The following is a 144,179-nucleotide window of genomic DNA, read 5'->3' on the forward strand; positions in this document are numbered from 1 at the left end:
TAGCTTCAAGTACTATTTCCTTGTTGTGGGTCCACCACCTCCGTGGTCCAGTGACTTATGGAACTTATGGCTCGAGGTCGTGGGTTCGATTGCCGCATTGGAAAAATGTTATTTCCAAGTTTTTTTCGGCTGATCCTTCGAGGCTGATCATCAGATTGTCTAACAAAAATATGCATCAGAATATGGGCATGTAAAATTGACCCAACGCTTCATTTCTCGCCAGTCATGTCGTCATCAGCTGTCCTACTGTATTATGAGAGTAAAGAGTGGGAGATGAGAATAAGCTCTTTTGTACTGCGCACCCACTTGGGCACTGCTTGTATATCTGTTTGTTTCATGATCCACTGTTGCGTAAGAAAATGGCTGCAGGCATAAGTCTGCAGTAATTTCTCTGGTAGACCTTAGCATGTATGGCTTACATAAAATGATTCACGAAAAGTAAAATGGAAGTAAGTTTAATTTAGAATCTAAAATTGTATAAATTAAGGCAAATAACTGAGATGGATCAAGCCTAATTCATATCAAAGCTAATATTAACAATTAATTAGTGTTTGCTGTCTATGGCCATTGGCCACTTCGACATAATAAAAGGAGGGGAAGTAATTTATCTTCGGCACCGCGCGCGGCTTGTATGTGTGCGCCATAGTATCAATGCGTCGCCACGTACGGCACACAACAAAATCTCGGCAGTACCAGCCTAGTAAAACTGGCCGAGATTTTGTTGTGTGCCGTACGTGGCGACGCATTGATACTATGGCGCACACATACAAGCCGCGCGCGGTGCCGAAGATAACTTACTTCCCTCCTTTTACTATGACTTCGACTAAAATAATCATTTTAACTCGCACCTTCCAGGAACGTTACGCCGAGTGTTTACTTTTAGAAAACGTTGGAATTACATCTATATATTAAATAAGCTTTTATTATTTTGAAGTTTTATTTATCATCACGCTTATCGTTTTATTGTTCCTATCCTACGTCAATTCTATCGTGAAGTGGCTATTCCTGATACGTGGTTTTTCCAATGCATCATACACAGCAGTATGCAACTAATATTAATTGCATTGTCAATATAAAACTTTTTATTTTAATTCAGATATTTGAAGTGGATGCCATACATGCTACGGTATATCGGAGAGGTCCACCTGGGCAGGTATACCTGCGCAGATCAAAACGTTTACATTTTTGAATTATGGCCTTCTCTGAAAAAACGAGTGAAGTTTTCTTCAAAATATGTAGATAGAGACATGCTTAATTAATAATATTACGATTTTAGATTAAGTTTTTAGATTTTTAGATTTTACGAGCAAAAATCCGCTTTTGTGGTGCATTAACTTTCACCCAAATATCTAGCAAAATTTTAATGCCTCATCCCTGATGGGGATCGAACCCATGACCTTTGGATTAAAAGTCCAACGCGCTATCCTCTGCGCCACAGGGACGTATTGAGTCTTGATAAAATACATTATTATGACTGTGATAAACGATAATATTACAATTATTCTAATTTAAAAGGGGGTCATTCATTCATGCTTTGTTCAAACCTACGCGACCAGGCGATTGATAAAATACATTATTATGTGATAAACGATAATATTACAATTATTCTACTTTAAAAGGGGTTCATTCATTCATGCTTTGTTCAAACCTACGCGACCAGGCGACTGCGAAGCAGGAGCGTCAACAAGTTGTCAAAAATGTGTTTATCCATATCTATATAATCAGAGTAGACAGAATGATATGTCTATTGTGATATAATGTGTGTGTATCCATAAAGTTTATATACCTAGCGCCTAGCGGAATAGAGCAACAATCTCGAGCTGTCAAACGAAACCAAAATTGGTTTTCATCTGTGTGAAAAATATGTGTACGTATACACTTACACAAGCATGATTGAACATGAATTCTATGAGATTAAATTGTCAACGTGCGGCACGTGCCGACTGGACGTCAAAAAAAGAGTGCTGCTGTATCACACGTCTCTTTTTACCACGCAGTCGCCTGGTCGCGTAGGTTTGAACAAAGCATTATTCATTTATAATTTTAACTTTACTTCAAAACACAATTAAAAAATTCTCATGTCACAGTGTTTGTGCGCGAAGTGCGAAGTCGTCCAAAACGGCTCAACCGATTTAAATAAAATTTTGTATATACATTCGTTAGACTGCCTTCACATTAGGTCGCGAGCAAAGACTTCTAGAATTCTTTGGTCGCGAGCCGCGCGACAGCCGCGCGGCTGCCGCACTATCTACTATAATTTATAAGGCAAAAGAACGTTTGCTGGGTCCGCTAGTAATAATACCTAAGTACTAAAAAAATAATTTCTTTACATTGATATTATAAAATTTATAAATAGGTTAATATTTCAATTAATACAAAATATACAAGGTGTAACAAAAATAAGTGATAATAATTTAGGGTGTGTACGTGTTCCTTGTAGAGAGTTCACTGTGAAAGTAGCAGCTCTGAAAGACCAACATTTTTTTCACTTTTGTCTGGAGAAACTCGTGACGCTGGGGTGCTTGCCCATATAAAAGTGAAAAAAAATTTGGTCTTTCAGCGCTGCTACTTTCACAGTAAACTCTCTACAAGGAACACGTAAACACCCTAAAATATTATCACTTATTTTTGTTACATTCTGTATAGACTACTTATAGAATAATCTGATGATGCCCGTAGCTTACGTAACTGCTTAGTAAGTAACTAAGTAATTATACTTATTAGTAATCTATGCCACAACTCCGTTGCGACCAACATTTATTTTTTCGGGATAAAAGTATCCTATGTCCTAATTTCATCAAAATCGTTTCAGTGGTTTACAGATGGACAGATAGACAGATAGACACTTTTTTTTAGAAATCAGTCAAAGAGGGCTGCCGGCTGGGTATACAAAATAAAATCAGCTTGACGAATTCGGATTTTATAATCAGTTTATTATCAAAATATTCATATTACATAAATGATAAATTAATACTTATGACTTATAAGTTATAACTTCGAGTACCTATTTACACAAACAACGGTTTTTTACATTCATTTATATTTACAACAAATTGAAATAAAATTTCAAGTATTGGGAATAAGATAATATTAGCCAAACTAAATATTGAAAATATATTCTGTTTTCATTGAAAAAATATTCAGTCATGCGCGAAACTATAAAGTAACAAAATGTAAACTTAGATATTAAATCCATTCGTTCAATTCATAAAAGGATAGTTTATTTTAGCTGCAAAGCCAATAAGCCTTTGAGAGACCCAAGTCCTGTAAAGTTTTTCTGTTGGTCAGCCAGACGTAATAATAAGATTTATATACAGTGCAAGAAACTGATGTATCATAAAATATCATCCAAATATAAAATCTGGCCAGTGCTCGTGACGTCTTTAAACTGACGCCATATTGTACTGGTATGCAGTGGCGGATTTACAAATTTTCCGCCTGTAGGCTATTCAATTTTTGCCGCCCCTATAACTGACCTTTGAAATTCAATAGGTTAGTTTAGTTCACAATCATATCCCACCAAAAACATTTTTTGAATTTTTTTGCTGAGACGACCACACAAGGTTTTACACTGTGCGGTAGCAAAACGGTGAAGTTAGGGTCAGTGGAGGAGTGGAGAGAGAGGCCGCCGTATAGATTCAGAAGCTTGGCTCTACTTACGCATTGAGATCTCATATCTTTTTTACAGGGTAAACCGTAAACCTTATGTGGTCGTCTCGGCAATATTTTACAAGAAATGTTTTTGGTGGGATTTTTTATATATATATTTTTTAAATGAAATAAGGGGGCAAACGAGCAAACGGGTCACCTGATGGAAAGCAACTTCCGTCGCCCATGGACACTCGCAGCATCAGAAGGTTTGCAAGTGCGTTGCCGGCCTTTTAAGAGGGAATAGGGTAGGGGAAGGTAGGGAAGGGAAGGGAATAGGGGAGGGTAGGGAAGGGAATGGGGTAGGGGATTGGGCCTCCGGTAAACTCACTCACTCGGCGAAACACAGCGCAAGCGCTGTTTCACGCCGGTTTTCTGTGAGAACGTGGTATTTCTCTGGTCGAGCCGGCCCATTTGTGCCGAAGCATGGCTCTCCCACGTATAAATATTTAAATGTAAAATATTTTCTGTAAGATAAAAAAATGGGGCTAGACTTGCCGCCCCTCTAAATCTACCGCCCTAGGTTCCAACATACTTAGCCTATTGGTAAATCCGCCACTGCTGGTATGCCATTGTGCATTGGTGAGACAAGTGTGACGTATTAGTAGTGTACAGGATGCAACAAAAATAAGTGATAATACTTTAGGGTGTGTACGTTTTCCTTGTAGAGAATTCACTGTGAAAATAGCAGCTCTGAAAGACGATTTTTTTTTTCACTTTTGTATGGGCAAGGGCCCGAGCGAGTTTCCCGATACATAAGTGAAAAAAAAATTTGGTCTTTCAGTGCTGCTACTTTCACACTGAACTCTTTAAAAGGAACACGTACATACCCTAAAGTATTATCACTTATTTTTGTTACACCCTGTATAATAATAAATTATCACAATATTATGCCATACAGACCAGAGACCTCACATACGTCATATTCTCTATGGTCATACTAGATGACGGCTGACGCCCGCAACTCCGTTGCGCCAAAATTCGTTTATCGCGTGGGAAGTTAGGAACCGTACGGTCCGGAATAAAAAGTATTCTATGTCCTTTCCCGGGACTCAAAGTTTATCTGTCGCAGTCAACTGGTTAAAATAGCCGTTCAATCAAACAGCTTGCCCTTTGATTGAACAACGGTATACAATCACATGGCTATACGTCGTTTATTTTATTTTATTTTATTTTTACTCGAATTGTTGACTGCAACGTTCAACACTACAACAAGTCGACGCTTAGCCAACTGGTTAAAATATTATGTCAAATTAACTAACGCGACCTTTAGTGTAGTATGTAATTTGAGAGAATATTAAAGCTTTTTGTGATATTTTGGAAGTTTATTCGTGTATTACGTTTAAAGGGTGACCAATTAAAGTTGTATAAAATAATAAGAATGCCAAACACAATATTATCAATCATAATGATCTTTGTTGCACCAAACAAGAAATTACAAAATCAAAAAATTACGAACTAAGAAAATATATATTATTTGTTCGTAATATTTAATCTCGTATGAGCCTCATAATTTTCAGTCTCTCTACTAATTTATTTCCGAAAAATATCTTGAAACAACCACAAACACCGGCTAGTTGACGACATATTGTAAACAAAACGCACCTATAAAGTGCCGCAGATGTAAGCGCTGAACTAATTCAGTATAGACGGTAGCTTTTGATTCAGCTGTAGTTTTGACCGTTTTGAGCGAATATATTATTAAATTATAAAGCTAGATGTGTGATTGAATGGCCTTGTTCAGTCAAAGGGCTAGCTGTTTCATTGAACGGCTATTTTAATTTGTTGTTGGCTGCGATATATCCATATCAAATTTCAGCAGATTCCATTTCGTAGTTGGGCGTGAAGATATCAGACAGACAGACAGACAGACAGACAAGCAGACAGATAGACACACTTCCACATTTATAATATTAATATTAATTGTTATAACGACATCTCAACTAAATCATAGAAATCGAGCGAATCAACAGTGCTTGTGGCGTTAATTCTCAAATCTTGACGTCATAAGCACTGGCCGTTATACTGGGTCGTACTTCGGAACTTACCCATAGCACAGTATAGCGATATTAGTCCCTACAGTAACGAAACGCCTTTAAGAGGATTCCACACCGCCCTTTTTTCCATACAAACGTTGTCCCCTGTTTCCTCCCTGGATAATGCGAGTAGAGTTATAATTTTATTCCTGAATATCTACGGCCACTAATACAATGTCCCTATGTTTTCTTTTTTTTATAATTTAATTATTAAATAAGATATGAACGTTCAAAAACCCAAAAAATGGCCAGATTTTCCGCTGTGTTCAAACGTCCAGAAAACAGATTTGGCTAGATTATACAAAAAAAGCAAAACATAGGAACTCAGCTCAAGCCTTTTTTTAATCTTTAATGAAAAAAGTACTTAAATTGGTTAAGTTTTGGAGGAGGAATCAGGGGACAACGAATCGTTGATTTTCTGGATTTTCTGCAGTTGTCTCTATCGCGTTCTGTGGTATAGGCTTGAGGTAAAGGAGACAGCTATAGATATTACACGTACTTTTTTTTTCATTTCTCTAGCCCCTGTTGTATCCTCTTAACGTCGCACGATGCCGCCACCGATGACAGGTACCGAGCAGATATGCCAGGGTTGCCACGAAACGGGAAATAAAATAAAAATAAAATATTGTGCTTGTAATGCAAATGTTATCATTTAATCTGTTTAATCAGCGTGTTATATTTACATATTTATTTATTTTATTCATTTTAAAAACTTTATGCACATATAAGTAGGTACAAAGGTGGACTTAATGCCGTATGGCATTATCTACCAGTCAACTTTTGGGCGATACAAGGACAAAGTTGTATAGGTGCCAGTCGAGTTGAAAGAGGAAAAGACAGAAAAAAATAATAAATATATATTATACTTATAAAATATATATAGTATAATATTATACTATACTTATAATACTTATACATATTATCACACATAAAATTATATGTATAAATAAAACCAATAACCATACGTAATATATTATTATATAATAACTAAACACACCGGCAAAATTAGAGGAACATAACAAAATTTTCAATTTTTTTAATTGTTTACTGATTTTTATATATTTATTTATTTATTTACTAATTGATTATTAAAAAATAAAGTTTATATAAATTTAGGGCATAAAAACGTGAAAAATAGAAAAAAATCAGCAAAAATCAAAAAATTAAGAAAATCTTTGAAATTTCAGTAGTAAGTTTTTAAGATAAATTCTCCATTTTTATTAAAGAAATGCCATGTTAAAAGCGTGTAATGCCTTCTATGGATCTCAAGAGGGCCTGGATACGCCATTCCATGCTTGCATTTTAATTGTCAATCATTTCCTGTGGGATATTCTCCTACTCCTCCAGTAGCGCCAACTCGAGCTCCTGGACACATTTTGGAGCTGGAGTTTTAACTCGTACGGTTCACCCATTGATATGCCACACGTCTTCAATCGGATCCACATCCGTAGACCACGCTGGCCTCTCCACCTGGGCTACGCCAGCATCGTTTAGGTAATAATGCCCGATTTTCTTACTCTATGGACGCACATAAAATTGAAATTACTACCTAAAACTGTGTAAAAGGCACACCATGCAGTTCCAGAATGTCGGTGCTAAAGCCCTGTACTGTCAAAGTACCATCATCTATAATCATCAGCTCCATGCGGGCTCCAAATCATATGCATATCCAAACCATTACGAAGCCTGCATCATAGGCCACTGTTTCCGGTAAGTTTGATGGCCTGTAGCTTTCCTTATGATTTATCCACATTCTTTATCGCCTGTCAATACAATGTACACAGAATTTGCTCCCATCACTGTACAGCACAAGATTTCACTCACTTGTCTAATTTTGATGTTCACGCGCAAATCTTAGCCTGGCTCTTCGGTGTCCTGTCTCAAGTTTTGGTGCCCTTGCTGGCACTTTTGAGTTTAATTTAACTTCTTTGAGTCTTCTTCTTACTGTACAATCACTTACACGTTCATCTTGGACCTGTTCCGACAGGTTTCGTGTCTGCATAGCAGTTTGAGGTCGATTTCTTAAGTTTTGTTTCCTCACAAAATAGTCATCCTGAACCATTGTCACCCGATATCTGCCTTGTTCTCGTCTCCGAACGTAAGATCCAGTCTCTCTGAAGCGTTGAAAGTTACGATGAATCACGGAAGCCGACACACCTAAGGCCTGACTGACCGAACGGTAGGTGTGACCTTTCTCTATCGTGGTTACAGCTCTAGCTGTCGCAGATGCTGGGAAATCACTAATTTTGTATCTAAGCAATGTGTTCTTCCAAAAACCAAACAATCAAATGAGCTGAGCATACCTTTCACCCCGCTAAAACGCCATTCTTATCAGGAACACTTACAACGTCAATAATCGAAAAACACTTATTAGGGCATAATTGCTATAAAAACCTGTCAACTTGCCAGTTTTGTTCAATATTTTATTTCTTGAATGAGCTTAAAAGCTATAAAAAAGGCTTTCAGACAGCCCGACCCACTTGAGTTCAAGTTTTGGCCCTTTTTACCTATGTTCCGCTAATTTTGCCAGTGTGTGTATATTATAATAATATATAGTTGATCGATGATGATGCTAAAAATATTATAAATATTAATTTATGTCATAAATTATGAAAACTAAGAGTCTGCCAACGGTTTCATTGAAACTCACGTACCCTGCGCTTAAAAGTATCTCTGGTTTTTGACATCCTGATTTCCGGAGGAAGAGCGTTCCAGAGGAGAATAGCCTGGATATTAAAAAAAGAGTGGACGGAACTTGACTTGTAAGAAGGGCAACTTAAAAGCTGATTTGAAGTGGATCGAAGGTTTTTATCGTGCCTGCTGCAACGGTACCTATTGAAAGTGAGGGGCGAGATATTCGGGAGTATGGGGATGATGCAGCAGTGAATATAGCACACACAGTGCCTGCACAGAGCGGCGCTGACGTACTGGTAACCAGTGTAGCTTGGAGCGATACGAAGAAACATGGTCGTATTTTCGAAGGTTGAATATGAATCGGAGGCAATTATTAAACAATCGGTCGAGTTTATCGGCATTAAGATCTAAACAGCACACGTCACCATAGTTAATTATAGAAAAGATAAGGGACTGGACCAGCAAGGTCTTGACCGGGGTCGAAAGGAAATTTTTGAGCCGGTAGATGAATCGTACATATTATGTCGTACTGCCAGATATTTACGTGAAACTTTATTTTTAGATGATTTTAGTTCTATATTTAAAAAATTAATTAACCCATCAAGCCCCATAAGCTCACCGGTGAGCGAGACACAATAGAATAACAATTGATTTGCAAGGATCCACGAATCACGATCGAAGGATTAAAATAATGAAGACGCATTCGAAATTTCGAATATATAAAGTATCCAATAATTAATCACACGTCAGGTGTAACAGAAGCACTTCAAAACTCTTATTACGGGCGCGGTAAGGGCGCGGTAAGTTACACTTGATATGTGTACCTGGGTAGGTAGGTACTAATTAGTATGTAACAGGGTATTTGACAGATTTTAATTTATTCTATATTGTTTCTCTTCTTGTTACACTTCTTACAACGTAAACAATAAAACAGAGATGCAAATACATGCCGCCAAGGCCAAAACAATATTAGTGTAAACTGTGAGCCGATATTTATGAAAATTTAAATCCTTTTTGTTTTTTGAATCAGATTTACATCCTTACACTGAACCTTATCGTTTTACAATACAAAATTCGTAGACAACGCGCCAACGTCACCCCTGTGGGCGCAGGTACACAGACTCCGCCAGTTAGTGTACGCGGGCCCGCGCCGCCCGCTTCCCCGCGGGTACCCCTCCGTTGCTCTGCGCAAGTACATTCGTTTCACTACTGTAGGATATGTCATATTGCTATACTGTGCCCATAGTATTATACAGATTGATAGATACGAAACAGTTGTTAGTCAAAATGATACCAGCGGTAGCCGATAACAATTCCCAATTATTGAGCTATGTGTAAAATGAGTAATGACCATGGATGCCTCAGGATTGGAAGTGGAACGCTGCCAGGTTGTAAAGTGTCGCTTAAGAGTCATCTCAAGGTCGCTAAAGATTTTCCAAAACATCCTTGTAGTAAAAAAAATATTGGAAAAATATTTTAACTTTGTAGGCGTACCGTAGATTCCACCTTAGTTACATTCGTATTTTTAATTTTTATGTCCCATATTATCCCTGTAATCCTTTCGCCTATCCATGTATTATACAATAATAAATACTTCAATCTTATATTAACATTTAGTTCGCATAAACACCAATTTAGAACACTTTTATCGAGTACCTTAGCATAGACAAAATAGCATAAATATTTTGAGCTTTTAAGTTCTAAAACTTGTAAAACAACTTCAAACTTATTTCACATATTTTTAACTTGTTCATCATAACAACAAAGTACATACTTTGTTGTGGCTAAACATTTAACTTAAGACGACGTGTACCTACTTACCGATTTTCTTACATCTAGAGAAATAATAATGTTATCTTTAGAACTTAGGCCGAAATTCTTGGTATAAAAGTAAATAAAAGTAAACAAATGTAAATAATTGACAATTTAATCTCATCTGCTGTACCTTAGTTAAAAAAAAATTGTACAGTATTCCAAAATTAATAATGCGTATGAGTGACCGTGAATAATGACCGTCTTACAAAAGCTACAGTAATATCACTACGAACTTTGACTAATACATACATATCAGAGCTCACCTGACCCTAACTTGACTACATACTTATACCTAGATCTCAAAATCTGTAAGGTCTAGAAAACTGATTTTTTTGACACAAGTAACTTCAGTTCATGAAGATTAAATGCTCAAGACGAAAAGACGATTAGGTACTGAAAAAATGCTCGATAGTTTCTTTTCTACAAAAAACCTTGTTTTGGATACATTTTTGCTTGGATCTTCGAAGTTTGCTGTCTTTTCTTTAATATTTTTTAATTCCTTAAAAGGCATTGATAAAACCTAAATTTGCTCAAAATACTTTTTCATAATCATTATAGTTCGTCTTTTATTCAAGTAAAACTAACTCGGCGATGATTCCGCGCTGTCCTTTTTCACCTGCCATATGAAAGACGGGCGTGAGTGTGAAGGACGATGTTTGATTTTTAACCGACTTCCAAAAACGAGGAGGTTATACGTTCGGCTGTGAATGTTTTTTTTTATGTATGTTCAACGATTACTCCAATTTGGTACCATGTTCAGAAAAGTGGTGACCTGATGATGGGATCCATGAGTAATCGAGGGAACTCCTCAAAATTTAAATGGAAACATATGATTTTTTTGGTTTCATATGAAGTATTCCAGGCATATGTTACCAAAAAGTAAGATTTTGCACCAGGATATACCATGGTTCGAAGGTGGTGAACAGAACTCCTTACTCCTTATAGATACATGTTTGGGGGTTTCGGCGTTGTCTTAAAAACTGAAAGCATATACTACTATGTAAATTTCATTAATCATCATCATCATCACCACCATTCCACCATACATCCATAAGTAATCGAGGGAACTCCTCAAAATTTATATGGAAACATATAGTGATTTCAATTTTTTAAGAAGTATCCGCAGCATATGCTACCAAAAAGCAAGATTTTGCAATAAGATATACCATGGTTCCGAAGGTGCTAAGAGATCTCCAGATTCCTTATAAATACAAGTTTGGGGGTTTCGGAGTTGGTTTAAGAACTGAAAGCATATGCAACTATGCAAGTTACAATCATCATCATCATTATCACTGCCACTAATCACCACACCATGAATTATCTAATTATAACCCTTATTATTGGTACTTTTAATCGTCTTTAAGAATGAAACCCGAATTTGTCGAACGATTTACAAAACTATAATGTTATTTCAATGTAAATGATTCGATCTTGGTGTTTAGGTTACCAAGTTAGCAATTTGATCATAAGATCTATGAGGTATCTTATTCTCCTTAAAATTTATAAGGACGATTATAGTTATATTTGAGCATAATTTTATATTATGTTGAGCTAATGAGTTTCCATGAGTGTAATGATAGAAATAAATTCACTGAACAGTACTTTAGAGCCTTTAAAGACAGGCGTATGACCATTAATTTTATCATTGCTTGATTAAGAGCGAGCTGTCGGATCCAGTCACTAAGCATAACACATTAGTCTGTACAAAAAAACAGCTTATTAAATATGACTAAAAAGAGTGAAATTATTATTTTTAACAAAAAATTAAAACCGACTTCCAGGGTAAAAACAATAATAATTTATAATGAACAAAAAAGTGTTAAATAATTCTTACTCTTTAATGTGCCTTATGTACAACTCTCCTAAACCTCAAATATTTCTATGTAAGTACACAATCTTCATTATTTTGAAGTCGGTACCAGTCTTAAATATTAAAAATATTTTGTCATAGAACTCAGAATTCTTAGCTGGTACCGTCTTCAAAATAATGAAGATTGTGTACTTACATAGAAATATTTGAGGTTTAGGAGAGTTGTACATAAGGCACATTAATGAACAAATGAGTCTATGTAACTTGATTTAATAAACTATTTCATTTCATTTCATTTCATTATTGTTTTTACCCTGGAAGTCGGTTTTAATTTTTTGTTAATTGGAGTCAGGAACACTCTTAAACGCAATGCAATTAGAAAATGCAATATCGTCTACCGTCGCTCGGGAAATACCACCGTTGCCGAAGAATTACGAAAATGTCTATGCATTATCACTTTTGGAGCACTGTACTGGAAATTATTCGTTTGCTATGTTTACATCATGCCACAAAAGTGTGTAAAATTACTTATTAATACATACATTTTATAATAATATTTACAAGGTAACGTTTTTCTAACAATAAACTGATGTTTTCAACATAATTAGGTTTCATTTTATTCTTATACAACAATTTTCTCACACAACATTTCCAAATCCAATGCATCATTAGATTTTCATTCACATTTCAAAGAATTTCTTTTGACTTCAAAGGACTTTCAAAATTGGTCTATGAATATTCGAATTATACCAAAAATATTCTGCGAAATATCATCGTTATATTATGTTATAAAGATTATTTTCTGTAATTTCTGTTTAAATAATCTTACGGTCGTAGGTTATTTACAAGATTTCATTAACTATTTACTACTTTCGAACGAATTTTGGCCCTTTTTGTACTTGTGTCCGTTTACACGAAACGCACGTTTCACCAATTAAACCGTTGCACGGGCCTCGAGGATTAGCGGAGGGTCCATAAGTTATCAGTTATCACTAATGTTTAATGGCTTTGGCTTAAGTAAGTTACTAAGGGCCTAAGAACTTTGTTGACATACAAGCTTTAATGTTTATTAAGAAAACCGCAAGACACGTCTTTTATATGTATTAGCGATAGAATGCGGTTAGTGCAAATGGACACTTTCCCCACTTGGTTAAAGTTAATCCTTCCTTTCGTAACTATGTCAAATATGTCTTTAAATATCAGCTCTCGTTCATCGATATAAAATGCATTAGAAGAATTAACTATAACCCAGACTGCAAAAGTTGGCCTAAAGGTCATCGCACATTACAGTGACTCGACGCCAACCCAACTCACAGTTTGACATTGAATTTTTAACTTTAACCAGTGTGAGTTGTGACTTAGGTTAGGAGTTAATTTACTAACTTGCGAACAGCTAGTTGACGACTACTCGCCAACTGGCTGTCCACTCGGTGTGAGTTGGCTTTTGCTCTTAGTTGGCAAATTTTGCTCTTTTGTCCTAATGGCTAACATTTTCATGCCATGCTGTGAGTTGGGTCGGCATTGAGTCGGTGTAGTGTCTGATGACCTTTAACCACACAATTATATTTTCAACATTTGACTAGAGTTGAGTTTTAACTTTTAAATCATTGATATTGACACGGTAGAGACTAGAATATTACTGGTACCTATAATTATTATAATGAGATCAAAAGTCCAATAGAAAACGAACGCTTACACTTTGAGTCCGTGGATGAACGCTGAAACAAAGATACATAGATTAAAATTACGCAAACAGGCAAGTACACTTGTATGGGGCTAATATTGCGAAGTTCTGTCAACATCATCAGCCTATTGCCGTCCACTGCTGAACGTAGGCCTTCCCTTAATGAGCGCCAACCATCCCGATCTTGGGCAGCCCTCATCCATCCGCTGCCAGCCACTTTCTTCAAATCGTCAGTCCACCGTGCTGCGGGACGTCCTACACTACGTTTGCCTAAGCGTGGTCTCCACTCTAACACTTGTCTGCTCCATCTATTGTGTTCCCGTCTGCAGACATGACCAGCCCACTTCCACTTCAGCGTGCTAATTCTATAAGCGATGTCGGTGAATTTAGTTAGACTATATTAGGAATTTTGTTTACCCGGGATACTCCATAGCACGCTGAGCAACCTTAAACTGTGAACTAGTCCTACGGTGAGTATCCACGTTTCAGCCCCGTACGTCAGTCGGTAGATTTTTTGCCCAGTGCTCTCTCCAGATTTGCTGAGCGATGTAAGGGCTTTATCAGAGTGATTGTGTATGTACACAACTATGTACACAATCACTCTGTTATCTTGGACTGATTTAGAAAATAAATTCACATTCTTAGAACATATTATACAAACGGGTGAGAAAGCAAAAATAAATTTCTATAGTTTTACTAAAATATCGACGTCTACATGGGGTCTCTCGTTCAAAACGTTAAAAATTATATATACAGCCACGTACTTGGGCAGAATATGCTACGGCTCACCGGTCTGGGCAGATAGGGCTACGATAGGCGCAGCCCGGCGTAAACTTTTACAAAGCCAACGTCTCGCATTGATATTCTTATGTAAGGCATATAGAACAGTCAGTACTGAAGCACTCCCTGTCTTTTCGGGTATTTTGCCTGTAGATTTAGAAATACAACGCCGAGCTGCATTATATTACAAAAATAAAAAAAAATTACGACCCCAGATTTCTTAAGCATAAGAGACAGAAATAAAGTGAATAGATTATTTGAACCACTAGACGTTACACTACAAAATCTTATATCCGAGTGGCAGGATCGGTGGGTCACCGCGATCAAAGGTCGTCACCTGTACAATTTCTTCCCTTCGGTTCGTGAACGACTCGCTATGCATTGGATAGAAATAGATCACTGCGTTGCGCAATTCCTAACTGGTCACGGCAATTTGAAAGCTAAACTTCATGGATTCAAGCTAGTTCCATCTCCTCTTTGCGAGTGCTAGACCGAAGGCAGCCCACAAGAACAAACTGCTCATCACATACTCTGGGAATGCGATCTCTGGCATGAGGAAAGAACCGATTTGCTAAACAGTATCCAATGTGTTTCTGGAGCCGTATATTACGATGATCTTCTAGGCAGCGCAAAAAATTTCCGTGATTTCAAATGTTTTTGTCATAAATATTATTGGAAACAATCGAACACAAGTTTGCCATTATAAATATATTATATCATTTTTATGAAGTAGGCATATTGTATTATGTATATTTTTTTCCCGTGGTGCCCCCTCTTATTCGGACATTAATTGTTATTACAATTTGGCTGTCTCCCGCTTTGCTTGGGGAGGAAAATTGGATATCTCCTACTCCTCCTACCTTTCTTCTGATTAATTTCGTTGCGGGTCCCAAGACAGATTTAGCTTGTCCCTCGGGCATCCCTGAGATCATATCAAAGGGTTTTCGTGGTTGGTTGCCACTGTTGATCCTGGCGACACAGGAGTTGCAGTGGTGGGAATGTGTGGTGCCCACCACACATTCCCACCACGTTTTTCACCACGTTCATTTTGCCCGTTAAAAAAAAGGGCTTTATCACACTAGCATGGGAAAGCGGCTCAGAGGCGGGACGGGCGCCAATATATCACAGTTTTGCAACGAACCCGCCGCGAATACGTCACGGACGCACAACGACACTATGTGCTTTGTAAAGTCGCTGCAAGCACGCGATGAAGACGTTGAGTATCCGTCATGTGCGTGGGCACATGATGAGTACTCAACGTCTTGGACCGTAGGGTCCATTGTAAGAGCGCCTTCACATTACGTCGCAAGCACTACGGCAGCAGCGCTGTGTGAAGGCAGCCTAAGTGATAATAACGGCCTCAATATTATGGTTCTGGTCATATGTTACGCCTTACGCCTGGCTTAAACTTACCATCGTAGTAAGTCCTATGCGGGCACCTCGGGCAGCTAGCAAGCGAAGGCGGTCTCAGCGACCTCTGGCCGCCGACGCGCGCACAGCTCCCCCACTCGACTCGCGCACTTCTTCCGAAGCCTTTGTGTTCCTCGATATCTGTAGATGCATAATATGCTTCAAGTGGATTATTTTTGTTATTTCACCCTCAATATGGCGGATATCCCTGATGACAATCCCAATAAATCAAAACAGGGAAATAAAACAGCTTTGCTGCGGGTACTACGGCATAGGCATATTTTAACTGAAATGTGAGTAAAAAGTCTACATGGCGTGTAGAAAAAAGTAAGCGTTAAGTATAAAAAATAAGAATGTTTTATTTTTAAAAAGCGAATATAAGGGCTAGGCCAGGTCATATTGCTCCGTTGCATCGTCGTCAGAAGCGGTGTTTCGACGGAACAGGTGATGAAGTGGAAAAGTACCTAATGAAAGGGCTGCGTTGACAGCTTAAGGCTGCTTGGTAATAATGGAAAGCGAAGCCTGTTAAGATTTTTGCTCCGTAATTACAGTAATGGTTGGCGAATGGATTTAGGGCGGAGTGGGCGCGCAGTGAATACGTCGCGGCGCCGCGGCTGCGCTCCGAAACGCTGCCTCATATCCGCAGCGGGATCGTTGCGCGTCCGCGGCGTTTCACTTTGTGCTCATCTCCCGCCCCGAAGACGCTCGCCAACGCCAAAAATGAGGGGAAGTAAGTTATCTTCATACAAAGGCACCGCGCGCAGCTTGTATGTGTGCGGCATACATCAATGCGTCGCCACGTACGGCACACAACAAAATCTCGGCCAGTTTTATAAGGCTGGTACCGCCGAGATTTTGTTAACCAATGTACAAATGAAAGCTTAAATCACTGTCCTTTATTGGCAAAATTAGAACCCCTTTTTACAGAGGTCTTTTTGATTGCTTATTCTGTGTTATAAAAGTTTACCAATCATGTTATGCTATGGGTAATTAAAAGACAAAGACATGATGAATACTGACAATGAACTTTAATTCTTTAGTCATTGCTGAGAATAAAGATATCGCTACAACCAAATTATCAAAGCATCGCCTTAAGGCTGGATTTATTTGCGGCGGTGCAAACACGTGGTTTGGCCGCTACAACGCGAGATGAGAGATCGAGATGTAACGATTTATTTAAATAGCGGCGCGGTCGCGCTGTCTACATTCAGACTCTAAAATGCCTTGAGAGATCTCTTTGATGGAAGTGAGCGGGGCGCGAGTTGCAACGACGCGACGCCGACGCAACGGGCAGTATGCCCTGGCTTTAATCGCTAGACATCAAGCGACAGCTGCAACTAAAAGGTTATTGCAGCGAAAATAAAGGAGCTGGAGCGTGAACTACTTTGAGTGCTCTTGAAACTATAAACTGTACAAACTATAAACTAAATTTATACGTGGGAGAGCCATGCTTTGGCACGAATGGGCCGGCTCGACCGGAGAAATACCACGTTCTCATAGAAAACCGGCGTGAAAAGCGCTTGCGATGTGTTTCGCCGAGTGAGTGAACTCACTCACTCGGCGAAACACATCGCAAGCGAGGGATCAGGGAAGGGACTAGGGTAGGGTAGGGAGGGGCAAGGGACTAGGGTAGGGATTGGGCCTCCGGTAAACTTACCGGAGGCCCAATCCCTACCCTAGTCCCTTCCCTACCCTCCCCTATTCCCTTCCCTTCCCATCCCTACCCTCCCCTATTACCCTATTATTTACCCTATTTCCATCAGGTGACACGTTTGCTCGTTTGCCCCCTTATTTCCTTAAAAAAAAACTAAATAAATTATATTATAGTCACTCAGCGCTAGTGACCCTTCAGGGCTCATGTCTGACATCTATTTTGGACCATAATACTTATAATATTTAATTAACTTCAAAATTATTGTCCATCGTTAAACGGTATAAAGTCAAACAACGACAATAAATATATATTATATCTCTAACGAAGGGAACAATAATTCATAAACAGTAGGATAATAAATACTATGGAAAGGTAACCGAGTGAAAAATTGTTCCAGGAAAACCCTTTTAATTTGTTGTTACTCGTATTTTCTGGTCGGTCATCTAATTTTCGTTGTAACGTTTTTATGACGTATTTTGAAGTCGGTACCAGTCTTAAATATTAAAAATATTTTGTCATAGAACCACAGAATAGATAATAGTACAAGATAGAACTCAGCATTCTTAGCTGGTACCGTCTTCAAAATAATGAAGATTGTGTACATAGAACTTCATAGAAGTAGTTAAGGTTTAGGAGAGTTATGCATAAGGCACATTAAAGAGTAAGAATTATTTAACACTTTTTTGTTCATTATAAATTATTATTGTTTTTAGCCTGGAAGTCGGTTTTATCCAGTAAATGTTTACAATTTCTTTCACTTTTTTCGTCATAAAAAGACACATACACGTACCCATACATGACGTGTATTTAGTTTAGTACCTATTGACATGTTTTCCTACAATTTAAGAATACCAAATCTCTGCTTCAAATTTTTTTCAAAAAATAATTTATTTGTTTTATTATGATAGCTCCCTTAATTTTTTAGTTATCAGGTTCATTTCAAAAACATTTTAAAGGTAATTTCAAGAGATCATGCTAAGAAACGTGTGTCCGTGGGAGAGCCATGCTTCGGCACGAATGGGCCGGCTCGACCGGAGAAATACCACGGCCTCACAGAAAACCGGCGTGAAACAGCGCTTGCGCTATGTTTCGCCGAGTGAGTGAGTTTACCGGAAGCCCACCCCCCTAGAAATGCCGCAGTTGAAAAACAATTTGTTACCCCAGGAGGGTACCAACTGCGTTGGAGAATACCTCTCTGGACGTCCAGGCTCAGGAACTCCTGGAACTGAACGTGGACGTCCAGGCTGCCCCTCGTATTCTAGGGAGGGCAAAACTGCGCTCCAATCTGCTCGGGGCACGAGCAAACACACAAAGGCACCCCCCTCGATATTAAACATGGACTTTTGTAATATCAGGGGATTACACTCCAACCTTAATGCTGTCCATTACCACCTTGAGACGGCAAAGCCGGCTTTGCTCTTTTTAACCGAGACGCAGATATCATCTCCGAGTGACACATCATACCTTTCCCACCCAGGGTACTACCTCGAGCACTCCTTTCTACCCAAAGCTGGAGTGTGTGTGTATATCAGAGATGATATCAGCTCTCGCCGCCTCAGCAATCTTGAGGTCATGGACCTATCAAATTTATGGCTCCGCATAGATTGCGACGACCACCCTCGCGTCTATACGTGCCTATATAGGTCCCATAGTGGTGACCCCGAGACGGACCGACTCTTGGAGCACCTGCAAGCTACTTCAGATTTTGTGCAGCAGCAGATCCCATCCGCAGAGATCATAATACTTGGCGACTTTAATGCCCACCACGCCGACTGGCTCAATTCCAGTAAAACTGATCATGCGGGGAGATCTGTCTGCAACTTTGCCCTTGCGAACGACTTGACACAACTGGTTACTACGCCTACGCGAATCCCAGATGTATCCACATCTGGGATTCGCGTAGGCGTAGTATTCTTCAACAAGGAAGGATTCTGACCATCCGGTCAGAATCCTTCCTTGTTGGATCTCCTACTGACTTCAAATCCTGACGACTACCAAATATTCGTAACCGCACCATTTGGTTCATCGGATCATTGCCTTGTTAGGAGTTATGTGCCACTTACGACGGTGTTAAGACAGCGCGCTGTTAAATACCGTCGTGTGTGGCACTACAAGTCAGCAGACTGGGATGGGATGCGGTCGTTTTTTGCATCCTATCCTTGGGGGCACGTGTGCTTCTCGCCGGATGATCCCGACAACACTGCCAACTCTGTTGCCGATGTGGTGATGCAGGGGATGGAACTTTTCATTCCGACCTCTGTAGTGCCAACTGGCGGCAGATTTCGTCCCTGGTTTGGTTCACCTTCCAAAAAAGCTTCTCGCCGGAAGCAGGAGGCTTACCAATCCTGGGCCAACGCAGTGTCTGCTCGGGATTTAAATACCAGCACATATGAAAAGGAGTACAACCTTGCCTCTAGGTCCCTCAAGAAAGAGATTACTCGGGCAAAGCAACAGCACGTCAATAGAATTGGCAAGAGACTTGAGTGCTTCCCCTCGGGAACCCGTGCATTCTGGTCTCTGGCCAAAGCTATTGAAGGAAATTTCTGCAAGCCAACCCTACCATCCCTACACGTAGGAAATGGATCGTTGGCCCAGGACGCAAAGGACAAAGCCGATCTTCTGGGCAAGCTCTTTGCGTCAAACTCGACCCTGGATGACGGGGGGCATAAACCGCTGACCATACCGCGATGCACGAGCATCATGTCGGATATTTGGTTTCATCAGCGCTCAGTGCGAAAAGCCCTCTGTTCCCTTGATATCCAAAAGTTGAGTGGGCCTGATGGAATCCCGCCTATTGTGTTGAAAAAGTGTGCTCCAGAGTTGGCTCCGGTCTTGACGCGTCTTTTTCGGCTCTTCTATTCCAATGGCATCGTCCCGGCTTCCTGGAAGATAGCCTTGGTGCACCCGATCCCCAAAAAAGGTGACCGCTCAAATCCTTCCAACTACAGACCCATCGCTATAACCTCTCTCTTCTCGAAGATAATGGAATCCATTATCAATAGCCAGCTTCTTCGATACTTGGACGGCCAGGGATTGCTAAGCGACAAACAATACGGGTTCCGTAAGGCTGGTGATCTCTTGGCATACCTGACTCATCGTTGGGCTCAGGCAATTGAGTCGAAGGGAGATGCATTGGCTGTTAGTTTGGATATTGCGAAGGCCTTTGATCGGGTTTGGCATAAAGCGCTGCTATCAAAGCTTCCATCATACGGGCTGCCCGAGAAATTATGTAAGTGGGTCACTAGTTTCTTAGCAGACAGAAGCATAAAGGTCGTAGTTGACGGCGAATGCTCGGAAACTCAGTCTGTTAATGCTGGTGTCCCTCAGGGCTGTGTGCTATCGCCTACTCTATTCATACTGCATATCAATGACATGTTACAAACCAACGGCGTTCATTGCTATGCGGATGATAGTACAGGTGATGCTGTATATACCGGCTCCCCTAATATTTCTCGGCAAAATGTCACTGAGAGTCGAAACGAACTTGTGTCTAAGGTGGAGAATTCATTGGAGAAGGTCTCTGAATGGGGTAGACGTAACTTAGTTCAATTCAACCCCACCAAGACACAAGTCTGCGCGTTCACCACTAAAAAGTCACCAATGGTCGTTTATCCTCGTTTCGAGGGCACATCTTTAACCATCTCCCCTAGCATTGAGATACTTGGCGTCAACATATCGAGCGAAGTCCAGTTCCGATATCATCTTGAGGGTAAGGCCAAATTAGCCTCGAAGAAGCTTGGTGTACTTAACAGAGCGAGACAGTACTTCAGTCCGGACCAACGCCTACAACTCTACAAGGTGCAGGTTCGGCCTCATATGGAATATTGTTCTCATCTCTGGGCAGGGGCGCCAAAATACCAACTCTGGATCGTATCCAACAAAGGGCTGCTCGAATTGTTGACTGCCATAGTGTTTCAAACAGCTTGGACCCCCTGGAATTACGCCGAGATGTAGCTTCACTCTGCATCCTCTATCGGTTGTATCACGGGGAGTGCTCTGAGGAATTGTTCGGAATCATACCACCTGCAACTTTTCGCTATCGTCCCACGCGAAAAACATACCATCCTCATCACCTTGATGAGTGGCAGTCTTCCACAGTGCGTTTTTTGCGTAACTTTCTGCCGCGCACTGTAAAACTGTGGAATGAACTGTCACCAGCAGTATTTCCAGACCGATACGACCTGCAAACCTTCAAGAAAAGAGCGTATTCTCTCTTAAAAGGCCGGCAACGCACCTGCAGCTCTTCTGATGTTGCGAGTGTCCATGGGCGACGGTAGTTGCTTACCATCAGGTGACCCGTTTGCTCGTTTGCCCCCTTATTTAATAAAAAAAAAACTCTTTTTAAAGCCCTTAATTTTTAAAATAAAAAGGGTTAATAAGTGCTGGTTACGTGGTTATCGCAGTAAAATATTGGCTTTATACGTCCCTATCTTGGCTATTTTTCATCCTACAAAAATAAAAAGGAAACCAAAAGCTTTTTTAGGAAACGAACTCAAATTTTGTTATTAATGTTTTTTTACGAATATCCAATATTTTAAAAGTTATATCCAAAAGAAAATGAAATTTACGAAAATTTGAAAAATTTAAATTTTATGAATTCATCTTTTTTTTTCAAAAGTAAGCATTCTAAAGCAGGTTAATTTTTTGAGGTCATAACTTATGCTAAAATAAAGAAAATCCTTTAGGGAAAACCATAAATTTGAGATATTATAGAAATGGTGAACGTTTTATTTTTCGTTTTTTCCAAAAAAATTCGAAAGTGTCATCTTATTTTTATCATAACTTGCTCAATTTTAATGCTATTAACTTTTTACAATACTCAATAAAAAGGTAATTTTAAGTATTTTAAGTTTTCAGGAAATATTTTCCGTTATTTGTGTGTTTAATTATGTTTAATAATTATGTATAATTATTTTTTTATATTGAGTACTATTTGCTTCATTAGCTAAAAATTTTTAATCTCTCAACCATTTCGTGTTATATAAAATTTAACAAATTTGGTAGTTTGCTTAAATAATAATTTACATTTTAATTGATTTTAGATTACCTCAATTCATGTAAGTACTTATTAAGTAAGTAAGTGATTTGTATCTCGTCAGTACTTTATGTTTGAAATGTTAATTTTAGCTTAAATTTATTTCTTACCAGCGAAAACTTGTTATTGGCATATCGTTATAATATAATTTGTATCATTACTATTATAATTATATGCTGTAAGTTTTCCCAATAAAATAAAATAAATAACCTAGGGGTTTTGAGATCACAAATTGTACATCCAGCTAAAAATATTTCTAACAATATTATTTGGGGTGAGAGGGATTATTCTCAAATATCTTTATACACTGAATATTGTAATAAAAAGTTATAGGATATTGATTTTCCTGAGATTTTTAGAAACTGTGCCAATACTTTGTGTGATATTCCTAGTCATAAAAATGTGTTACTAGATATGTACAATAGCCTTATAAATCGTCTGAGCGAAGCTTCTATACTTAGTGCTAAACAAAAACATCTTGATAAACACAAAAACAAGTACATCTGTGGTTGGAATAAATATGTGAAGGCTGCACATAGTGAGGCTCGTTTCTGGTTTAAATATTGGGTATTGTATAATAAACCAAAAAATGGTTATATTTATAATAAGATGTGTGAGACTATAAATAATTTCAAAAGTAAGCTGAAATGGTGTCAAAATAATAAAATACAGATAAAAATGAATATTTTGGCCAAACATCACTCAACTAAAAATTTTTCTAGCTTTTGGACACAAACTAAGCTATTAAACCCTAAACCATCTGCTCCATCGATTGTGGAAGGTCTAAGTGAACCCTCGTTGATAGCAGAAATGTTCAAAGATTATTTTAAAGTAGAATCACCTATGAGTGCAGCCTGTAATAGTTCTAACAGCTTTAAAAAATGTAATGTACATTGTGTGAGCAGAAAATCCGTTGTGATTAAAGCAGAGGAGATAAGACAGATTTTAAAGAAGATGACCAAAGGAAAATCGCCGGGGCACGACCATTTAAGTATTGAACACCTTCAATGTGCTGGTCCTCACCTGCCTCGAGTTCTAGCTATGTTCTTCTCTCCCTGCTTGAATCATGGATACTTACCTGAGAGCATGCTTAAAACTGTAGTTGTACCGGTAGTCAAAAATAAAACAGGAGATACTGGTAGTAAAGCTAATTATAGGTCAATATCCCTGGCAACTACAGTGGCAAAGGTACTGGACAGGCTGCTTGATCAGCACTTGAGGGCCCATATAAATCTTAATGATGCCCAATTTGGTTTTAGGCCGGGTCAGTCTACTGAGGCAGCCACCCTGTGCCTCAAGCATACTGTTCAGGACTATACGACCAGGAACACTCCAGTTTATGCTCTATTTCTCGATCTGTCCAAGGCCTTTGATTTGGTCCAATACGACAAGCTCTGGAGAAAACTCCGTGAAGAGACGAATCTGCCATATACATTTATCTCAATCTTGAAGTATTGGTATGCAAATCAGAGGAATTACGTGAAGTGGGCAGGAGCGCATTCTGACATGTTCAGATTGGGATGCGGGGTAAGATAGGGGGGGGGGGGGGGGGGGGGGTGAGCTCTCCAACGCTTTTCAATCTGTACATAAATGGGTTAATTGATGAGCTCAGCAGTGCTGGTGTCGGATGCTCTATTGACGGTACCTTTGTCAACAATATTAGCTACGCAGATGACATGGTCCTGCTATGCCCATCAATAAGAAGCTCATTGACATCTGTGAGCGTTTCGCTACGGCCCATGGCCTTAGGTATAATACTGCCAAAAGTGAGTTGCTGGTTTTTAAAGCTGGTAACAAGAGCTATCAGGTCCCGCCTGTGACACTTAATAGTGTTGCGATTGCTCAGGTTAAAAACTTTAAATATCTGGGGCTCTGGATCGGTGAAACGCTCAAAGATGATGAGGATATGGAACGGGAGCGCAGGGCTCTATGTATAAGAGCTAATATGTTCTCCCGTAGTTTCGCCCGATGTTCCAGACGAGTGAAAATAACGATTTTTAAAGCGTATTGTCATTCTCTGTACACGGGCAGCCTATGGATCAACTATAGTCAAACAACGTATAGAGCCCTGCGCACCCAGTATAATAACGCCTTCAGGGCGCTGCTGGGGCTGCCCCGACACTGTAGTGCTTCAGGGATGCTAGCTTCAGCTGACGTTGATAGTTTCTCAGCTATCATTAGGAAATGTGTGGCATCCCTTATACAGCGGGTTCGGGGCAGCACCAACAGCCTCCTGAGGACAGTAGCGGAGAGACTGGATGTGGACAGTGCTATGATTCAGCACTGGACTCGCGTCCACCTATTTAAGGACACTAATATCACGTATAATATTTGTAATGTTGTATTCTTACTAACATTGTATTTAAGTAAAATGTTCACTAACACTATATGGTCACAGACCGAAATAAAAACGTTTTATTTTATTTTATTTTTTTTATTAGTATCTGCCTATGAATCAACTTCTCTGATAGTAGAAGAAACTGATATATTATTTTATTATACTTTAAAGCATAAAGGATACATTACAAAAGGAATACAGGGAAGTTCTATCTAGTATCAACTACTCTACTGCGCATGGGCGTACCCAGGTTCTGGGCCAGGGGGGGGGGGGTGTTTATAAAGAATAAAAAATGTATAATTTTTAGTTGTAAAAATATTGTAAGTATTGCAAACAAATGGCAAAAATTCGTTCTTAATTTTTAATTTTTATAGATAAAAGTACTAGATAATATACTTAGTATAATCAGAGCCTTCAACAAGGTGACGTTAAATTGAGGCGTAACGTAGTTATGAAGTTACTACGTGTTTGTGAACCTCAAAGTAAATTTCCTGGTAAATATTTCCCAATTATGACAAGTTATAATTGTAAACAATGGGGTGCTAACTAATAAACACCATGTTGTGAATATAGTTTCATTTTGTGGTTTGCAAGATTTTTTGCGTAAATTGCGGCTTGCGCTAAAATTAAAGGCCCTCTGATCCGTTTTTCGTCCGTAGTCAACAAGGAACGCTTATAGTTTCGGTCTATCTGTCTGTATGTCCGTCTGTCCATCCGCAGTTTTGCTCAGAGACTATAGGACTTACAAAACTGAAATTCGGCATGAATGCAAAATGCACATATTAATCAAGTATAACAAAATGGTATATAAAATCTTAAATTTTTTATGGTACCTCCCCTACACGTCAAGCGGGGATCATTTTTTTTGGCATCCACCCCACCGTGTGGGTTGTTATTGGATAGGTTTTTTTTTTTTTAATTTTACGAGTGTTCAATAGACCTTTTTCCGATTTAGGGATCCATTTGTGAAAATGAAATTTTAAGCTTAGGCCAAACCTACGCGACCAAGCGACTGCGAAGCGGGAGCGTCAAGTGGTTAAATGGTTTAAAAAAAGAAGTCTAGTTACAAAACACACATTTGACAACTTGACGCAACTTGACGCTCACGCGTCGCAGTCGCCTAGTCGCGTAGGTTTGGCCTAAGCTTAAAAGTGGAAAAAATCGTTAGAGTCCAGTGTCCCCCCATCTACCAGCTAAACGGTAGCTTCTGGAAATGTGAAAAAATTCACGTGAGTAGTAAAACATGCTGAATTTAAAAGGAAAACTAACACGGCTAAGATTAAATAAACTAAAACTTTATATATAGGGTGTAACAAAAAAAAGTGATAATACTTTAGGGTGTGTACGTGTTCCTTGTAGAGAGTTCACTGTGAAAGTAGCAGCGCTGAAAGACCAATTTTTTTTTTACTTTTGTATGGAGAAACTCGTGACGCTCGGGCCCTTGCCCATACAAAAGTGAAAAAAAAAATCGTCTTTCAGAGCTGCTATTTTCACAGTGAACTCTCTACAAGGAACACGTACACATCCTTAAGTATTATTACCTATTTTTGTTACATACTGTATAATATAATATAAGTTATAACTAAACCGCTAGAACTAAACTTCATAAGTTATTGAGTAATAGACGATCAACTAACAATAATGTATTCGGCGAAGTATAAAGGAATATTTCATACTTCGCCGATATTAGTATACGCTCTAGTGTCAACAGATATACACAATCTGTGAACATTTCAGAAGTCTAACTAGAGCGGCTATAGTGTAGTTTAGTAATAGAGTCCCGTTTTTATCCCCTTTGGGTACGAAACCATAAAATACTATGTTAAAGCACAAATTAATAGGCGTGATAGTTTTTCTGTGAAGTGTACGGGTTGTGGGATATACTATTATCTATATATATAAAACTCAAAGGTGACTGACTGACATGGTGATCTATCAACGCACAGCCAAAACCACTGGACGGATCGGGCTGAAATTTGGCATGTAGGTAGATATTATGACGTAGGCATCCGCTAAGAAAGGATTTTGATCAATTATACCAACAAGGGGTCAAAATAGGGGATGAAAGTTTGTATACATATAATAATACATGCTACGCGAGCGAAGCCGCGGGCAAAAGCTCGTTATGATATATGATTAATTAAACTAGGTGGGTATAATATTTATTTGCGGAAAACTCAAATGTAACAAGAAATTCTTAAGCGGTTGAGCTCTCAAGAGCGTTAAGCTGGTTAAGGATAAATGGCTAACTCTTACGCGGGCAAACCTTTTGTTCTTCAAGTAGAGTTCTTTGCCGTATTTTCTCTTTACAGAAATAAAACTCGGATAAGCCAAGAAAGCTCGCACTCTTTGATTTATTTAAAGGCATTAAACTGAAAATTAGAAGTGCAAAGATCCTCAAAGCTCTCAAAGCTATATAATAAAATAATCAAATCGGCCAAGTGCGAGTCGGACTCGCGCACGAAGGGTTCCGTATCGTTATAGGGCGAAAGTAGGGAAAAATGTGTTTTTGTATGGGAGCCGCCTGAAATATTTATTTTATTTTAATTTTATTATTATTTATTGAAGCACAAAATATATAATTAAGGATTCTGCACTGAATTTTGTGAAACATTCAAGTGCCTAACTTTTGCTATTATTGATTACAAGTATAAAAGGCCAAAAAATCACGTTTCGTGTATGCGAGTCCCCCTTAAATATTAATTTTATTTTGTTTTTAGTATTTGTTGTTATAGCGGCAAAAAATATGCACATTCTGTGAAAATTTCAGAAGTCTAGTTATAGCGGCTCTTGAGATACAGCTTGGAGACAGACGGACGGACAGACATTGAAGTCTTAGTAATAGGGTCCCGTTTTTACCCTTTGGGAACGGAACCCTAAAATTATGAACAGATTTAAATCTTTAGACGTTAATAATAATAACAAAATTATTAAACCATATACTGAGAGGAACAGAAAAGTGGAGTAAAACCATCCTGGATTGGTACCCAAGAACTGGAAAAAGGAAGAAAGGAAGACAATTTAAAAGATGGACAGATGATATAAAACATGTAGCAGGTAGCACCTGGACTAGACTGGGGAGGAACTGCAGGGAAAAATGGAAAGCCCTGGAGGAGGCCTATTGCCAAAAGGGCAAACAAGCTTTAGATAGAAAAGCAACAAAGAAACTAAAGAAAACTGCAGCTTGATAAAGAGGCTAAAATAAAATAAAATAATAATAATAACAAAATATTTTAAAGTGCAAACTAAGCAAGGCTTTAACTATAGCTCGTGAAGGCGCGAGTCAATAAAATATATTATAATTGAAGCCCACCTACACTTTAATCCAAGATAGACAATTACGGAATGCGCAATTAAGAGGAGTCCACACCGCCCTTTTTTCCATACAAACGTTGTCCCCTGTTTCCTCCCTGGATAATGCTAGTAGAGTTATAATTTTTTTTCCTGAATATCTACGGCCACTAATACAATGTCCCTATGTTTTCTTTTTTTTCATAATTTAATTATTAAATAAGATATGAACGTTCAAAAACCCAAAAAAATGGCCAGATTTTCCGCTGTGTTCAAACGTCCAGAAAACAGATTTGGCTAGATTATACAAAAAAAGCAAAACATAGGAACACAGCTCAAGCCTTTTTTAAATCTTTAATGAAAAAAGTACTTAAATCGGTTAAGTTTTGGAGAAGGAATCAGAGGACAACGAATCGTTGATTTTCTGGATTTTCTGCAGTTGTCTCTATCGCGTTCTGCGGTATAGGCTTGAGGTAAGGGAGAAGCTATAGATATTACACGTACTTTTTTTTCATTTCTCTAGCCTCTGTTGTATCCTCTTAACGCTTTCGAAATCTTGCAGCTGTGTCAATGTTCCGTTCAGATTATTATGATCTAAACGTGAACAAATAATTGTAACTCGAACAAACTAATGAGCCATCGTATATCTTTGTTCAATACAGTTATTATTGTTGCCATTTGTTTCCATTTTGATCAAAATTGAAACGGAGACAGAATGAACAATGAACTAAGATAATTAACATGGACGATATTCCTCTCTATACCGTGGTATTCATCAGTTGTCCATCATGTTTAACGAGTAGACTGTAGAGGCTTTTCCCCGAGGATTTAAATCACAGAAAAAGGAAACTAAAACATGAAAAAATATTATCATTAAGGGTAATAATTACGTTAACGAGTAAAAACCTGATCTGGATCTGCTGGCAGAGTGGGAGTTGTCCGGGGGGGAGTCCGGCAGGGGGCGCTTCCGGCGCAGGCAGGTGTCCCGCCACCGGCACAAGATGGCCGTGCGGAAGTACGAGCGGAACCTGTGGAAATTGCTGATGTACAATCAAGAAAGGTCAGACAGTTGACGGGCCTACGTAATTTTGTCGCGTAACTCAATTTACATTGAATTGACATGATCCGACCAAATGACGTTGGTCTGTCAACTGCCTAGGAATTAATTTCCTCGATGGTACGATCAAAGAAATTGGTTCATAGGCAGTTGACGGACCCACGTCATTTGCATGGTCGGCTTATGTCAATTCAATGTTAGCTGTGATCGGTCTGATTGGTTTGACTTTAATGCTACGTCATTTGGGCGGATTAAGTCAATTGAATGTACGGCTATCTGGGGGAATGTTTGAGATATAAGTATCTTGCGACAGGTAAGCAACCGACGTTTGACAGAAGGTATTTTTGCACAATAACTGGTCAAAAGTGTTGTCTACACTGACAGAATATAGCAGGTATTGCACAATAATAATAATAATAATATCTATGACTCCATAGATATTATTATTATTATTATTGGACGCTTCACACCACGTCAGTCTGGCCCCGTGCTTGGTACCTGAAGGACTTGTGTTACAGGTAGCAGACAACGGTAATATATTAAATGATCAAACGAACTTACCAAGTGAAGTTCGATCATTATTATATGAGTCGCTTCATTCGAAGATATATAATTAAATACTTTTATACGATACATATATTTAAGATTTTTATTGTATCATACACATATTTAATACACATCCAGACCCGGGATCATTGAAAACTCTTTGTTCCGTCGGCGGGATTCGAACCTGCGACCCCCGGCTTGAGTGTCACACACTCAACCAATTGAGCCACAGAGGTCGTCAAATATTAACTACAAGATGTCCCGCGCGGCTTCGCCCGCGTAATTTAGGAATTTTACGGAAACCGTACATTTAACCCATAAAAATAGCTCTTATGTCTCTACTCCCTTCACTTGGTTTACTCTATATCTGTGTCAAATATTGCCATAAAAATTGCTCCAGTAGTTCGTAATTTCTAATATTTCCCCCGTTTTTCCCACATTGTCCTGAGTTTCCTCGGTCGTATTAGTCTTAGCGTGATAATATATAGCCTATAGTCTTACTCGCTAAATTAGCTATCTAACACTGAAATAAGTTTTTAAATCGGACCAGTAGTTCCTGAGAGCGTTCAAGCAAACATACTCTTCAGGTTTATAATATTAATTATTAAGTATAGATTTTTTTCGATTCATATAGAGTATAGATTTTTTTCGATTGATCGCTTGACGCCGAAACTCCCAAACTTGTATCAATAAAGAATCAGGAGTTTTCTCAGCACCTTCCGAACCACGGTATACCAGCATAGCTAGCACGGGGTTTCCCAGTCGATTCTTCGGAAGAAAGTAATGGCAGTTTCTTTCCCATGTCTACATATCTTTTTCCCGAGCATGGCACCACCCATCGACTTGAGTTTCAGTGGACAAAGACAAGAAACTCATTCCATAGCAACCATTATAGCAACGGCAATTATTTTTTTGACATTTAGTTTCTTGGTTCTTTTTTTTTATTATGGCACCTCGGCTATAAAACCATGGCCAGTGTCGAATAAATGGCGGCAAATTCAAAAAATCGACGTGTAGCAACCTTGTCTATAGCCGGAATTATAGTTTTGATCTACGAAATACGAATAATAAAAACTAAGGAACTTTATTATTCGTAGTTTGTAGATCAAAATTATAATTCCGGCTATAGACAGGGTTGCTATACATCGATTTTTTTAATTTGCCGCCATTTACTCGACACTGGCTATGGTTTTATAGCCAAGTGCTATAATAAAAATAAAAACAGAATCAAGAAACTAAATGTCAAAAGCGGATCGTCATGCTTGACTTATAGATTTTCAAAAGCGAAAGATATCGAGATACGAAAGAAACTTTTACTCCAATGTTTTTCCGGTAAAACTGTCAAAATTTAGTTTCTTTCGTTTGTCTACGTGCTTATGCTAACTATGCAGGTATACCTCGGTGCAAAATATAACTTGTTGGTAGCATATGCTTAGAACACTTCTCACGAAACCGAAGTCACCACATGTTTCCATATAAATTTTGAGGAGTTCCCTCGATTACTTATGCATCCTTCATCAGATCACCACTTTTGTGAATATAATACCAAATTGGGTTGATACCCTATATACCAAAAGAAAAATTTTGAAAATCGGTTAACAAACGGCGGAGTAATCGTTGAACATAAGAAAATGAACATAACACCTCCCCCATTTTGAAAGTCGGTTAAGTGTAGCCTATGTGTTATTTTGATGTATAAGCTATATTATTGTAAAGTTTCATTAAAATCCGTTCAGTAGTTTTTGCGTGAAAGAGTAACAAACATCCATACATCCACACATCCATACATCCATACATCCAAACAAACTTTCGCCTTTATAATATTAGTAGGATATTCTGTTAGAATAACAATAATATATTATATATTATCTGCTATAAATGTCAAACGCCTGTGGATTACCGGTCGCAGGATTAGTAATTTCCAAGTGGAAAAATTGTATTTTATTAAAATATAAAAGCAACTTCGACATTATACTGTTGTGTTGTGTGTGTAATTGAGAATTAAAATTGCCTTAGCTTGTAGACTTGTAGTCTTTCCTTAGTTGAACAATACCTAGTACAACAAAAAAAGAATTACTTAAATCGGACTTGTAGTTCCGGAGATATGCGAACACAAATATAAATAAATACATAAAATTAAGGAATAAATTACAAAATTAAAATTATAATAATTATATTTCATATTCTATTCGAAGTATCCTGTGTTACTAATACAATTTAATGTATATTGTAGAACTTTGTAGATAAAAGTCACCACTGATTTTTATATAACATCGAACATGTTTTTCATCCATTTGTGTGGTGTCCTTTGATCTAGAGTCTAGACTCTAGAGTGCCCCTGGCAACCCATTTTAAACAATCTCAAGTACAATTAACTTATTATCAAAGCATCGCAAGTACTATCGAGGAAATTGATTCCTAGGCAATTGACAGACCAACGTCATGTCATTTGGACGAATCATGTCAATTCAATGTTAATAATTGTGATGAATGACAGCTGGGTTTGACGTAATGCGACCAAATTATGTAGGTCACCCATCTGCCTAGGAATCAACTTCTCTGATTGTACCTCTTTAATTAAAAAAATATATTTTTGTTATGCCGGACGGAGCTAATTCTCCCTAAATACCGGGTTGAGCATCATTATAGACTCGGCGTTCATATTAAGATTGCAGGTGCCCATTAAAAGAATTTAGAATTTTCGAACTTAAGAATTTTAAAAATTAGAATTTTCAATAAGTATTTCGAGTTTCAGAATTTAGAATTCTCGAAATTTTGAATTTCTATTCACTCACTTAGCATTCATCCAGTAGTATATGATGGGGTTGACCATCGCGTTGGCCATGGCCAGCCAGTAGAAGGCCAGGTAGACGTGCTGGACATACTTCATGTAGAGGATGGAGGGGTTGAAGTGGGTGTAGATGAAGTAGGAGTGGTACGGCAGCCAGCAGATGCCGAAGATCACTATCACCAGGATGAACATTTTCACCACCTGGGGACAAAATAAAAAAAGGGTAGTATTTAATCGAGTGACTGCAAATTTGTAGTTTTATGCAGAGTAGACAGAATGATAGAGTATGCCGACGTAGAACTGATGTTGAAATTTTTAAATTTGACGTATTATGACGAAAATCGTCGCTAGGGTTGTTAACTTGTTACATACGAATTTAAAAATATGACATATTCGATGGACGTGTTCCTCTTTGGTCGTATTGTTGTTTGTGTTTTGGTACATGCGATTAAAATTGTCAGAATCTAATTTTGAAATCTTTATTTTAAATATTTAAAAATAAATTATATCAGCCAGCGCGAGGCACATTCCGTTCATAATCCTAGTGAAACCCGACGAATTTGACAGATATTGAAACCTGTCCGTTTCTTTGCAGTCGAACTACTGGTCGTTATGTCTATTGTGTTTTATGTGTCAATATTTCGCGATTCCGTATTTAGTAGAAAATTTTACTATAAGGTCTCGTTAGCGCCTAGCGGTGAAAAGGACCAGACTCCATACATTTTAAAACATACTCCTTTATTATTGTTACGGTACACCCTAGCACGTAACATTATAAACTAGATGACGCCCGCGACTACGTTGCGCCGGAATTCGTTAATCGCTAGGGAACTATATATTTTTCCAGGTTAAAATATACCACGAAGAAGGACTAGACTATGTAATTTTTAAAGAAATGGCATAAGTACTACGATTAGCAAAAACGCAATTTGACGCAAATGGATCTCAGTATTGTGCATTAAAACGTAAAGTTTCAAAATAACTACAATATGTATTCTAGCTCTCCCTAAATTAGAAACAACAATGTAAAAGTTTTAAGGCATTAAAACAAGTTTTATTTGCTCATTCTGCTCACGCAGTCTGTTGCGTTTAAGAGCGCACATGACACTACCTTGACTACATACTTTAAGCTAGATCTCAAAATCTGTAAGGTCTAGAAAACTGATTTTTTGACACAAGTAACTTCAGTTCATAAAGATTAAATGCTGAAGACGAAAACACGATTACTCAAAAAATGCTCGATAGTTTCTTTTTTACAAAAAACCTTGCTTTAGACACATTTTTGCTTGGATCTTCGAAGTTTGCTGTCTTTTCTTTAATATTTTTTAATATCTAAAAAGGTATTGATAAAACCTAAATTTGCTCAAAACACTTTTTTCATAATCATTATAGTTCGTCTTTTATTCAAGTAAAACTAACTCGGCGATGATTCCGCGCCGTCCTTTTTCACCTGGCATATGAAAGACGGGCGTGACGAGTGTGAAGAGAGAAGGACGATGATGGATTTTTAGAGTCAGGTGAGGCTCTTAATGTTTATTACTTACTCTAAACTCAATATCCTAAGTACACTAATAATTATCGAACTACGAATTTAATAAGTTTCATGTCTATTATGAGTTACCGTACTTGTTGAATATAATAATTATTAATAGCTCAATTTAACATAAATTTAGTTAGTTTCTAATTTATTAAGACCGCCTTGTTATGCAAAATAACTTTCTATTATGACTCGCCTAAATTACTATAAGGTACTTACATGTAGTACTAATATAGTATTATTAATATAGGAGAGCTAGCCTAATCTTACCTCAGTAGAGGAGAGAGGTATTAACTTTCATTTATTAGACAGCCCGAGGATCAAGTTTTTCAAAGAAAATTTTTAAGTATTTAAGTAAGATTTTCATTAGCCACTTATCCACAGATTAGCAGTCACCAGCTCTAGCGTTTATAGCCACTAAAATCCAGAGCCAAATTAACCACCTACGGCATAACATTTGCAAATAAAATATTATACAGGGTAATATCAAACTAAGTAATGATACTTTAGGGTGAGCATGAGTCCAATGTATAAAGTTCACTGTGAAAATAGCAGCGCTAAAAGAGTAAGGGCCGAGACACAAAAACACGATACGGCGTCGTGTCGTACCACGACGCGGCGTCGTTTCACAATGCGACGTCGAGTGCGTGCGTCTTCTTTAAATTTTGAATAACACCTTAAACTGTCGTGATTTTCTACGACGCGAAGTCGTGCCGTGTACCGTGGCACGTCACGATGTCGTTTCGTAGTTTATTACGATGCTCGTCGTAGATTCCCACGACACGACGTCGCAACGTGAAACGATGCCGCGTCGTGGTACGACACGACGTCGTAACGTGTTTTTGTGTCCCAACTTCTAGCCTAAGGGCTGGGAGTTGGGATCCCCCCGCTCTGAGGCGATCCATTTTCTTATGACGTGATCACGTTCAACTGTCATCAGTAAACCGACTTTAGTACTCTTGTTACTACACCAGACCACTTCACTACATAGAGCAAAGTCTTTCGAGCCACTTTGACATTGGCAACTCACCGAGTCGGTCATTATTAAAAGAAGAAGAAGAACCGACTTTACAGACAACCGATTTTTTACTCTTGTCTGGGAAAATCCATGACGTTCGGGCGGTTGCCCATACAAATCACAAAAAAATATATTCGGTCTTTCAGCGCTGCTATTTTCGGTATACATATATCTCCTATATTACCCATAGACATACCCTAAAGTATTATCCTAAAGTAGTATATAGTCGAACATAGAACCTTCTCAGTTGAAATTCGGTTAAAAAGATACCTTTCTCTTGCTCAGTAATATTGAGTCCAGCTGCCTCTGCGTGAGTTCCCCAATAGACCGGGAACCCCGTACCCTAAAATATTATCACTTAGTTTTGTTACACCCTGCAGGGCCTGCACAGCCGAAACTAGAACCTCCTCAGTTGAAATTCGGTTAAAAAGATACCTTTCTCTTGCTCCGTATCGAGTCCAGCTGCCTCTGCGTCAGTTCCCCAATAGACCGGGAACCCCACAGCACCTTCCCCATGGCGGAGTAGAAGAACGTCATTCCCAGCATCGGTACCGCGTACGTTATCACGAAGAACAGGACCTGGTAGCTGTATAACATAAGTTGTCTTAATATTATGGGTATTAGGTGGAATTATGTAACACGTTATCCATACTAATATTATAAATGTGAAAGTATCTCTGTCTGTCTCGCTTACACGCCAAAACTACTGAACTTTTGTACACAGATAACATAAAACCTGAAAAAGGACAATAGGCTACTTTTTAACTGGAAATAAGGGGTGTAAGGATGGGGGAGGGGTCAAAATTTGTATGTTTTTTTGTAACAGACTACGGCATTGAAAGGCTTTAATATTGTTTATATAAAATAAGGAAATCTGTGCACAGCAGTTTTTGGGTATTTTGATTTTAAGGAGGTAATGGAGGGAAGGGGTTCAAAGGTTTTACAAGGCTTTGAAATTTGACACCAATTTTGTTTATTGGATGGATTTTGAGGAAACTTTGCAGTAATGTAGGCTACACAGCTAGTGAGTGAATATACAGTGTGTTTGGTCAGCAACTAGCGATATTTTAATCACTCATGTATATGTACTTGTTATGCAAAAAACACTAACTACTAAGGTCTAGTCCCCTTCGCCTCTATGTGGCAGGTACTTTATTATTGACTCTACCCGGTTAGCAAAAAACATTCTTTCTCTGCGAGATTTGTCCTATATTGTCATAAAATAGCCTTAAATGAAAGGTAATTAAAAATCTACCATAAAAAAAAACACAAAAAAGGGTTTTTTGTGCAAAAAGTTTAAATAAGTCATAAAGTTTCTAAAAAAAAATAGAGATAACACGTGAAAATTTTACAACTATTATTTTTTTACAGAAACAGTATCCACAACAGAAGTATCCAGAAGTCAAGTTGCAAGTAGCAATACTTTCAGCAAATTACTACTGTGGGATATGTGCGTGGCGGCTAAAGGAAGATCTTCCGACCGAGCCAGGTGTTGTGCCCGGTCAGGCGGGAGCCCACGTGATACATCTCAGCTGTCGTATATACAAGGTGTAACAAAAATAAGTGATTATACTTTAGGGCGTGTATGTGTTCCTTATAGAGAGTTTACTGTGAAAGTAGCAGCGCTGAAAGACCAAAAAAATTTTTTACTTTTGTATGGGGAAACTCGTGACGCTCGGGCCCTTGCCCATACAAAAGTGAAAAAAATTTTTCGTCTTTCAGCGCTGCTACTTTCACAGTAAATTCTCTACAAGGAACACGTATACACCATAAAGTATTATCACTTATTTTTGTTACACCCTGTATACCGACGCGCTCAGAAAACTTCGATAGCGCGATGCAGGAATGTTAGGCGAATTGTGGATACCGCCACACTACTACTGTATGATTATATTCATGATCTAAATATAATGCAATTTAGTGTATTCAAGTGTCCGTTTGCATTGCAATTCGGTGCTGGATTGGATCTTGCTGCAGTAATATAAACCAGCTACATCACTTGAGGTGGATATCACTGACGGAGTACCATAAAATGCTAGTATTTTGACTTTCGTACACGAGTAGTTTCGGAGTATTTCATCTTAAAAATATTATCATTACTAGCTGTGCCCCGCGGTGTTACCCGCGGTTTAAGTGATATATCATAAACGACTATGAAAAGTACCAATAATAGGGTCAAAACACGACGACACATGGTTCTTAACGGTTTATGGTAGTGATGATGATTTAGATGAAGGTACATAATTTGCATAGTAGCATATGCTTTCCGCTCTTAAAACAACGTCGAAACTCCCAAACGTGTATCTATAAAGAATTAGGAGTTCTCTCAGCACCTTCCGAACCATGGTATACCTTGGTGTAAAATCTTACTTGTTGGTAGCATATGCTTAGAATACTGCTCACGAAACCGAAGTCACCACATATTTCTATATAAATTTTGAGGAGTTCCCTCGATTTCTTACGGATCTCTTCATCAGGTCACCATTTTTATGATTATGGTACCAAATTGGAATGATAACCTATACACCAAAAGATTTTTTTTTAAGATCGGTTCACAAACGGCGGAGTAATCGTTGAAGAAAAAAAAACGAACGTAACACCTCCTCCATTTCAAAAGTCGGTTAAAATTGTAGCCTATGTGTTATTCTGATATCTAAGCTATATTATTGTAAAGTTTCATTAAAATCCGTTCAGTAGTTTTTGCGTGAAAGAGTAACAAACATCCAAACATCCACACATCCATACATTCAAACAAACTTTCGCCTTTATAATATTAGTAGGATAACACTGCATGAACAGGTCGGGATATCGCATCGTTCAATATCTAAACTACTAACAAATCTAACCTAATACTAAAAAATCTAATCATACCAATTTATGGATGGCGTGTACCTAATCATCGCAAATTCATTCAGAATTTGCGATGAAAATGGAACGTTCGAATTGAAGATCATAACTTATGTCGATCAGGCAATCGTCTGTAATTTTACTACATAAAAAAACAATTACGATATTTTCGACGAACGCAAAAATATATTCAACGTGAATTTTTTCATGGATATGAAAAAAATCAAGTTCAATGTTTGTGTGCGTGCGACTAGACGTAATATTATGCGTGTAGACTAGCTATTACAGTAGTCCCCAACCTCGTTTTCATGTGGGCCACAATTCACAAACATGTTTTGTTTTGGTCTTGGTATCGCGGGCCGCAACAAAAAAAAATATTGTAAAAAAAGAATATTCTAAAATTAACAATTTAAAAGTGAAAAAAAAACGACTTTCACGACGACTACATTATTTTGCCGGTGGGGAGCCGGTGGACGTGAATTTCCAAATGGTTTAACCATAGTAAAAGGAGGGGAAGTAAGTTACCTTCATACAAAGGCACCGCGCGCGGCTTGTATGTGTGCGCCATAGTATCAGTACAAAATCTCGGCCAGTGTTATAAGGCTGGTATCGCCGAGATTTTGTTGTGTGCCGTACGTGGCGACGCAATTGATACTATGGCGCACACATACAAGCCGCTCGCGGTGCCTTTGTATGAAGATAACTTACTTCCTCTCCTTTTACTATGGTTTAACATGCCACGGGCCACAAATAAAGTACCGGCGGGCCGCGGGTTGGAAAGCTGAGCTATTAGCTATAGCTAGCCAATAGCTTTGCCGCATCAGTCCCCGAGTGCCGCACGTATTTGTTTCATATTGTTTTCAAGTTTCCAAAAATATATTTTTTGTGTTATAAAATATTTTGTATTGTTCTTTGATAATAATTTATGTACACAAAAATGTTTACAGTGAAAGTCTTAAAACTAGAAATACATTTCAGTGCAAAGGTACTACTTATTCCGATTGGAATCTCTTCCAGTAGACCTGTTACAGGAAATTTAGAAAACAGGTAACAAAAATCAGTGCACACAACAATTGAGTCTATATAGAAATAACAATTACTACCTACGCAAATTAACAGAATCTTTTTTTAGATTTTATCATAATATGATTTCAGTAATGAGATCAAGAAAATACGCTTTAAAATAATTTACATAATCCATTTCGTTGTTCCACGTTTTCGTTTTCGTTTAAACAGACTTCACATGAATCACATTTTCGGCTCCGCACACAAATTATGAGATAAGCTCAAAAGTTGTAATTGCTTGAAATAATTAATTTAATTACTGCTCGCTTTCATTTACTCCGTAGAATATTTTATTTCGAAGTTAAATTCTGAGTGATGTATCACGTGGAATGTACCCTAGTTAATTAAGAGTAATTTTAACTGCAGTACGTAGGTATACGTTTGTAATTGCTTTAAACCGATTAGGAGGGCGAATAAAACAAAAAATTTAAGATGCATCGTCCTTCTCTCTTCACACTCACGCCCGTCTTTCATATGCCAGGTGAAAAGGAACGACGCGGAATTAGCGCTAAGTTAGTTTTTGTTAAATCTAATCTATACATACATATAAATAAAATTGGAGTGTCTGTTTGTAATATTGAAAGAACCGTTTTATATTTTTTATGCATTTTTTTTTAATGAAATAAGGGGGCAAACGAGCAAACGGGTCACCTGATGGAAAGCAACTTCCGTCGCCCATGGACACTCGCAGCATCAGAAGAGCTGCAGGTGCGTTGCCGGCCTTTTAAGAGGGAATAGGGTAATAGGGGAGGGTAGGGATGGGAAGGGAAGGGAATAGGGGAGGGTAGGGAAGGGAATAGGTTAGGGGATTGGGCCTCCGGTAAACTCACTCACTCACTCTCTCACTAAACTCACTCACTCACGCGAAACACAGCGCAAGCGCTGTGTTTCGCCGGTTTTCTGTGAGAACGTGGTATTTCTCCGGTCGAGCCGGCCTATTCGTACAGAAGCATGGCTCTCCCACGTATAAAATACCACGCATATTAACATGAATGTATATAGGGTAGGTACACCAAAACAACATTTTTTACAATTTTTGTCTGTATGTCTTTCTGTCTGTCTGTTTGTTCCGGCTAATCTCTGAAATGGCTGGAGCTATTTTGATTAGACTTTTTTAGGCACATAGCTGGTGTAGTAAGGAATAACTTAGGCTACTTTTTAACCGACTTGCGAAAAGGAGGAGGATATACTTCACTTATGTTAACGCGGACGAAGTCGCGGGTAACAGCTAGTACTTAATACTTATATAAAAATAAGTCGGGTTTTCCTTCCTGACGCTTTAACTCCAGAACGCACTAACCGATTTCTACGGTTCTGCATTCGTTGGAAAGGTCTCGGGCTCCGTGAGGTATATAGAAAAAAATTCAGAAAACTTTAAGAGAAAAGCAGGAAAACAGGGAAAACAGGCAAAACAACGTTTGCCGGGACAGCTAGTAACTCGATAAAATATACAAGATGTAACAAAACCAGGTGATAATACTTTAGGGTGTGTAATGTGTATGGATCCCTTATACAGAGTTCGCTGTGAAAGTAATAGCGGCGCTGAACAAGTAACTTTTTTTACTTTTGTATAAAAAATCCATCAAGCTTAGCAAATTTGCTCTTACAGCGCTGCTATTTTCACAGTAAACTCTAGGGGACACACGCCCTAAAGTATTACTTAGTTTTGTTACATGTATACGGCACTCGTAGACACCTTTAAGTATCATTAATTTTGTTACATCCTATATAGAAACTCAGTAGATACTACGGTGTGGTACTAGGGCACTAGGCGAAAATTGTACAGTCAATCGCCTGTTCTTCAATATGCCGGTCAATACGTTGTACGCTATAATTGTCTTCCAATCGAATTGTAATCCGCTTTGTGTAGCCACTTAACGTACATGAACACGACTACCTGCTATAATACTGACTCGAGCGCTTAATTAACTACACAAAAACACGTTTAGTGCACCTTGTTAGGAAACAACCATTTTGATTTTGCAGATCATCAAAAAATCGTGTTTATGTTTCCGCATAAAAACTTGCATAATCCCATCAAAAGCCTACGTGATTCGCAGAACAATATCTTTTGACAGTGAAACTGGATTAGTTGGCTTTTATTTTTATTCTCTTTGTAAAGTTGAAACGAAAATTGACCAGTTTAAGTGGAACCCTCGCACCATACTAAAAGTATGCTACGAGGGTAACGGTTAAAGTGGTGATTGAGAACTCAGTTCACTCTTCACTTATCGTCCCACCAAATTAACTTTGAAATCGAACATAGAGCCTTCCCCTTTTTTCTTCCAAGCGTTCATTATAATAATATCAACAAGTCGCTAATTATCACATGTTACGCTCAAATAGGTTTCGACTTTTCGATTCACATTCGTTACTTCCATATCAACTATTACGTGAAGAGAGGCGGCGTAAGGCCCTCGCGGTCCATGGTGCCTTGCGCCTTAGTTTTTTAAAGGATTTTTACGTATTTAAGGATTTATACGTGGAAGAGCCATGCTTCGGCACGAATGGGCCGGCTCGACTGGAGAAATACCACGTTCTCACAGAAAACCGGCGTGAAACAGCGCTTGCGCTGTGTTTTGCCGAATGAGTGAGTTTACTAGAGGCCCAACCCCCTACCCTATTCCCTTCCCTACCCTTCCCTATTCCCTACCCTTCCCTATTCCCTTCCCTTCCCTTCTCTACTCTCCTCTATTCCCTTTCTTTGCTTACCCTCCCCTATTACCCTGTTCTCTCTTAAAAGCCTGGCAACGCACTTGCAGCTCTTCTGATGCTCCATGGGTGACGGAAGTTGCTTTCCATGAGGTGACCCGTTTGCTCGTTTGCCCCACTATTTCATAAACTAGTTTTAATACTCAATTTTTTTATAAATAAATATTTAAGTATCAAAAAATTCTTTCTCTCAATAAAACCCGTCTCCTTGCGTCAAATTTAGGTCTTGCCCCGCCACTGTACGTGTAGCGGTGTAAGCTTCATCTGGCATAATTGAGTTACACATGCTCGTGCGGTACTCAATCATTCAGAACTATTACCGGAATTAGTTCATTTGGCAGGTTGACGAGATCTAATTATGGTGGGATACGTTGGAATGACGGGTTGATTGAACGCATTTGGAGGTATATTGGCTAGCCTTTCCTATTAGAACATAATGATTACTAGCTATTTGACCGAGCTTTGCTCGGTATTCGATAACACACGAACGACATTTTCTAAAAATGATTCCTAGCTAGATCGATTTATTGCCCCCGACATCCCTTAACTAAATTTCATGAAATTCGTTGGAGCCGATTCCGAGATTCCAATTAAGTATATATATAATAAAATTATAACATACAAGAATTGCTCGTCTCGAATAAGAATAAGGACGACTCAAGTCAGAGCTTAGTCATTAGTTCCCAGTAGGTACGAGAAGTTAATGACTTAGGGCCAGGACACAAAAACACGATACGACGTCGTGTCGTACCACGACGCGGCGTCGTTTCACCATGCTACGTCGCGTCGTGGGAATCTACGACGTATCTTCATTTCTTCATATCGTAAAAAACTACGTTACGACATCATAACGTGCCACGGTACACGGCACGACGTCTCGTCGTAGGAACTCACGATGCGTCACCTTTGAATTTCTACGTAAGTTTCTACGACGCGACGTCGTGCCGTATATCGTGGCAAGTCACGATGCCACGTCGTAGTTTTTTACAATGCTCGTCGTGGATTCCCACGACACGACGTCGCATCGTGAAACGACGCCGCGACGTGGTACGACACGACGTCGTATCGTGTTTTTGTGTCCCGGCCCTAAGCTCTGACCTAAGTTGAAAATCAGAATTGCGGATTCGTTCGCAACATTGGAAAATGGGTAACAATTTGGTATTACCTAAGTTAGTGTTAATTATTGCTATTACTTTTGTAAGATGATATCGAAATAAAATTTTATTTCTTCTTTCTTTCTAGTGGAAGCTCATATAAGGGAGGGTTTATTACTAATAAATTGTTACTATGTAAGTGTCAAAAGCAATTGAATTGCCCGATACAAAACATAGTTTAACCAGACAGTAGCCTATCGATTTTGGCTTAATCTGTTAGGCAAATGGAAATAGCCACTCTACCCAGAACGTTTACTACGTTAGTTGCATTCTGACATCATTTTATTTCACACCAACCACACGTGCTGAATTTTTGTAACCCTGAACGTTGTCAAATGAAAAGAACCAAAGCCACAAGCCAAGTTGCTAGGGCTAATTGTTTTCGAAGATCATCGTTATTACTCATTAGCAATAACAGCATGGCTAAAGGCATTAGTCTGTTTGTGGGAACATATGACGTAGATAATATCATAAAGCGTATTAAAATGTGTTGTTTTCAAGTAAACTAGAACTCACATAAAATCCATGTAGGACACATCGGGTAAGCCGTCAGGCCAAGACAATAGACATGCCGTCTTCAGTGTTCCTTTTGATCTGAAAAGAAGGATTTATTATAACAAAAGCTCACGAATATTAGAATGTAGACACTATACTTATAATCCTGTATAACACTCACACAATTGATATTTTCTTCAATGTTATGTGTTAAGCTTCAAGATTCCTTATTTTCCATAGCTAGACAAGCCTGGGAAAATTAAGGAATTCAGACCGAAAAATTCATGTAATTTTGAAAGTTGGTACAGTTGTTCCTGAAGGTGTCCAGATGAATATACTAAGTCCCCGAGGGTGGAACTAGAGCCGGTGGTGGGGGAGGGAGCAAGAGTATCAATATAAAAAGTAGCCAGTAGCCGATTATCAGACCTACTGAATATGCATATAAAATTTGGTAAAAATGAGTAAAGCCGATATAATTTTATGATTAAGCGCCGATTTAATGAAGAGTTTGACAGATAATGTATGGGGCTGATGCTACGGCTGATGTCAAAAATTTGAATTAAGTACATTTAACTTTTAAGTAATTAATGTTCTACTCTGAGTGCGGCAGTCAATCTATTAGATATCTAGTTTCTTAACTTCTATGAAAATAAAAATACGCTTAAAGAAAATAAAAGCGCATGACCACACTTATAAACAAATCCGTCTCTCATTATTACCCGCGCATAGATGCATAAAACTACGCCACTTATTTGATTATTGTGAGTTTTCTTACATTTTCATTCACTTACAATTAAGTAAAGTAAGCTGCTTTTAAGCTCTAGTAAAGGTTATTAAGCACCTCGTTCTAAGACATCAACTAGAAAAAAGTTAATTCCTGTGTGTATACTTACCTTCTTTGAAATAAGAATTTGGATTTCTTTTGATTGTTTTTTTTTTTTTGAATAATTTGAACTATTTCAAGATAAAACTTATTAAATGACCCATTTCTGGCTAAATGACCCCGCAAGCCCCGCTCAAGTCAGACGATGACCATCTCAAATTAATGGCGGTGGCATTTAAGTATATCATTGGCACGATCTCTTTGTAAAAATATATGTTTCTAAGTGTCAGTTGTCACCAATAAAACTTTTAATTTAATTCACTTAGGGCCAGTGTCACCACTTCCTGATAAGTACCAGATAGGCTATCCACTACTTAAATAGACAGATAAAGTATGGAGAACCTGTCAAATAAGTTGTGGATAGCCTATCCGGCACTTTATCAGGAAGTAGTGAAACAGGCCCTTAACATTTTAGTCGAAAGTTTAAATAAAAAAATCGGAAAGTGAGTTATCGTTTCTATTTTTCAACATAAGATATTTTATCACCATAAAAATTTAAGATCAGTTTGATTTAGACAAAAAAATTATAGCAAAATGTTTGTTTTGTCCTTTAGACTTTAACATAAAATCTCTAAAGTTTAGACTCTGTTCATATCGCAAAATGACGCGGTTTGTCGATGCAATAGCAAATTGAAATGTCAAATTATGTGACACCACTTTACATTTGACTTTTGAGGTATCGTTTTTATGCATCGCCGCTTTGCGTTTCGTTTCAGTTTGACCCGAGCTTAAATCCTCTTAAAAGAAGATCGAATCATCTAAAATAGAAATATTTATGCAAACCATGGTCTATGTTTTCAGAAGCCAAACTTGGAAAATAATGTCCAGACTTCAAAGTAACTAAATATCTCGTGAGGCCGCATTTATATTGCTAATTTGAAACCTAAAATCATGAACGTAGAAAAGCGGACGGAGTCTTGTTATATTATACAAAACTGTCTTCACTTTTCTTCGGAGTCGGCCACGCACACATTCTTACGCCGGTCAAATGGTATTAGAGATGAAAATTCCCCGAAAAGTTTCCATTTCTAAGGAATATTTCCTGAAAACTTCCAAATTTGGAAGTTTTGAAAACTGTCATTTATCTTATAAAGACAGTTGTGACGTTTATTTTTAAATGCAAATAACACTAAAATTAGGTACTTTTTATAGTTTCGATTAAATGGAACATACTTTAGGTATAAAATATGTGATATGAAAGCAGATTTGTCTACTTTATTATTCAGTCGCATGATTTAGATCGTTTTTATACCATTATTTTCAAACATAATATATTGCTCAGGATTGACTTTGCTTCTTTCTTTGAATTTTTTATATTATATTTTTCTTTGAAACATATAAAATTGTATTTTTTTAATAAAAACTAGAATAGTTTTCTAATAGTAATACAGAAAATAACATTTTTTGAAGTATATGTGTATCTATTAAGGGTCGAATTAACGGCTAAACTTCTTTCTAAAGTCAATCAGCTGATTTGATCTTACTTATAACATAAAAAAATTACGTATTGAATTGAGTACCTCATCTGTTTTCGTCGGTAAAAATTACTATTTTATAGAAGAAAAACCATTTTTAAAAAATTCGCAAATGTTTCTGAAAGTTTCCAAAATTTCGGAAACTTTCGAAGTTTTCACGGAAATTTTCCGGTAAACTTCCTGAAACTTTCCAAAGTTTCGGAAACTTTTCGAAATTTTCAACACTAAATGGTATGGACTAGCAAGAATGTGTGCGTGCGGACCGTGTACATACAGCCAGCTGGCCGACTCTGAACGACACAGTTTTGTGTATGGTGGGACTCCGTCCGCCTCTTTTTATACGTCCATGCCTAAAATGTGTACAACTTTGAGTATCCTTTTTTATCATAATATACCGGTGCTTTATTCATAAGCTAAATTAACACGACCTATATTTTTTCACCTAAGCATTTTTCCGGAGATTCTCACCGCATTTCAAGGCACTCTTTTGTCCTTTGTGGTATAATAATGAAAATGGGCCAACCACACACACGTCTTGAAAGTATAACCTTGTTTTTTACGGTGCGTACTTGGTTCCAGAAGTAACAGAGTACGGTAAGATCTTACTAATTATAATTACGTTTATTGTCCAGCGGGGCTAAAATGGTCGCTTTGAAGAATCATGATATGAATCATAATATGATTCATGTTTCTAAAATCGCAAAATGCAACTCTGCTTGCAATTCATTTCTGTATTTTTGTACTGATCTAACATTTGTCAGTTTGACAGTTTTGACAATTCATTTGCTAAATTGATTGAGAGGAATTTCTAAATGTGATAATAATAATAATATCTATGGACGAATCACACCACGTCAGTCTGGCCCCGTGCTAAGTACCTGAAGGACTTGTGTTACAGGTACCAGACAACGGAAATATATTTAATACTTTTTTATACTATACATATTATATTTAAGATTTTTATTATATAATACACATATTCAATACACATCCATGACCCAGGAACTTTGAAAACCTTTTGTTCCGTCGGCGGGAATCGAACCCGCGACCCCCGGCTTGAGCTACGGACAGCCCACCCACTGAGCCACAGAGGTCGTCAATGTGACCATTTTAGCCCCGCAGGACTAGGTATGTTTAATTCCATTAAGCATTTTCTACTCCCGAATTCTTTGTTTATCATTATAATGTAATTATTTTCTAAACCTCTTACTTATAAAAATATTTACACAGCGCAACTACACAGGGTGTAAAAAAACTAAGTGATATTACTTTAGGGTTTGTAAGTGTCCATTATATTGAGTTCACTATGAAAGTAGCAGCTCTGAAAGAGCAAAATTTTTTTGTGATTTGTATGGGCAAGCGCCTAAGCGTCAGGAATATTCCCATACAAAAAAAAAACTCTTTCAGCGCTGCTACTTTAACAATGAACTCAATAGGAGAGTCACACACATTCAAGTATTATCACTTAGTTATGTTACACGCTGTATAGTCGCGCTGTGTGCTTAAATATTTTTATAAGTAAAAGGTTTAGAAAATAATTATATTAATTATTGTAATGATAAATAAATAAATTGGAAAAGTCAGAAAGGCGGCCGGCCTAATGGATTTCCGATCCTCGTGGCACGCGACCTCGACCGCGACCGATAAAACTCACCTAAAATGCCACTTTATGAACGAGACAATAGGTTTTATTTTCTATCAACATTGGTCTAGCGTCCGAACTCCGAAGCCGCCTTTGCTTTGGACCGGTAAGCCACCTTTGTGATGTGTAATACTAAAAAGCCCTATAGTTTACCTGTACTCCTTTGTGGTGGAATACAACAGGCAGGGTATGGCAAGCAGCATGCCACTCAGCCAAATGACTCCTATCATTATCAGCGAGCAAGTCTTCGACATACGCGGCCTCATTGGCCTCACAATGGCCTGATATCTGAAAACAAAAATATTTTAAAGTGCAAATTTCGAGTAAATGAAGATCTTCTTTGACTGACGTTAAGAGTTTTTAGTTCGGCATTGATTAAACAATAAATACTCTTGTCTGTTATTAATACTGTTGATAAGAATGAATAAATAGTAAATAATAATCTCACTGTAATAAATATAAATATTTTGGTAACTATTTCATAGAATTTGATGAAATAAGAATTGAAATGGAATGAATACATACATATATAACAGAACCCCGACTGAAAGTATGAACGTTTTTCTAGTCACTTTCTCACCTTTAACAGTGACACGGGTCGACATATTTTGCGCACACAAAATATATTCACATTTTCTTAATTTACATTCACACTCCCACCCAAATAGTTATAACCCGCACAGAACAATTTTGTCACGGAATTTCAAAATGAAAATACTCTTCATCTAGGTGATATAATGTCACGGGTGACGAGATTCACATATCCTCGGCAGTCTTGGCAGGGCAAACTTAGTATCTGGGACTCTCTAGAGCGGTAAAAGCCGCGCACGGGCATACCCACTAAAAACCAAACAGTGTGGTACGGAACCCTAATAATATTCAAATGATAACCTGTCGAAGGAGATTCCCGTGAGAGTGAACACGCTGGCGGCGACCGTCACATTCGCGATGAAGTTGCTCAGCTGACAGTAGCGCACGCCGAACACCCAGTCACTAGAACAAAATTGGAAAATGTAACGAGATTCACCAATACGTGGGAGAGCCATGCTTCGGCACGAATGGGCCGGCTCGACCGGATAAATACCACGCTCTCACAGAAAACCGGCGTGAAACAGCGCCTGCGCTGTGTTTCGCCGAGTGAGTGAGTTTACCGGAGGCCCAATCCCCTAACCTATTCCCTTTCCTACCCTCCCCTATTCCCTTCCCTTCCCTACCATCCCCTATTACCCTATTACCCTATTCCCTCTTAAAAGGCCGGCAACGCACATGCAGCTCTTCTGATGCTGCGAGTGTCCATGGGCGACGGAAGTTGCTTTCCATCAGGTGACCCGTTTGCTCGTTTGCCCCCTTATTTCATAAAAAAAAAAAAAAACCTGGGTAAGTAGCGGCCTTACGGGGTGGTAAATGGCAATCGCCCAGGGCCTCGCTCTTGCAGGGGCCTCGCGTCAAGTCATAGAGTAGCATTTTATTTTAATTTTTGGCGGTGAGGTCTCGGCGTCGTCGGCGGTGGACTTTCGGCCAAAGGGCCTCGCAAAAACCTGTCACCCTGCCTGTCAATCGTTAAAGCTGTCACTGACTTTGGGATAAACGAATTTCGGCGCAACGGAGTTGCGGGCCTAAATTATATTTTTTATGAGAGTAGGCGACTATTTCCGCCGCCCCATGTACGTAATATATGGGGCCTCTATGGACGTTCCTGTCCCCTTAGTAGTAGCGGCGTTAGGGGGTCCTAGGGCTAGAGTTGCAGTAGGTTCTAACTTCTATCGTACCCGCAACTCTGCCTTAAGCGATGAGTGGAACACCATGGGGTTTTAGTGGGTAGCAGGAGTCCCACATACCCCGGCCGATATACCCAATTTGCCGGGGATGCGTAAAAGGGGGGTCCAAGGGCGCCCCTTCTTTAAGCACTATCAGCACTCTGTGCGCCGAAGAAATTTCACCTAGGGCGCTCGTACTACTAAAACCGGCACTACTAGGACACTGCCGCCACTATGCCGTGGCCTATAACGGCCTACTTATAAATCCGGGGCTACATCTTAGCTAGTGTAAAGTAAGCGGCTTATAAGCTTACCATAAGAGTGTAATGTTATGAAATCAAAGACACAAAAGGGTGTGCTGCCACGTGTCACGTCACGTGTCATGCATAGCCGGTTTTTACACCCATGGTTATACCACAATTAACAGAACTAACGAGTAGGGCGACTCAGAAGAGATCTCGATACGTTTGACGTAGTATGTACGACGTACGTACAAACCGTTAATACTAATTGTTCGAAGTCGAGTTACACCTTTGGGTCAATTCAGAACGCAACGCGACGTGTAGCATTTCAAAATTTGTACTGAATTGACAGATTTCGTGAGCGTGAGACCTCTTGCAAATCTGTCAAATCCATACAAATTTAAAGGGCCCATTCACGGCAGGACTGCAGTGAATGGGCCTTTTAAGAAATGCATCGACGCGTCGCGTTGCGACCGGAATTGACCCTTAGTTCTGTCTGATCTGGTTATACCTAGCTATTTATTATACTTACCTCCTAACATTTTAAAGAAATTATCTGCAAGATCAATATCTCCTAATTGACGGTTTTACAAGAATACGTGATATTTATATATAATAATATATTAATACGTGAGCTAAAAACTTTGTATCCCTTTTGATGAAAAATGGGGAAACGTAGGTGAATGAAATTTTGCACAGTCATATTTTTAATTATGCTGAAGGAGTGCATCGAGGTAATATTATTTTGAAATTATGCTTTTATCATACATTTTTTAACAAATTAAACAATATATTAACAATTACAGATTTTTGAGTGACAAGCCTATACATACGAATTGTACTCTTTTATTTATGGTTGAAGTCTGTTGACAACAAGGTGACAAATTGAAAATGGATTATAGTTTTTTTTTTTATTAAATCTGACATATCACATATATATTAAACAACGCTTACACGGCCAGTCTGAGATCAGCTGAGTCTCAGAGACAAGAGTTGAAAAAGATATAATATTTTTTTACAAAATGTAGGTAGTAGTCCTAATGTCGTTGAAACTAAGGTCGAATTTCGACCATTGGGCGATCTCTAGTATTATAAAATATTTATTTAAAAATTATATGAAAACCTAAATAGTTTATTGCTTTTTCCTTCTCATGTGAAACAAAATAAACACCCACAGTTACGGTCAGTTCAGACCGCAACGCGACGCGTAGATGCATTTCTAAATTTGTATGGATTTGACAGATTTCAATTGCGTCAGATGTCTTGCGAATCTGTCAAATCCATACTAATTTAGAAATGCATCTACGCGTCGCGTTGCAGTCTGAATCAACCCTGGAGGTACTGACACTTCAACGACGATAATTTTGAAAGAGTAACATTATCCCAGCTGGTACGAGTATTTAACTTACTGCCGCACTCAGAGACGACTATTTAACTGTAATTGAATGAAGATTTTGACATAAAATCCATATCTGTCAATATCTTCATAAAATTTAATCATCATTAAATTTCTCTCAGTGCGCCAGTTAGTAACTTTTAAGTTACTTTGTTATGCTTAGGGTGGGTTGTACCAACCTACTTTAACTATAAATCTATAAATCAAATTAATGTCAAATCTCTGGTTAAAGTCAATAATGAACGCCATATTTGACGATAACCTTAACTACCTCTGGTGCTACCCACCCTTAGTAACTTTGAAGGCTAATTTGCCTCACCTGTGTAGCATGTAGATGAAGTTGAACAAGCAGTTGAGCGATGCCATCATCAGGTCAGCGAAAGACAGGTTAACAAGGAAGTAGTTGGTCACTGTTCGCATCCGACGATGTGCTACAACAAAAAGATTTCATTAATTTAAAAGTAAGAATTAGGAAAGAACACTGAGGCTCAATTTATACCGGCGCGGAATGGAATGAAGGGGACTTTGACTGTCAACGAAACACACAATGAACTTTATGTCAACATTGGATACGAGCGAAAAATTGGATGATGTCAATTTTCTCGCATGAGGCGAAATCGACGCTTCCATTCCGTTCCTTTACGCAGCGGTGGAAATTGAGCCTAACAAAGAAACTAAGAATTAAGAACTAAGAAAGAAAACTAAGAAATTTTAACAAGCCAGGAGATAATACTAATTATTATTATTAAACTAACAAACTTAAAAAAATAAAACTTAAAATTACTTATAGCAAACATTTTTGCAGTGTACTTAATGTCGCTTGTGACTGTACACACGGAGCTCATACAAAGAGGAGCTGGCCTAAGCAACTGTGCACTGTGATTTTCAACTAGGTCCTGACGTCATCATTGTGGGCGGGGCTTAAGTCAGCACACTTTCAGCGTTTGTCAGGTTCACACGTAACGAGACTCCCAATAAATTGGTGTTTTCTGCGTATTTAACAAGGAAAGGATGAAGTATTGTGTTTTACAATGTCGAAAACACTCAGACAGACGTTCTGATAATATAAATACCTAAGTGTATAACGGTTTTCAGTATTCAAGTATGATTATTGTAATAAACTTATGCAAAATTATACGCATTTACGTCTGTATTATCTTTCAAAGGTTAGGCCACCTAGTGTCAAGTAGTATAATTAACGCTGAAAGCTGAAATGTTCTAGAACGTTTATATTTAAATTACATTTAAAATTATTTCCAAATGAAATGTGATGGTATTTATATTACATTTTAAACTTTCGCGTTGCATTATAATTAACCTTTTTAATCGGGACTTAACGCGACTTATTTAAGTAGTAATGCTACTACAAGTACATACTTTTTCTCGACGTTTAGGCCGAAACGTCGAGAAAAAGTATGTATGTAAAAATCGTCGTTTCGTGTTGCAACGGCCGAAACGTCGAGAGTCCCCTCGTGACCACGGCCGTTGCAACACGGCCGAAACGTCGAGAAAAAGTATGTACTCGTAGTAGCATTACTACTTAAATAAGTCGCGTTAGGTCCCGATTAAAAAGGTTAATTATAATGCAACGCGAAAGTTTAAAATGTAATATAAATACCATCACATTTCATTTGGAAATAATTTTAAATGTAATTTAAATATAGTTTGTTCTAGAACATTTCAGCTTTCAGCGTTAATTATACTACTTGACACTAGGTGGCCTAACCTTTGAAAGATAATACAGACGTAAATGCGTATAATTTTGCATAAGTTTATTACAATAATCATACTTGAATACTGAAAACCGTTATACACTTAGTCTTAAACACATTTAATAGCTAAAACCGTGATTATATAGCTTTTATTATTTTATTACTTATAAACCGCCATCTGTCGTCACCTATGATAACTATTTGAAACGTAAAAAATATCCAGGGCCGTAGTACGTCCCTTAATATTCAAGACAAAACGACATCTAGTATAAGATAGTTGAACTACGTAGTAACATCAACATCGACCTAAGCTAGTAGTTTTGCTTTTAGCCGATAGATGAAATACAAAGACTTCCAGTTTAAATAGAAGTCTTTGATGAAATATTGAGAAGTGGGCGGAGCTTGACACCCCCTCACCCCGCAAATTGTCACGCGTCGTTTCATAAGGAAACTTGATTACAACACCTCCTCTTGGTATTAGCTCCGTGACTGTACACGTACACGGATTATGTGCGGGAGATAGGCGGGAGATGATATTATATTTTGCAGGTATAAAAGACTATCCTTTTATTTTTAGAACACAAATTATCAAGTTTTTATCTAGTCCGAATTATTCATCATATCAGCCTATAGTCGTCCACTACTGGACATAGGCCTCTCTCAATGAACGCCAAGATGACCGATCTCCTGCAACTCGCATCCAACATGGACCCGCAACTAAACGAAGTTTATTGTTATTAGTTTATTAGATCAAAAATAAGAGGTAACAGACAGAAAAACTTTCGCGTATTTTATTACTTTATAAACTTTCAGCGGATCTCGCTTTAGTATGAAAATATTTTGTTCATTATTTTGTTTGTTGAACAAACAACATAACGAAACTTAGCGCACTGTGATTAAATACGAATTTCATTAAAAGCTACTGTTCGTTCATATTATACACTATAGTCTATACAGTCATATATTATTTTCATATTTTAATATATATTAAGTTGCTGGCTATTATTAACATCACATTTTATCTTTAATATAAAAATTAATTACATACTTAATAATACTAATAATGATAAGCCAAGCAAAAAAATTGAGGAGAAACTCACACAAATTCAAAAAACAGACAGAGCTGAAATTAATTAATATTTTTTGAAAGTCATTAAAAATAATCTCAGAAATAATTTATATTTTAAATAATTTTAATACTAAAACTAATGCAAAGAACAGTAATAATGTTCATGTTATTAATTCATTGAATACACTATTGTAACTTTGTTGCTCTGACAATCATAACGTGTTTCGTTCTCTTTTGAAGCGAAAATTTATTTAGCGCCCTGTTTGGGATGTTTAAAAAAATTCCGGACACATTGCAATTTAATTACTTTAGCTTGCTGTGTCAATTTTGTAACGAATCAGGCTTTATTAAATGTAACTTACTTCATATTTTTACGTTAATATTAATTAACTGTATTCTAATTATTTTGAAATATTAACACTAAAACCTTCAAGGCGCTGAATTCAACTATATTATAATTATTCATTGTGTATTAAGGAAACAATTTCTGCTATGTTAGTTGTGAATATTACCGAAACTTTGTCAATAATAATAATTAGAGCTGTTTCCTCATCAACGCATAAGCGCTTGATTACACTTCTGTCTCCCGATGCACGATCGTCGGAAAGTTCTCAGGTGAAAAGATCTCATATTCTGTCAGTCAGAATAGATTGACGAGACAGTGCACTCGGCCAAGCCCTATAGTATGTTTATTATGGACTAGCTGTCCCGGTGAACTTCGTGTCACTTTAAAACCTTCCCTGGACTTCTACGAATATTTTAAGACTAAAATCAGCCCAGTCCGTTCAGCCGTTTTCGAGTTTTAGCGCGACTAACACATTTAAAAATCCATTTTTATATATAAGACTAGATGACCCGCTGAACTTTGTTTCACTAAACAATAATATTTTTACTAATTATGTGAGTTTTTACAAATAGGATGATCAGTTTTGATATGAATATTCATCAGATTTGACTCTTTTTCGATAAGAATTATCATCAGACAATGACCGTTTCTCAAAAATGAGATTTATAATGCAACACACGACGACATTTTGTTTTAAGCAACCGACTCTTGGAGCGGGGGCAAGGGGGAGCGGAGCCTCCAAGTAGGGGGACTCGGGGGGCGAAGCCCCCCGCATAGTAATCAAACCTCACGCGAAAACTGAATGTGTTGTTTTTCTTGAATTATTCACATCAAATCAATAACTTAGTATTTTCTTAAAACATGAAACAAAAACGCAACACTTCCGACGCGACGCAATTTAGTTTTAAGCAACTATTTTCAGGAAAGGAGGGCTCGGAGGCCCAAGCCCACGCATAGAATACAAATATCACTCGAAAACTAAATGTGTAGCGGTTAAAATAATTTCGCTATTATTTTCACTTAAATTACTTATCACTCTTAAAAAAGAAGATATCGGAGAGCAAAGCACCCTCCGTCGAAATCAAACGTTCGAAAAGTAACAAAATGTGTAGGTTAAATTACAATGATGAAATACTCAAACCAGATATGTTACTGCCGCGCGCGTTGTGAAGCTTCAAATACGGCCCAATTGGGCCGTCTGTTGTTTAGTCTGCATCGAGCGCAGTCACGAACGTGCCGCGTCTTGTCTTACCTAAATAAATTGAAATGACGTCGTGCGTGTTTCGAAAGTGTACCAATTATGACTCGAAAGTAAACAAAACACATGGAATCTCTTACCACATGTCTTGATTGATTAATAAAGTCGAAAAAAATTTAAGAGTGGGTTGCACCAGAGGCGTGGTTATATTTACAGTTATGGCTAACTTAACTTTTACCTTAACTTTGCCCACAGAATTTGACAGATGTCTGAATTTGCGTTTTTTTCTTTTGTTAAGGCTACAGTTAATGGAGTTGAGAGTATAAAAAATGAATGACTTATCCGTAAAAATCTACAGGAAAAATATTTGCTATAACAAAACTGTGCGCCATGGTTACGATTATTATTCATTACGGTTACAATAATTATTATTTTCACGAAAACTTTTCAATATAAGTTTGAGCGGTTATGGTTATCGTTAAATAAGGCGTCCATTATTGACTTTAACCAAAGATTTTGCGTTGTAGTTATAGTTTAAGTTACAGTTATGGTGCAAACCACCCTAAGGGTTATTTTAGTGGTATATTGTCTCCGTCATCACACTCTTAGGTAGGCGATTCACGCAGGAGCAATTCAAAAGAAGAAGTATTCCTTGTTCTATAGTCTATCGAAATGTCAATTAAAGCATACTTGTTAGAAAATGTGGGTATTTGATAAAAAATATTTGTTTTTGTGTCAAATTGAATTTGGAAAGTGTCATCATAGTGTTTTTATTTTTACAAATACGTGATAATTCGGCTATTATGGATATATGTTGTCGATTCAAAACCCTTATTTTATTTAGATCTACGTGTTAATATGCCAAAAATACCGAATCTTCGTAACAAACAGGTAAGAACATTTTGTATGGGGAAAATTAAATTGTCGTTATTGGCATATAACTCGCAACTTTTTCATTATTTCTCATCTTTAAACCCTTCCCTGGACTTCTACGAACATTTTAAGTCTAAAATCAGCCTAATCCCTTCAGCCGTTTTCGAGTTTTAGCGCGACTAACACATTTGAAAATCCATTTTTATATAATATATAGACTAGCTGTCCCGGTGAACTTCGTGTCACTTTAAAACCTTCCCTGGACTTCTACGAATATTTTAAGACTAAAATCAGCCCAATCCGTCCAACGGTTTCCGAGTTTTAGCGCGACTAACACATTTGAAAATCCATTTTTAAATAATAGACTAGCTGTCCCGGTGAACTTCGTGTCACTTTAAAACCTTCCCTGGACTTCTACGAATATTTTAAGACTAAAATCAGCCCAATCCGTTCAGCCGTTTTCGAGTTTAAGCGCGACTAACACATTTAAAAATCCATTTTTATAAACTCAAACTCAACTCAAACTCAAAAATTTTTATTCAGAATATTTTTTTTCAAATATTCTCTGAACGTCGGGGCTACACAGATGCCTACCACCGGTTCAGGAACTAACCCGGCGAGAAGAACCTATATATTATAAGAGATGTACTCAGCCGAGGGCACTGTTTCACTGGTATTAGTATAGGTGTAAGATGTAATCAAGGCATAAGCAATACGTAAGCAGCAGCGTAGCTTAGTCGTGAAGATATAATATGAAATCTAATCATATAAGTTTTACAGCAATGTGATCCTGCATTATTGTGCCATGTAAAGTCATTTTACCTATTATTAGATATATTATTACATTTTACATATTTATTACCTAGCGTAAACTGGATTAGAACGGTTCAGTGTATTTTTATAGAGAACTCTCTAAGAACTCTACTTTCTGTTATTTTTACTGTGTTTATACTCCGCACCGAAAATAAAATGAAATAATATACTGTGAGATACACAGCATTAGGCATTATACCTGTTATATCATGGGTTTCTCAGAAATGATTGATAATCTTGCACGCGCGGGTTCTAAAAAGAGAGGAGAGGTTAACCCCATCGAGGAAAAAATATATTATCCCCAAGTGAAACCCCAAATAATAGACATGTCGCGTCGAGACAAATGCATGGCCCACTTCGGGGACGTTGCGGCCATTTTTACATTGACCAAAATTACGTAACTTTTCCTTGTATATTTTTTACTAACACCTCTATGTCGCTAGAAAATAAAAAAATCATGTCCTAATGTTTCTTAGGACCTGTTTTACCACTTACGGATAAGTGCTGGATAGGCTACCACAACTTATCTGACAGACGCTACGCGGGTGACACCGGAACAATATTAGCGCCTGTTTCACAACTTACTAATAACGGCCATTCCTAATATTTGATCTATCTCTGGTTTTGCCCTACTAGAGATAGGAATAACTCACATGAGACATTAGAGACATATATTTTATGTCAATTGTGAGCTATTCCTATCTCTAGTAGGGCAAAACCAGAGATAGATCAAATATTGGGAACGGCCGTAAGTAATAAGTGCCGGCAGCCGGATGCTTAGGGTATGTTTCACCACTTTCTAATATTGTTCCGGTGTCATCCGCATAGCCTATCGGCTATTCACAACTTTTTTGACAGATTCTCCATACTTGATATGTCAAGTTAATTGGTGGATAGCCTTATCAATAACTGGTGAAGCAGGCCCTAAATATATTTGTTGATCAGTATAATTTAGATTTTGGCCCATGTTACTATCCCACCGGACCGGGGTCACGTGTCGAAGCTATAGTCCTAAAAGGCTAACCTAACCTAACAGATTTTAATAAGTGTGTTTATATCTACACACATAATATCATCCATAATTTTCTGCTAATATTATAAATGTGAGAGTCCGTTTGTTTGTTTTTCACGCCCAAACAACTGAACCGATTTTTCTGAAATTAGGCATTGATATACTTTGAGTCCCGGGAAAGGACATAGGATACTTTTTATTCCGGAAAAATGTACGGTTCCCGCGCGATAAACTAATTTAGGTGCAACGGAATTGTAGCATCATCTAATATTATATAAGCGAACAAAGCTGTCTATCAGCAACTGAAATTAGAATAAAATTACCTGTAACAATCCAGATAACGATCGCATTTCCCCCAATGGCCACAGCCAACATGGCCGCAAACACACACACCCAGGAGTTGTGTGCCCATACTGGCATAGTTGCGGAAACCGGTGAAGAGGTCGGTTTCTTCGGAATCAGCAGGGTAGCAGCGCCAAGTAAACTCCTGTTGAAGTCCATCTCCCACGTGTAGTACACCTGAGAGGAAATATGTTGGTTATTCGCTAAAAGTAAATTTTTGTCCGTGTTAGAACCTTCTTTATTGACGGCACGTGGAGCGAAGGGAATACAATTTTTATACATATTGTCTTTATACGGGGTGTAACAAAAATAAGTGATAATACTTTAGGGTGTGTACGTGTTCCTTGTAGAGAGTTCACTGTGAAAGTAGCAGCGCTGAAAGACCCAAATTTTTTTTTCACTTTTGTATGGGGAAACTCGTGACGATCGGGCCCTTGCCGATACAAAAGTGAAAAAAAATCGTCTTTCAGCGCTGCTACTTTCACAGTGAACTCTCTACAAGGAACACGTACACACCCTAACGTATTATCACTTATTTTTGTTACAGACTGTATAAGGGACCGTTTTTATATATCCTGATAGGTGTGAAATATAATTTAAGCAGAAATAATTATAACTCTTGAATCCGACATTTTTTGGAAGGATTGATGTTGCCCGTAACTTATTGTTTTAATTTATAGCGCAGAAACTGTACATTTTGACAGGATCTATAATTTTTTCGGGGATTCGGAGTATATCATCGTTTAAAGCATTAAGAGGTATTAGGCTGACATATAGACACAATTTCCAAATGTAAAAAGAGAAATATAAGTATTTAAATTGTGGCCTTAGTTTATTTAACCATTCCTCTACAGGAGGAAAAAACCTATTTATACTTATTGAAGAGTGAATAAAGTAGGTCATTAACATGTTACAACTGTATATATAACAATTACTCAATGGCGTAGAGCGAAATGAAATCTATAGCTTATGTCATAAGGTGGCATTTTATTTGAATTTGTGTAGGTCAATAAAATAATCGCGCGACTAAAAGTCGTAGTCCGCGCCAGCTCTTATTCTGGCCATTTATGACTGAAGATAATCATATGACAGACATCGTGGATAGATTTTTTTTTAAATTAATTAACCTGTAGCAAGATTGCTATAGCTTGGCAGTAAAATGAACTTTTTTTGGGTCGCGACCAATTAGAAAGTCTCTATTGTTTAACGAGGCCGTTTGTCATTTTCCGTAATTAAGGGCGTCCACAGACTTTCCTGACGGTTCTCCGGCTCCCGGCTTAAAATACACCACTTATTATACGTCTGTCACACATCCTAAACCACACTTGTATGATATCCAAATAAATAATAATAATAATAATATCTATGGACGCTTCACACCACGTCAGTCTGGCCCCGTGCTAAGTACCTGAAGGACTTGTGTTACGGGTACCAGACAACGGAAATATATTTAATACTTTTATACTATACATATATTTAAGATTTTTATTATATGATACACATCCATGACCCAGGAACTTTGAAAACTTTTTGTTCCGTCGGCGGGATTCGAACCCGCGACCCCCGGCTTGAGCTACAGACAGCCCATCCACTGAGCCACAGAGGTCGTCAAAATAAAAGTTAAAGACAATGTTGAATATACATCATCATCATCATCATAATCATAATCATATTTATTTGCTCAAAAACATGGTTACATGGGTTGTTACAGATATTGTTTACAGTGCGGCATGTTTTGTTATGACAATATGCAAAATTTAAAAACATAGTTTTGATCTCAGTCTCTGTCTCTACCATAAAGTTAATATACCTAGAGGAATAGAGAAACAGAGGCCTGAGCAAGCGAGATGTCACTATCAGTAACACTGTGTGGTAAAAAGAGACGTTAGAAACAACTTTCCCACTGCAAAATAGAGCTGTTTCCAGATAAAACGCCTCAGCGAGTTCAAGCACTTTCACTTTTATCAGTTGATAAAAAATGCTTTACCGCGGCAATCCCCGAGTGCTACACGCATTGTAACGTAATATTTTTCCCCTGTAAGGTAGGTGATTCGATACTAAAAAGATTAAACTCTATTCTTCAAACAAAGAAACAAAATTAAATAAAAAATAATAATAATTATAATAATCATTGATATCGTAGACACCGTACTACTGCTGCAGCTCTAAAATTATAGCGATGTAACAATTTAAAAATTATTTATTTTTAATAATAAAATTGGGGACATTTTAAAATTGTTGGTAAAATACAAGTTCTAGAGTGAAGCCAAACGAGCGTAATTTGTGAGTTGTGAGTCGCAGAATTTCGGTCGCGTAAATATCTTTTCATACAAATCATGACTCACAAAATTACGCTCGTGTGAATCAAACAGGTCTTTTGTATGAAACTGAATGCAGGACGCTGGTTTGGCTTCACCCTTAGGGTCAATTCAGACCGCAACGTGACGAGGCGAGGTGCGACGCGACCTAAATTTGTTTGGATTTGACAGATTTCAATTGCGTCAGACGTCTTGCGAATCTGTCAAATCCATACTAATTTTGAAATGCATCTACGCGTCGCGTTGCGGTCTGAATCAACCCTTATTGTATTGCTACAACAGCTCTACGCGTCAGTGCTACGCCGTAGCCCCAGGCTACGGTGTCTACGAAATCAAGAAACTATAGTATCCGCTAATGATATATAGATAGTTTAAGGGTCAGTTCACAGCGAACCGAATCGAGACAATCAGGGACATGGCGATACTAAATGCAAAAGACACTGCTGGCGGTCCCCCGACACACCGTGACAACAATTATGGACTAAAATATCACTTTACACTTAGGAATTATTTAAACTTAAAGTCAGTAAAATAATATATTATTTGATTATTTAAAAGTTGTTTGGCGGAGGTTTTTTTAAATTTCTTAATGTAATTATATATTTTCTCATGTTGTTTCAAATACGTTATGCGTATGGTTCCATAACCAATGAGTCAACTGTCAAGCACCCTTTTGACTTTAACGACTTCGCTTTAAGTCTGCCCCTTTGTCACCAGGCTAAGGCTTAAACGACTGTTAAAGTTAATGCTCGAATTAGTATCACGTTTAATCTCTTTCGTTTATCATATAAATGAAAGAGAAGATAATATGATATTTTAACAAGCTGTTAACACTAACATACGTTGGTGAAATTCTGCCTACGTCAGGAAAGCTGTAAATATTAGTTAAAAAACGTTTAAGGAAATATACTGTATGGAAAAATAAAATCCATACTAATAATACAAATGCGAAAGTGCATCTGTCTGTCTGTTACCTTGGTTGGATCATAAAGTTAACTAGCTATTTAACCGAGCTTTGCTCGGTATCCGATGAAAATGACATTTTCTAGAAATGATTCCTAGCTAGATCGATTTATCGCCCCCGAAACCCCCTATATACTAAATTTCATGAAAATCATTGGAGCCGATTCCGAGATTCCAATTATATATATATATATATATATATATATATATATATATATATATATATATATATATATATGTATATATATATATATATATATATATATATATGTAAGTGTATACGTACACATATTTTTACACACAGGTGAAACCAATTTCGGTTTCGTTTGACAGCTCAAGATTGTTGCTCTATTCCGCTAGGTATATTAACTTTATGGGTTGGATACAGTTTGAGCCCCGGGAAAGAACAAAGAATAGTTTTTTTCGCGGAAAAACGTACGGTTCCCACGCAATTCACGAGTATCTGCTCAACGGAATTGCGGATGTCATCTAGGTAGTAATTTATACATTTTAAGCTTGTTTTGTAAACGATTTAATCTCGTCACCGATTGTTTTTAGAACGGAGCAAATCAATTTGAAAGCATTAATTGAAATTTTGTTATGCGACTCATATATTTTACATGAAAGGGAATCATAAAAAGTCGGCCAAGTGCGAGTCGTACTCGCGCACGAAGGATTCCGACCGTTATAGAGCAAAAATTGGCCAAAATTTGTGTTTTTTGTATCGGAGCTTCTCTTAATTTTTATTTAATATTATTATTAAATATTAAATTACACATAATATAATTAAGGATTTTGTGAAAAATTCAAGTGTTGCCAATATTTATTACGAGCAAAAAAGGCCAAAAAAATCACGTTTGTTGTATGGGAGCCTCCCTTAAATATTAATTTTGTTTTATTTTTAATATTTAATAGCGGCAACAGAAACAGTGAAAATTTCAGAAGTCTAGCTATTGGGGTTTTTGAGATACAGCCTGGTGACAGACAGACGGACAGACATCGAAGTCTCAGTAATAGGGTCCCGTTTTCCCCATTGGGTACGGAACCCTAAAAAACGATACATTTTTAATTAAATTTGATCGTATTCCATACACGAAAAACGTGGGCTGAATGCTAATTACTTGTTTGTAAAGCTTATACGATTTGATTAAATTATGTACCATCGAGGAAATTGATTCCTAGGCAGTTGACAGACTAACGTCATATTTTGGTCAGATCATGTCAATTTAGCCCGGCCGCACATTGTCCGAAATTTCTGATCAGAAACAGTCGAACGTCCGCGCTGTCTCTTCGTTTTGTACTGAGCCGAGTGAGCTCGAACTCGCCGGAAGGATATTTCGGATAGTGTGCGGGGTTTCGCCGGACCGCCACCCCGGTTGATATAAAGGTTTTATTAAATACTTATAGTTTTAACATTCTGCCACAACAATGGCGCGTAATTGAATTAAACTTATTTATATAAAATTAATTAATTAATTAGTCGGTCTCTTACAATATATATATATATATATATATATATATATATATATAGCTATTTTTAAAGGAGAGCCGTTTAAAGATTCATTTTTTCTTTAAAAAATCGTAGAAAATTAGTTATTAGCCGCTCGCTTCACCTTGGATACTGTAGTATCCAAGATCATTTTTAAGTCGCTACACCGGGCGCGAGGCGCTGTGGCCCGTTAATGCACCGCGTCTACGGGCAGTCGCCGTGCCCGCGTTGCGAATGCAACGAAATCAACAAATTTTGACCTAAATCTTGAGCAGACACGATTGATCTTATATTTATTTTGCTCACAATTTATAAGGCTACATATGAATTAACTTTTTCAGCCTTAATTATTGCCGATATAATTTTTATTAGGGTACAAAGTTAACAATTCATAGAAATTTCCACCATTCTTGATTTAAATTGATTTAATACGAATGTGGTAGCATTGAACTACACGTTTTTAGTCTTTTATATATCTCATGTGTATATTTATAAATAATGTATTATTATAAATAATGTAAAAAAACAAGTCGTATTTTATATATTTATTAAATTATGGAGTTTTGATTTCGACCTATGTTTCGCTCACCCGCAGTAGCAGACCAAATTTGAAAGTAACGTTTTGATCGCTTCTTGAATTATTGGTACTGTTTATAGATAAAAAATATAGGAAATCTCTGAAACTTGATACATTTCTTGATATTTCTGTGTAAAAATATCGTTGATAGAATAATATAATAACAGAAAAAAGACATCTGAAAGTAACAGTGCTTGCTCGAAAGAATGCTTCCGCCATTGCTCTTCTTTACGACATCTGTACGGTTGACTTTTATATGATGGCAACTTTAGTAAGTAAGTTATTGGAAACTAAAGTATATCTTCTAGCCAAAGAAATGCTAAAATATACCCTACGAACATTATAAAAAGGAGTAAAATCATTAAAATGTGTCCTCTCGTAACTGGGTACTGTAGTGTCCATAGATAATTTGGTGCATGAAAACATAAAGCCAAGGGCACACCTAGTCCCCACGAGCGGCATATTATATCGTATGATTATATTTAACAGTATTATGTCTACTTAATATATTTTAATATAGTTTATTCATGTTCTTTGTAATCTTTTAAACGTTTTTTTAAATAATTTCCAAATAAGAGGTAAAGTAAAAAAATATTATTTGTTAAGAATCACTTTTATTTAGAAATACTTATTATTACTTAAACTAGATATTAGTATTACCACACACAGGCGCATATATTATTTATACATTCTCATATACATAGATTCTACTGACTGACTGACTGACTTTGATAATAATAAAAAGTAACAAATACAACGCAACTTAAGTGTGATATTGTTTGAAGCAAAACTCAATACTACGTACCTACAAATTATTCTGAACTCAGTGCGTACTGGCTTTAGCTAAATACTTTATATTCATCGTGGGTACTGGGGTGTCCAAACTAGTAAGGTTTTGAACAGTTGGATTTAAAAAGTGTAATCCTACATTATAATGTGAGTTTTAAGGACAAAAAGCATGTATAGCGTCTCCATGCTTCTTACAGTATCCAATTCATGCTGTACTTTAATCAAAATGATAATAAATAGCTAAGCAAAAACAAAAAAATGTTCACCCATCTGCCTGAGGCGGAAGGCAGTACAGTTTTATTTCAAAAAACTTGGGTGATTTTGCAGGTATTAATGGAATTTTGTTCACAAATTTATCAGCGAACATGTAGGCACTATCAGGTATAATTCGACTTACCAATTACTTGGATATTTCACAACTTCTTTTACAAAAACAATTGCACATAGGTGGACAAATTGCCTCGTGGCGAACGCCCGACTTTGAAATGAAATAAGTCATTCACATTTGTATGAATCGTAGCGACATCTAGGTGAAAAGTATGATAAAATTTAGCGAGAAAAGGATGGATGTTTGTACTAGACGTATTTTTTACGTGTTTAAGCAGGAGAGATATATTTTTCGGCGTTCTACTTCTTGGTCACTCTAGTGTCCAAGGTGAAGCGACGGACAAATGATCTTGGGTACTACAGTATCCAAAGTGAAGCCACTGGTCCAATGCGCCTCACGTCCGGTGAAGCGAGCGGTTAGAAATATTTTAAAAAATCCAACGGATTTTTAAAGTATTTTAATGCCTTTATAGAAGTGGCGTTTGGTTACAATTTACATAAATTTAGAAGCAGGTAAAAGTTACCAACCGACAAAAACGTTTTATCTTTCAATCTAGTAAAGATATCTAAATATATTTTTTTTTCCAAATGGTTCGAAGCAAAAAGGGTTAAGTAGAGATTTTTTTTATTATTTGAACAAGCAAAGGGGTCCAAATTTCATAATATTCCATTATTATAACAAGCAATGTTTACTATACGACAAATGGAATTCTGTTAGTGTAAGTAATTATTTACCTGCCGCCAAATAAATTTGAGCTAGAACTCAAAAGTTTTTACTTTTTAGACTCAGTGAGGTTTGCTCAGTATAGTTATACTGCAATCGAAAATAGCTGAAGTTAAACTGTTGAAGAAAAACCTATCAAGTATACAATATTTGAAATATGCCTTTGAATAAATAATTTTCAAACAAATAATTGAAGCCGAGTTCCTCGTTAAAAACAATAGTGTTACGGTACATGGTATACGGACACGTGGTGCGCAAGTACATACTCGAACCTTCTAGGAAGGTCCAATGTTTGTTTACGTGTTTACCCTTTATTTGTTAGCGTGTTTGAATTTAGACCTTATGATTGAGTCCATAAGGTCTAAATTAAATTCAGCTTACTGCACTTATCGCAAGGACGGCAGTTTTATTGTGGTACATGCCCGAGCCGCCTAGAAATTTCCCACGGTTGTTTACTTGTTTACGTGAATCGGGAAATTTCTGGAATTCGTCTCGCCATATAAAAAGAGCCGCAGGCAGGTCCGGCAAGTCAGTTTGTTTCGAGCTTTCATCAAGGCGATTTCGGAGTGATCAATAGTGAGTGAACCAGTGAAACCTGCGACTTGGCTACGACCTACGAGTAGGACAGTGATAGTGCTTAGTGATTGGACCTAGTGATTTGTGTTTGGACTTAGTGCTAAGTGTTGTGACCTAGTGTTTAGTGCAGTGTTAATAAAGTCTTCAAGAGAGTCACCAGGTCTTTCTCTCCAAATCCTCGAACCCAAGCACGTAACAATATTCAGTATTCCAATGAACTGTAACTTACTTACCGACTTCTAAAATGTATGAAGATTGAGTACATATAATAATAAATAGTTTAGGATTAGTCCAATCGTAAAAATCGGCCAAGTGTGAGTTTGACTCGTGCACAACTCGAAGGGTTCCGTACCATTATAGACCAAAAATAGGCTAAAAATAGGTTTTTTTGTATGAGATTACTTATCCATTTTATTTTAATTTTATTATTAATTATAAAAGTATAAAAACAATTGAGTATTTTGTGAACATTTCAAGTGCCTAGCTGTTGCCATTATTGATATCTAGCAAAAAAGGCCAAAAAAGCAGGTTTGTTGTATGGGAAAATTATTTTTTTTTAGAATTTGTTGTTACAGCGGCAACGGAAATACACTATCTGTAAAAATTACAGATTTCTAGCTGTAGCCGTTCTTGAGATACAAACTGGAGACAGACAGACAGACATCGAAGTTTTAGTAATAGGGTCCCGTTCTTACCCTTTGGGTACGAAACCCTAAAAAGGCACTAGTATAAAATAAGGATTATGTAAGACTTTTTAGTTTATTCATAAGAATATTAATTTTGTTTTTGCCAAGGAAGTCAGTTCCAATTTTTTGTAGAAAATTATTTATTTTTCTTTTTTATACGGCTAGTCAACAAGGAACCCTTATAGTTTCGGTCTGTCCGTCTGTCTGTCCATCTGTCTGTCCGTCTGTCTGTCCGTCTGTCTGTCCGTCTGTCTGTCCGCGGTTTTTCTCAGAGACTACGTTGGATAGGTTTTTTAAAAATATTATGAGTATTCAAAGATAATTTTCTGATTTAGGGATCCATTTGTGAAATATTAAGTTTTAAAGTAGAACAAATCGTTAAAGTCTAGTGTCCCCCCCCTTCTACCAGCTAAACGGTTGCTTCTGGAAATGTGAAAAAATTCACGGGGGTAAGGAATATGCTGAATTTAAAAGGAAAACTATCACGGCTAAGAAGATATTCATGAGTTATTGTAATAGTCGATCAACTAAAAAATTGTATTCGTAGAAGTACAAAGGAAATTTTCGTTTAAACTTCAAATTCCTTTGAATGTAACTGAGATGATGTTGTTAGTAATGTAAAACACGAAAATTATCAAAAACTAGCTGTACTACGGAACCCTATATTGCGCGTGGCTCGACACGCACTTGGCCGGTTTTTTTTTTCGTGTCCATCCCAAAATATTTTCATTTCAAAAATCATTTTCCGATTTCGGGGTCCATTTGTGAAATATGAAGTTCTAAAGTGGAAAAATACGTTAGAGTCCAGTGCCCCGCCCCCCATTTTACTGTGGATGTGTCTAATGGAAATGTGAAAATATTCACGGGAGTAGCAAAGATGCTGAATTTAAAAGGAAAACACTCACGGCTAAGAAGACTTGACAAGTTATTTAGTAATAGTCGATGACATAAACAAAATGTATGAAAAGTATTTTTTCGTTAAAATTCCTTTAAATGTTACTGAGGTGGTGAAAAATATTATCAAAAACTAGCGTTACTACGGAACCCTATATTGCGCGTGGCCCGATACGCACTTGGCCGGTTTTTTTTAGTTATCTAGATGTTTATTACGCATATTGTACGCAGTCAGTGGTGGATAATTTTATCTAAGTGTATATAACTACCACAAAAGTTAACTGTACCTGGGTGTATTTAAAAAAAATACACATTATTTTGATGTGATTGACGACCATGAGAAGTACCAATAATAGGGTCATGATTGACGGTGCGTGCAGCGTGGCATAATAACTTTATGGTGATGATGATGACATGAACATGACATTAAATTGATATATTGGCATTTGGCATATTATTATGCTTAAATTAGTTGTTTAAATGCTGAAATCCCTGAACATCTATCTATAAGGATTGAAAAGCTCTGTACAGCACCTTCGGAACCAAGGTATACATTTTTGCAGTATGTTACTTTTTGGTAGTACATAATAATATGTTTGAAATCCTTCAGAAAAAGTCAAAATCACTACAGTAATACTCCTGTACATATTTCCTTACAAATTTTAAGGAGTTGCCTTGATTCATCGTGGATCATATCATCAGATCACAACTTTTGTGAACGTGGTACCAAATTTCAACTATGTCCTATACAACAACAGAAGCATCTGAAAAATCGGTCTACAAATAGTGGAGTAATCCGCGAACAAACATAATTAAATAAAGAACATACTATCGAATTGAGAACCCTCCTCTTTTTTGGAAGTCGGTTCAAAATAAAAAGACGATTCTCTTCACAAATTCGTTCATTTTTTAATCATTTTTGCTACGGAATCAGTAAAATATTTGATATGAGTTTATTATAAAATTAATATAAGAACTTACCACATCGGTAAGTTCTTATATTCAAAACAGAAACTCAAAAAATCAAATTAGCTTGAAAATAATAATTTTAATAGATACCAAGTGTCGTATCACCCAAAACAGTAGTAAGGAAATGCGCGAGCGCGCGCACGCTTGTTGCCTAAGCGACAGTGGAACTACGACTGATCGAAAAAACCGTTACTATCCACCATATTAGGTATGATTTACAGCGGGGACAAGCGACAACGCATCAAGTGTTTGTTTGGGCTAACCACATTTAAAATTAAATAATTATTTTAGCAATTGGTATTCAAGTAACAAAATTTATAGATAAAACGGCAGGTAAAAGGTTACCAAGCGCCATATATTATCTTAGTTTCGGCGAGAAAAATTTACTATATCGAATTTTTGATATGATTACGGTTTGTTAAAAAATACAACAAGACAGAAAAAATATCTCAAGAGTTTGTAAAAGAGTAGGTAAAACGTCCCAAGTACCTATTTGATACCATCAGTGGAAAGGCACAAATTACTAACTGTAGTCTGAATTAAAAACGTGTAACGCCAAAAATTACCAAGTAAAAAAGAAACATGTAGATATTTTGCCTAATTTTTTAAAAAGTGTCAAAAAGTTGTCGATTGGTCGCCGAAAATAAGAAAAATACCCGTTTCCACGGAGTCAAGCGACATCAAAAGTGCTCGTAGAGACATGGGACTACCACCAATCGATAGAGAAAAATCCGCTGATTCCGAATATATAAATAACTCATTTTGACCCCTAGTGTCGCTTGGTAACTTTTGCCTTTCCACCGTCGATATATAAAACTCAAAGGTGACTGACTGATTGACATAGTGATCTATCAACGTGCAGCCCAAACCACTAGATGGATCGGGCTGAAATTTGGCATGCAGGTAGATGCTATAACGTAGGCATCCGCTAAGAAAGGATTTTGATAAATTCCAACCCCAAGGGGTTCAAATAGGGGATGAAAGTTTGTATATAATAATACTTCTTAACGCGAGCGAAGCCGCGGGCAAAAGCTCGTTATAAATAAATTTTAAACTGAAATAACTATACAATAATAATATAATTAGATTATTTAGAAAATAAGTACTTTTGTTATTATTTATGTCATAAGAGATTTTAATATATACATGTCCATTGTATTATTTTTCTTTAAATGTCATATTATATTCATTCAGTGTATAATAAATGCTTTCATACAAAGCAATTATTTTGTTTTTTATTCAAATCTACAACTTTTTTGCTAGCCCTACGGACATAAGCCCAAAGGTCATAAAAAATAATTACTTGGGACCAATCGCCAGATGAAAAAAATGTTAAAAATTCATATCTGGTGATTGGGCCCACTAGGCCCAAAAACCTTGGTTGGGTCGAAAAACCAGAATACTCGATCGGATGGCAGTTCATATTATGTTTCTGATCAGAAATTTCGGACAATTTGCGGCTGGCCTTAATGTTAAAATTTGGTTTGACATAAGGCGACCAAAAGCTTTGTCCACACTGTGCTTTTTTTGTTCATCAATGGCATGCGTCATAGCGCAGTTAACAACGTACGTAAGGCATGCCCGCCACGTATCCAAAACTTTCACTAAATGCTATTTTTTCTGTAATTTCTTATGACCAAATAAGCCGCACATATTCCACCCAGTAAAACGTTCTCGTCGCACATGTAGCAAGCTGACAGACACTGCAGTCTGCAACTGAACAAAAATGACAATGCTGACGTTGCGTTCTTTATTACGAATTCAATAATTAATTGAAAGCGCCAAACGAAAGTTGAATACAAAGAAGATGACGAAAATTGAAAACGAAAGGGCATAGTGTGGACATAGCTAATCTACGTAGGTTGATCTCCCATCTACCTAGTAATCAACTTCTCTGATTGTACAACAAAAAAAAATAATAAACAACTAAGTGCTCGAAACATAACAGTAATTATATTTCATTGTTATTTAATAACATCAAGATTTACGAATATCTGGCAAGCAATTATCCTGCTAAGTCCACGGTAATTTTTGCCTGTAATTTATTTGGAAAACAATTTTGCCTGTTGAGAAAGATTATAACAATTTGACGAGGATGTCGAGATAATGAGAATTTAAATTTTTATCTCATTAGTCCATAACTATGTTATGATTTATGAACTATACAATATTTTCTAGATTTGTACTCCACTCGTGGCCTATACAGGGTGCAATTAAACCTTCCTGCCAAATTTCGATATATTGATCCTTGTTAAAAATAAAAATACATTTATTTTTTCTTTTATAGTCACTCAGTACTAAAATGTTGAGAAATAGCTTCCGAAACTTATCCTAATAAACACTACAATTAATGGACACGACGCGACGCCCTCGTGTGACGTACCCCTGCGCGCGCGCCTCACCCCGCGTCACCCCCTCTCATTCCCCCGCGCCGCGAGTGACCGTTCTGCAACGATTTTAAATGAGATAAAATATGTTATTAAAAAATAATAACACCCATTTTTTTAAGTTAATGGACTCTTCTAATGTAACCAAAGCCCTGAAAAAAATTTGGCAGGAAGGTTTAATTGCACCCTGTATAATATTGTGGAATTTCCTCATTACGTAGGCGTAATGAGGAAATTCCACACTGGACACATCAAAATCGATTCATCGTTATAGGTAACGATGAATCGATTTTGATGAAATTAATATAATTAATCTTGGGTCCCAGTCCCAGGATATAATATGATAGTTTTTATTTAAAAACAGGGGATCCTAATTACATACAAAATATTGTTTGTATTATAAGACCGATACGATTAGATCTAATTTTGCTAGTCATTTAAGTTGTAGTAAGTACTTACTTACATAACAATATACATATAAAAACAAAAACACTTAAAAACAAAACTGGCGCATTCGTGGTAAATAAATAATAAATAATGAGCAACACGGCTTTGGTGTTCTTTTTCATTTAACATAATCATTAAAAGATAAATTTAATTTGATTATACCAGAACTTAAATCATAATAACAGCTAACAAAATCGAAGTATGAAAATGAATTTTCCAATAAACCATAGCAGCCAAAATATGGGACAATAAGACCCAGTTTCATCAAGCAATGTTAAATAAATAATGGCTTGTTAAATCAGTTAACGGCCTGTTAGAGCTATCGAGCGTTCCACCATACGCTAATGTCATGTCAAATCGCCTAACACGGTGTTAAATTTTAATTCCTGCTGGGGAGGTCCGTTAAATATATAACAGGCCGTTATAATAGTCAAAACAACAACTGTCAAAGACAATATTATCCAATATCAATAAAAGAATCTGTTTTGACTTTTGAGTATTTCCGCTATGTTTCGCCACATCCTTACATATTATTTAATATTTTTCATGTTATGCATTATTATTTATTTTCATTTTGTCAAAAATTCAGCGCTCGGATTTTCCTTGACATTGCAAATACACTGACTTGTATCAAAATTACCAAACCGAAATAAGTAAATAAAAGTTTGTATCATGATTCATGTTTTCGGCTTTGACAGATCATAATTATTAACCTGTAGCGCTAGCACGGTGACCAGCGGAAATGCGAAAGTATGGACAAACTGTGGAAATAAATCTAAGGTGCCGTTCCGATCTTTTTTCGTTCCGAAAAATTCAATTAAAATGCCACTTTATGACAGACTATAGTCACAAACTGTGGAGATAAACTTAAGGTGCCGTTCCGGTCTTTTTTAGTTCCGAATAATTCAATTAAAAAGCCACTTTATGACAGACTATAGTTCTAAAAATTCAAATAATATCCTACATTATGACATATACTATAGAGTGTCATAAAGTGGCATTATAATTGAATTTTTCGGAATGAAAAAAGATCGGAACGGCACCTTAGGTTTATTTCCACAGTTTGTCCATACTTTCGCATTTCCGCTGGTCGCCGTGCTAACGCTACTGGTAAATTAAAAAGAACTATTGTAGTGTAACAAATGTATGCGATCAGTGATATTTTAATTTGGTCGCATTATCTACCAGATGACGTATTATACGAATAAGGTGAAAATGACACATTGAAAATGCCAACATGTCGTATTAAACTTGTACATTGCCATTTCGTCGCCTTATAACAAGAACGAACGAATTGAATGTTATTCACTCGTTGTTCACTTAACATTGCATTTACTAATCCGCTGTAAATTTTTTACTGTGGGACATAAGTATTTTAACAGTCTGTTTAATTTTCCAAGGTCCGTTAAGTAATGCCTTGTTAGGATTTAACAAACAGAGGTTGGTGAAATTGGGTCTTAATTTGCTATTTACATAGGCCCGGCCGTCTTGTAACTTTAGCAATAAATAAAGATAAGTCTGAATAAAACGAAACTCGAGCGGCTTCAGTGATAGGTCCTCACTCCTAAGGGTCAATTCAGACGGCGACGCGACGCGTACATGCATTTCTAAATTTGTGTGGATTTGACAGACAAGACATCTCACGCAATTTAAATCTGTTAATTCAGAGCTCACCTGACTCTAAAAATCAAACATCGTCCTTCTCTCTTCACACTCACGCCCGTCTTTCATATGCCAGGTGAAAAAGGACGGCGCGGAATCATCGCCGAGTTAGTTTTACTTGAATAAAATACGAACTATAATGATTATGAAAAGCAAGCGAGCAAATTTAGGTTTTATCAATACCTTTTTAGATATTAAAAAATATTAAAGAAAAGACATCAAACTTCGAAGATCCAAGCAAAAATGTGCCTAAAACAAGGTTTTTTGTAAAAAAGAAACTATCGAGCATTTTTTGAGTAATCGTGTTTTCGTCTTGAGCATTTAATCTAGGTTAATGTATGTAGTCAAGTTAGGGTCATATGGGCTCTTAAGTACAAATTTTATCTACAGTCTGAATTGAGTCCGCGTTTCCACCGACACAGCGTTGCAAGAAATGTGATTTTGACAACCAATAGAATCACTGCGCTTAGCGAGGTCAGGCAAATGAAGCGATTCTATTGGTTCTCAAAAAATAATTTAGCTGAAAAACATTCTAAAGGCGATTTTAGTGGATTTTGGAAAGAAACTAAAAAACTGAATTCTAGTCCTGGCTCTCCTATGAGTGTCGGTGGCCAGAGCGATAAAAAAGATATAGCAAACATTTTTAAGGATTATTTTATCATACAATCCCCCTTGGGTCGATCAATTAATGAATCCGATAGTGGTAATAAGCTTGTTAAAAAGTTAGAATATTGTGTGAAGGCAAAAGATGTAGCTTATATAGTTAAAAACATGAAAAGAGGTAAATCCCCTGGCCACGATGGCCTGAGTATTGAGCACCTGCAGCATGCTGGACCGCACATACACAGACTACTGGCTGTGCTCTACTCGCTATGCCTAAGCCATTCATACCTGCCTTCAGATCTTATGAAGACAATAATTGTGCCTATCGTGAAAAACAAAGCCGGTGATCTGTCTGATAAAAGTAATTACCGGCCTATATCGCTGGCCACCGTAATAGCTAAGGTGTTTGATGGAGTGCTAAATGCTCAGTTAAATAAGTGCATCACTCTTCACGATAACCAGTTCGGTTTTAGGCCGAAACTTTCCACAGAAAGTGCCATACTGAGCCTTAAGCACACCGTCCGCTACTATACTGACCGCTCGACCCCCGTTTATGCCTGCTTTCTCGATTTATCCAAGGCCTTCGACATGGTATCATACGACATCCTCTGGAATAAGATGAAAAAGGCCAAAGTACCTCCTTTATTCATAGACTTACTTAAGTTTTGGTACAGAAATCAAATGAATCATGTCAACTGGGCGGGGACTTTGTCAGAGTCCTATAGGCTGGAGTGTGGCTTGAGGCAGGGGGGGCTGACCTCGCCCACCCTTTTTAATTTATACATAGACTCACTGATCGAGGAGCTTAGCAAACAGCACGTAGGTTGTCATATAGACGGCATATCGACCTATGCAAAGAACAAAGTTTTATTTGAAAATATTACCAAAGTATTTTTATTGCATTTTTTACGGTCAACGGACCTCTACATTTCACAAAAAAAATGAAAATTTAAAAATGTTACGTAGTTCCAAAGATAGCAGTCGAACAAAATCCTATTTAGTTTGGCTGTCCGAAAAACAACGTCCCAGCTCCATATGTGTCGTTAACCTCTGTCCGGTGCGGCGCGAACGCAGCGCGCGGGGTGGGGGACATCGATAGTTGTGAGCATGTTCTATGGAGAGAAGGACGCGCGCACGCTTCTGCGAAAATTAGCTGCTTACGCATTTATAACTATATTTAATTATTTAAAATGAAACCAACACGCTCGAAACGCATGCTAAATATGCTATTTAACTCGCTTAATGATAATATTAACCGTGTTACGACAAACTCCGCTGGGATAAATAATGGAGAAATCAATATTCCTGGTAAGTAAATTAAACTTTAGTTATTTAGATTAATAGTTGAATTACATACATATATATGGATTATTCTAAAAAAAAAAATTGTGATATTTCTTGCATAGATATTTTTTAAATCCAAAATAGTCAGATGCACGGTTCCATATTCAAATAGAACTTTTTTCTATGGAAATATTAGCTTTTATTGAAAAGCATAAAAAAAGAAAATTTCAATTCATTCAATCTTTAAAAAATTATATTAAATAACATGATAATCAATAAGTTTTGTGTATTTTTATATGCTTGTTACTTTATTAGTCGGAAGTTATGTATAAAATATAGGGTCTATATGCAAATGTTACTTTGTTTGAGGGAACTCGTTTTAAAATCGAGAGGTCTATTTGTAAATGAAATCTTGTTCTTGGTTATTATATTAAGATAAGCCTTTGTTCTACTTAAAAACTGTTTAAATCTCAATAAATATTTATATTTTTTATATGAAATATTAATATGCAAAAATTTATATCCATTTGCACTTTTTTGTTTTGTTATTTGTAACGATGTTTTATTTTCATACATTTTTGTTTTCAGAAAATGATCCTGAAGCTGCTTCAACGTCGTGTCATCAAGCACGGTCATTTTCTGTTTCACCACTACCGCAGGGGGCTGAAAATATCGATCAAGAGATGCCTGAGGTATGGAACGACGTTTTTGGCGTACCTGATGGAATAATTCAAGAAAATCAATTATCTTCACTAGGACCTGCATGTAATACTGAAGTACCAACTAGCCCAATACCGCTTTATGATAAAGTTGCGAACCCATTAAATGACCAGATATTCCCATCAACGGCAACACCTGCAATAATAATTAACGACCCAATAACACCATTAACATTCGATGCACCATCCAGCTTTGAAAATTCACCCGTTGTTAGTTTTCGAGATATACTATCTGTTACAACAACGAATGTTATGACTCCTATGCCTTCTCCGTTAAATAATCATATTAATTGTAATGACACTTTTTGCGCTGTCCATGATGACGACCACTGGACACAGTCACCATCAAGTGCTCGTACATATGGTTTACCAAACAGTGATGAGGAATACCCTGCTACACCTGCTACACCTAAAAAAAAATGTAAGAAACGTTTACGCCGCAAATCTGAGTGGTCAGACGTTAAGCGTAAATGCCTAAAAAATATTGGTAAGAAGTATGTGACCAAAAGAGGTAAAGTAGTCGATGATAAAATCTTGGGAGCTCCATGTCACTGTCGGTATCGCTGTTTTGAAAAAATATCTCACTCTCAAAGAAATGATTGTTTTCAAAGGTTCTGGCGTTTAGGAACCCGAGAAAAACAGTGGGATTTTGTAGTTAAATATTCAAAAAAGCAACCAAAGAATATGCGTTTAAATCGAGAAACACCAAACAAACGTCAATTTACGTATAAATATTTTTTACCCATAACACCTACTTCCACCCAGAGTCAGATTGAAAATGTTAACGTCTGTAAAACTATGTTTTTAAATACACTTTCTGTAAGTAGTAAAATAATTAGAACAGCCTGGGAAAAATACGATGGCTGCACTGTTATGGAAGAGGACATGAGAGGACGCCACGCAAATCACCATCGCGTAATAAAGCCTGACACCCTCAGAAGTGTGTGTGACCATGTTCGATCCTTTGTCCCGGTTGAATCCCACTATATTCGGAAATCATCTACTAAACTTTATCTGGACGGCAGTCTCACCATTCCCAAAATGTTTCAGCTATATAAAGATTGGTTTGACAGTTCAATTTACGCTAGCAAGGCAGATACAGTACGCCAATACAGAGATTTAGTTAATCAAAATTTTAATTTAGGATTTTTTATCCCTAAAAAAGACCAGTGTGATGTCTGCCATATTTATCGCAATAAGACAGATCGTACACACGAAGAAGAAGATAGTTATAACAAACATTTACTAAATAAAAATACTGCACGCAAATTTAAAGATGTAGACAAACGTACTGCCGTAGAATCTTGTGGCAAAATCTTATCGGCGGTTTTTGATTTTCAAAAAGTATTGTCATGTCCTCATGGGCAGGTTAGTGTTTTTTATTATAAGCGTAAATTATCTTGTTTAAACTTTACAATTTTTGATATGGGAAATAAAAAGGCTTGTTGTTATATGTGGGATGAGACAGTCGCAAAGAGAGGTGCTAATGAAGTAGGTAGTTGCTTGCTGGACTTCATAGAGAAAAATGCTCAAAATGGTGTACAGGAATTTCGCTTTTGGTCCGATAACTGCGCCGGACAGAACAAAAACCGTTTCGTTTTTTTTCTTTATACATACTGCGCTAAAAAGTTTAATGTATCAATAAGGCATAGGTTTCTAGAGAAAGGCCACACTCAAAATGAGGGGGACAGTGTACATGCTTTAATAGAACGAGAAGCAGAAAAAAAAACCATTTACACTCCTGACGAATGGCGTTTGCTAGTTCGCTGGGCGAAATGTACAGATTATCCTTATGAAGTCCGAAATATGACACAAAATAAATTTTTTGAACTAAAAATGCATGTCAATAATAAATTTTGGGATAAAAACACAGAAGGAGTTAAAGTGTCGTGGAATAGTTTAAGAGAAGTATTCGTGGATAATTCAGAACCTAACAAGCTGTTGTATAAATATGATCTTAACGAAATAGACTACAAAACGATTTTAATATGCTCTAATACCCGCCGCAATGCCGTTTCTTCTATACCAATCTTACAGCAAGCTTACAAAAAGCCATTAAATTTATCTGAAGATAAACACAAGGATCTGATAAGTTTACTTGATTCGGGAATTATACCTGCTCAATATGCCAATTATTTCCGATCTCTCCCTTATTCAGGCGACAATAATAACGCTAATGATAATATAAGTAGTGATAGTGAAGAAGACTGATATATTTTTATTACTTTTTTGACCTATAATTTTATAGGTACTTAATTACGTTGTGAAGAAACAATTTTTATTTGTATTTTTAATTATTTTTTTACCTTCAGCTGTGTCATTTATTGATTGCATTTTCTAAGAAGGAGCTAAGCATAATAATAATAATTATGTTAACGTTTTGATCTCATAAAATATATTGATCTCATAAAATAATGTTAATTAGTAAAGATTTTTAGCAATATTTATAATTTTTATGTCATTTTTATACTACCCTACCTAGCCTACCTACCATACCTACCCTGCCTACCCTTCCTAGCCTACCTACCCTACCTACCAACCCTTCCTACCTTACCTACCCTACCTACTCTACCTACCCTACCTACCCTACCTACCTTACCTACCCTACCTACCCTACCTACTCCACTTACCCTACCTACCCTAGCTAAACCGTACCCCTAAAAATGTCGTGACCCAGGGAAATACCATTTTTTATAATTATGTACCTAATTAGTTAAAGCTCGTTGATTTTTTAGTTCCTTTGAGATTAGGTAATATCCTAAGATTTTTTTTATATAAAAAATAATGTTATACTTACACGAGATTCAGTGTTATTTTGTTGATTATTATTATAATATAATATTTTATGTAACATGGTGTTATAAAAACGATTAAAAAATTTAATTACCTATGATTATTATGTTGCATACTGTGATTACTTAATAAAAGTTTATTTTTTTCATTTCTTTGTGTCTTTTTATGCCCTTTAACAAATAAAACCTCTTAGCGCTCAGAATTTACTAAGAACAAAGTTTTAATTACACTTGGTACCAGCACCTACCAGCACTCTTTCCAAGAACAAGGTTTCATTTGCTTATGTGACACACATTTGTACAGTGATTTCCGCAAGAAATGGTCATATGTGCATATATAAACTACTATTTTTTTAAATATTGGATTTCAATTTATTGTTTTGATAAGAATCATTGCATAATACTATTATATACGTATTTTAAAAGAATCAAGTATAAAGAACTAGTGGAAAAAAAGTTATAGCTAAATTTGAGTAAGACAAACTTTATATTGCTCTCCTGAAAAGTAGAGAGTTTTCAAATGTGACTTTGTTCTTTGCATAGGTCGATATGCCTAAATAACCTTAGCTACGCCGATGACATGGCTTTGCTGAGCCCCTCGATCGGTGGTCTAAGAAAGCTACTTAGGATTTGTGAGGAGTATGCTTGTAGACACGGGCTTAAATATAATATTAATAAGTCTCAATACATGGTCTTTCATGCCGCCGGTGGTAGAACCCCAAAACAGGTACCTGAAATTCTCCTGAACGGAATCGCTCTCAGTAGAGTCGAGGAGTTTAAGTACCTGGGGCATATAGTCACTGTCGACCTCAGAGACGATAAGGACATCGAGCGGGAGAGGAGGGTGTTGTCCAAAAGAGCTAATATGTTGGCTCGCAGGTTTGCGAGGTGCTCAGTTGAGGTGAAATTAACACTCTTCAGAGCTTTCTGCACCTCACTGTATACATGCGCCCTGTGGGCCAATTATTACAAAAAAGGTTACAACGCCCTCACTGTCCAATACAATAATGCATTCAGGGCGATGCTGAGGCTGCCCCGCTACTGTAGCGCCTCCGGCATGTTCGCCGCGGCGCGCACCGACGGCTTTCAGGCGACTATTCGCAAGAGGTGCGCGTCGTTGGTGCGCCGCGTGCGGGACAGCTCCAACACCGTCCTGGCGATGATAGCATCACGAGTAGACTGCCCCTTTGTTCACCACTGCTGCAGTATGCATGTTACGCGCAGTGCATAACGTTTAGTATTATTATTATTTTTATTTAATTTTTTAATAGTAACTTCTTACATACAACGATCTTAAATTAATTTATACAAAGATGTGATTAACTGCCATTTTGATTAATTTTATTTTTTATTTTATTATTTTATTTATACATGATTTAACTTTACAATTTTAATTTAATGTGTTTTGCTAAATGTCTTTTAGTTCATAAGTGTTCAATTTTTAATTTAATTTTAAATAGTAATTTATTGCATACAAAAATAAATTTAAAATCATTGTATGCAATAGCATACAATGATTTTAAATTTATTTATACAAGACTTACAAAGATATGGTGATTGACTGTGATTTTGATCTATTTTTATTACATTATTATTTTATTATTTTTCATTAAGTATACATAACTTTAAAATTTCAATTTAATGTAATTGCTAAATCATATATTTTAAATGTATTGTAATTTTAATGTGATGACTATAATGTAATGTAACGAAAATTTCATTTTTTTTTTTTAAATGTAATGTTATGGGTCGCAGAAGCCTGAAATAAATGATTTTATTTTATTTTATTTATTTTAAAAACACATTCCTAAATCCTAGCAACGCGGCTACCACAAAGATGAAAGAAGACCACCACCAAGACTAAAGATATTCCGAAAACATTAGTAACATTGCTACTAGCAAGCCTCAAAATGCTTTGAATAATTTGAATACCGGGAAAGGACATATAGGGATATAAGGACATATAGACATATAAGGATACAAAGTATCGTATTACGATACTTTGTATCCCGGAAAAATATAATATCGATAGAGGAATTTTGGCGCTACTGAGTTGTGGGCGTTTTCTAGCATTATTATAAAAGCAACCATCTTTATTCATTCTTTGTAGGTGTTAGTATTATCGAAGCTCGATGTTACCAAAAGTACCTACTAAATACATAGTGACAACGTAATACGTTTGATAAAAAGCGCCTCATTATTTTTAATTGGTTTCAACTTCAGATATTTTCAGGTGCGTATCTCTTTTATTTATTTATTTTACTTGAAGTATCTTTATGTTTAATTCATTATTGAATATCTTCGATCATGTATAATAAATGCAATTATAATAAAATCTTTGAGGGCGAGATATAACATTCTCAATGTGTTACATATAAAATAAAAGTACCTGGATGACCGAGCTTTGCTCGGTATAGCAAACACTCATTGACTTCGTGTTACTTAATAACGCCATCTGCTTGTCGTTAAAACAATTAGTTGTTTATATATTATAATAACCCCCTATATACTAAATTTCATGAAAATCGTTGGAGCCGATTCCGAGATTCCAATTATATATATGTCGCCGCGGAGGTTCCTGTCTGATTGGGACTCTTTATTTTGTTTAGAAAAATTATTATAATGTGATTATAATCATGAATTATTGTTAAAAATGTGTAATACGTCGTTATTACAACGATTGATATGCGTTGTATGATTTATTGTAAGCCCGGAAGATATTTTAACTTCCGTGGTATTTATTAAAATTATTATTTAATGTTAATTTCATAGGTGGCCAATATAGGATTATTCTAATGTAATTAAAACTAGTTTTCCATGCCAATCAAACTTTTAAATAATTTCTTTAAACATTCTCACTAAAATTACGACGTATTTTGGTTGTGAATTAATTACTTCCGGTTTTATTTACTTCGTAATAATTTAATGTGAATTTTGGTAAATTACAAAATAAATAAGCTAATTAATTTTAACGTTATTTACTAATTTTACAATTATTTAATGTTTCGATAACATGATTTTCAAGAGTGACGTAATTACTTGTGGTAGGGCAAACAAGTAGGGATGATGCTTATAAAAAGACGTGTTCTGAGCTTGGAGCTCATTCTACTGTGAATTTGCGGTGAATAAACATTGTAAGTACAATCCATGTCAGTTTAAATAAATGAAAATGATTTTATCACTTTGTTTTCTTTTTAATGTTAAGTTCTAATTTCTTTTGCTCTTTAAGTTTTAGTATTTTTAATGATTTGAAATTGTTTTGTTGTTTATAAATGAAATCTATTGCTTTTAGTGAGAAATCAATAGCTTTGATGAAATTAAACATTCAGATCTCATAATAAGTGAATTAATTATTATTATTTTTGTAACGCCCTCTCTATATATATATATATATATATATATATATATATATATATATATATATATATATATACGAGCAATTCTTGTATATATATACATATATACAAGAATTGCTCGTTTAAAGATATAAGATAAAAAAGAAGGACATTTTGCAAATTAGATCACTCACAAAAATGTGTTGTTGTTTTCTAACTACACATTTTTACTAGAACTGTATGCTTTTGCATACACACGTTTGGCTAAAAAAGTAAGATGATGTTCTAACCGTAAAGTTGATTCATAGGCGGAGACGGTGGACCTACGAAATTTGGTCATGACTAGCATTGAATTGACATAACGCGACTACATTACGTAGGTCCGCCACCTGGTTACGAATCAATTTCTTTGAATATACATAATTACTGTTAAAACCGTTATGTACCTTCGTTTTAGTTATAATATTATTATGTATCATAGGTGCAGTAGCACTAAGGGGCTTTGGCCCACCACACGTTCCTACCACTGTATCTCCTGTGTTGCCAGGATCGGCAGTGGTAGCCAACCATGAAAAACTCTTTAATTTTAGGGAGCCCGATGTATATGCTTAAGAGGATTCCACACCGCCGTTTTTCCATACAAACGTTGTCCCCTGTTTCCTCCCTGGATAATGCCGGTAGAGTTATGATTTTTTTCCTGAATATCTATGGCCACTATTAGCATGTCCCTATGTTTTCCCTTTTTTCATAATTTTATTATTAAAAAAGATAAGAACGTCCAAAAACACAAAAAAATGGCCAGATTTTCCTCTGTGTTCTAACACCCAGAAAACAAAAGTGGCTAAAATATACAAAAAAAATAAAACATAGGAACACAGCTCAAGCCTTCCTTTAATTCTTAATGAAAAAAGTACTTAAATCGGTTAAGTTTTGGAGAAGGAATCAGCGGCCAACGAATCGAAGATTTTCTGTTCTTTTATTAGAACTTTTGTCGTCTTGTCTCTATCGCGCTCTGCGGTGGGAGACTTGAGATTGGTGAGACAGCAATACATTTTCAAATACCTATTTTCGATTTCTCTCGCCCCTGGTGTATCCTCTTAAGCTGTCTGGGCACCCGCAACGAAATGAATCAGTAGCTCCTAGCCAAGACGTTTTATTTATCCCTTCTTCATAGAGCCGCCGAATTGCATGGAATTGACATGATACGAGTCGAACCGCCCAAACATTAAATATAATGTCAATTCCATATTATCTATATTATATTAATACGTGAGAGAAAAACTTTGTAACCCTTTTTACGAAAAATGGGGAAACGTAGGTGCATGAAATTTCGCACAGTTATAGTTTACTAGCGACCCGCCCCGGCTTCGCACGGGTATAAAATAAATTATGGCCTAAGTCACTGAAAAAATGATAAAAATCGATTCAGTAGTTTGATTTTAAATAATTTATATTCATTACTACCCGTGGGCCGCATTGGTCGGTACTGCCGCAAAAGCTACTTACCTCCCGCAATTTTTAAATCTATAATATCTTCGAAAATATTCATTTAAAATTAAAATCGTAATAATTATGCTGTAAAGGGCCATAATCAATAATGTATTTAAAGTATTTAATTGAATAAGGATTATTGCCGTATTGGTTAAAATCGCTTCGAAAATTAGCCATTATTTGAAGTTAAAAGTAAATGACAAAAAATTATGTCATTGTGGGATATATCCATAATAGCTTCGTGGGAGAGCCATGCTTCGGCACGAATGGGCCGGCTTGACCGGAGAAATACCATATTCTCACTGAAAACCGGCGTGAAACAGCGCTTACGCTGTGTTTCGCCGAGTGAGTTTACCGGAGGCCCAATCCCCTACCCTATTCCCTTCCTTTCCCTTCCCATCCCTGCCCTCCCCTATTACCCTATTCCCTCTTAAAAGGCCGGTAACGCACCTGCAGCTCTTCTGATGCTGCGAGTGTCCATGGGCGATGGAAGTTGCTTTCCATCAGGTGTCCGTTTGCTCGTTTGCCCCCTTATTTCATTAAAAAAATATATACCATCGCGGAGTTTTCTGTAGACCTTTTCAATGTGTACAATGCGCACCCCTGCATTGGTACTTGTACTATTATCTATTCTGTGGCATTGGTAGCGCCCACTTCGAAACGGGCGTAAATCGCAATATTTTAATTTCGCCCTAACATCTAAACCAAACGTCCAATTTTAATCATTCAAAGAGCAAATATAATCTACATAAACTGTACTTAGTGATGAAATTATTTATTTCGATAAGGATTATTAGCATGAGTAAAATAAATGCGTTTAAATGTAGTCCAAAAAAAATCAAGATTTTTAAATAAAAAAAATGTTTTTGTGCCTCACTTGACATAGAAAGGTATATTGTGTGGCGGACATTTTTGTAGATATTTATAAGATCTACATTTACTTAGAACATTGTATAGTTCTATCTTAAATAGTTTAGGCAGCGTATGCAAAATAAATAAATTTTTGGTTGTTTCCGAAAAACTGAAATATCTTACGGAACCCTATATTCTAAAAAATAAAAAGTAGCCTATGTTACTCGTAAATAATGTAGCTTTCGAATGTTGAAAGAATTTTTAAAATCGGTCCAGTAGTTTTTGAGCCTATTCATTACAATTAAACAAACAAACAAACAAACAATGTTTACCTCTTTATAATATTAGTATAGACTATAGATATGGTGAAGGAGTGCATCGAGCTAATATTATTTTAAAATTATGCTTTTATCATATATTTTTTTATCAAATAAAACGTTACACACACTACGACACTACTACTAGGACAATTGACAGATTTTTGAGTGACAAGCCTATACATACGAATTATACTCTTTTATTTATGGTTGAAGTCTCTTTTATTTATGGTTGAAGTCTATTGACAACAAGTTGACAAATTGAAAATGGATTATTGTTTTTTTTATTTAATTTTAGATTCTATTAGACAATGCTTAAACGGCCAGTCTGAGATCAGCTGAGTCCCAGAGACAAGAATTGAAAAAAACTATGATGAAGTCAATATTTTTTACAAAATATAGGAAGTAGTCCTAATGTCGTTGCAAGTAAGGTCGAATTTCGACCATTGGGCGATCTCTAGTATATATTACAAGGGGTAATCAAACTAAGTGATAATACTTTAGGGTGTGTATGTGTCTCTTATATAGAGTTTACTGTGAAAGTACGGCGACGCGCGTTTCGTGAGCGGACGTCTCGCAAATCTGTCAAATACATACAAATTTTGAAATGCACGTGTCGCGTTGCGGTCTGAATTGACCCTTAGTTTTGTTACACCCTGTATAGATCGCATAAAATATAATTTCCATGCATTTTGATCGGCAATTCTATAAAAAAGTTGGCTCAGCTTCCTACTCATCGTATCTCTTCTGATAATTTCGCTGCGGGTCCCAAAAAAAAAAAACTGCCGAGGAATCAATTATCTCGATGGTACATGAAGCTATGACGAAGGTAGATAATGATCGGATTTTAGATTAATCTTAAATTCTCACCTCAACATCTTGCATGTTCGATGGCCGGAAGTGATTGAAGTGGAACCTCTCCCGCTCCAGCGATATGTTCGATATCGCCCCCATTTTACACCTTATATATCACACAATATCAACAATTTATCACACCGATTCACATTTTATCAATCAGTTTTATTTCGTTAATTTTTTTATTATTATTTCACACTTCAGAAAGATTACATTTACATTATAATCAAATTTATTTAGATTATTTTATGTGCTCACACTTGTTATACTTATCGTCCAAATAAAGAGTCCACTTTCAGTTTTTTTCACACACTTGTGAAACATTTTCGTGGGTTCCACAACTCCAGAAAAGTCACCTGAAACAAGTGAAAAATCGTTAAAATAATTTTACAAGTATACTCGTATTTTATAAGCACGCCATAGTCCTAACACTTAGGCTCTACTTAATAAAGATTTTAATTCGAATTCTGTGTTACCAGTTAACTGACTGACACTGACAGCAGCTTAGGAAGTCCAAACTTTTATTAAAAGATAAACAGGCTGTATTCGAACTCGTTCCAAGTTTAAATACGCGACCACACACGATAAGCAACTGCATATTAACTAGCGACTATGTAAATCTTGCAAATTGTTTTATTCAAATTTCGAACAACAAAATTTCCACTTCGATTGTTTTCTGTCGCCTTAGCTTACCTCCAACGACAACACAACGCAATATTAACGGTGTTTCAATTAAGCCGACGTATTGTATGAGTTATCTGTCCATCCGATTAAATATGTTAATACAATATTGTTTCGATGTTCGGAGCCAGTGAGCCAAACACAGATACACGTTACAATGGTATTAAAATTGTCCATACTAATATTATACATTAATGCGATACTTTGAGTCCCGGGAAAGGACATAGGATAAGACACACACGTCATTAAAATTAGGTATACTGTCAAACCTGTAAGTTATTATGTTATGTACTATCAGAGAAGTTGATTCATATGCAAATCGGGGACCTAAGTAGTTTGGTTGCGTTACGTCAAACCCAGCTGACTGATCACAATTAACAATGAATTGACATATTCGACCAAATAACGTTGGTCTGTCAATTGCATAGGAATCAACTTCCTCGATGGTACAATGTCTACATAAGAGTGGGCTGTAAAATTTTGCTGTGTTTTCTAATAAGTATTACGATCCCGAAAGGCGATTGACTTATATGAAATTAAGATCATTGTATATTTTTTTATAATATAAATTTAAAAAAATTGTCCATGGCGTGATGGACTACAATTATTACGATTAATGATATTATTTCAATTATCCTTGGTGCGAAAAAACAAAACAAAGATAGAAAAAAAAGAATATGGGCGCAGAGCCCATAGACAGCCCCAAATTAAATAATTAAAAAATATAAAAACATTGTATATTTATCTGATATTTGCCTAACGGAAAACACGATTCACTTACTTTCACTCGATAATTTTATTTTTCGAAATCATGAATCTTTCTGGGATTTTCAACAAATATCTGTTACACTGATTGAGTTACTATCATCAATCATTAAATAACTTGCACTACTACTCTGCCGCGCAATTTGTAAACGCAGTAAAGAACATGTCAAAGGTTTCGAGAAAAACGCGGTCAAAGTTGAAATTTTATTTTTGGTTGCCAGCACTTTGTTACTCAACCATTAGTAAAAATATTTATATGGGTTCAAAGAGCGAATTTAGAAGATGAAGTGGATATTAGTTTTCTGCTTTTTGTTTAATGTTTTGTGTGTGAAATATCAAAAAAACCGTTTCAGTTATGACATCGCTTAGTTTTCACTCGGTACTCAACTACTCATAAATGCAGTAAATGTGTTTCTTACTGCATTTATGTGTAGTTTCCTATACTAACAGCATATATATGAGATGATTCAATGTAATAAAAATCCTACACCATAATATATACGCCGTACTTTAACAGGTTACTGCATTTATGAGTAGGAACATGAACTGAAATAACTCTTCAATACTATTTACTGCACAGTAATATTACAATTATACTGCGTTTATCTTATGTCAATGCCGCTTTCACGTTGAACTTTACCAAATTAGTAACGAGTACAAATAATTTAAAGGACACAAGGAAAACAAATAATTACTGGAATTTCTTAATTTAAGAAATCACAGACTCAATCAATTGTTAAGACATTGAAAGTCAAATACGTAAAAACAAAACAATCTCTCTTCTCGAGATGTTATAATATATTATTGTACTTTGAGCATCTTAATTTCCTTACAGTTTTTCTGAAATAATCACAGCTTTAGCTACTTACTACTATTTAAAAAAGATAACGGACTTACTATTTTAAATCTAATTTATTTAAGTCTTACTATTTTTAACACATGTCTTTGCACTCTAGTGGCTATAAAAATATAATAAAAAGCATTTATAGGTCTACCAGGATCTATATTATAGAGCTTAACTTCAGCATCTCGAATATCTAAAACAACCATAAACGCAGTAAGTGGTACTTACTGCGTTTATGAATTGTGCGGCAGTACCTACTGTTCACTATTAGCTGCAGCGCAAAGTACAATTCGTGTAGGCACGATTCATAGAATCATTATATCACGATTGGAAGATAGCGGAATGTGTAGACGGGGCTATCGTGGTTTGATATTTTTTCCAGTCCGGTCATTTTTTTATCTTTTTTCTAAGGGAGTTTTGTCTAACTAATTTTGATGATGAATAAACTATTACTCCTTACATTTAAATTAAAACGTCGCATTTAATCGTGAGAACCTGCTGGAAATAAATTTCAACATAACGTTTTTTACGCTCGTTTGTATCGATACAAACGCAAGTTGAACGCTCAGCAAACGGAAGGATAGCACACGTTTTAAACTTTATATCTGCAAAAACGCGATGAAAACGCGCAGAAGACGAGCGCATCAGAAACGCGCGTCGTCAGTGCTCAAAAAGTACGTCGCGTGAAAGGAGCCAAATTAAGCAACTACTTAGCACCCTTCTCCATTTCTTTTGGAAACATTTCGCCTAATTTCTTAAAGGTTAACCTCACTTAGACTAACGCAATGAAAGAAACATGATATTAATTTTACTCTCTTTTGTACAGCTATGTCATAATAAACCAATGATATTCTATGTTGTAATAAACATTGTCACTGACATATTATAATATAGTGCGGGCCAGTTACTCGCTTAGGGCCTTAGGAAATATGGCACGAGTGCAGCGGGGCTAAAATGGTCGCTTTGAAGAATCATGATATGAATCATAATATGATTCATTTTCTAAAATCGCAAAATGCAACTTTGCTTGCAATTCATTTCTGTATTTTTGTACTGATTTGACATTTGTCAGTTTGGCAGTTTTGACAATTCATTTGCTGAATTGATTGAGAGGAATCGCTAAATGTGACCATTTTAGCCCCGCGGGTAGAAACTACAGATGGGTAATGGAAAAATTTCCGAAAGAAAAGAAAAGAAAAAAGAAAAATTTCCAATATATTTTTCCAATTTTCAAATATTTTCCAAGTTGAAATATCAACCAAGATTAAAAAATAAAACAAGATAACTGCGGGATAACATTTTAAGGCTTTTATTTATTCTTTTTCTTGGAAACTTCTATGATTTGTTGCATAAGCCGGCACTTAGACGATCAATTGTATTGTGCAATATCACGCTTCAATTTTTATAAACAGTTTATTTGACAATTATTAGATTGAAGGTGCGAGATGTTCAATATCAACCCTAGACGTTCAATAATATTACGCAATACGTGATAAGGCGCAATAAAATTGCTCGTCTAGGCCGCTAAGATTATAGCGTTCATCACCGGTATTACTAAAGTCGCGTAAGGTTTTTTTCTGAAATTAATAATTATAGAAAGTTTTTTTTGCGCTAGTGTTTAGAAGAGGTCATAAATAGCTTAAGGGGGCGACTAACACTAAAGTGTCGATTTTATAATTCATTTGTATACTTGAAAATAAGCTTCGAATTTTTTCATTTTCTAAAATTAGATACTACATTATATTTCCGAGAATTCGATCTGAGCAAAAACGCGATATCCTAAAATTTTTTCTATAGAAAAAAATCACAATGATGCATCTAATTTTCACGATTTTTTCATTTATTGCCATAACCGTGCATTGAACTAAGTTAATATTTTAACACATTGTATAAAATTCTATCATTGAGAGATCGACCTAGCGGATTTTTTAAATGTTGTATATTTATCGAGTTATTGAGAAAAACTAATTTGGCGATGAATCCGCGTCGTTCTTTTTCACTGTGTGAAAAAGTCCGTCACGCGTGAGTGTGAGTGTCCTTCTCGGACGATGATTGATTTTTGGGGTTAGTCGCCCTCTTAAATTCAAAAACTCTACCAAATCCGACGGGTCCGTTAGCCGCCATTTTGTTTTGAAAGGTGCCTATTTTTGACCACATCTTCATTTTTCATTTTTTTTCAAAAATAAAAAAAACAAAGTAGTAAAACAATCAAAAGGAGTAAAATTATTATTATAATAAAGTTAATTTTAAACCCTTAATTTTTCCAGGCAGTGACCGATGGTTATTTCACCCGCTAATAACTCTTTTATGATGTTACCTATTCTTTTAAGTTGGGAATTTTTTGCGCCCATCTCGCATATTTTTACTTTAGTTTGGTCTTAAGACCTAAAATTTATATTTTTGATCTTAACTGTACTTAAAGGAATCCTACTAATATTATAAAGGCGAAAGTTTGTTTGGATGTATGGATGTATGGATGTATGGATGTGTGGATGTATGGATGTTTGTTACTCTTTCACGCAAAAACTAGTGAACGGATTTTAATGAAACTTTACAATAATATATCTTATACATCAGAATAACACATAGGCTACAATTTTAACCGACTTTCAAAATGGGGGAGGTGTTATGTTCGTTTTCTTATGTTCAACGATTACTCCGCCGTTTGTAAACCGATTTTCAAAATTTTTCTTTTCGTATATGCCAATTTAGTATTATATTCACAAAAGTGGTGATCTGATGAAGGATTCATAAGTAATCGAGGGAACTCCTCAAATTTTATAGGGAAACGTGTGGTGACTTCGGTTTCGTGAGAAGTATTCTAAGCATATGCTACCAACAAGTAAGATTTTGCACCGAGGTATACCTGGTATACCGTGGATATACGTTCGGAAGGTGCTGAGAGAACTCCTGATTCTTTATAGATACAAGTTTGGGAATTTCGGCGTTGTTTTAAGAACGGAAAGCATATTATGCTACTACGCAAATTACATTCATCGTCATCACTACCATATTACACTATGCGTCGTCGATTATGAGCCTATTATGTGTTATTGGTACTTTTCATAGTCTTTTAGATCGAGACTCGAGTTTGTCAAGCGATAATTTAAAAAAATCTAATTATAAACCTGAAGAGTATGTTTGCTTGAACGCGCTAACCTCAGGAACTATAGGTCCGATTTAAAAACTTATTTCAGTGTTAGATAGCTTATTTATCGATTAAGGCTATAGGCTATATTATATGTATCTTAGCGTGATAATTCACGCTAAGACTAATGCGATCAAAGAAACTCAGGAAAATGTGGGGAAAACGGGGGAAACAATCTCACGAACTACTGGAGCAATTTTTATGGCAATATTTGGCATAGATATAGAGTAGACCACGTGAAGAAAGTAGGGACATAAGCTATTTTTTATGGGAAAATGTACGGTTTCCGTAAAATTCCTAATTTACGCGGGCGAAGCCGCGCGGGACATTAGTATGTAATAATAGAACTATCTACACTGCGGTTCGAATCCACTAATTCAAAAAACAGGTCTTCTCTTCGAATCCACTAATTCAAAAAATCGGGTAATTAAAAAACAATCCTTCGCTGTTTCGAACCGCGGTTCGAAAAACTGTGGTGTGAACCAGCGACAGACCCGAATTTTCATGATAAGTATTTCCGTTAGGCTAAAATCGAAAAAGTAACGGAAAACATAAAAAATCAGATAAAGAAAAGTGTTTAACTGGTTTAAGTATCTGTTAAACCAATTTAACTGATACCTAAACTGACTGAGCCTAATTTGTTACGGGTAGAGCAGGAAACTGACGCCAAAAATGTGTATCAAGTAATGAAATATTACTGTAATAATTTATAGGCGAGAGACGAGTGTCTCCAATGGGAAATCTGAGAAATAGGTAGCACATATTCTCTCTCATTGGAAGAAAGTCTTATTCAAATACAGTTGTGATACAGTTTATAACATTTTTTTGTCATAGGAAGAATAGCCTTGTTCAAATCATTATATAGCATTTTTTGTCACTCATTGAAAAAATAGACTTGTTGAAATGATTGCAATAATATCATTCCATTAGGGTAAAAGAAATGGTATTTATTGTTGAAAATAAAGATCATAATCTCATAATATTAATACGTGAACGAAAAACTTTGTAACCCTTTTTACGAAAAATGGGGAAACGTAGTTGCATGAAATTTTGCACAGTTATAGTTTATATGGTGAAGGAGTGCATCGAACTAATATTATTTTGAAATAATGCTTTTATAATACATTTTTTTAACAAATAAAACATTACACACACTACAACACACACACACACATGAGAAATGACATATTTTTGAGTGACAAGCCTATACATACGAATTATACTCTTTTATTTATGGTTGAAGTCTGTTGACAACAAGTTGACAAATTGAAAATGGATTATAGTTTTTTTTTATTGAATCTTAGATACTATTAGACAATGCTTACACGGCCAGTCTGAGATCAGCTAAGTCCCAGAGACGAGTTGAAAAAAATGATAAAGTCAATATTTTTTACAAAAATATACAGGTAGTAGTCCTAATGTCGTTGAAACTAAGGTCGAATTTCGACCATTGGGCGATCTCTAGTATATCATAATACCATCTTTACACCACAAAAGATTAAGTTAGGACCTGAAGTTAGAATTTAATTACATATGGCCTCCTTTTATACAAGCTAGCAAATAAGTCTCAAAAGTATATTTAAAATCTATACAATACTTATATAAAAATTATTTTAAATTTTGTTAGTCTCTCTAAATCTCGAGAACGGTTGAGAAGGCTCAGTGAAGGTTTAAAAACGATGAGAAAAGTTAGGAGTTAAGTGATACGAAGTTAACACTTAACTAGGGAATGCAATCTCGTTCTCGCGAGATCTCGGCCTTTTTAGCGAGATTGATCTCGGACAAAAAAAAGGCGAGATCTCGCGAGTTTGACGAGATTGCACTTGAGCATAAAAACGTCTTATTCGAAGCGCGGACTGACACGGACAGAGTTACGATCGCGGAGTAAAAACAAAGAGGAGCTGGCCTAAGCAACTATGCACTGTGATTTTCAACTAGGTCCTGAATTTTGACTTCTCGTTGTTTTGTTATTTACAAAAGAACTATTTTATTACTAAAAGATTTGTGTTTGATAGTGTGCGCTTTTATAATTTTGGACGTAGCGGTAATATCGTGGAAGTCCTCGGTAAAACGATAACATAGAAGAGAAGACTGGTTGTTTCTTTCATTTGTTTGTATTATATAGATAGATAGTAGATACGTACATATTGTCAAAGTCAGATACGTCAAACAATGTTTGATGCATAAAATTCAATTGAAAAAATTCGTGAAAGTGAATGTTAATCTTATAATACTTATAATATTTATTACTTTTTTTCGTAATTTATTCAAATATTGTGATTATTTGCAAATAAACCCACCAAACTGCTAATCTCACGAGATCTCGAAATTGGCGAGATCTCGCGGTATTGTATTCATAAACTCGCGGGATCTCGCTTGAGCCCCAATCTCGCGAGATTTGCATTCCCTACACTTAACAGGTCATCTAGTATTTATATTTTTTTTTTTTTTTATGGGATATACGAGCAGCTTCCCATGAGAACTGCCTTACTGTGTGGGAACGGACTTAATATACTACGGACTATAATTTTTTTATCTTCTTTATTTTTAGCTTTATTTTTAGCTGTCCTAGTTCAAATAGTTTTATTAAATTTATTATATTCTCACAAGCACGAATTAGCAAAGTAACAACACGTGGCAAAAGCTAGTTTAAATTATAATGTTCTAAAATATTAATAATAGTATAGTAAGTATTTAATTTTATAGCAGTTTTTTTCTATTTGTGCAGTTCACAACAGTTTTGGCCTCCTCCGATTCTTGTCTGCAATTTAAAGAATCAAAACAAGTTATTTTTCTGATGGAATTCATTGAGCGCTAAGAGAAAAGTTGCCGAGAATACTAATAATAATTATTATTAATCAAAATCAATACCTTAGAGTGATTTTCCTTGAGGAAATTTCCCAAGTGAGGCCTACCGATATTACTTACAGACGATTTATGTAGTAATTATAATAATTTGAGACGTTTCTTTGTAAATACAAGAAACCCTTATAATTTCTCTTTTTGCTTTGCTTCGCTCTTTTCGTCTGTCTGTCAGCTTTTTTTCGTCCTCCCTTGATGATTTCGGTAACTTTAAAAATAAGTTGACGAAATTTTGTGCAGTTTGAAATTGAATACCTCCATAAAATTTGGAGGCATTTTTATCAACGAAATTTTTACGTTTCTACTCGAGCATACATTCTTAAATATTAACTTTTGTCTATTTATAAGCCACAATCACTAAAAACTTCGATTTACTATATAAAGGGCCTGTTTCACCACTTTTTGATAAAGTGCCTTATAGGCTATTCACAACTTTTTTGCCAGATTCTCCATACTCAATCTGTCAAGTTAATTGGTGAATAGCCTTATCAGGAAGTGGTGAAACAGGCCCCAAAAATAAAAAAGAGTTATTACGGAAAACAAAAGTCAAAGCAAAGGCTCAATAGATAATATTGAGGTAAACTTAAATAAGAAATGGAAAGGGCGTAAGCGACAAAATGGTTTTGTCGCGTAATTTAAAAACCATAAATATATTTCATATAAGCTATGGGCAAATTATAGTGACGACTTAAACTAATCTATGTACAGATTTTGACAGCTTAAATCACTCTACTCTGTTGGCAAAATTAGAATATCTGTTTTTATCATAGACATAATAATATATACTATTATAGGTTTATGGTTTTTATAGAGGTCTTGTCATTAATATTATTCTGTGTTATAAAAGTTGACAAATCGTGTTATGCTATGGGTAATTTAAAGATAAAGATATGATGAATACTGACAATGAACTTTAATTTCTTAGCTTTAGTCATTGTTGAGAAAAATCGATGTCGCTGCAGCCAAATTATCAAGGCGTCACCTTATGGTTCACAGTCGACGACGGCATAAGTAGTAAGCTACATACAGTATTTATGAGAGCGTGACTCCGAACTTCAGCAGTCAGCACTCAGGTGTTGTTTCGAAGAGTAATGATTATTCTGTCTAAACTAGGCCTTTACATCCGTTGTGGATGATCTATACAGTATTTTTCAGAGCGAAGTAACCACTCCTCAAATACTGTAGTGCCTGGGACAAGATTTTTAAATGTCCGTATGGTTGCCCAAGCGCATACGGCATTCTCGCATCATAGTCGGCCTAGTCCAGAGGAAAGAACTAGTCAATATGTCTGGGACCAACTATGTGCGGGTTTCCTCACGATGTTTTCCTTCACCGTACGAGCCTTTTTATGACCTAGATTCACGGGGTATAGAGTATTCTGTCTATACCCCGTGAATCTAGGTCATAAATCTTCGAAGACCCGAATAGCGTCGGGTAACAATAATATCTAGATTCAAGTCACATTGTTATGATGTATTTATTATGTGTTGATATTTATGAGTATGACTCAAACATTATATATAAGAAAAATAAAGAGTTCTTACGTCATGCTGGGCAAAAAGCTTTGTTCAATTATTTCTTATGTCGCTTCCCAAATTAAATTCTGTAATCAACGAAACTTGGTGACTACTGAACCCTAAAACGGAACCCTGACAAGCTGATTTTTTGTATATTGATTTAAGAGTAACATTGTCCTACAAAATAATGAACAATCCATATTTTAGGACCATCAAATCAAAGTACCTATGAAATCCTTTTTATTTCTGTTAGCTACCACTTTCAAGATTTTTCGCAGATAAAAATGTTGTTCATCTAATCAAAATAAAGCTACTCACAAAAATAGCTTGATAGTATTAGAAAAATTTGTTCTAGGGCTCCCGTACTATCTACTATACAATATGTCTTCTATACTATATTATGTATTATCAATTACGAGTATTATAATTTTAAGTATTAAGAGGATTCCACACCGCCGTTTTTCCATACAAACGCTCTCCCCTGTTTCCTCCCTGGATAATGCCGGTAGAGTTATGATTTTTTTCCTGAATATCTATGGCCACTATTAGCATGTCCCTATGTTTTCTTTTTTTTCATAATTTTATTAATAAAAAAGATAAGGACGTCCAAAAACCCAAAAAAATGGCCAGAGTTTCCTCTGTGTTCAAACACCCAGAAAACAAAACTGGCTAAAATATACAAAAAAAAATAAAACATAGGAACACAGCTCAAGCCTTGCTTTAATTCTTAATGAAAACAGTACTTAAATCGGTTAAGTTTTGGAGAAGGAATCAGCGGACAACGAATCGAAGATTTTCTGTTTTTTTATTAGAACTTTTGTCGTGTTGTCTTTATCGCGCTCTGCGGTGGGAGACTTGAGATTGGTGAGACAGCAATACATTTTCAAATACCTATTTTCAATTTCTCTCGCCCCTGGTGTATCCTCTTAAGTATTACACAACGCCTCCGTGGTCTAGTGGTATAGAGCGCGGCCCTCAAGAGCCTGGAGGTCGTGGGTTCAATTCCCGCGTTGGAAACATGTTATTTCCAAGTTTGGTTAGGACAATGCAGGCTGATCAGTGATCACCTGATTGTCTGACAAGCGAGATGATCCATGCGTCGAATGGGCATGTAAAAAGTCGGTCCTGCGCCTGATCTCTTGCCAGTCGTGTCGGTCGTCCGTCCCACTGGGTTATGAGAGTAAAGGAATAGAGAGTGCACTTGTGTACTGCGCACACACTTGGGCACTATAAAATTTCTCCTGCTTAGCTGGCCTGGTTTCAATGAAACCGGCCAATGTCACCGAAACCGGTGTGGGAGCTATTATTATTATATTATCAATTATGTATGTCTGCTGTAAAATGTATGAGGAATAGAATAAGGTTTAGACGAACGATGTTACAGGGCTAGTAAGTATGGTTTTTTCGGCACGACACCTTAACTTTATTCGTTGCGACAACGCAGCGCGCCGTATGAACACCTTGCCTGGTTATTGTATGTAAAACAACGCAACGGCAGCGCTGCGTCGACACAACGCTGACGCAACGCGCTATGTGGACTGGCTCTTTGACATGTTGGAATTGAGTTAGAAGTTTTATTATTCGTAGGTTGAAAGAGTGATAATTACTTGCTTAATGTTTATAGCATGACGTAATTTTTAGACCTAGCTCAACATTGCTCCGTTGCGAATCATCGTAACACAATCACGTTGTATGTCATGTCTATTCTGCTTTACATTGACACAGAAACACAAAACACAAAACGGTGAAAGCGCAGCGTTGGTTTTTTTTTTTGTTTTTTTATGAAATAAGGGGGCAAACGAGCAAACGGGTCACCTGGTGGAAAGGAACTTCCGTCGCCCATAGACACTCGCAGCATCAGAAGAGCTGCAAGTGCGTTGCCGGCCTTTTAAGAGGGAATAGGGTAATAGGGGAGGGTAGGGAAGGGAAGGGAATAGGGGAGAGTAGGGAACGGAATAGGATAGAGAATTGGGCCTCCGATAAACTCACTCACTCGACGATACACAGCGCAAGCGTTTCACGCCGGTTTTCTGTGAGAACGTGGTATTTCTCCGGTCGAGCCGGCCCATTCGTGCCGAAGCATGGCTCTCCCACGTAAAGGCTACCCTGATTCCTGGCTATTGTTCCATTAAAATATCGCGCCTAAATTCCAAAAACACAACATAATATTAATATTATCATCAATTAATGTTTTATTATATTGTATGCAAAATTATTTTTGTGTAAAACAATATTTGAATATGAGTAATTGTAGCTTCAATCATAAACGCGTTTTATTGATGTAAAATACGCTCTAATTCAGGGGAATCTAAAATAAAGATATTGACTTGTACTCCAATTATAATATTTTAGTTCAAACTCCGTAAATTAAAGTAAATTATTATATTATTGTCTCTGAGTGCTGCCGTTGCGTTTATACTTAATTACGAGCGTACGAAAAAAATAGTTAAGGTCTGTGAATAATAAAAACTAAGGAAACGGCCCATACCACAGTCCACAACCCATACTATTACCGTTTAATTTGGTTACTTTCGAACTGTCATGTAACGTCAGCCTTTATTGACAAGTATTGAGGAGCATGTTTTTTGACAGAGTTACTTTTCCTTAGTTTTTATTATTCGTAGGTTAAGGTCCTAAAATAAAACTGCGCATCTTCCGGACGAGGCCTTCAAAACAATAATGAGTAGTCCCTCTGTCCCTTTTGATAGCAATTACTAATTACTACAAGTATATTAAACTGTTATGTAAGCACGGCTTGTAATTAAGTTAATGAAAGGACTGCCTGTATGTAATGTGCTGATGAAACATATTGATATGGTAATTTATTCATAAGCAATTCGCAGCATACCTAGGTACATAAAGCCATCAAAGACAAAATAATAATTAAGGTCCAATTTCATTAACGTCTGTTACAATTAATGCTCGAATTAGTATCACGTTACCTTTTGTTTTTTATACCAACGAAAGAGAAGATATGACATTTTAACAAGCCATTAACACAAGACGTTGGTGAAATTGGGTCTAAGCCTTCTAGTGACTCCACCATGCACCATAATGCTATTTTTTTTTTTTTACAAAATAAAAAAAGGTTTGCTTCTTTAACACAGAGTGTAAAATATTAAACAATGTAATACATGATACATCCATGCTGCCTGATCTCCTTCATTTCTTATTTTCAGCACCATAAACAAAAGATTGACTGATATAAGTTGCTTTAAGCAATTAGTACACCTTTTATGTATTTATGTAGAATCTTATATAACTCACTCTTGTCTCGATAATAGTTAAAAATTCCTTCGTATAATGCTGCGGCCGCACATGCGTCTATCGTCACGAAGCTTCGTGCTATGGACGATACCATTGGACGATACACGCAGATCGTCAAATGGTATCATCTCAAGCACGAAGCACTAAATAGGAAATGCACATTTATTATTCAGTTATTTCCTCCATACGAAGGCTTTATTAGAGATCCTGACCTCGTATGAATATGTATATAATGTGGTAAATGTCATTTCAAAGTTATGTATATATTCATAAGGTTTAACTTTCGTTGTCCTAAATTGATATCACCCGCACGGCTTTACCCACGTAAACGGAGCACGAAAATATCAAAAAGACCAATTTGGAAACAAACCTCATTAGTAAAAAGTTTGAAAATCGCTTCACAGGCGGAAGACAAATCGTTTATCAATCTTGTTCCTCATTTTGTTAAGGTTTAAATTTTCTAAAACTTCGAATGTCGTATTTATTTAATTAATATATATTATCAAAACAATAGATTCCTCTAAAGTAAATTTCAAGCTTCTACCTTTAAATATTATGACAATGCTTCCATTCTTTTCTCCCCCTTTTAATCCCTTTTTAACAAAATAAAAGCCTATGTCTTTACGGTCGAATCACTCTATTTATTAAAGGAAATCACATCTTTTAAGATTTAATCTTAAATAGGGACAATAAAACAAGCTACTTTGTTTTATATGTTGTAATTATTTAAGCAAACTCAATTAACAAAAAAAAATTAAGCTATCTATACCAAAATCTATACAGGCTGTACCAGAAATAAATTATAATTTAATGATTACGAGCTTTTCCCGAGTCTTCGCTCGCGTTAAGAAGTATTATTATATACAAACTTTCATCCCCTTGGTGATGGAATTGATCAAAATCCTTTCTTAGCGGATACTTACGTCATAATATCTACCTGCAAGCCGAATTTCAGCCCGATCGGTTCAGTAGTTTGGGCTGTGCGTTGTTAGATCACACACTACTTCATACTTAAAGTGAGAAAAAAACCGTACACACTACACAGTATAAAAATAAAGTACAATTTGTAAAATTATCTGCAAGTATAAATAAAAATGAATTCTGTACTTCGTTAGCTTCTTTAAAACTCGAGAACGGCTGAACCGCTTTGGCTTATTTTGGTCTTGAAACATTCGTGGAAGCCCAGGGAGGATTTATGTTGGGAGATAGGTGATAAGAGGTTCATCGGGTCATCTACTTTGAAATAAAGTATTTTTGCGTACTTTATTATTTTTGTAAAGCACAAAGTACAATTGCCTGAAATAACGTATATATACTTTATACGAGTATAAAAGTACCTACGGGTGGCAACCTTAATTGTGTCTTGCATAGAGTTCACGGTAAAAGTGGCAGCGCTGAGATATGTCACTCAGTTTTTCCAAATGTTAATAATTTATAATGAAAAACTGAGGATCCTCTTCGAGTTTTCAATTCGTCAAGCTTTTTTAGGTGGTGAAAATAAGGGGTTTATTCATTTGTCTATGAATTATCGCCGAAAATCAAAATAATAATTAAATCAGGCCATGATTAGATGACTTCAATTTGTTTTCACTAGAAATAATAATTGTTATCGTTTCAGAAATACAGTGTTAAAACTTATAAAACTTACCATAAATCTTAAATCCACGTTATAACACTTTTGTAATCACACAACTAACAGTTTCGATACTTAAAATTCGATTTGATTATACTGTAACACAGAAAAGCTTCTGTAAGCTTATCCAAACTTCGTAAAAGTTTCCCCAGAGAAGCTCAAGCGTGCTTTCCCGCCGCGTCCACATATTCGACTGCCGTAACTCGTAAGCCGTTCCTCTCGGGATCCGAGTTCGAATGTCAAAAAGAAAAGATAAGACGACGCTCCTTGAAAATATAAACAAAATAATATTAAAGGAATCCTAGCATAGGAACAAAAGTTAAAAATACTAGCATGTGATAAGAAAACGACTTCAGTAACACAGTAGATAGTTTATTTATTTATATTATTACACAGGTTGTACACAGATACCAATTTTGTTATAAGTTGAGCCTCTTCGATAGCTTAGTAATGGAATGCTGCCTGTTAACATCGCTAGGCTTTTTATAACCAAAATCTACAATACAATTCAACAACTATTTTTCTTACAATTAATGACAAAGTATGTAAAACTAGAACAATTTGTAGTAGTATTTGTGATACTAATTTGCAACAAATTTCACTAAAGGACAGAGTCTAAACCTAAAAATATCGTTATGAAAAGTTGTTCAGTTATTTTGAGTAGCATAATTATTATTCTTAATTTCTAGAAACTTCTACGGAAGGTTACTTCCGTAGAAGTAGTTATATTAAATACAATATTATAAAATATAAAACAGGCCTTATCATTACATAATAACTTTTACGGAATTATTAACAATCTAACTTTAAATTTAATCATTCAGTTTCAATAAGATTATTTACCTTTCGTTACAGTGATAATCGTAAATACAGTGTTTAAAAATCCACAACTATTTCCGAGATTTGGCTTCAACGATTTTATATACCACATTATATATATATTTTTTCACTTTTGTATGGGGAAACTCGTTACGCTCGGGCCCTTGCCCATACAAAAGTGAAAAAAAAATTTCGTCTTTCAGAGCTGCTACTTTCACAGTGAAATGTCTACAAGGAACACGTACACACCCTAAAGTATTATCACTTATTTTTGTTACACCCTGTATATATAAAATGAAATATTGGTGCAAGCTATAAATATTGACATTAAAACCTAGAGATGTTGAAGTCCTAAGATGAACGAAAATCATCTTCGAACATGCTTGGTCCGCACACAATTTGTCGGCGCGGCGCGGGCGGTCCGAATGCGGACCGCGGTCCGCCATTTGGTGACCCCTGATATAGATAATAGACTATAAATTTTCTAGCTTAAGCGATATTGTAAAGTGCATCCGACAGGGGAACTATTAACTAACGACCACCTGCGCCTCGCTCCTCTACATCTATCATAATAATATCATAAGCAGCTTATCCCAGAGGATAAGGGTTTGAAGCTGAATGTGAAACTCGATATTTTGAAGACTAAAATTGCCAGGATTTATGAACAGGTAGTTTGTTAATTTGTGACTCTAAAATATAGTGGAAATATAAACAAAAACAATAAGATCACTAGTCGACGAGTCGAACTCAACAAGCGTTTTATAAATGATTGTTATTTTTACCTACATCAGGAAAAGAGGATAATTTATTCAAAAAATAGTATAAATATTGTTTTAAAATTGCTGTGTATTTTAAAAAATATATCCCAAAAACGATCTTAGCTCTTGGTTTTTAGAGAAAAAACTAATATTGGACTTTATGTATTTTACAAAGCAAACTTTTTCAATAAGTGATTTTCTAAAGTGTGTTAAGTGCTTATTTTTTATTGGGGACTAGCACTTAAAATATTATATATAATATTTACAGCCCGATAATTTATGAATAGCTTTCCACGCAGGTTTCGGTAACGGTGACCAGTTTCATTGAACACTCATCATCATCAGTCTATTGCCGAGCACTCAGTCTTCCTTAGTATTATTATACATATTCTTTAGTTTTATTATACATAAGTACTATCTTTCTTATAAATTGGCCATTTTTTACAATTTTGGTACTGATAATGAAGCCGCTGGACTACTAATACGTTTGTAATGTTGTTGGAAATACGCTATAGCGACCTAAATAAGAGAAGCGAGAATCGACAAAAATGAAAAAAATATGTTTAACTTTGGATATTAGTGATATGGAGAAAAAGTCGTATACGTAGGAGAGCCATGCTTTGGCACGAATGGGCCTGCTCGACCGGAGAAATATCACGTTCTCACAGAAAACCGGCATGAAACAGCGCTTGCGCTGTGTTTCGCCGAGTGAGTGAGTTTACCGGAGGCCCTTCCCTATCCTCCCCTATTCCCTTCCCTTCCCATCCTTACCCCCTTATAACCCTATTCCCTCTTAAAAGGCCGGCAACGCACCTGCTGCAGCTCTTCTGATGCTGTGAGTGTCCATGGGCGACGGAAGTTGCTTTCCATCAGGTGACCCGTTTGCTCGTTTGCCCCCTTCTTTCATTAAAAAAAAAAGTCGTAGACCTAAACCTAGCGTAGACGTAGGCAAAACTACACGTTTTGTTTATGGCAACATAATACATATTTGGATACGAGTAAATATGTTGAGACTTTGGTACAGGAGTAAATGATAACTCGACTGTAGGATCAGAAGAAGTGTTTTATTCATGAAACTTACGGCTATATATACAAAATTTCACAGACTAGAAAGAGACGATACATAAACAAAACGATAGCGATGAAAATTGAGACGATACATGTGTGACGCGCGACGTGTGTTGAACTTTGAACCTCACTATCTTCCTACCTATGGGTATGTCACCACAAATATTATTAGTTTTTACGAGTGAAGTGAAGCACCACTTCACTCGTTTTTTAAACCTATTATTACCATGCAAACTAACGTTGATATGTTTTCCCTCTTCCTGTTTGCGATGATTAAAATTTCATACAGTAGTTTACCGCGCTAGTTAACTAGTGCCTCGAATCCACAAGAGCCTGGAATATTGCTTCACTTGCAATTAATTTACAATAACCTCATTAGGGGGATGAACTCAAAATTATCTAATTATTGGGATTATAATTCAACGGTCTCTCCATTAGGGTAACATCTATGGAATGGTATATGGTATAGTCCTATCTCGATGGTACAGTCAATCTCGTCAGTTTCACCTGTGGTTTCACTCATAAAGTAAATATACCTACTTATATATTAACTTTATGGTTTCATTACAACCTATTTTGTACATGAGTGACGAGGCTGATTTTTTATGTGAGCGTCAAAAAATCTTTTTTCATTATGTACGCGTCAAAAGTGACATTGACAACAACCATGCATATATAAATAAATAAATTATTAAAAAATACAACAAAATTTTTAAGTACAATATTTACATCTTTTTGATTTAGAACCGATCCGATGCCAATCATGAGACGTAGAAAATTTGTTGCACAAAATGAAATATGCGCAAAGGAAATAAACAATATTGTATTACCAAGCAGGTAAAACTTATATAATATAATAAGTAACTAGCTGTTTGACCGAGCTTTGCTCGGTATTCGATGAAAATGACATTTTCTAGAAATGATTCCTAGCTAGATCGATTTATCGCCCCCGAAACCGAGATACTAAATTTCATGAAAATCGTTGGAGCCGATTCCGAGATTCCAATTATATATATATATATATACAAGAATTGCTCGTTTAAAGGTTTAGATAACCTAGCAGCCACAATTTTGTTTTAAATTTAATTGCTATTAAATTAACATTTTAGGCAACACGGTGTTTCTGACCTTAAGAAAAATAAATTAACTCATAACTTGTATGATAAACCAACCGAAAGTACGGCGTCAGTACTTCATATACTTCATATAAATAAAACCACTAGCACCATCGAGGACAGTGAAAGAATTAACATTTCTGTGAAAGAGAAACAATCACAAATTAAAACAACTCCAAAATTTTTGAAATTGAAAAGTAGACATCACTTTGATCAAAAACATTATGATGAAATACCTCTGATGCACAAAATCAAAGTCAGAAATTCAAAGCACAAATCATTAACGTTTGGAGACAGTTCTAAACAACAAAAAGCTGCTGCCACAAGTGCTAGTATAGACCAAGAAGAAATTGAAGATCAATCAATAAAAATCAATAAATCCGAAGAACAAGCACCTCGCACTTCTCGTGCAGTTATGTGTCGTATTTGTCACGGAGGAGATTCGATTTCTGAATTCGGACAATTAGTTTCAGCGTGTTCATGTAAAGGCACGATAGGAAAAGTACACGTGGCATGTCTAGAAACATGGCTCACTGAATCTGGTAAATCCAGATGCGAACTATGCTCTATGAGCTATGCAATACGACGAGTACATAAGTACGGGATTTTAAGAGCACTCGCAATATGGTTACTCAGTCAAAATTCAAAACAGGTAAGAAATTACTACAAAATTCATCATAATCTTCACTTGTTGTCCGTCGTGTTTACTAATTCTTGTAAGTATTTATATCTTAGGTACGAACATATTAGTAAGACGTTATTTAAAATAATTTATTTGAAAACGGTAAATTAAAAGATGAATAATTTACTTTTTCCATTTACATTTTATATAGAGAAAGTACAGTAGCAAATCTTTACGTATTCATACGCAGATTGAATTAGTATAATCCTACAGGTAACACGGCTTAGGTTTTTTCAAGGTAACGTCGTTTAGCTCTGAAAATAACTATTTCTATGTTCGACGTAGCGTAAAATATGTTGAAGCTTAGTTCGTTTAGCCCGAATGAACCTTGTAACTTGTTATGTTGATGAGAGCGAAGCCACATTATTTCAATGCGCTGCATCGTCGCAGCGTTATTTAAAAAAAAATGTCACGTTAGTGTCACGATATTAGGTCGTTGCGACGACGCTACGCACCACGACACAATAGAGGAATGTGGCCATGGTCTTATTTTAAATGAAAATATTTTAATGATTCTTTATTATATTAATTGCTATAAGTCTATAACACAATAATAATTTAATATAGTTAACTAGATAACGCCCGAAACTCTGTTGCGCCAAAATCCGTTTCTCGCGCGGAAACCTACACTTTTCCGGAATAAAAAGTAGCCTATGTCCTTTCCGGGGTTTAAAGTATATCTATACCTTTCAGCAAAATCAATTCAGCGGTTTAGGCGTGAAACGGTGACAGGCAGACATACACACTTTCGCATAATTATTATAATATTAGTATTGATTAATCCAACAATAACTACTGGAATTTAAGAAACTTCTGACTTTTACGATGAATGGTTACTTTTATTAATTTATTTTTCAGCTTGTGGTTGACATCCTTGGAACGGTACTAATGATGCCATTAGCTATCTTAGCGGCTTGGTTGTCTGGAACCACGTTGTTAAATCTAATGGCACACGAGGATGAGATGGCAGCGTGGCCTCTAGTTTCTTCATTCATGTTGTCTTGCACGACTCTCGTGAGTGTTTTTTGTGCCCTTTTTATGTTTAATTTAAAAACTTTCTTTTTTTTAACACCATGGAATCTAATTGATTTTATTATGTTTGCTTCGTTTGTTTAATTAATTAATTTTATTCGGAAAACTATTTGTCAAACATAATTATTATATTGAAACTCATAAAGAGCGTTTTGATTAAACCGTATCAACAAAGGTCGAGTATGTTTGCTTCATCTGTATTATCATACATATTCTATTAATGCTGAAAATAGGGTTTCGAATACGGCTTGTAGAAAATTTGAACACAAATATTATGTAACAATAAAATTAAATGGATTATCGTCAACTATGCTTGCGCTGTTTTGCTTGCGCGCAAGCGCTGTTTCACGCCGGTTTTCTGTGAGAACGTGGTATTTCTCCGATCGAGCCGGCCCATTCGTGCCAAAGCATGGCTCTCCCACGTTAGAATGCTGCTAATGGTATTTGTTATCCCAGGTATGCTACTACTGTTGGATTGTGTCCGCGGCCACTCGTCACGCCATTGGCTGGTGGATCTGGTACCAATCACAGTATGAAGTCAAACTGCAACTTCAAAACCTTCGAACTGATGATGATCGTTATACATCGGAAAATATTATGTGTATTTAGGCACCGCCGGTAGGAAAATATCAGATGATATTTCTGATATGTGGCAATATTTTTATAGGAGCTTTTTCTAATTATTAAAATTAAATATTTGGAATTTGGAAGTAAATATTTTCTTTATAAGTAAGTAATTGCCTATGTCCAGCAGTGGACGACTATAGGCTGATATGATGATGATGATGATGAAGTAATTGGCTTTATTTTCACATAATCAAATGAGAAAGGAAAGGTTGAAGAAGGAGAATGAAGGAAGGAAATAGTGGTCCAGTTGGTTTTTTTTTTTTTGTAAATCGTCAGGTGTTTTGCGATAGACGATGCGTCTGCTAGGTAACGTGGCCAGCTCTGGATCTCGTGGTACAGTTTTTCTCCCGGACTTTCTGTGGGCGTCAGTTGTCTGTGACCAACGACATAGTAGTCTTTAGCAATGTGTTCCGCATCTACACCACACTGGATAAGATTCTTGGCGGCTTCAATCATCTTGTCAGTTGGAGTGTCAACTGGGAAGAGAAGAAAAACAGCTTGTTTATTAAAGCTAGTAATAGCATTGAAAGAATAAACAACACAGACGATACACCTAGGGCTAGAGAAATGAAAAACAAGTATTCGTTTTCGCTTCGTTATGGTCTATGGAATCGCCGATGAAAATGTATGAAATTGATATAAGCGTTCGTTAATATGACGTTGACGTTCGACTCGTCTTATGTCAATTCCATACATTTTGATCGGCAATTCTATAACGAAGCGAAAACGAAAAAGTTTCGGCTAAATGGCCTGTTGTATTTCTCTGGCGATATTAACACACTCCTCGTCAGTATCGCAAGTTCCATATACCGTATGTTGTATGATGACCAGGTCTATTGGTTGCTTCAAAGTTTCTTCATTCAACGGAGGGACAGCGCCCCATTCATCTCTAGATACAATCACTGGACATTCTGAAAATTTTGAATAATGTTTTAAAATCATTGTGAGAGGTATTTTAAAGTGCAAACGGAATTGGTAGAAGATTTGGTAGCCGGTAGGTAATGAATCTTCTGTAGACGTCTTAAGAAATTTTAAAATTTTAAATAATATGTTCACTTCTTACCCGAATACACAAAACTCCAAAAGATACACAGTGTAATAAATACGCAAAATATTATATTCTTCATGTTCACTTGAACTTTCCAGTTTTTGTTGAAACAAGCCGGAACCTACGGTAGCTAGTTTTAATTATGTGATCCTATTGTTTCTGTAGTAAGTCAGAAGAGTAAAAAGCCATTAATATTATAATATAGTATGTAATTTTTATGACCGAGAAACGTACGAGAAATAACTATTTAAGATAAGTGTTTTTTATAAGATAAGGGGCACACGAGCAAACGGATCACCTGATGGAAAGCAACTACCGTCGCCCATGGACACTTACAACATCAGAAAAGCTGCACTGTGGTCTGTGACAATTCATCCCAGAGTTTTTTACAGTTCGTAGTAGTGTTTGTTGCGCGAGAAACGCTCGGTGGAAGACTGCCACTCATCAAGGTGATGAGGATGGTATATATTCGCGTAGAGCGATGGATTCCGAATAGTTGCAGGAGGTATGATTCCGAACAATTCCTCGGAACACTCCCCGGGATCTTCTGATTGTGTGATTGTGATCGTGAACTCTCCAGAGTGAAGCTAGCTACATCTCATCAATTAAGCGTTATTTAAATTATCGCCATTAAATTTTATTTTATGTTCAAATTATTATACAGTGGCAATTATTGTTTTAGTTACACTTTGAAACTAATCACTTGAACGAATGTTTCAAAATGACCTTGAATGCACAACATGACTATGAATTTTATCTTGTACCATCAGAGAAATTAATTCTCTTTTTTATAAAATTAAGGCCAAACGAGGAACCGGGTCACCTAATGGAAAGCATACTATCGTCTCCCATGGACACTCGCAACATTAGAAGTGTTGAGGCGTTTCAAGCATTGCAGGTTGCATTGCAGATGCTCTCTTCTTGAAGGTTTTGGAAATACTGCTGGCGACAGTTTGTTCTAGATTTTTACTTTGCGTGGCAGAAAGTTTCGCAAAAACACACTGTGGAAGACTGCCACTCAAAAAGGATAAGGATGGTAAATTTTTCGCGTGGAACGATGGCGAAAAATTACAGGAGGTATGATTCCGAACAAAATGTTTACATACCTCCTGCAATTTTTCGCGACATACTCGTTACAAAGGTCCGCCATCGACCTATGATTTTTTTTGATAGTGTACAATATAAAATTGTGATTTTATTTTAAAGTTTGTGGTTTATTTTGTTGCGTTTAGTCAAACAACGATCGGTGCTCTCATTAACAGTAGAAAATTGTAGCCGAAACATGATTACCGTGCAATACAGTCGGAGATTTAAAATAAAAAAACCATAGGTTAGTTACGAAACGTCGACTTTATTTAAACTGGTGAAATACTTGTTCTCTTATGTGAAAAAGTATAATAACTGATAAGGAAGATATATTTTTTTTACGTTTTTTCTCTTTCAAAACTCAATTTCTAGTCTCTACTACATGTACACAAGTTCTTTCAGAGGAATACCACACAGATTCTCAACTCAGTTCTTTTTGATCGACGACACATCAGCAAGGAAGTTCGGCCAGCGTCTGATCTCTCTGTACAGCTTCTGTCCTGGACTCTCCGTGGCTATCAGCTGTTTGTGACCAACGAGACGGTACTTTGGACTCAGATGCCCCCCGTCCACGCCGCACTGCAGCAAATTCTGAGCGGCTTCAAGCATCTTAACAGTTGGAGTATCATCTGTAATAATATTAGTTTGCTTACTTTTCACACTAATATAATATTGAGCTTTTAAGCGTTGAGCACAAATTAGTTTGCGTGGGAACCGTTCATTTTTCTAACAAAAACTATCTTATCGTTCTTACCTGTCCATCAAAGTACCTTCATGCCAAATTTCATCTAAATCGATAAAGCCGTTTTAGCTTGAAGAGGTAACAGACAGACACACTTTCGCATTATACAGGGTGAACACCGTTATCCTTAAAACCATCAAATGTGCCCGTCAAAATGAACAACATTTTCTATGAGAATAATGCTGGGAACTAAAAAAAATGAAGACGGATTTTTTCGAGTTCCCAGCATTGATGGTTTTAAGGATAACGTTGTTCACCCGAACAACCTGTAATTAGTAAGGAGATGTACCATCGAAGAAACTTATTCGTAGGCATTATACGTGGGAGAGCCATGCTTCGGCACGAATGGGCCGGCTCGACCGGAGAAATACCACGTTCTCACAGAAAACCGGCGTGAAACATCGCTTGCGCTGTGTTTCGCCGAGTGAGTGAGTTTACCGGAGGCCCAATCACCTAGCCTATTCCCTTTCCTACCCTCCCCTATTCTCTTCCCTTCCCATCCCTACCCTCCCCTATTAACCTATTCCCTCTTCAAAGGCCGGCAACGCACCTGCAGCTTTTCTGATGCTGCGAGTGTCCATGGGCGACGGAAGTTGCTTTCCATCAGGTGACCCGTTTGCACGTTTGCCCCCTTATTTCATAAAAAAAAAAAGGCAGATGGCGAACTTATTTAGTCAGGTTATGAGTATGACAAATCAATGTTAGAGCCATAGACATAATATATACTGGTTAGAGCGCTTACAGACGAACGGCACTTGTCGACGACAGTCGAATGTCGTCGACGCGTGCCGTCGACAAGTGCCATAATGTGCCATAATCGTGATCAGCTGTCAGCTGGGTTTGACATAGCGCGACCAAATCACCTAGTTTTGCCATCTGCCTATGAAAGTAGCTACGAATCAATTTCTCTAATAGATTAGGTACTTTAAGTACTTTTCGACCAACTTCAACAACATAATAGGTACTTGAGACTTTGCTCCGTAAAAATCATAAACTTAATATACCTAGCGGAATGGTAAAAATTGTACTCTCATATTTTTCTAACGGCCATTCCCAATATTTGATCTATTAAAAATAATATTTCGTTTGAATTGAGCAGCAATGTGATTTTTTTTTCTCAAAAAGTAAATATTGAACGGAGCCGCGTAAAACTAATTTTTTTTTAATGCTGGCAGTTATTTTAACGGAAAGTCAATAATTTAAACAGTGGATAAATAAATAAAAAAGTATTATATAATTTTAAATAAACTTGTTACTTGACGTTTATCTAAGCACTTCTTTCAATTAATGGATTCGGGTTAAATATTTTTTTGCTAAAAATGTAATATTTTGCTGTGGAGTGTAAAGCTTAGGCCAAACCTACGCGACCAGGCGACTGCGAAGCGGGAGCTTCAAGTTGTCAAATGTGTGTATTGAATGAGAAAAGTGTCAATTTGATTCAAAACACACATTTGACAACTTGACGCTCCCACTTCGGTCTACTCTGACTTCGCAGTCGCTTTGTCGCGTAGATTTGGCCGCTTTATGACGTATTTGTGTAATGTGTATCATCCCACAAAAAATACGTATTGAGTTATGAATGCAGTTAAGTATGTTCTTTAGATCATTTAGAACAAGACTGCATTCATAACTGAACAAAAAAAATTGGTTAAGTAATACACAAATTCTTAACAGCGACCTACAGGTTGTAACAAAACTGAGTGATAATGGTAGCAGCGCGGCAGCGCTAAAAGAGCAAAATTGTTTTTTTTTCACCTTTGTATTTTTTTCATACAAAGGTGAAAAAGTGACTCTTTCAGCGCTGCAGGGCCACTTGCCCATACAAAGCACAAAAAACATTTGCTCTTTCAGCGCTGCAACTTTTACAGTGAACTCTATACAGGGGAACTCATACAGACCCTGAAGTTTTGTTACACCTTGTAAGTATATTACAAAAATTTATATTTACCATTAAAGTTGCCTATGAATGAGATGCCAATGGAGTCTCTATTATAACCGTATGTGTGAGCGCCGACGTGCAGCCAGCCAGAGCCCTCGTACACTTTGCCGTTACCTCCGATCAGAAAACTGAAAAACGTCGACAAAATTACAAATTAATTAGCTGCTGTACTACTTCAATTCAGAAGAAGAAATTGGCTTCTTTTAAATATATTTTAAACACGTTGGGTTTCCTGCCTTTTACGAATCAAATATTTTCTGTTTTTGATACACTAGATCACGCCCGTAACTCCGTTGCCCCAAAATTGGTTTATCGCGCGGGAACTGTACATTTTTCCAGGATAAAAAATATCCTATGTCTTTTCCCCGGATTCGAAGTATGTATATCCATTACAAATTTCAGCAAAATCGGTTCCGCGGTTTGGGCGTTAAGAGGTAACAGACAGACAGACACACTTTCGCATTTATAATATTAGAATGGATGTTAGTAACTAGTTCTAGTTTTTTCCTGCGTGTCCGCCCCAGAAATACTCGTATCGTTCCTAAGGGAACACCGCACCTTTTCAGGACTAAAAGTAGTCCAATTGTCATTACAGACGCAGAGCTTAGTAGATAGTTTTTGCGCGAAGACGTAACAACGATACTGGATACACACACAATCAAAACGCCTTTAAAGTTTAAGTGTAATGCAAAAACATATATACATATTATACACTTGCTATTGCTCGCGGCTTCGCCCACGTGGAATTCTGAGAGCGACATAATTTCAAGAAAAAAAAACACCAAAATTTTTACACATAAAATATAGCCTATATATCACCACAGAATATATATTAGTCTCAGGAACACACCAGCTAAAATTTTTGCAATGGGACCAGTAGTTTCAGAGATTGCCTCCTAGTTCCTACAAACAAAAAACAAATTTTACCTTATAAAATAAACTTACTTCATTCCCAGGTCCCAGTAGTTGAGTTGGTCCATCTGGTAGGTCTGTATGCTCCTGGCGATCCTCTCGCAGGCGTCGTCAGTGTTGCAGGTACCGGTTACTGTGTGCTGGATGATGACCAGGTCTACCGGTCTCTTCAGGTATTCTACATGCGACGGTGTCAGCCCATCCCATTCATCCTTGGATACAATCACAGGACATTCTGAAATTTAAAATTAAAAGTTAGTTAATATTTCAAGAAGGAGGTTCTAAATGATGGGCAAAATAACAAAAAAAAGAAAAGTGACTTTCCGACCTTTGCGGCGGGCGGCGCGGGCGGCGCGGGCGGCTTAAAACGTTATAGTTTATGGCAGGTTATGGGGTAAAACCATAAACTTATACGACAGTATAATATAAATAAGTCTATGGGTAAAACATTATTCTTTAGACGAGAGAGAAAAGATTGTCTTAAAGTACCGTTTCGACTTTCGGCCTTTCAACCCGACGTCCTCGGTGCACAACCGCGGCGTGTTCGCGACGTATAATTAGACAGCTTTTATTAGAATTTGAAAAACATTAAATATATTATGTGTGTATTTCTTTTACTTTCTCGACTAGTTTTTATTATTCGTAATTCTCGACACTTAAAATTAGTGCAGTGTATAAATAAAGATGGCCGCTTAGGTACTTAGGTAGACAAGTGGGGGTTGGAGTGGTCGCTCGACTTCGGTCTGACGATCACTTCTACACCAGCCGTCACCAGAGTGTTCAGTTATACGTTATTTCTGTGTTTAATTCACTGACCCAGACATTGTACATACTGTACAATTAGAATACTCTCTTTTTGTTAGAAATAAGTTCGGGCGTAAGTAACTGTATATTTTGGACTTTAAAGGATAAGTAAAATCATTTTTTACGAGGCAACTTCTGCCGCGCGAAATTTTCTCCAACCTGTAACTAGATGATCTCGTTTAATGTTGTAATTTAATGTTTGAGTCGAAATTTACTCCCTTTGGTTTAGTTCAGATATACTAAAACATCAAAGGGTTAGCCCGTGGTCTTGCAATACAAAGACATTTTGAGTCTATCTAATTTCAAAGTTTACTATAAGTTATAACTAAGTATCTACTGTATAACGTGCATAACGTCGGTATCTGACAATGTTGTCAGATACCGACGTCAATATCACGGATACTGTGCCGACGTTATGCACGCTCAGAATTTATTACTCTACTAATTAGTATAAACTGTTATAATAATGAACTTGAACAAGCTACAACATTATACTGGGTATATTATAGACAAATACCAAGTATTTCATTATCATACGTTCATAATATTTCCGAAATCAATAAACGTGATGTACCATCGAAGAAATTAATTTCTAGGCAGTTGACAGACCTACGTCATTTGGTTGGCTTATGTCAATTCAATTTCAGCTGCTGTGATCGGTCGGATGGGTATTCGGAGCGTGCGAAGTGGGTAGAGGGGGTAAAGAAAGCGATCGCTTGCCGCGGCAAAAATATAAAACAAAATGGGCTTAGTCCGTATTAAAACAAAGTTGTCAATCTTGTTTTTAAATTTTTAGAAATTGGTCCTAATTGTTTTTGTGCCGTATATGTATTCACCATGGTCTCCAAAACCCGACAACAAAACTTGCAGTGATAGTTTCATAGAATATTTCATTTAAATCCAAATTATCAGGTGGAAAAAACAGTGACTCACAAATGACGATAAACCAGATGCCACACCTGGTTTTAACTGATCTTTTAGAAGCTGAAGATAGAGTTTTGAATGAAAAAGGATTTTCAATAAAGCAAGTTTTAGACGAAAGGGGTAAAAAAGCTAAAATTACAAGGTGTGATTGCCAGAACGCGGCGTGACCGTTTTCATTAGAGCCACAACGCGGATTACGCGTCGTGGTTGTTTCACTGTGACCACAACGCGTTGTAAGCAATTTTTTCGCTCACTGAGCGTTTTCGGTCTTTGATCGTAACATTATAATATACAGTATATTTTACAGAATAATGATACTATATGGGGCCCGCTCTTCAAAATTAATACGCAAATGTACGCATTATGTACCTACAAATAACAATAGAACTTGGTAATAAACATTTACGGTTATAGCTTTAACCCTATCACTATTATTCATTTTAAATACATCACTATGAGACTATTGTTACCTGAAGAATTTCATTTAAGTAATTAAAAAGACTAAAGCTTGAAGGTAATGTAAACTTAAATACAAATAAGAATTATACTACAGGCGATAAAAGATAAAAAATAATACCTTACAACTTTATACAAAACGTTAATTATTATTACCAAAATCAAAGTAACGTACCTGCATACACATATCGGCAAAACGCAAAAATTACGAGAAACACACAAAACATGCACTTCATTTTCTTACTTATTGATAAAACAAGTTAGAGTGCTTGCTACTTGCAATAATTAATTCTCCGATAACCTTTTGTTTCTGCCGCGAGGCACAAGAACAAAATGTAAATATAAAGCATGTTGTCTCGTTTTTATCACTTTAAAACGAACGAGAAAAAAACTGCAAAGGTAAATGACTCACGGTAAAATTTATTTAAAGATCCGCATAAAATTTAAGTATCAATGTTATATACGCTTGTTATTCAATCGTGCTCTTTAAGTATTGACTGTATTGTATGTTTTTTTTTTTATGAAATAAGGGGGCAAACGAGCAAACGGGTCACCTGCTGGAAAGCAACTTCCGTCGCCCATGGACACTCGCAGCATCAGAGGAGCTGCAGGTGCGTTGCCGGCCTTTTAAGAGGGAATAGGGTAGGGATGAGAAGGGAATAGGGGAGGGTAGGAAAGGGAATAGGTAAGGGGATTGGGCCTCCGGTAAACTCACTCACTCGGCGAAACGTGGTATTTCTCCGGTCGAGCCGGCCCATTCGTGCAGAAGCATGGCTCTCCCACGTATGTGCGCACTCAGCTTATTTTGATCGGGATTTTAAATATTATAAGTAATTTTTTATAATTCATATACTTAGTGCAAAATGTTTTCCTTTCAAGTGTAAGTTCTTGCCTCAAAAATATTATCCATACTAGAATACATATTATAACTGCGCAATTACTGTCTGTCTATCTGTCTATCTGTCTGTATGTCTGTCGTCTGTCTGTCTGTCGTCTGTCTGTCTGTCGTCTGTTTGTTACCAGTTCAAGCCCAATTCACTGAACCGATTTTGCTGATAAAAAATAAGAGTGCCGGGAAAGGATATAGGATACTTTTTGCCCCGGAATCCGGATACATGTACAATTCCAACGCGATAGACAAATTTTGGCGCAACGGAGTCGCGGGCGTCATCTAGTTACATACATACATGTATATAAATACTACGGAACCAACAAAATGAATAGTTTGATACAGAACTAACAAACATTATTCTAGGGGAATACCCTATTCTGTGGTTTTCAAACTTCCCATTTGGAGAGTCATATTTCGTTTCGATTACTTATTGACATAACGAAAAATAATAAAATCGGCCAAGTGCGACTTGGAGTTACGGACAAAGGGCTCTGAAACATTATAGAGCAAAAAAAAAAGCAAAAATTGTACTTTTGAATGGAAGCCCTCTTAAATACTAATTTATAAAATTAATACAATCTATTGTAAGTTGTAACGAGCATTGGGATTTGGGAGCCCCGCTTAATTCCCCCCCCCCCCCCCCCCCCTGGCGACTTTCTTACGCCGGTTCTTCTTGCCGGCATAGTTCCCGAACCGGTGGTTGGCACCGTAGTATCAACATTCTGAAAGCATTTTCTTAAAATCTACTCAAAAACGAAACAATTTTGATTTATTATTTTATATTATTATTATTCTATTAATATTGTTTTTATTTGTTACCCACAGCGGCAACGGAAATACATAATCTGTGAAAATTTCATCTCTCTAGCTAATGCCGCTCTTGAGACACAGACAGACATTTCGATGTGACTATATTAGGGTCCCGTTTTTACCCTTTGGGTACAGACCCCTAAAAAGAACAGGTTTCAACGTCTCTACCGTTCTTACTCTACGTATTTGAATAATTAAAATTATTATTATTAATTTTATAGCCACGATGCCAGGACAGATCACAGAATCATAATATAGGCAGTAGTGGCTCTCTAGGATTAATTATGTCGTTGCATTTCATATCGGAGAACATTTAATAGCTGTACGTGTTATCGACCAGATATGAGAGCTTAGGATCGCGACCTTTCACTTGTTATAAAATTATGAGGAAAATGCAAAATAAACAAAGGCAGAAGATGACTGCTTAATCATTATAATAAATACAATCTCAATCACAATAATTATCTTGTAGAAATAGTGGGCAAATGAAATAAATTTGAGCACTTATCAAAAAATAAGTAAGTTGATAAAGTTAAGTAGGATAAAAATCTAGTTTTTAACCTCATTGTAACTTTTTAAAAAGTTGAGAGAAAACAAGTAGCCAAACATTTTGATGATAATCAAAAAATTTGGCTACTTCCTGCAGTAATAGAAAGCTGAAATTTGGTATGTTATCTAAGTTTAGTATATAATATTATAGGAAAAACCTTATGTGATCGTCTTGGCAACATTTTACATGAAATGTTTTTGGTGGGATTATATTAGTATGGATTATAATAGAGTGTTTTTGCCTTTTTAATGCTAAGTACTCACATACGGTTTTACTCGATCGAACAATCACGTATTGATCGATGTGAATCACGAATTTGAATTTGGGATTTTGTTCACCCTATCGCTATATCCACACTATGCAATTAATTCATCTTCAATTTTTGTCATTATCTTTTTATTCATCTTTCGTTTGGCATATTCAATAATAATTGAATGCGTCCACCAGCGTTGGAAAGAAATAAATCTTATCTTCTATATATTAATACAATGATATTCTATGTTACTAACGTAACTACGTGAGAGAAAAACTTTGTAACCCTTTTTACGAAAAATGGGGAAACGTAGGTGCATGAAATTTCGCACAGTTATAGTTTATATGGTGAAGGAGTGCATCGAGCTAATATTATTTTAAAATTATGCTTTTATCATATATTTTAAACAAATAAAACGTTACACACACTACGACACTACTACTAGGAAAAATGACAGATTTTTGAGTGACAAGCCTATACATACGAATTATACTCTTTTATTTATGGTAAAGTCTGTTGACAACATGTTTTTTTATTTAATTTTAGATACTATTAGACAATGCTTAAACGACCAGTCTGAGATCAGCTGAGTCCCAGAGACAAGAATTGAAAAAAACTATGATGAAGTCAATATTTTTTACAAAATATAGGTAGTAGTCCTAATGTCGTTGCATGTAAGGTCGAATTTCGACCATTGGGCGATCTCTAGTATCTTTAAACGAGCAATTCTTGTATATATATATAATTGAAATCTCGGAATCGGCTCCAACGATTTTCATGAAATTTAGTTTTTAGGGGGTTTCGGGGGCGATAAATCGATCTAGCTAGGAATCATTTTTAGAAAATGTCATTTTATTCGTATCTTATCGAATACCGAGCAAAGCTCGGTCAAATAGCTAGTGTTACATTATATCCCGGTGAGGGAGCATCCTTAAGTGACATTTGTCAAGTTCTGCGGTCATCGCTATAGTTAGTGTTTTAGTTATTGCTAAAATTAACCTTAACTATAACTATGCCTGTGGGCTGTGCAACTTGCAAACCACTCTTTGTTGTTTTACCAACACTCAACGAGGTATAGAGGAGATATATGCCTTTAAGCAATTTCTTTCAGCCAACCTTTGCATGATGTTGACAGAAGGTGAGTGAAGGAGTTAAGACTTTTCTAATTAAAAAGTCTACAGTTTTATACAAAACTAGCTGTCCCGGCAAACGTTGTTTTGCCATAAAATTATTTTCCCTATTTTCCTGCTTTTCTCTTGAAGGTTTTTCTGATTTTTTTTATATAGACCTCACAGAGCCCGAGATCTTTCCAACGAATGCAAAACCGTGGAAATCGGTTCGTGCCTTCTGGAGTTATAGCGCCAGGAAGGAAAACCGAAGGAAAATGTCGTGATTCTAGTGTTTCGCCATAAAGCAGGGAGCACAATGGCTCTGGTGGCGGAACCAATAATGGCAATCTTAGGTATTATTTTCGGTTAATAAAAAATTTTCGAAAATTAATGTCCAAAACAAACAAATATAACAAAAACGAACTAATTAATAACTAATTTCGTGTTGTACCTGAACTTTGTAGACATTTTACAAAAAATAAATACACTCCCGGGGGAGGCAACATGTGCGCAATAATCATCAAAACCTATTTTAAAAATGCTTCATAAAAATAAACATAATCAATAACTAATAAAATAAGTCTTGTCTTCTAAATTACAAAATTATAAAAATTCCTGGTGACTCTGCTGGTAATTTTCGCCGGTAAATTTGTCATGACCGTTTTCGCCCTTTGACTCCTGCAAGATGACGTCTCGTACTTTATCGTCTAGTCTTGCCGGTTCAGCCAGCTTCCGACGTAGTGTGCGGTGTGGCGGTCCGGCCGACGTTCAAATGTTTCGTATCAGAAATTTCGGATCGGCTAAAGGTCTCAGCAACCAGGCCATAAGCTCCAAAAAAAAATAGTTGTTACACTATTTGACAGGATTGGACAACAAATGTTTGACATGTAATAAACAAACCAGCATCTATTGAAATGATAAAGTATTCATTAATCATTACACATATCGAGTTTTCATTGTTTTTAAGATGTATTCTGCTATTCGGGACGGAAACAAATCCAACAAATCAAAAACCATCAACAACCACCAACCAACCAACACGACTTTCTTTTATATATATATATATATATATATATATATATATATATATATATATATATATATATATATATATATATATATATATATATATATATATATATATATATATATATATATATATATATATATAGATATATAGATTACCCTGCTCTGCTGCTAACTCTTGAAAGTTATGACGCTGATATGAAAAACAGTCTGTGTAAGTGTTGTTACTGGCAAAAAGTTTTTAAAATCAAAATATAATACTTTATTGCATTAAAGCAGACAATATTATACTAAAATTAATGTATGTTGAAGAAGTATATTTTAAAAGACGTTTAAGTACTTATGATTAGGTCTTTATTTTAGGGAACTTCCTTTATTCTCGATAAAATCTGTAACGAGTACCTACAATCTTTAATAATCAGGAATTTATATTAATCAAGATTCAAGATTAAACGATTAGTTCTGGAAACTCAGCAATTGACAGGCCGGATTAGGAAATTATTTTAGCAAGAAAACAATATTTCTTTGTGGAAATTACAGTCACCTCGCTAATTATTATGATTCTACTTTAAGTACCGTATGTTCCGTTTGAATTCTAATAACTTTAAGGGAGATCGCAGACGACAGACTTTTTGTGTGATCGAGTCTGCGGCGCCCATACAGTCGGCATGGCGCGATCTGCGATCTCCCTAAGTGTTAAACAAAAAGTTAAATCTCGAACAATTAATATGCCATTGTATGTGTTTATCGACGGTTTATACGTTACATTTAACTTGGTAGTTGGTAGCATTATATCCGAAAAAAGACCTGTGAGCTTTAGAGGTTTGCTCAAATTGGAGCTATACAAGTGAACGTTTACATTAACACCATATTTTAAATCAATTTATAATAACTAGAGCAGTATATTTCTAAGGGTGAAGCTCAAACGAGCCTAATTTGTGAGTTGTGAGTCGCAGAATTTCGACTGACAGAAATTCTGCTGCATTCAGTTTCATACAAAAGTCCTGTTTGATTCACACGAGCGTAATTTTGAGAGTCATGATTTGTATGAAAAGATATTTACGTGACCTAAATTCTGCGTCTCACAACTCACAAATTACGCTCGTTTAGCTTCACCCTAAAATCAACAAAATAAGGAAAACCCAACGATATTGATATGTATTGGATTTATTATTGAATTTCATTCGGATCTATTTAGGGTTTTTGATGGCAGACACGTCCTGGGTCCAGTGGGGCCAGGTCTTGACTTCCTTGAAGAGCTTTTTGCCGGGGCTGCCGGTGGCGAAGAGCTGCTTGTGGCCCACCAGCTTGTAATCCGGAGACAGGTGGCCCAGCTCCACACCACACTCGATCAGCGCCTGCGTTGCCGTCAGAGACTCCGGTGTTGGCTCGTCAACTGTAAAACAAATTAAACAGCTGCCTTACTCCCGACGGAATCAGGGGCCGTACCACGAAATCGTTTTGAGACTCAAACAATCGTACGAGAATGCCACGTCTTACTCTAACAAACGAGAAATTACGTTGTTAGAGCAGGACGCGGCATCCTCATTCGATTGTTTGAGTCTCAAAATTGTTTCGTCGTATGCCTTTTTTTTTTTTGAGGTGGGAAAATGCATTACGCATCCCCCGCCCCCTCGGGGGAAGGGGCAGGTGTATGTCGGACTTCCTCCGGATCACCGGAGATTTACCGACTAAAACCCCCCCATGCCCTCGTCAACGCTACACGCGAAGGAGCGGGATCGTTATCGCACCGCGTCTTCCGCAGCGCTTGCCGCTTCCGGCACCACATCTTCGTAGTATGCCTACAGAATCGAATCAACTCAATCTTAACAGATTTTGGCATTTACGACATCTAAAAGATCGCACTCAGCTTTTCAGTTTTCCCACATCTGACAGCTACAATAGCGCACGATCTTTGGCTCGGCTCAATTTGGAACTAATCAGACTCATAAATCAAAATCGTATTAGTTTAGGGAGTAACCGCCGTACTCACAGACATTTAATTATGATTAACCTTCAATTTAATGAATAGTTTAACAGCTGATAATGTATGGGGCTTATGTCAAAATTTTGAATTAATTACATTTAAGTAATAAATGTTCCACTCTGAGTGCGGCAGTAAGACTGTCTCAAAACTCGTGCACTCATAAACTCTTAATAAGCCGGCCCCTAGACGAGCAATTTTTATTGTCAATATCACGCTACAATTTTATTGAACAGTTTATTTAACAATTAGATTGAAGGCGCGCGATGTTCAATATCAATCCTAGACGGTCAATAATATTACGCAATACGTGATATTCACAATAAAATCGTCTAGGGGCCGGCTAAGAACGCTCTCGTAATAGAGATCAAAACCGTTCAAATGTTGAACCAGCCTTTCCCAAAGTGGGCAGTAACGCCCCCTTGTGGGCGCTTAAGATCTGAAGGGGGGCGGTGTGGGACCCAGAAAAAAATGGCGGCGTTGTGTAGAGGCTTGGGGGTGATTTATTTCATCAGGGTGCATTTTAAATTGAAACAATGAGGGCGCTAAAATATAATTTGTTCTTAAAGTGGGCGGTAGACAATATAAGTTTGGGAACATAATTATGTGTTAAACGAATGTATCCGTTTGGGAGTTACGATGCCACGTACAGACACGTAATAAATAATTGTCGAACTTAGGTCTCTCAGTGTACGTCGAGGATTGAAATAACATTATCATTGATATTTTCAAAGTGGATTTTATTAGTCACTAGATGACCCGGTGAACTTCGTAACACTTTTCTCCTAACATAAACCTTTCCTGTAAGTACTTCCACGTATATGTCAAGACTAAAATAAGCAAAATCTGCTAAACCGTTCTCGAGTTTTAGGGCGACCAACAAAATTTAAAATTTATTTTTATTTACATATTATTATATAGATTTAACAGGATTTAACCAACAAAATAAGATCAGACTGTTGAATGTTGACTAAATCTCTAAGGTCAATCCTCAGATCTAGATGGAAATTAAGCCCTGGTTAACTTTAATCGAGACCATGCAAGTAGGACTATAATGGCTACAGCACGAAGGCAAAAGCACTTAAGAGAGTTATAAGTAATTTGGGATCGTTGTTAACGAATAGTTATATTTACAAATCTAATTTTAGATTTTTGTGTAAATAATTTATTTTATCCTTTGTTTTGCCCTTTGTATTCCATTCGCAAATAAGATGTTTACAGGCATCCAATTAGTAAATTGTACAAAAAGAACAAAGGGCTTTTACAGGAGTTTTAGTCTAAATCAAAACAAATATTTTATACGTGGGAGAGCCATGCTTCGGCACTAATGGGCCGGCTCGACCGGATAAATACCACGTTCTCACAGAAAATCGGCGTGAAACAGCGCTTGCGCTGTGTTTCGCCGAGTGAGTGAGTTTACCGGAGGCCCAATCCCCTAACCCCTACCCTATTCCCTTCCCTACCCTCAACTATTCCCTTCCCTTCACTTCCCTACCCTCCCGTATTACCCTATTCCCTCTTAAAAGGCCGGCAACGCACTTGCAGCTCTTCTGATGCTGCGAGTGTCCATGGGCGACGGAAGTTGCTTTCCATCAGGTGACCCGTTTGCTCGTTTGCCCCCTTATTTCATAAAAAAAAAATACTACTAGCATAACAATGCGCATTTACAAGTACAAAATATTAGCACATAAGTTAAATTGGCCTTAGCGTCAAATAGTATTTTTTTTAATTAATCCTTCAATTTTTTATTGGGGTTTCTCCAAATTTTTTTAGGGGTGAAATTCGGAAGAATGTATTTACAGAGCTTACATCGAAAGAGGAACATGTATGCCAAATTTCAAATTTCTAGCTGTACCTAAGAGGGCTACTAATTACTAAACCAAAAAATCAAACATCGTCCTTCTCTCTTCACACTCACGCCCGTCTTTCATATGTCAGGTGAAAAAGGACGACGCGGAATCATCGCCAAGTTAGTTTTACTATGAATAAAAGACGAATTAAAATGATTATGAAAAAAGTATTTTGAGCTTTAAGTTTTATCAACCTTTTTAGATATTAAAAAATATTAAAGAAAAGATAGCAAACTTTGAAGATCCAAGCAAAAATGTGTTTAAAACAAGGTTTTTTGTAAAAAAAAAACTATCGAGTATTTTTTCAGTAATCGTGTTTTCGTCTTGAACATTAATAATTAATATTCATGAACTGAAGTTACTTGTGTAAAAAATCAGTTTTCAAGACCATACAGATTTTGAGATCTAGGTTTAAGTAGGTAGTCAAGTTAGGGTCAGGTCAGGTGCATTTTGGCCAGTGCGTCAATCTGTCAAATGTCAGTCAAACAGCTTTACCTTTTCTATTATTATTCCTATAATTATTGTTACAAGTTTACACCAAAAATATATTTTGTTTGTCTCTAAACACAAAATGAAAATCAAATCTACCTCAAAGATCGGCTCTTTTGGAAACATAAACAAAAAGACAAAAGTTAAAATTGATTAGCTGATTTCGTTTAATTACGGCATAATATTGACTTCAGAGTACAACCGCTGAATAAGTGAATTCTTCTAAATCCCGGAAATACGATACACAACTTGTTAAGTTGTGTTAAGATACACAACTTGGTAAAAGGCATAGAATTAGAACGTTAGAAAAGGCATTCCATACAATCGTCAGCGCGAAAATGTGTCACCCTCGAAATGAGTGAGCTCACTCATCTGAGAGCAGTGTGCCTTAGGACGCGGTGACAGCCGGACGTGGTTAATTCATTGATTACCGCGTTGTTTTTCGCTATATTTCGCTCCAGAATGCCGTCGTGTGCCTTCCGACAGTGCAGTAACAACACGGCGAATACAAATAAAGCCAAAGGTGTAATATTTCACACGTAATTACTAAGATTTTATTAATATTTAAATTATTGTCTTCCATTTTAAGAGAAAAATCAAAGCGAAGCGTAAAATGAGCGAAAGAGAAAGTAGTATATGATATTACTGTAAGACAAAAAAGGACGACAATATTTTCTCGATTCGATTAAAGCGTAAAATGAGCGAAAGAGAAATTAGTATATGCAACTACTGTAAGACAAAAAAGGACGACAATATTTTCTCGATACACATTTTGCATGCAAAAACATTGCTACAGTTTTGACAGCATACGTCGTATCTAAGTATTTTGATATCGTTGGTAAAAGTTACGAGTTGTGCCAAGTTTTACCAAGAACCTATGAAAGTTTTACCAATAACTTCTTATATTAAGAAAATTACTAATAACGACGAGTAGATTTAAGAGCTCGCTTGGGGCCTGTTTCACCACTTTCTGATAAAGTGCCTAATAGGCATTCACAACTTATTTGGCAGATTCTCCATACTTGATCTGTCAAGTTAGTCGGATAGTCTTATCAGGAAGTGGTGAAGCAGCAAAGACTTTTAAAGCACTGGATTACTAAATGTGTGCGTTACCCCAGCCAGCGGGGCTAAAATGGTCACATTTAGCAATTCCTCTCAATCAATTCAGCAAATGAATTGTCAAAACTGTCGAACTGACAAATGTCAAATCAGTACAAAAATACATAATTGCATTTTGCGATTTTAGAAAAATGAATCATATTATGATTCATATCATGATTCTTCAAAGCGACCATTTTAGCCCCGCAGATCACACATCAGACAGAACGCACACTCTTTCTTATGAGACGATCACCCTTGGAAATAATTTTTTTGTTGGTTCGACCGCGGCACCGACCACAGATTTATTAAAGGTTAGCTAAACTTTCTGATCGTTGCCACTATAACGACCGCAATCGACACAAATTAAAAAAAATGCCACTATAATATGACCTAAGTTAGAGGTTAACTTAATTTACTTAGTAACTATCGCATCGGATAGGCATGCTATAAGTCAGCACTGTTATAATATCAATCCAAGATCACAGAACGTCCATTATTGCGCACACAATTGGCCAGTATAGAATAACCCCAGAGTAACTTTAAAATTTACTTTTTTTATTAATTTACTTTGAAATTCGATGTTAGTATTACCGTTGAAGTTTCCCATGAAGGATATGGCGATGGAGCGGTCGTCGTAGCCGGGCGTGTGGTTGCCGGCGCGCAGCCAGCCGCCGCCCTCGTAGATGTTGCCGTTGCCGCCCACCACGAACCTGACAAAAAAATATATATTATCATAATATTAATATATATATATATATATATATATATATATATATATATATATATATATATATATATATATATATATATATATATATATATATATATATATATATATATATACATATATAACACTTTTCGTTAGATCAAACTGTAACTACACGAAATAAATCTTGAAATTATTTAGTTTTTCTTAATAAAACAAAATTAATACAAATTCCCAAGCGTTGTTCAGTTCACGCAGGTCTTTTGGATTTGGAACAAAAAATATTTACTTTTTTGTCGTGTACTTGTTTGTTTGAGCAAGCTTTGGTAAATTGGCGGGGGGTTCGCTTGCTGGAACTTCTTCGGGAATATTTAGAATGGACCCTATATTTCTCGATAGTAGTCGAGGTAAATTCGACTCTAAACGTCGTTTATGTGCGGCTCGGCTAGCTGTATTGCTAGTTTTTTTTAGGAGATTGCTTCTAAATTTGTTAGCTGGCGTGTTTGGATGTTTTACTTCTAGATAGAGAATCATATAATTAGAATCGGAAACAATATCATCTTGGTCAGAATACACGCAGACGTAATATTCATTTTCAGAAGGTTGCTCGGCCTATAATGGCTCTATTTCACACTCATCAATCATCATCTTCAGCAATAGTAATTAAGTACCGCTCAAGCTCTTCATCATTACATAATGTCATTATGAACTAAAAATAATGCATAAATAAAATACGTGAACAAAAAAAATACCTACGTAAATAGTAACAGGGGTGTCGCATCACCCCACACATACCTGCAGAACGAAATTGACGCGTGCTGCTGCCACCACGCAACGGCTACTGATGAATTACAGTAAAACAAAAGAATACAAATAATGCTAGACCAAGATAGCCAATAATTTTCGAGAAATCGGCGCGTGATTGCTTGCGTGGGGTGTTGGGGCACCCCTGTTACCATCCTAGGGTTAAGAGGGAATAGGATAATAGGGGAGGGTAGGGATGGGAAGGGAAGGGAAAAAGGGAGGATAGGGAAGGGAATTGGGCCTCCGGTAAACTCACTCACTCGGTGAACCACAGCGCAAGCGCTGTTTCACGCCGGCTTTCTGTGAGAACGTGGTATTTCTCCGGTCGAGCCGGCCCATTCGTGCCGAAGCATGGCTCTCTCACGTATACATGATTGTATAATATGATTGTATTGTATAAGAGTATTATATTAACCCATCAAACCCCAAGCGGCATCCGGCTGCCGCATAATAATTTAAAATCTACTGTGTCTGCGATTCCCATGACCGAGGTAAAATAGATTTAGATACCTTACCATTTTACGAATGAATAAGTACTTATGTGAACTATCTGAAAAATTGTTTGATATTATGCTGATCCAGCCCTACTCTGTTATTTGATCGGTCAAGTCAAATGTGGGCTGCACATAACCCGACCAAATACCCGAGTCAAACCGCCATGATAATAATAGAGTGCCAGAAGATAATATTTGCAGATAATATTACCTAAATAGCTTCCTATGTGAAGTCAATAAAGTGATGTATATTCCATAGGCGGATAAGTATATGAAAGTGAAATTTCTTAATCGACGTATGAGAGAAATTTTATAGCAATGTAAAACGTGACGGCCTTTTTTCGTTTATGATCCATCTTTGTTTTGTTCATACATTTCAGCAGAATCTTCTAGAATACAAAAAAAGGGGAATGCGAAAAACATTCCATGACTTCGTAAAAAGTCAATGAGGGTTTTGTAGCGCTATGTAGCCGTAGGGTCTATCGTGTCAATGGGCATTGTCCAAAAAAAATCACATGTACTTTTTATATTTTTTTTCGTAAAAATAGGGTATTTTAAGAATATAAAATAAATAATTTTGAAATTCATTGGCTAGTTTTTTCTCAATAAATTTTTAAAGTTTCGCTCTGACGTCATCATCGGCGGCCAATAGACCTCTGCAGTATGTTTTAAATTTCCTTTCAATCTTATTTATAATGGCTGGTTCGTCAAATGCAAGTTCTCATTATGTGAAAGCTGATACGAGAAGCTTACCAAAAGTTCGAAACGTAATGTTGGTCGAATTTATTGCTAACTAGCTGTTGCCCGCGACTTCGTCCGCGTGGACTTCAGTTTATAGCGCGCGATGTCAACAAAATTGGTGTCAAAAGCTTTTATAAAAAAACCCTGGTACCCCTTAAATCAATACAGCTGTGCAGTGTGCACACAATAAGTATTTCATTTTTTTATATTAAACTTTATATTTTATGCCAAATTTTAAAGCTTATTTAGCCCTCCAATTACACAACTTTACCCATAAACTATTTATCATTGATAGATTTAAGGTTACGTCACTGCACAGATAAAGTACTGAGTTATTTAATACCGTAGAATAGATATAACAATCGAAAAAAATCGAAACTTAAAAAGATGATACCACGTCTTATAGAAAGACTTTTGAGCAAGCGTCAGCGCGATGTAGAAGACGCACGGCACCATCTATTATGAATTGTTGGAACTAACTTAATTTGAACAAATTTACGCATTTTCACCCCCTTACAACCCTTTTTCCAGTAAAAAAGTAGCCTATGTCCTTTCTCAGGCTTTAGACTATCTGTATACAAAATTTCATTACAATCGGTTCGGAAGTTTTGGCGTTTGGCGTGAAAGCGAGACTGACAGACAGACAGACAGACAGAGATACTTTTGGCGTTTGGCGTGAAAGCGAGACTGACAGACAGACAGACAGACAGAGATACTTTCGCATTTATAATATTAGTATAGATTATGTGCACACTGCATAGCTGTTTTTGGGTATTTTGATTAATTAAGGGCCGCGCTACACCGGAAGCACTTACCAGGGTTTTAAAAAGTTTTTAAATTTGACACAAATTTTGTTGACACCGCGCGCTATAAACTAAAGTCCACGCAGACGATGTCGCGGGCAACAGCTAGTAATATTATATACAGGGTGTAACAAAAATAAGTGATAATACTTTAGGGTGTGTACGTGTTCCTTGTAGAGATTTCACTGTGAAAGTAGAAGCGCTGAAAGACGAAATTTTTTTTTCTCTTTTGTATGGGCAAGGGCCCGAGCGTCACGAGTTTCCCCATACAAAAGTGAAAAAATTTTTTGGTCTTTCAGCGCTGCTACTTTCACAGTAAACTCTCTATAAGGAACACATACACACCCTAAAGTATTATCACTTATTTTTGTTACACCTTGTATAGTATGGATAGTATGGATTAGAAATGCAGTAGGAGTTCTACATAAGATAAGATTGATTATTATTATACCAAGTGATAATATTATTAAACATAATATTCTAACGTATTAAAAATTATAAACAAAAACATACTAACTAATAAGTATGATTAGTTCTATGTTACAATAAAGTAAAAAATAAAACGCCATCTGTTGAATCGTATTAGAACTAAAATGTTCATTCCATCGATATATTTCTGGATTTTTTATAATATTATACATAAAATATGTTTAAGATTTTTGAAATTTTATTTTAACACACATCCAAGACCCAGGAACATTGAAAACTTTTTGTTCCGCCTGCGGGACTCGAACCCAGGACCCCCGGGATGAGCGCTGGCCACGCGCAATGCGAATTCATTTTCATCGATATTTTCATGGAAATAAGATATTTTCCCACATCAAAATGTAGCCTATGTCCTTTCTCAGACTCTAGAATAACTGTATACAAAATTTCATTGCAATCGGTTCAGTAGTTTTGGCGTGAAAGCAAGACAGACAGACAGACAGACAGACAGACAGACAGACAGACAGACAGACAGACAGAGATACTTTCGCATTTATAATATTAAGTATGGATTTAACGCCATTGAAGGTCAAACTAAGGTTAAACATATTTGTTTAAAAATATAAGTAACTAATGGGTATTTTTTTCGTTTATATACAGAAAAACGATCACTGACCTTATTCCTCGAAATGTTTTTGTAATGAGCAAAATTAAAAAAAAATGGACAATCCCCATTGTCGTGTGAAACACCTGTTATATCATATATGCCACGAAATAGCTTCCACATGTCACGATATAACTGTCTTATGTCTGTCTGACACGTTTGACACGAAAGACCCTACCGTATCTTTGGTGGCAAATTATTATATATCGAAAACCCTCATTACCTATTCGGTCAGTTATAATGTCACACGATTTTTGTGAATTTAATGATCTAATTATAAAAATTCGGCAAAAAATTTCGGCACTTCTTACATACGTGTACCATTACACAATTTATTTTTAACATGCTTTTGTTAGCTTGGGCTGTATGTATCTCCAGTAGTCTAATTAATTCAAAAAGTGCATACGTTTTAGGAGCCAATGACAATGCAATAGTTTGTGAAAATTTTTGAAAACAAAGGTTGTTGTTGTTCGTTTTTTTGGAACGAAGTTCCTCATCGGGCATTGCAAAAGGGGGCTAGACGGAAAAACTTGTAACGACACTTTTTTATTAGTGCCTGCCTATTAAGTGCAGAGGGCGTTGATAGTATTCCTGAGCATCAACTAGTCTATGGTGTTTTTGAGAATGAACAGCGACACCTACCGGACGTTTAAATAAATTTTATTACAATTCCACAAAACTGTCGTTAGTATTCCTGGGCGTCAACTAGATGGCTTTTTTTTATAACTTCGTTCCATCCCGGTGTCTCTTGACGCCTCTCAAACTATACTATTACAAACTTATACATATAGTATTTTTATAAACTTATCACAATTAAAAATACTTGGATATTAAATGATACCAAACACGGCATATTTATCTTTTATATATATTTATATATTCTTTTTTTTTTACTCTGTATGTTTAGTCCGCTAGAGGGCGCCACATTAGATTTTATGAAACCCCATATATAGACTTTAACCAGCGGACAATTAAGACGCTTCTAATGATATATCATTTGTCGAATTCTGGTAAGTAGTTTAGAAGTTACGAGGGAACGGATGAACATACATACATAGCGTGTCAAAATCATAACCCTCCTTTTGCTTTGCCGTATTCGGGTAAAAACTAAAAAATTATATAACTGTTTTATTCTATCGTGTAACACTTACGAGACAGCCAAGTCCGGGTACTCCAGCTGCTCCATGTGCCAGTTTTGCATGCTGCGGACCACCTCCTCACAGCGGATATCGGTCATGCAGGTCGGGGAGACCGCGTGCTGGATGATCACCAGCTCCACCGGTCGGATGAGGTACTTCACCCGGGTCGGCGGGAGACCGTCCCATTCATCCTTCGTTATTATGTGCGGGCATTCTGTAAGGGAGAATTCAGATGATCAATCTCCTAGCGAACTCTGCTATCCTGGTCCTTCGGTATATGGATTCCGAAGGACCAGGATAGCAGAGTTCGCTGGATATGGATCCATACTAAACTCAAAGGTGACTGACTGACTGATTGACGTGATCTATCAACGCACAGCCCAAACCACTGGGCTGAAATTTGGCATGCAGATAGATGTTATGACGTAGGCATCCGCTAAGAAAGGATTTTGATACATTCCAACCATAAGGGGTTCAAATAGGGGATGAAAGTTTGCATATAATAATACTTCTTAACTCGAGCGAAGCTGCGGGCAAAAGCTCGTAATATTATAAATGCGAAAGTGTGCCTGTCTGTCTGTTACCTCTTTATACCCAAACTGCTGAAACGATTTTGCTGAAATTTGGTATGGAGATACTTTGAATCCCGGGAAAGGACATAGGATACTTTTTATTCCAGAAAAATGTACGGTTCATGCGCGATAAACGAGTTCTCTCGCGAAAAAAATACTAACTTCCTAATATTGTATATGTAGTATACTCGTATTATATGTAAATATTATATTGCAAAAGTCTGGCTGTTACCACTTACGCGTAAATGGCTAAAGCGAGATGGAATTTGGTATGGAGATACTTTGAAAGATGGCTAAGATTTAGTTACAGAAGTTTTAGTTTTTGTTACGGAAAAATTATTCCTACCAAAGTCGAAACCCTTTATCACGCGACTAGGGATTATTTTGAAAGAAATTATATTATTATTTAATTAATTAGATTTTGAAATGTAATCAAATTAAATTTACCTTTCAAAATCTAATTATTTAATTAATTAGATTTTGAAAGGTAATTTGGATGGTTATTATTTATTATTGAATTTGAATACAAAATTAACTGATTGCGATCTCGTTATTTCTGGATAAATGTGATAAACCCATCTGACGATTAATTTTGTGGATGAAATTGATGTTTTAGGTAAACCTATATAAACCGTCCAAATGTTGGTTTCCCAGTTAGCTAGTAAACTATACAACGATACAATGTTTAATCGCGACTCGTGATTTTGAAATTATATTGTAATCTAAGTATACTTCTATATCTATACCTACTAATAATATTATAAATGCGAAAGTGTGTCTGTCTGACTTTACGACTTAAATTTTCACGCAACGGAGTTGCGGGCGTCCTCTAGTTGGTAATAAATTAATATTATTTTCATTAAAGTGTATGTCAGTCTGTCAGTTGACTCTTCACGACCAAACCGCTGAACCTATTTGGCTGAAATTTGGCATAGAGATACTGTGAGTCCCGGGAAAAGACATAGGATACTTTTTGTCCCGGGAAAATGTACGGTTCCCGCGCGATAAATAATTTTGGCGCAACGGATGACAGGCGCCAAAAAATTTACGTGAAAATAATAATAGACCTGGATCCCAGAAGGATAAGACATAACTTACTCTCTGATGGATGAAACCATAGGTTATTAGTAGTGCGTCGTGTACTTAGAATACCTGCGAATTTGTATTTTTTTTTTTAATGAAATAAGGGGGCAAACGAGCAAACGGGTCACCTGATGGAAAGCAACTACCGTCGCCCATGGACACTCGCAACATCAGAAGAGCTGCAGGTGCGTTGCCGGCCTTTTAAGAGGGAATAGGTAAGGGGTGGGTAGGAAAGGAAAGTTAATAGGGTAGGGTAGGGAAGGGAATAGGGTAGGGGATTGGGCCTTCGGTAAACTCACTCACTCGGCGAAACACAGCGCAAGCGCTGTTTCACGCCGGTTTTCTGTGAGAACGTGGTATTTCTCCGGTCGAGCCGGCCCATTCGTGCCGAAGCATGGCTCTCCCACGTATTATAGCTCTAAGTGTGACACCTCATACTATTTACTATACCTGCAGGCTGCCTATATTATTTATTTGCGTTGCAGACTGGTTTTCCTGAAGATATACGAGTATTGTGTACAATAATATTGCACATTATCCTCGTACTACGTTTCGATATATTACGACGATGTTTTATATAAATATGTGTTTTGTGTGTTCTTGATTTTTGAGATTTAGATAATAATTTTGTCTGTCTTAGTAAACCTGTTGTACCCGGTTTGTGAAGTTTTCATTGATTTTTTTTTCACTAGCGCTTTTGGTGTCCTTAGACCAAAATAACAAATCGACAACGATAAATACAAACTCCTATTAAAAAACCTTAGAAGCATGTTATGTAATTTATGATTGTGATTTTACTGCCGCACTCAGAGACCAACATTAATTAGTTTAACCGTAAATTAATGAATATTTTGACATTAGCCCCATATAACGTTATCTGTCAAACTTTTCATTAAATTGAAGTTTTATAATCATCATTAAAATAATGTCTCTGAGACCTGAGTGCGGCAGCTAATGATATTTGTTGTCAAATTAAAGCTTTTCAAGCTACGAATAATAAAAACTAAGGAAAGGTAACTCCGTCAAAAAACATGCTCCACAAATCACAACACTTGTCAAAAAAGTGTACCTTAAGTACACATTTCAATACATTTGCAATATTTAGGTGGCCTTGAGCGGTACTAGGCTGACGTTACATGACAGATCAAAAGGAACCAAATTTAAAACGGTTAGTATGGGAACATGGGCGTACCCAGCTTCTGGGCCAGGGGGGAGCAGGGGGAGCAAGTCTTGAAAACTACAAATAATAAAATTAAGATTCCTTAATTTTATTATTTGTAGTTTTCAAGACAACATGGATTATCCTGGGTCTGAGGGGTTAATATAAGTATTTATTCTCCATCCATTAATAGAGTAGACTATTATTAGAGTTATTCATTACTTTAATTTAATCTACTCTGTATAATGCTTGTGACCTTTTGATACGTTTTAGATAAGTTGTATAAATTATGGCCAATATCATTAATTATAATTCTTGTTATTATTAAATTTATTATCTGAACGTTGGTATTTAATTTTAGCTAGTTATGATAACCCGGATTAAATGTTTTGTTTCTTACGTTATATTAATAACACGATAAATTTGAATAAGTTACTCAATTTTATATTTATATCTAGATTTCAAAGTGTTTTCCCTTATTTCCTTTTAAATATCGCAACAATTCCACAGTTTCCTTTATTTTTTGTAATAGTGGTGACTAGGCAAAAGTATTTTTTTTTACCACATCGAAATAAGAGTATGTACAGACTACAGTGTCAGCATAGATCTAAACACCGTCCACTTACTTTTATTTTATTTTAGCGTACATCAAGGGTTTTACTTATGAAAGTTATTTTACCTACATAACATAACAGTAATATAGAAACTTACTTTTTTAAAGAAACTTCTATAAATAACTAATGGAATATGGTTGATGCAGTATTCTTCTTGTCTTCAACAAAATTAATTTCGTGGAAGTAAAGATCACCAAATAATATGTCAAAAAAAACATTGAAATAATGGAAAATTTTACCGTTATAAAAATTTTGTAACACGCCTTCTTTCATGTTCTTTTTTTTACATTAGTCGCAAAATAATAAGATAGATTTTCTATGCATCTTCCCTACTATGCTTTTTAGTAGACCCAGGCTGCAGGCAGCAGTGGTCGTAGATTTAAATGGTATAATAACGTATTTTAAATACTGCGATTATTATGAACAGTTATTAGCACTTACCGCAGTAAACAAAAACCCAGGCCAGTGAGAATGTATACAAAAACGTGAATAAATTCATAATGAACTTGACTCTACGGCTGTTGTACCAAGACTGGTAAGTGGTACGTAACAGGTTATTTTACATATGTGCACTATTCTTGTTTATTTACCAGATAACTTGTTATACAGGGTCTAACAAAACTAAGTGATAATACTTCAGGGTGTGTATGTGTTCGTTATACAGAGTGTAACAAAACTAAGTGATACTTTGGGGTGTGTATGAGTCCCCTGTATAGAGTTAACTGTGAAAGTAGCAGCGCTGAAAAAGGATTTTTTTAGGGAGGGAAAAAGAGGGAAACCGGGAAACGCATGGCATTAACAGCACTAATCACAAAAAAAATTGTTAACTCTATGTAAGGAACACGCACACACACCCTAAATTATTATCACTTAGTTTTATTACACCCTGCATAGAGTTCACTGTGTAAGTGGTAGCGCTGAAAGAGCAATTTTCAGGGTTCCGTAGTTTGTGATTAATTGTATGGGCAAGTGCCTCAGCGTTATGAGTTCTACCATGAAAAAGTTAAAAAAAGTTACTCTTTCAGCGCTCCCACTTTCACAGTTAACTTTATACACGGGGAGGTACATACGCCCTAAAGTATAATCACTTTGTGTCTACGCCCAACGCGAGACATCACTAGCGCGACCATCCCATCACTAGCGCGTCGATCCCAACTCTTGCGCTTCCGCCTCCGCGCCGCCATCTTGTCAACCAATCGAACCTCAAGAAGATATTTTCAATAAGTGTAAATCTTACATATTAACATATGAATAAAAGTTGTGATTTTACTTGTAGACTGGTTTTGTGTGCAAATTAGTGTTTCTACATAAATCACGCTTCCTAAGAATAAACACTTTGTTTTGTTACAACCTGTATAATAATATAGGAGCGATGTCCGAAGAAACGTAGCAACCTGAATAGGTACGCTTAGAATACGTGTCAGAAGTGAGAATCCGAATTTAATAGTTACAGGTACAATAATAATATCATACATATTACATATTAAAAAACAAGGTAAAACAATATTCTTAAAATTATCTAAAAAGTATGAAATAATCCTTACTCTTCGTTAGTCCCTTTTCCATTTTCGTAATCATTTTATTAAATTAAGATTATATCCTATACAACACCATAAGAATTTTGAAAATCGGTCCTCTGACAGAGAAATAATCATCGAAAAACATCTGTTTAGATGCAATTATCATGAAAAGTAGCAAAAATTGGGTCATAATGTGATGACCCATGGTATAATTAGGTTGTGGTGATGATGATTAATCAAATTGATATATTGGCTTATGCTTTCAGTTGTTTGCACAACGCCTAAATCCTCGAACCTGTATCTATACGGATTTCAAAAGTTCTGTTCGGTACCTTCGGAACCAGGGTATAACCTGGTGCAAAATCTTACTTTTTGGTAAAATGTACCTCGAATACTTCAGAAAAAATCGAAATCACTATATGTTTTCAAACAAATTTCAAGGAGTCCCCTCGATTCCTCATAGATCCCATCATCAGACCGCCAGTTTTCTGAACATGGTACAAAATTCAAATTAAACCCTATTCAACAACAAAAAAATATGAAAATCGGTCTACAAACAGCGAAGTTATGGTTGAACATACAAAAAAATATATTATATATTTTTATCCGAACATAGAACCTCCTCGTTTTTGGAAGTCGGTAAAAAATTACGACGGTTTTCAAACAGCGACTGTTTAAAAACCATCGTCAAATTTTGTTAAGTAAATTAACGACCCCCCGGATTTAACCCATTGTCACCAAATTGTAGATTTTTAATGAAATACATGACCTAATAAGAATTAACAAGGAAGCCTACAACGGCTAAAATGGTAACTTTTAGCAATTCCTCTCAATCAATTCAGCGACGATATTACGAGCAATATCGTCGGTGATTCATCTAATTTTGTAAAATAACGTCCTACGTCAACGGCAATACAATTCATTAGCAGATTCATAATTGAAACTGTATTGCCATTCTGAAAAACATAAAAACGATGACATAAAAACGACGACATGACCGGTTTTTTTCTACATTTATTTATGATTTTATGAATGATCCACGAAATATTTGATATAATTGTTATATTTTATGTATTAAACTGTACATTTATTGTATATTTGTTCATTAAAATCATTTTATAACTAAAAACAAAATGTTGTTTAATAATTTCACTATAATCTTCAAATATCGTTATATTTTCGTAACGTTATTGCCGCAAGGGCATCTATGCCCATATAACAATATGAAAATTTAACCGATACTTGAAATTATTAATTATATGGAAACATAATATGGTGATTTTGATTTAAAGAGAAGTATCCTAAGCATATGCTACCAAAAAGTAAGATTTTGCACCAAGGTATGCTATGGTTCTGAAGATACTAAGAGAACTCCGGATTTCTTATAGATAAAAGTTTGGGGGTTCCGGCGTTGTTTTACGAAGAAAGTATATTATTATGCTACTATGTAAATTACATTCATCATCATCATCATCACTACCATCACACCACAGACCAATTATACATAAGACTCTTGAATCCCATAAAAACAGCGTGTCTGCAGTTTTTAGTTCTCATCTGAACGATAGATGGCGTTGAGTGTATCAAATTAGCCTAACAAATAAAAAATACAATAAATAAATGCACCATCTAGTAGTATTTTAAAACACGTTCACAAAATGCAAAATTCTCCCAAAGATGTCGCTGATTAATTTTAATCGGAAATGACATTTATTAAAGCTTTCTTAACTCTTTTAGTTTTTGGCTCTTTTAAAATATCTTATATATTTTTTTATAAATATAGATACTAAAAAAATGATTTTTTTTATTCCGTCGGCTTCGAACCCGCGACTCCCGGCTTGAGCTACCAATGCGCTCATACTAAAAACAAAATAAATTAAATATTTAAGGCGGGCTATATGTAGCTTCACTCTGCATCCTCTATCAGTTGTATCACGGGGAGTGCTCTGAGGAATTGTTCGGAATCATACCTCCTGCAACTTTTTGCCATCGCCCCACGCGAAAAATATACTTACCATCCTCATCACCTTGATGAGTGGCAGTCTTTCACCGTGCATTTTTCGCGTAACTTTCTGCCGCGCACTGTAAAACTCTGGAACGAACTATCACCAGCAGTATTTCCGGACCTATACGACCTGCAAACCTTCAAGAAGAGAGCGTATTCCCTCTTAAAAGGCCGGCAACGCACCTGCAGCTCTTCTGATGTTGCGAGTGTCCTTGGGCGACGGTAGTTGCTTTCCATCAGGTGACTCACGACTCACAAAATTACGCTCGTTTAGCCTCACCCTAAGGGTTCCTTGTTGACTACGGAACCCTAAAATATGCGTCATACCGATTTTTTTTTATGAAATAAGGGGGCAAACGAGCAAACGGGTCACGGCTCACGGATCACTGAATAATTAAATTAATCAACAATCTTGCGCGTAAATCAATAGTACGAGCACACCCGCGTGCACTGTGCAGTGTTCGCTGTAAATAAGATCAAGTATGACATGTCCGTGTTCGCGTGGAATGGCGCGTAATTTCAAACGCGGTACAAGACGGTAAGTATAGATGTCCGCATCTAGCACAGTAAAATTTAATACAGACAGACAGACGGCCTGACAGACTACGTTCCTTGTTGACTACGGAACCCTAAAAAGTAGGTAAGCACAAATCTTGCGAAAAAACTTTGGTGCTCGAAGTTGGGCTTTGAGTGAGATTTCGTGCGTCTACTAACATGAACGGAAGGTATCGCGTCGAACTGGCATCGTTGCATATCAAAAATTACCGTTAAAAATATCAGTATTAATAACGTTATTTTTATACCTATAGGCATCTAAAAATATTACCCACAGACTTCTATGAATATAAACGAAATGTGTCGCGTCGAACTGGCAACGTCGCATACCAGAAAATAACGATATTTTTACCGGTAATAATAACAGCATTTTTTAAACTATATAATTAAATGTTGATTTGAAGGTTGAGTGACGACGGAGACAATATACCACTAAAATAACCCTTAGGGTGGGTTGCACCATAACTGTAACTTAAACTATAACTACAACGCAAAATCTTTGGTTAAAGTCAATAATGGACGCCTTATTTAACGATAACCATAACCGCTCAAACTTATATTGAAAAGTTTTCGTGAAAATAATAATTATTGTGACCGTAATGAATAATAATCGTAACTATGGCGCACAGTTTTGTCATAGCAAATATTTTTTTCCTGTAGATTTTTACGGATAAGTCATTCATTTTTTATACTCTCAACTCCATTAACTGTAGCCTTAACAAAAGAAAAAAACGGAAATTCAGACATCCGTCAAATTCTGTGGTCAAAGTTAAGGTAAAAGTTAAGTTAGCCATAACTGTAAATATAACCACGGCTCTGGTGCAACCCACTCTTAATTTTTTTTTCGACTATTAATTCATGTTTTTTTTAACTGCCGATTCTGGCTATTACAAAGTGAGGTCATTTGAAAAAAAAAGTTAAATACCCGCGAAAAAATATTACCTCATTCTACTCCTATCTATTTACAATGGCGAGCGGGAAATGAAATAACAACGGTCGTCGCAGCCGATACCAATATTGTGATGTGCGACGAGCTACCTCACGCGTTAACCACACTGATGACCAGCGATAGGCTGATAATGAAAACATAGCATTCTAATGGCAGATTTGCGTTCTGAACGAGTTCGGGCAGATCAGTAATTAAAAGGGGCCAGAAACAATATGAGGATGAATAATATAATAACGAAGTCGTTCTAATTTAACCTACACATTTTGTTACTTTTCGAACGTTTGATTTCGACGGAGGGTGCTTTACTCTCCGATATCTTCTTTTTTAAGAGTGATAAGTTATTTAAGTGAAAATAATTGCGAAATTATTTTAACCGCTACACATTTAGTTTTCGAGTGATATTTGTATTCTATGCGTGGGCTTGGGCCTCCGAGCCCTCCTTTCCTGAAAATAGTTGCTTAAAACTAAATTGCGTCGCGTCGGAAGTGTTAAGCAGCCTCTACACGTTGGCCGTGTTTGCCGAACAGAAGAGGACGGCGCTATACTAAAAAAAGAGATTGAATTATTTGCGTCTTTCTTTCTAATTCTGGTATTATATAGCGCCGTCCCCTTCTGTTCGGCAAACACGGCCAACGTGTAGAGCGGCCTTTGCGTTTTGCCCCCCCCCCTCCCCCCCTTCCCCCCGCTCCAAGAATCGGTTGCTTAAAACAAAAACGGCTTCGTGTCGTTAGTGTTGCGTTTTTTTTCTCATGTTTTAAGAAAATACTAAGTTACTTATTTGATGTGAATATCTCAAGGAAAACAACACATTCAGTTTTTGTGTGAGGTTTAATTACTATGCGGGGGGCTTTGCCCCCCGAACCCCCCTACTTGGGGGGCTCCGCCCCCCCTTCCCCCCGCTCCAAGAATCGGTTGCTTAAAACAAAAACGGCTTTGCGTCGTTAGCGTTGCGTTTTTTTCTCATGTTTTAAGAAAATACTAAGTTACTTATTTGATGTGAATATCTCAAGGAAAACAACACATTCAGTTTTCGTGTGAGGTTTAATTAGTATGCGGGGGGCTTTGCCCCCTGAACCCCCCTACTTGCGGGGCTCCGCCCCCCCCTTGCCGCCGCTCCAAGAATCGGTTGCTTGAAACAAAAACGGCTTCGCGTCGTTAGTATTGCGTTTTTTTCTCATGTTTTAAGAAAATACTAAGTTACTTATTTGATGTGAATATCTCAAGGAAAACAACACATTCAGTTTTTGTGTGAGGTTTAATTACTATGCGGGGGGGCTTCGCCCCTCGAACCCCCATACTTGGGGGGCTCCGCCCCCCCTTCCCCCCACTCCAAGAATCGGTTGCTTAAAACTAAAACGGCTTCGCGTCGTTAGTATTGCGTTTTTTTCTCATGTTTTAAGAAAATACTAAGTTACTTATTTGATGTGAATATCTCAAGGAAAACAACACATTCAGTTTTCGTGTGAGGTTTAATTACTATGCGGGGGGCTTCGCTCCCCGAACCCCCCTACTTGGGGGGCTCCGCCCCCCTTCCCCCCGCTCCAAGAATCGGTTGCTCAAAACAAAAACGGCTTCGCGTCGTTAGTATTGCGTTTTTTTTCTCATGTTTTAAGAAAATACTAAGTTACTTATTTGATGTGAATATCTCAAGGAAAACAACACATTCAGTTTTCGTGTGAGGTTTAATTACTATGCGGGGGCTTCGCTCCCCGAACCCCCCTACTTGGGGGGCTGCACCCCCCCTTCCCCCCGCTCCATGAATCGGTTGCTTAAAACAAAACGGCTTCGCGTCGTTAGTGTTGCGTTTTTTTCTCATGTTTTAAGAAAATACTAAGTTACTTATTTGATGTGAATATCTCAAGGAAAACAACACATTCAGTTTTTGTGTGAGGTTTATTTACTATGCGGGGTGCTCCGCCCCCCCTTCCCCCGCTCCAAGAATCGGTTGCTTAAAACAAAACGGCTTCGCGTCGTTAGTGTTGCGTTTTTGTATGATGTTTTAAGAAAATACTAAGTTATTGATTTGATGTGAATATCTCAAGAAAAACAATACATTCAGTTTTCGCGTGAGGTTTGATTACTATGCGGGCTTCGCCCAAAACAAAATGGCGTCGTATGTTGCATTACAATTCTCATTTTTGAGAAACGGTCATTGTCTGTTGATGATTCTAATCGAAAAAGAGTCAAATCTGATGAATATTCATATCAAAACTGGTCATCCTATTTGTAAAAACTCACATAATTAGTAAAAATACTAAAATGCAGAATATTATTGTTTAGTGAAACAAAGTTCACCGGGTCATCTAGTATTAATATAATAAAAGTTACTTGAAAATTGTATCCTACCAAGAAGCTCCGTAACCACAGAATACAAAATATGTCCGTAACCCGCAGCCCGGTGCAGCTTGAATTTCGAAGTCTGGCAATGAAATGTGTGTCTTTTTATGTAGTAAATAAAGTTTAGTTTTAAATGACAATTATCGTTACACAATAATATTATAATTTACCAGATATCTCAATTCTTGTATAAGTATATATAATTGGTATCTCGGAATCGGCTACAACGACTTTAATGAAATTTAGTATATAAGGGGTTTCGGGGGCGGTAAATCAATCGAGCTAGGAATCATTAATTTTAGAAAATGTAATTTTATTCGTGTTTTGTCGAATACCGAGCGAAGCTCGGTCAAATAGCTAGTTAGTATACTATTAGTTACGTAATCGTTTATTTTTCATTAACTATCGATTAATCATTTTTGAATTCTGGTTTGATATTTTTTATGTTGTGTTCTAATGTCAACCAGATATTAACAAGTTAATAAAACAGTTCTTTTATTCTAAATTGGTCTCCAAATTCCAATCAAATCCTCATAAATACAGGTTTTTTCCGTCAAGGACAGAAATTATTGATATTTCTATTAATATTTTCAAAAGGAATTGAAGCTTAGGCGCTCAAAGCTGACCGCACGTAATATTTTGTCAGCATCGTACGCGCTGTTGGCCGTAGTACGTGCGTCGAACGCACAGCATACTGCATAGTACACGAAATGCGGCGCGTAATGGTGAAGCCAAACGAGCGTAATTCGTGAGTTATGAATAGGGTTGCCAGATGTCCGGTATTTAAGTGTACAGTCCGGTATTTTCGAGGCCAGTCCGGTAAAAAATAAAAGGTCATACCGGACAGAACAAATTGTCCGGTATTTTGAGAAAAATCGGTACTACTGATACCTATATGGTCATACCGGACAGAACAATTTGTCCGGTATTTTGAGAAAAATCGGTACTACTGATATCTAGTTTTAGGTGATTTTAATTATTAGAAGATCCTACCTTTATTTCGTTAAGTAAGTTGTAGAGTTTAATTATTTTTGCGACCTACCATTCCCTCACCTGGCAACCCTAGTTGTGAGTCGCAGAATTTCTGCCGCGTAAATATATTTTCATACAAATCATGACTCACAAAATTACGCTCGTGTGAATCGAACATGACTTTTGTATGAAACTGAATGCAGCAGAATTCTGCCGAACCGAAATTCTGCGACTCACACCTCACACGCTCGTTTGGCTTCGCCCTAACGGTGCGGACGAATGTGCGAGGTTTCACATCATTTTATACAACGAATTCTAAAATGCGGCGCGTTCGGCGCGAGCGTGATGATAAATGTGGTATCATGCAACATGTAGTACCATAAAGTAGTCATGAATAATTTTATTATAAGGTCAAGAATTGAAGATACTATGTCTAGTGTCTTGACTTTATATCCTTCGATCGCGGATTCTTGTAAATCTATTGTTATTCTATTGTTGTCGCGGTCACCGGTGTCCTTATGGAGCTTGATAGGTTAAAAAGCACCCAGCTTCATCTTCATAGCATGTCAGCTAAGATCAGGATAAAAGGTTTTACTACCTAAAAATAAATCTAACTTACTGACTAACCTGAGACCTGATTTACGCCAAAACGTGTAACAAAAACGTTTAAAGGTCACAACTCACAGCACACAATATATCAACTCGGAAAGGGATCAGCACCGTATCGCCTCGAGCCGTTCAATATTGTTTTTATGAAACTGCCTACTGCAACGCACACTAAGTGGAACCGTAACGTAATAGCCTCGCTTCGGAACAGGCTCCGAACCGGGATGCCACGCGAGGACCCGCGTCCACCCGCTTACGGCTCGTCTTGCCCCTTTCCCCTTGCCCCTTTCCCCTTCGCTGAGCCGTAAGCGAGGCGTCGCCTAGCCGTAGCCGAGTTGACGTACAGCCGCTACTGATATACTTTGGTTACGTGCATACGTTAGGTTGACGACTGGTTGACGCCTGGTTGACCCTAACAAAACAAATTCAAAGACAATACTTTAGATTGTGTATAAGCCCCCAGCCTGCCTAGAATACGCCACCGAGATATCTGACTCTACATGTTTTCTCAATGTTTGATGGTTATGTTTGATGGACCCTAACATGACAAACATTTTTTCTCGCGTAGATCTATCATCGAAATAACACATTTTTATAGAGTTTTGTCGAGATAATGTCGAGATTTTGACATTATGAGACGAGTTACTCGTCTCATATGCTAGGCAGGCTGTACACTAGAGTGTAGAGTTCACTGTGAAGGTAGCGGCGCTAACAGGAGTACCTTTTTTATTTTTGTATTAATTCATGACGTTGCGCGCTGGGGCACTTGCCCATACAAATAATTTTGTTTTGCTAATATACATCGTCGTGTTGTGTTTTGTGATGCCTCGTTTTGGTATGAGCAGATATTAGGTCAACATTGTATAATTTTGGAATGAAACCTAGCTAACGTGAATAGTTTTGAAAAACACAATGAGATTTTTGAAACGTGAGGCTGAAGTCTGAACTGCTGATATCCTCGATGATTCAGAAACGCAACGCAGGCAGAGCGACAGCAATATTATTCCATCAGGCGCAGTTTGCTTGACATCTAACACCGTACTCAAGAACGTAAATGACGATTTTGACATAATAAAAAAAAAAAAAATATATATATATATATATATATATATATATATATATATATATATATATATATATATATATATATATATATATATATATATATATATATATATATATATATATATATATATATATATATATATATATATATATATATATATATATATTATATTTTATTATGACTATTCTAGATCTTTTATAATATAAAAATCTGTTTTTAGTCTAAGAAATGAATATATACGACTATTCATCGTCGCCGTTGACCATGTTTTAGTCGTTAGGATTCAACTTGGACTCAAGGACTTATTGACTACAAAACCCTAATACGGAACCCCGAACCAGTAGATTTTTTGTATGGTGATAGGTTATTATTTATTTAATTTAACAATAGCATTGTCGTTACAGATAGAACAATCCATATTTTAGGACCATCAAATCGAAATATTTAATCCTTTCTATCTCTGTTAGCTACATCTTTCGAGAATTTTTGCGGAGGAAATTGATGTTTGTCTTACACCTATTTTCTAACATACCCATTAAAGAATGTACTTATAAATATTATTGACGAAATTTTTTGCACTTCAAATTTATTTTGAAACCGGTCGTGTAATTTGTTAAAATTTATAATTATTTCTGAATATAGTGGAAAAAGAGCACGAGAAATAGTGTTTTAGTGTTCAACATGAATTTCCACCAAGAACCAACAGTACAATCAATTACATATGTTGTTTGTCTTATCAAAATAAAGTTACTCACAAAAATTTTGCTCGATAGGAATCAAGTCAAAAAAAGTTCTAGAGAACCTGTAATACTCTTTTCTACTTAAAAAAAACTACTTTTTTATACTTCTGGCTTGTAGCTCGCGATATGTGGTTAGCAGCTGTTGATCTATGATTAGATAAGTTGATAAAAAATGGATTCAATAGCTTCACGGCGGCAGTCCTCGAGTGATAAAATTGAAACAATTAGTTCAGTATTAAAAAGAAACAGCATTTAGCA

The 144,179-nt window shown here is 36.5% G+C and overlaps 4 protein-coding genes, 1 long non-coding RNA gene and 1 other non-coding gene across 7 annotated transcripts in view; 1 reads left to right on the forward strand and 5 right to left on the reverse strand.

Moving 5' to 3' along the window:
- Window positions 1-1,369: 1,369 nt before the first annotated feature.
- Window positions 1,370-1,442, reverse strand: Trnak-uuu. The gene has a single exon. It is a non-coding gene; the product is annotated as a tRNA-Lys (tRNA).
- Window positions 1,443-13,598: 12,156 nt separating this feature from the next.
- On the reverse strand, window positions 13,599-85,272 carry LOC121727233 (tachykinin-like peptides receptor 86C). Its single transcript, XM_042114949.1, has 11 exons — window positions 85,189-85,272; window positions 58,099-58,294; window positions 51,072-51,183; window positions 48,249-48,350; window positions 47,511-47,645; window positions 43,379-43,456; window positions 35,520-35,670; window positions 32,534-32,730; window positions 29,026-29,163; window positions 15,821-15,958; window positions 13,599-13,661 (listed from the first exon to the last, which is right to left on the reverse strand). Exons 1-10 carry the CDS (start codon window positions 85,270-85,272, stop codon window positions 15,856-15,858), a joined length of 1,296 nt encoding a protein of 431 aa, XP_041970883.1. The 3' UTR covers window positions 13,599-13,661; window positions 15,821-15,855.
- A 17,931-nt stretch (window positions 85,273-103,203) lies between these two features.
- On the forward strand, window positions 103,204-106,079 carry LOC121727201 (E3 ubiquitin-protein ligase MARCHF2-like). 2 transcript variants are annotated; one of them, XM_042114897.1, is made up of 4 exons: window positions 103,206-103,372; window positions 103,645-104,302; window positions 105,191-105,346; window positions 105,821-106,079. In XM_042114897.1, exons 1-4 carry the CDS (start codon window positions 103,290-103,292, stop codon window positions 105,971-105,973), a joined length of 1,050 nt encoding a protein of 349 aa, XP_041970831.1. In that variant the 5' UTR covers window positions 103,206-103,289; the 3' UTR covers window positions 105,974-106,079. The 2 variants fall into 2 exon arrangements, with proteins under 2 accessions (XP_041970832.1, XP_041970831.1); XM_042114898.1 differs by lacking the exon at window positions 105,191-105,346 and having other exon boundaries at window positions 103,204-103,372.
- A 2,291-nt stretch (window positions 106,080-108,370) lies between these two features.
- On the reverse strand, window positions 108,371-114,240 carry LOC121727202 (peptidoglycan recognition protein-like). The gene is made up of 4 exons (XM_042114900.1): window positions 114,078-114,240; window positions 111,752-111,953; window positions 110,816-110,934; window positions 108,371-108,754 (listed from the first exon to the last, which is right to left on the reverse strand). The coding sequence occupies exons 1-4, from the start codon at window positions 114,136-114,138 to the stop codon at window positions 108,552-108,554; spliced, it is 585 nt and encodes a 194-aa protein (XP_041970834.1). The 5' UTR covers window positions 114,139-114,240; the 3' UTR covers window positions 108,371-108,551.
- Window positions 114,241-119,693: 5,453 nt separating this feature from the next.
- On the reverse strand, window positions 119,694-133,754 carry LOC121727219 (peptidoglycan recognition protein-like). The gene is made up of 4 exons (XM_042114925.1): window positions 133,613-133,754; window positions 129,756-129,957; window positions 124,558-124,676; window positions 119,694-119,938 (listed from the first exon to the last, which is right to left on the reverse strand). The coding sequence occupies exons 1-4, from the start codon at window positions 133,668-133,670 to the stop codon at window positions 119,733-119,735; spliced, it is 585 nt and encodes a 194-aa protein (XP_041970859.1). The 5' UTR covers window positions 133,671-133,754; the 3' UTR covers window positions 119,694-119,732.
- Window positions 133,755-141,958: 8,204 nt separating this feature from the next.
- LOC121727221 overlaps window positions 141,959-144,179 on the reverse strand; it is a 20,034-nt gene continuing 17,813 nt past the window's right edge. Inside the window, exon 3 of the long non-coding RNA XR_006035629.1 lies at window positions 141,959-142,057. This is a non-coding gene — a long non-coding RNA (uncharacterized LOC121727221). The remainder of the gene's footprint in view (window positions 142,058-144,179) is intronic.

This window comes from Aricia agestis, chromosome 5 (genome assembly GCF_905147365.1).
Source record: "Aricia agestis chromosome 5, ilAriAges1.1, whole genome shotgun sequence".
NCBI lineage: Eukaryota > Metazoa > Arthropoda > Insecta > Lepidoptera > Lycaenidae > Aricia > Aricia agestis.

Coding starts and splice junctions, on each gene's coding strand:
- LOC121727233 (XM_042114949.1), bottom strand. CDS start 85,272: ATGGGGGCGATATCGAACATATCGCTGGAGCGGGAGAGGTTCCACTTC. Junction 48,351..51,071: donor TTCATCTACATGCTACACAG/GTGAGGCAAATT, acceptor ATTTTGTTCTAG/TGACTGGGTGTTCGGCGTGC. Junction 35,671..43,378: donor GTGTCCTACATGGATTTTAT/GTGAGTTCTAGT, acceptor TATGTTATACAG/CTACCAGGTCCTGTTCTTCG.
- LOC121727201 (XM_042114897.1), top strand. CDS start 103,290: ATGCCAATCATGAGACGTAGAAAATTTGTTGCACAAAATGAAATATGC. Junction 103,373..103,644: donor AATATTGTATTACCAAGCAG/GTAAAACTTATA, acceptor TTAACATTTTAG/GCAACACGGTGTTTCTGACC. Junction 105,347..105,820: donor TGTTGTCTTGCACGACTCTC/GTGAGTGTTTTT, acceptor TTGTTATCCCAG/GTATGCTACTACTGTTGGAT.
- LOC121727202 (XM_042114900.1), bottom strand. CDS start 114,138: ATGAAGTGCATGTTTTGTGTGTTTCTCGTAATTTTTGCGTTTTGCCGA. Junction 111,954..114,077: donor TTGCCGATATGTGTATGCAG/GTACGTTACTTT, acceptor TTTAAATTTCAG/AATGTCCTGTGATTGTATCC. Junction 108,755..110,815: donor ATTCATAGGCAACTTTAATG/GTAAATATAAAT, acceptor ATATTATTACAG/ATGATACTCCAACTGTTAAG.
- LOC121727219 (XM_042114925.1), bottom strand. CDS start 133,670: ATGAATTTATTCACGTTTTTGTATACATTCTCACTGGCCTGGGTTTTT. Junction 124,677..129,755: donor TACCCGGACTTGGCTGTCTC/GTAAGTGTTACA, acceptor TTTTTTTGTCAG/GTTCGTGGTGGGCGGCAACG. Junction 119,939..124,557: donor CTTCATGGGAAACTTCAACG/GTAATACTAACA, acceptor TTTGTTTTACAG/TTGACGAGCCAACACCGGAG.